The sequence below is a fragment of the Ochotona princeps genome, chromosome 13, assembly GCF_030435755.1.
Source record: "Ochotona princeps isolate mOchPri1 chromosome 13, mOchPri1.hap1, whole genome shotgun sequence".
Lineage (NCBI taxonomy): Eukaryota > Metazoa > Chordata > Mammalia > Lagomorpha > Ochotonidae > Ochotona > Ochotona princeps.
In genome coordinates, this window is record NC_080844.1 from 67,994,454 (window position 1) to 68,134,333 (window position 139,880).

General features: G+C 56.7%; 2 protein-coding genes across 3 annotated transcripts; one reads left to right on the plus strand and one right to left on the minus strand.

The window, feature by feature from the left end:
* Window positions 1-8,601: 8,601 nt before the first annotated feature.
* On the minus strand, window positions 8,602-45,341 carry C13H10orf143 (chromosome 13 C10orf143 homolog). Of its 2 annotated transcripts, none has more exons than XM_058671337.1 (4): window positions 45,222-45,341; window positions 22,398-22,511; window positions 22,241-22,303; window positions 8,602-8,751 (listed from the first exon to the last, which is right to left on the minus strand). In XM_058671337.1, the coding sequence occupies exons 2-4, from the start codon at window positions 22,501-22,503 to the stop codon at window positions 8,651-8,653; spliced, it is 270 nt and encodes an 89-aa protein (XP_058527320.1). In that variant the 5' UTR covers window positions 22,504-22,511; window positions 45,222-45,341; the 3' UTR covers window positions 8,602-8,650. The 2 variants fall into 2 exon arrangements, with proteins under 2 accessions (XP_058527320.1, XP_058527319.1); XM_058671336.1 differs by lacking the exon at window positions 45,222-45,341 and adding an exon at window positions 38,488-38,599 and having other exon boundaries at window positions 8,612-8,751.
* A 3,519-nt stretch (window positions 45,342-48,860) lies between these two features.
* On the plus strand, window positions 48,861-82,116 carry GLRX3 (glutaredoxin 3). Its single transcript, XM_058671670.1, has 11 exons — window positions 48,861-49,004; window positions 53,901-54,009; window positions 66,220-66,294; window positions 67,133-67,331; window positions 73,523-73,695; window positions 73,911-73,972; window positions 75,957-76,014; window positions 77,597-77,649; window positions 79,508-79,547; window positions 79,639-79,731; window positions 81,981-82,116. Exons 1-11 carry the CDS (start codon window positions 48,916-48,918, stop codon window positions 82,029-82,031), a joined length of 1,002 nt encoding a protein of 333 aa, XP_058527653.1. The 5' UTR covers window positions 48,861-48,915; the 3' UTR covers window positions 82,032-82,116.
* The last annotated feature ends 57,764 nt before the right edge of the window (window positions 82,117-139,880 follow it).

The following is a 139,880-nucleotide window of genomic DNA, read 5'->3' on the forward strand; positions in this document are numbered from 1 at the left end:
GTGCCCACTGCCCACTCGGCACTTGGTCAAGCTGGCCCCTGGTCTGTGCCCACTGCCCACTCGGCACTTGGCCAAGCTGGCCCCTGGTCTGTGCCCACTGTCCACGCGGCACTTGGCCAAGCTGGCCCCAAGTCTGTGCCCACCACCCACCCTGCGCTCCGCCAAGCTAGCTCCAGGACTGTGCCCACTGCCTGCCCTGTGTTCCATCACCAAGCTGGCCCCAGGACTGTGCCCACTGCCTGCCCTGTGTTCCATCACCAAGCTGGCCCCAGGACTGTGCCCACTGCCTGCCCTGTGCTCCATCACCAAACTGGCCCCAGGACTGTGCCCACTGCCTGCTCTGTGCTCCACCAAGCTGGCCCCAGGACTGTGCCCACTGCCTGCCCTGTGCTCCATCACCAAGCTGGCCCCAGGACTGTGCCCACTGCCCGCTCTGTGCTCCACCAAGCTGGCCCCAGGACTGTGCCCACTGCCTGCCCTGTGCTCCATCACCAAGCTGGCCCCAGGACTGTGCCCACTGCCTGCCCTGTGCTCCATCACCAAGCTGGCCCCAGGACTGTGCCCACTGCCTGCCCTGTGCTCCATCACCAAGCTGGCCCCAGGACTGTGCCCACTGCCTGCCCTGTGCTCCATCACCAAGCTGGCCCCAGGACTGTGCCCACTGCCTGCCCTGTGCTCCATCACCAAGCTGGCCCCAGGACTGTGCCCACTGCCCGCTCTGTGCTCCACCAAGCTGGCCCCAGGACTGTGCCCACTGCCTGCCCTGTGCTCCACCAAGCTGGCCCCAGGACTGTGCCCACTGCCTGCCCTGTGCTCCACCAAGCTGGCCCCAGGACTGTGCCCACTGCCTGTCCTGTGCTCCATCACCAAGCTGGCTCCAGGACTATGCCCACTGCCTGCCCTGTGCTCCATCACCAAGCTGGCCCCAGGACTGTGCCCACTGCCCGCTCTGTGCTCCACCAAGCTGGCCCCAGGACTGTGCCCACTGCCTGCCCTGTGCTCCATCACCAAGCTGGCCCCAGGACTGTGCCCACTGCCTGCTCTGTGCTCCACCAAGCTGGCCCCAGGACTGTGCCCACTGCCCGCTCTGTGCTCCACCAAGCTGGCCCCAGGACTGTGCCCACTGCCTGCCCTGTGCTCCACCAAGCTGGCCCCAGGACTGTGCCCACTGCCCGCTCTGTGCTCCACCAAGCTGGCCCCAGGACTGTGCCCACTGCCTGCCCTGTGCTCCACCAAGCTGGCCCCAGGACTGTGCCCACTGCCCGCTCTGTGCTCCACCAAGCTGGCCCCAGGACTGTGCCCACTGCCCGCTCTGTGCTCCACCAAGCTGGCCCCAGGACTGTGCCCACTGCCTGCCCTGTGCTCCATCACCAAGCTGGCCCCAGGACTGTGCCCACTGCCCGCTCTGTGCTCCACCAAGCTGGCCCCAGGACTGTGCCCACTGCCCGCTCTGTGCTCCGCCAAGCTGGCCCCAGGACTGTGCCCACTGCCCGCTCTGTGCTCCACCAAGCTGGCCCCAGGACTGTGCCCACTGCCTGCCCTGTGCTCCATCACCAAGCTGGCCCCAGGACTGTGTCCACTGCCTGCCCTGCGCTCCGCCAAGCTGGCCCCAGGACTGTGCCCACTGCCCGCCCTGTGCTCCACCAAGCTGGCCCCAGGACTGTGCCCACTGCCCGCTCTGTGCTCCACCAAGCTGGCCCCAGGACTGTGCCCACTGCATGCCCTGTGCTCCACCAAGCTGGCCCCAGGACAGGCCAGTCATCCTTCCGAGCTGCGGAGGACACAACGCCAAGCCCCTGACACCAGCCAAGAAATCTGCAGTAAGGAAGCAGGGAGGGCACCTGGCCACTTTAAGAGTTCTCCGAGGTCCAAGTAAGAGTCAAGACCCTCAGCGGTGAGCTGGAGGCAGTGGGTGTAGAAGTGGAGGGGGTCGCAAGGCTCCTCTGCTGGGGACAGCAAGGCCTGGCTCCCGTCTGGCTGCTGCGCCAGCTGGGTTCTGCAGCCCTGAGCATGTGCAGGACTCGCCACCACTGACTCCTCACAGTGAGCCGTGACACGGACACCATGGTTCCGAGTTTACAGTCACAGAGCTAACAGAGCTGTTAGCAAGCCCAGGCCCACCAGCCTCCAGCCGCCTGGCTTCAGGAGGTGGGGGCCTTCCTGGGGTGGCACGAAGAGCTGCTTTTGTTCCGGGGATTGCCTGCACCCTCACAAAGCACCCCTTTCTCCTGACTTGGACAGGCAGTGCTGGGCACCGGCTGCTGCGGGATGTCCTGAGACAGACTGGGAACGCAGAGCCCTACGTCTGCCCCAGACCCAAGGGGTCTGCACCTTGACCAACGCCTGCCTTCACCCCATTCCAGGGACCCACTCAGGGGTTCCCAGCTCACGGGTCTAAGGGGAGAGGCCGCAGTCTTAGGCCAGGGGCCTGACGGGTTCAGCCTCCCGGGGTGCAGTGCGGCTAATTCTGTCCTCTGGGTGCCGCAGCACGGTGCGAGCCACATCACTAAGCCCCTGCACCGGGCAGGATGAAACAGCACCTTCGCATGAAGAGGTCTGGCGTGATGGTGATAAGTAGAAAGGTGTTGGAGAATGATGGCAGGGCTTCAAGTGCAGACCTAGGCTGGCAAGGGCAATGCCCTCCCAGCCGGGGGGGGTCACCCTGAGTGCTCAGCCTCAGCATTGCAAAGCCACCGCTGCCTTGTCCCACAGCAGCCGATAAACGCAGCACAAAGCCGTCAACATCTCGGGCGTTTTTACTTTGGAACCTGACAGAATGTCTGGAAGAACACACCGAGAGCCAGGAGGGGCTGAGCTGGGGCACAGCAAGAAGTCCTGGCTGTCCACTTCTGATGCAGCCGCTGCTAACGGTCTGGGAAAGCAGCAGAGACGGCCCTGAGGCTTGGGCCCCGCTCCCACTGGGGGCCCGCAATGAGGCTCCTCACTCCCCCGCCGCTCCGTGGCTGCTGGGGACATGAACCGTGCGCGAAAGACTTCTTCTCTCTTCCTCTTCTCTCTTCCTCTCCCTGTAATTCTGTCCTCAAATAATCAAAATAAAAGAATAGCCAGGAACATTTTGCCAACGAAATAACAGGGGAGATTGGCTTGGTCACTGTCCATGCAGGTGCACGAAGAATTCACCTGTTCACCATTCTGCCCCAGCCTGGCAATAGGTCCACACTGTGTGCACTCCACACCTGTGTGCAGTCCCACACCTGTGTGCATCCCACGCCTGTGTACAGTCCCACGCCTGTGTACAGTCCCACACCTGTGTACAGTCCCACACCTGTGTGCATCCCACACCTGTGTGCATCCCACACCTGTGTACAGTCCCACACCTGTGTACAGTCCCACACCTGTGTGCATCCCACACCTTGTGCAGTCCCACGCCTGTGTACAGTCCCACACCTGTGTACAGTCCCACACCTGTGTGCATCCCACACCTGTGTACAGTCCCACACCTGTGTACAGTCCCACACCTGTGTGCATCCCACACCTGTGTACAGTCCCACGCCTGTGTACAGTCCCACACCTGTGTGCATCCCACACCTGTGTACAGTCCCACACCTGTGTGCAGTCCCACACCTGTGTGCAGTCCCACACCTGTGTGCATCCCACACCTGTGTGCAGTTCCATGCCTGTGTACAGTCCCATGCCTGTGTGCATCCCACACCTGTGTACAGTCCCACACCTGTGTGCATCCCACACCTGTGTACAGTCCCACACCTGTGTGCATCCCACACCTGTGTACAGTCCCACACCTGTGTGCATCCCACACCTGTGTGCAGTTCCATGCCTGTGTACAGTCCCATGCCTGTGTGCATCCCACACCTGTGTACAGTCCCACACCTGTGTGCATCCCACACCTGTGTACAGTCCCACACCTGTGTGCATCCCACACCTGTGTACAGTCCCACACCTGTGTGCATCCCACACCTGTGTACAGTCCCACACCTGTGTGCATCCCACACCTGTGTACAGTCCCACACCTGTGTACAGTCCCACACCTGTGTGCATCCCACACCTTGTGCAGTCCCACGCCTGTGTACAGTCCCACACCTGTGTGCAGTCCCACACCTGTGTGCATCCCACACCTGTGTACAGTCCCACACCTGTGTACATTCCCACGCCTGTGTACAGTCCCACACCTGTGTGCATCCCACACCTGTGTACAGTCCCACACCTGTGTACATTCCCACGCCTGTGTACAGTCCCACGGACGTGTACAGTCCCACAGATGTGTACAGTCCCACGACTGTGTACAGTCCCACGCCTGTGTACAGTCCCACAGATGTGTACAGTCCTACGTTGAGTGCTACAGCTTCAGTGAGAAAGATTAGAGAAACTACCCCATAAATGACAAAGCTTAACTTACATCAGTGGAAAAAGATACGGTCAGAATGCCTAGCTAACGTTTGGAGAAAAAAATACAGCAAATTATACCCCCCAGATACTATTCAAAATGTAGCCAAAGTTGCGTTGTTTCACTTCAATTTTTATTTGAGAAACAGAGATGGAAAAGAAACAGAATGAGTGCCTATACACTGGTTCACTCCGTAAATGTCCATTAATGCCAGGCAGGGCTGGGCAGGCTGGGCATGATCAGGCAGGGCTCGGCAGGCTGGGTAGGATTGGGCAGGTTGGGCAGGGCCAGGCAGGGCTGGGCAGGCTGAGCAGGACTGGGCAGGGCTGGGCAGGGCTGGGCAGGTTGGGCAGGTTGGGCAAGGCTGGGCAGGCTGGGCAGGTTGGGCAAGGCTGGGCAGGCTGGGCAGGTTGGGCAGGGCTAGGCAGGCTGGGCAGGGTTTGGCAGACTGAGCAGGACTGGGCAGGGCTGGGCAGGGCTGGGCATGATCAGGCAGGGCTCGGCAGGCTGGGTAGGATTGGGCAGGTTGGGCAGGGCCAGGCAGGGCTGGCAGAGTTGTGTAGGCTGGGCAGGGCCGGGCAGGCTGGGCAGGCTGAAGCACAGATCTAGAGAGCAGTTGAGGGCTCTTCTCTCTCCGTCCATCCCTGCCAGGACCCCCACATTCAACTGTCTTGGCTGCCTCGGGAAGCTGCCATTTGAGTTCAGAGCTGGGAACCAACGAGTGACCCAAGCATCTTCAGAGCACACTGTTTTTCAAAGTTAATCAGAATCATGTGGAAGTGTGGCTGTGTAATTTACAATTCATATAGGGCACATAAGTGTGGGGAAGGAAGGTCCCTTGGAATGACTGTAAGGCTAGACTCCATGGCCATCACAGTGGCATTGAGGGTGAAACGGACAAGGTACAGAGGCACCATTCTTGTACCCAGAACGCAAGCCACACTGTGGGAAACAGATGGACAGGAAACCTTTGACCAAGAGACTTGGGGCCTCATCAGAACCACAATTCAAAAAAGTGGCATCGAGCAAGACAGCAACAATCACTTGCGGGGCTGGTGAAACACGTGGGTGTTGGATCAAAGACAGTGAGATGGCCTAGTGGCTGAATCCTCAGCGCACACACTGAGGAGCCCAGGTGGGGCTGGATTGTGTCCTGGCTGCTCCACTTCCCATCCAGCTCCCTGCTTGTGACCTGGGAAGGCAGTCAAGGATGACCCAAAACCTTGTGACCCTGTACCCACTTGGGAGACCCAGAGGAAGCTCATGGCTCCTGGCCAATTCAGCTCCTCCCACTGAAGCCACTTGGGGACTGAATCAATGGCTGGAAGGTCTTTCTCTCCATCTTTCCTTCTCTCTGTAACTCTGACTTTCCAATAGGAATAAAATAAATCTGAAAAAAACAAAAACAAAAAAAGAATCCTTGTAGTGTTATACCAAGAGTGACAACCAAACCATGGTGCAGTTATGCTTCCTAAATGCCTCTTGGAGAGACACTCTAAAACAACTGCAGGGCTGCCGGATGCCCACCTCGAGTACAGGATGGGCAGCAGGTGGGGACTGGGGCAGAGTAAAGCCTAGTGCTGCTGAAGGAAAGAAACTGACCCGCGAAAACACCTTTCTGGGCATTCGATAAACTCCAACACCACTTCATGCTGAAAACCCTAAGCAAGACAGGCACAGAAGGAACACTCTACAACACAATCAAAGCAATTTATGAAAAACCCAATGCCAGCATCACACCAATTAGACAAAGACTGGAAGCCTTCCGAATAAAATCTGGAACTAAACAGGGATGTCCACTGTCACCACTACTCTTCAATATAGTATTGGAAGTACTCGCCAGAGCTATTAGGCAAGAAAAAGGAATTAAAGGAATACAAATTGGAAATGAGGAACTGAAATTATCTCTATTTGCGGACAACATGATTCTCTACATAGGAGAACCAAAAATCTCAGTCAAGAGGCTACGTGACTCATAAAAGACTTTAGTAGGGTAGCAGAATACAAAATTAATGACCACAAGTCGATGGCGCTACTGTACACAAATAATTCCATGGCTGAGAAAGAAATGGTAAGTACAGTCCTCTTGAAAATAGCAGAGAAGAATCTTAAATACCTAGGAATTAAACTAAATATGTAAAAGACCTCTATGAGGAAAACTGTAAAACATTTTAAAAGGAAATAGAAGAAGATAATGAAAAATGGAGACCATTACCATGTTCCTGGATTGGCAGGATCAACATGACCAAAATGTCCATGTTACCAAAAGTAATACACAGATTCAACGCAATTCCAATCAAAATCCCAACATTCTTCTCGGTAATAGAAAAGAAGATACTGAAGTTCATCTGGAATCACTAAAGACCACGAATAGCCAAAGCTACCCTGAAGAATGAAAATCAAGCTGGAGGAATCACAATTTCAGACCTCAAGACATACTACAGAGCAGTGGTCATCAAAAGTTTAGTACTGGTATAGACACAGAGAAGATTAATGGAACAGCTCAGTCCTGGCCACCCACATGCCCACACAGCCAGGCCTAGACCAGGCCAGGGCCAGCAGCTCAGTCCTGGCCACCCACATGCCCACACAGCCAGGCCTAGACCAGGCCAGGGCCAGCAGCTCAGTCCTGGCCACCCACATGCCCACACAGCCAGGCCTAGACCAGGCCAGGGCCAGCAGCTCAGTCCTGGCCACCCATGAGGGCTGCAGGCATCTGGCACTTGTGCCATCACCACTGCCTCCCTGGGTGATCAGCAGGAAGGTAACCCTGGAAGTGATGCCCGGATGTCTGCCCAGGCCCTACAGCATGAGACCTAAGCGTCTCACAACCACGTGCCCATTCCCCAACACTGTGTTTGTAAAGGCGAACCCTTCCCATGACATCACCCTATCTGCAGTAACTATTCACAACACGCTGGAACTGTCCGAGCGTTTTACCACTGGGGGTTTAAAAAGTCACCAGGAGCTTACACTGCAAAATTATCCAAATTTGTTTTGACAGTTTTAGCCCTGAATAATAATGACAAAAAAAATAGAGCTTAAAATTTAAGAACAAATTGAAAATGTTTCTAGCAGAAACAACACATGCTCGATACCTCATCTTTCTCCTCGGGGTGTAAGAAAATGCCTTTCTCCTCCACTTGCGACAAGAACACGAAGACCAGACTCTCTAAGGGTTACAACGTCATCCCCTGGTGGGCTGCACCCAATCCCAGCCCGTGACATCATCCCCTGGTGGGCTGCACCCAATCCCAGCCCGTGACGTCATCCCCTGGTGGGCTGCACCCAATCCCAGCCCGTGACGTCATCCCCTGGTGGGCTGCACCCATGCCCAGCCCGTGGTGTCATCCCCTGGTGGGCTGCACCCAATCCCAGTCTGTGACGTCATCCCCTGGTGGGCTGCACCACGTTCAGCCTGTGACGTCTTGACAGGCATGGTCTGCTTCCCAGGCTGTTCTAGAACATTCATCTGGCAGAGATGAGGTTGTGTGGGAGGAGAGTCCCTGGCACAGTGGTGACCCCAAGGGACACAAAGCCTCCGTACATGGCCTACACGCCTCCCGGGCGGCCTGGGCAGTGAGGGCCTCGCTCAGACTGTTCTTGGATAGACAGTCCTAGGACAGCCATCGGGGAGGTGCGAGACCAGCATGGCCACAGAGGGACCCTGGCTGGGGCAGGAGGTGGGCTGGGCCGGGCTGGGCTCTGAGATGTCTGCAGTGTGGGGAAGACGCCCCAGCCTAGGATTTCCAAGTGTTGTGATTGATGGCCTCTGCTCCCCTGGTAAAGAACACGACACACCCCATGGTGACCAGGGGGCGCAGGCCCTTGGCTGGCTCTGGCAGGTGGAGCTCGTACCCCAGGGGTTCCCTCGGACCTCGCCACGCATCAGGAAGCCGTTCCAGTCCCCAAGGCCAGGGAACAACACAACTGCCTTCTCCATATGACAAGGGGCCCTGACTCCGGTACCTTGGGCTGGAGAATCCCATGGAGCAGATCGGGTCCTAGCAGTTGTTAAGATTCATTTCAAAATGACAGAGCATTTAAAATAGAAAAATAAGTCCTTTAATTAAAAAGAGGACGCCAGCAGTCCTGGACACATCCAGCAATCGAAAGCATCCGAGTGCCTGTGGGCGCGTTCGGGAGCCACTGGGTCCAGCCTCACAGGGTTTTTGTAACTTGTAACGAAAGCACTTGGTCTCCCTCCCAGGGAGGACAGCTGCAGGCGGCTTCCAGAAGCACAGCCACCCAGAGGCTCCGGGGTGAGGCAGGGTCAGAGGGCAGGGGTCAGAGGGCAGCCCTCGCCGTCGCCAAGCGCTCTAAGCACAGGAAGTACCCTTTCCCAGCGGGCAGTGTCTTCAAGGCTTCTGGGTGTGTGTCAGATGGCCCTGTGAGGAGGAAACAGCATAAGTGTACCCACTGTTTTGCTCTGGCCATCACACTCACCCCCCAAAGCACTGCGACACTGAGTGTGCCCACTGGTTTGCTCTGGCCATCACACTCACCCCCCAAAGCACTGCGACACTGAGTGTGCCCACTGGTTTGCTCTGGCCATCACACTCACCCCCCAAAGCACTGCGACACTGAGTGTGCCCACTGGTTTGCTCTGGCCATCACACTCACCCCCCAAAGCACTGCGACACTGAGTGCTATAAGACCTGCAAGCTCTGTCTGAACATCTGAGAGGAATGCATACTATAAATATGCTAATATTCAGAGTATCTGAAGATAACTTCCAAGAGTGCATGGAAAATGTGAATTTAAAGAGAACTGAGGTGCGAGGAATTCTGAGCTCCTGTGGATTTTCATCCTCTGCAGTCCCACACACTTGATAATGGCCTCCCTACCATGACTGGGCTCTCTGAGCATGTGTGACGGTCTCCCCATGACTGGGCTCTCTGAGCATGTGTGACGGTCTCCCCATGACTGGGCTGTTGGAGCTTGTGTGATGGCACCTGATACAGTCACAGTTCTTAGTGCTAGCTTTCTCTCCTGCAGTGTGAGCAGGGTAAAGAGAATGGAAATATCATTGATGCAGCTTTCTGATAATGCTTCTCTGAGAGAACTGGTTTGCTTCCCCGATGCTCCCAACAGCCAAGGCTGAGACAAGGCCAAAGCCAGGGCCTGGACACAGTCCAGGTGCCTCATGGAAGGGACTTCTTTGCTGAGCCGTCAGCACGGCCTTCCAGCTCTGCCTTTGCTGGAACCAAGATCGGAGTCCAGAGACTGACCCGTCATGGGCATCCTCACCACCAGGCTGAAGATCTCTCCGCTATTTGAAAAAAAAATTCTTATAACATTAATTAATTAATTAATTCTTGGAAAGGCAGATTTACAGAGAGGAGAGACAGAAAGAAAGATCTTCCATCTGCTGGTTCACTCCCCAACTGGCTGTGACAGCCGGAGCTGAGCCTATCTGAAGCCATGAACCAGGAGCTTCCTCTGGGTCTCTCATGTGGGTGCAGGGTCTCAAGGCTTTGGGTCGTCCTCCTCTACTTTCCCAGGCCACAAGGTGGGAGCTGGATGGGAAGTGGAGCAGCTGGGACATGAACTGGCGCCTACATGAGCTCCCACCACATGCGAGATGAGGATTTAGCCATGCAGGGCCATCATGCTGGGCCCAAAAACAATTTCTTAAATGAGGTCTAAATACCAAACCATGATTCTACATAATACCAAACGCCTGGCTAGCTCCTCCCTGGAGCCACAGGGATGATTAGGATCCTAACAACTGTAGGAAGCTCTGCTCTGCTCTCCTGGGACAATCTCTCACCTCTCTTCCCCCATAGAAGCGCCTGGGAGAACAACATGTTGGGGATGACTGACAGGTGGCCAGATGCCATGACTAGTCACATCTGCAGTGTAAATGGCACAGCGAGTGCGGCTGCCTGGCCGGTGGACAGACAGGCTCGGTCTCCGGGGAGCACGGGTGACGGGGGAGCGCAGAGTGGGAGGCCTGGGAAGCGGGGAGCACGGGTGACGGGGGAGCGCAGAGTGGGAGGCCTGGGAAGCGGGGAGCACGGGTGATGGGAGAGCGCAGAGTGGGCCTGCCTGCAGGAGGGTGGCGCGGACCTGAGCCCTGGAGCTTCGTGCCCAGGACTCCCTCCGTTGCTGAGAACAAGGTGCTGTGGGAGCCTGGGGAAAGGCATGCAAACCCACGCGCCGAGTGGCCCAGAGGCGTGCAAGTCATCAGAGAAGCCAGAGGATCCTGTCAGGTGGGAGGGGCACGAGGCCAGAATGTCCCAGAGGAGGCGGTATGCTGAGATGCCCCCCCAGGCGTGGCTCTAGAAGGTGGCATGCCTCAGAGCTATACTGGAGGCAGAATGGGGTAAGGTTTGGGGCACGACAGTGAATAGCAGGTTAAGTTATTACCTGCGAGGCTGGCATCTCACATCAATGCATGGGTTCGCGTCCATCCAGCTCCCTGCCTGTGGCCTGGGAACACAGTGAAGAATGGCCCAAAGCCTTGGGACCCTGCACCCACATGGGAACCCAGAAGAGGCTCCTGGATTCAGACTGACTCAGCTCTGGCTGCTGCAGGCACTGGGGAGTGAGCCAGTGGATGGAAGATCTTTCTGTCTCTCCTCTCTGTAAATTTGCCTTTCCGAGAAAAGGAAATAAATCTTTTTTTTTTTTTTTTTTTTTTTTTGGAAAGCCGGATATACAGAGAGGAGGAGAAACAGAGAGGAAGATCCTCCATCCGATGCTTCACTCCCCAAGTGAGCCGCAACGGGCCGGTGCGCGCAGATCCGATGCCGGGAACCAGGAACCTCTTCCGGGTCTCCCAAGTGGGTGCAGGGTCCCAAGGCTTTGGGCCGTCCTCAACTGCTTTCCCAGGCCACAAGCAGGGAGCTGGATGGGAAGTGGAGCTGCCGGGATTAGAACCGGCGCCCATATGGGATCCCGGGGCTTTCAAGGAGAGGACCTTAGCCGCTAGGCCACGCCGCCGGGCCCCAGGAAATAAATCTTTAAAAAATAAAAGACATTGGGACAAGACAGTGGAGCTCGTTAATACTGCAATCAGGACCAGGACCCTCACACCTGGTAGCTTGTGGTGCTGTTCATTTCCACCCGTTCCCCAACGCTCCTGCTACCTGAATCCCTTTTCTGGAACGTTCCAGCCTGTCATTGCCTCTCAGAGCAGAAAGTCCATCCCAGTCGTGCAAGAAGAGCCTGCTGCTGGCCCTGAGCTGTACCGGTGCGGCGTCCTGCAGCCCAGGGCTCCGCGGTGACACGGACCAGCCACAGTGCATCTGCCGAGCACAGCCAGGTGCCACTGACTGACCGGAGACCAGGCGGGAGCTCACACTTTGCCTTCCTGTCTGCCTAGGCTTCAAGCCTGACCCCAAAAAGCAACAGTGCTAGGTTGACCATTTTTAGTAAAACGTGATTCCAATATTGTTTTGCTAAACAAGAGAAGCAAACGGAACTTCACATTATCAGCTGATTTTTCATCAGAAATCATGGAAATCTAAATATAATGAGATGACATAATCAAAGTACTGGGGGAAAAAGAGATTCCAACAAAAGGCCAATATTCAACAAAACCACCCTTCAAAAACTGATAGAGAAATTAAACCAGCCTCAGGGAAGAACACAGAAACAGCAGTAGCAGGCCAGTTCCCCGCCCCCACACTTAGGAAGACACAGGGGCTCAGCATGAACCCAAAGGCAGCCGGTACGTCTCAGTGGGCACAGACAGCGGTGACCGGCGCTTCCTGTTCCTGGTGTGGACAGCCCACCTGCTTCTGCAGGCTCACCCTGCACTCGGCGGCCCTACAAACATCAGTGTGCCAGCTTACACACAGGGGTCTCGGGCACGCTTTGGAGAGAATTCTGTTATCTAAAAATAACGCGGGCCCAAGCTCATTTTCTGCCCATGCTAGCCTGAGCAGCCCGAGTGGTCACAGAACACATCCGGGCATTTTCTCTCCAACTCTGGCCAGTGCTCCCATTTAGTTCTCCACGTGAATGACGCCTCTGTCCGCCCACGCCATCTCCACCGACGTGACCACTGCGCTCTGCTGCTTCGATCGGCTTTCTGATGTCACATGACCCACACGCTCTTTCCCGTGCGGTGGTCATTCTGGAACCCGTAAGACACCCGAGATGGTTAAGTGTCCCACTTCTCTTACGGCTACCGGTTTGCTCACGCTCTGTCTTCTGGAATCATCAGGGGTGGGCTTGGGTGTGGGGTTCCCTGAAGGGGCCAGCTCAGCCTCTTCCGAAGGTTCACTCCACGGCCTCGGGGCTGTCCTGCTACAGATGAGCAGTCCACTGTGTGCTGACCACTGCTCCTTTGCGGATACCCATTGCTTCTCTCTGGCAGCTCCCTGGAATTTTGTCTCTGACGCCCTTCAGTCATATAGGATACGCCGCGGTTCTTTAGGTGCATAAAGTCGAAATACAAACACCAGGACAACACGGCTTGCAAACCTTCCACAGCCACAGGTTGCTCTTCCTCATGCATTGACAGCCACCATTCTCTCACAAGCACCTCATCCTTTTACAGACATGTGTCCGTAAGGCGCCATCCCCAGGGCCAGCACTGTGCTGGGCGGCCCGCCACCTGCAGTGCTGGCCATTCCAGATGGGCCCCAGCTGAAACCTCGGCTGCTCTACTTCCTGCTAATGACCTGGGGAAGCAGAGAGGACGGCCCGGTGCTCGGGGGCCCTGCGTCCGTGCGGGAGACCCCAAGAAGCTCCTGGCTTCAGCCCAGCTCAGCCCTGGTCACTGTGGCTTCAGCCCGGCTCCGCCCTGGTCACTGTGGCTTCAGCCCAGCTCAGCCCTGGTCACTGTGGCTTCAGCCCGGCTCAGCCCTGGTCACTGTGGCTTCAGCCCGGCTCAGCCCTGGTCACTGTGGCTTCAGCCCAGCTCAGCCCTGGTCACTGTGGCTTCAGCCCGGCTCATCCTGGTCACTGTGGCTTCAGCCCGGCTCAGCCCTGGTCACTGTGGCCATTTAGGGGGTGAACCAGTGGATAGAAAATCTCTAACTCTACCTTTCAAACAAAATCTTTCTCAAAAAAATCTGCATTTAAACGGCATCACTGTATGATATCCCTTTGCAGCGTTTTATTTACTTCACCCGTTCCCCATCACCAAGCACAGTCTCACCGAACGAGCAGACTGCGTGCCCTCCCTCCACTGAGGAATATTCAGAACGCTCCTGGCTTTCCCAGTGCAAACAGTGTCGCCGCAGCTAGTCTGCCCACACTTCCTGGACGCCCTGCGCAGCGGCACGTGGGGCCACAGCTTGCCTCCAGGTCACCTTACCGGGTACCTGCTCTCTGCGCTCCACACACGGGGACCCATGCTGCAGCCTCACGCCCCGCTGGCTAGTTCGCCGTGACATTCTTGGTTTTGCTGATGGGGCTCAGGCTCTGTGAGGCGAGCATCTAGTCACCCCCGCTGGCTACCTGGATTTGTTCTCTGAACCACCAGGTCCTGCACTTTGTCCATTCACTTACCAGCTCAAGGGACGCCTCTTCTGTCCACTGCAAACAAATACACCCCGTCCTGCAGCCTCTTCTCTTCTTTTCTATTTTTTTTATTTAACTGGCTCATAAAAGTCACACATATTTATGGGGTACCATGTGATGTTTCTATGCACGGATACACTCCAAGCAGGGCTATATATTTTCTCCTCAAACATTTAACATTTCTTCATGGTGAGAATGTCATTTCTTTCATTAGAAAGAGAGAAATGCATTGTACTTTGCTATTATCTGCAGTCGCCACAACGCACAGTAAAATCCCGGAGCTCCTCACTCGGCTCCATGTGACTCGGTCAGCCTTTCCTGCCCTCCCCGGCTCGGTCACCATCGGACACCAGCGTCTATGAGCTCAGCCCTGGCCGGCGCAGGGCAGCTGTCCTCACTGGTCCTCCAATCACTCCCACATTGCCGCAAATGACAAGATTTCCTCCTTTGATGGCGGGAGAGTAATCCTCTGTGGACAGGTGTCCCTTTTCCTGAGCCACGTGTCAGCTGGCGGGCAGCCAGGGCACGCCCACTCCACGGGCGTGCAGGATGCGCTCTGTCCCGCGGCAGCTCCATTTCCAACTCCCTCCTGCCTTCCACCACGGCTGCCCTGATGCGCCCAGTGGCCCGGACCCCTTTCCTTACGTCCTCGTCAGTACTGCCATCTTCCAGCCTTGCCTTTGCTTCAGAGCCCCGCTGCTGTGAGGCACCGACTCACCGCGGCCTCGGTGGGCGTTCTCTGGGACACGAGGGCCTGCCGACCTTGGTGGCATGGCCCAGCTGCAGGCCTCCTCGCACACGGGGACGCGAGGATTTTCATATGCAGCGCATCTTAAAACATGTTTCCTACTGAAGATTTCGAGGTTTTCATTTGGGGACAGTTGGACTCTTGCCCCCGCCCCACCTCTTGGTGTCGTTTCTTAGGAAGCGGGGAGCCTCGCTTGCTCTTCCCCGCATGTGGCTAGCAACTGTCCAGCACAGGCTAGAAGAACTGCTCTCAAGCAGGCTACCCCAGCCTCAAGCAGCCACGCGTCCATGGTCGAAGACTGTGCCGTATCTCATCGGTCTGTCTGATCATCATGGTCCGAATGACCGCGGCCTCCTACCACGACCCGGCTGCTGACAGGTGACCTCGGCCTGGTCGTTCGCCAACGCTGGCCTCTTTCACTCCCAGTCTAGTTCTTCCATTTGCTCCTCTCCAGCACCCCAAACACCTCCCCTCCATCCTCCGGCAGTGTCTCCGAGGCTCCCCGCCTTCTATTCCCTCCTGGGAGCCGGCTCCCTAATTCCATCTCTGTCTAATCTGATGGCTGCTTTTTAACATTTCAATGAGCAAGTCTTCCCCTCCAGGCTCTTTCTCTGCCTTGGTTCACTTTGCCTTCATTATTATTATTGCTCCATTTCTTCTTTATCCTTTTAAAAAATATTTTCAGTTCTTCAGGGTACACATCAGGTTCTTTTGTGTCCTGGCTCTTGTGTTTTCTGACTGTCCCTGAGTGGTGGGCTTCTTGAGACCCCATCTCGTGGCAGGGGGTGGGCAGCACTCCTGCAGGGTCACCCGGCTTGCCTCCATCCGGGACCTGAGACACCCTAATGTCTGGGCTGTCTTCCTTCACCACGGGGATAGGGTAAATTTGGAGCCCATTTTCAATCCCCTCTTAAGATTCATCAGACCGGGCCCGGCGGCGTGGCCTAGCGGCTAAAGTCCTCGCCTTGAACGCCCCGGGAGCCCATATGGGCGCCGGTTCTAATCCCGGCAGCTCCACTTCCCATCCAGCTCCCTGCTTGTGGCCTGGGAAAGCAGTCGAGGACGGCCCAAAGCATTGGGACACTGCACCCGCGTGGGGGACCCGGAAGAGGTTCCAGGTTCCTGGCTTCGGATCGGCTCAGCAGTAGCCGTTGCAGCTCACTTGGGGAGTGAATCATCAGATGGAAGATCTTCCTCTCTGTCTCTCCTCCTCTGTGTATATCTGGCTGTAAGAAAATAAATAAATCTTCAAAAAAAAAAAAAAGATTCATCAGACCTCCAGGACTTTAATCTTTATTTGAGGGTTCGAATTCTGCCAGGCTGAAGTCACATCTAGCTTAGCACATTTTAACTTGGGTCTCCTGCAAAGCCTTAGGAAAGCCAGGGTCCAGTGCCGGCCCCTGAGGCAGGTACCTGGCACCTTCCCTGGACAAGCCCGGCCTCCGACCCCGACCCTCCCCTGGACACAGCAGGAACAGCGTCTCTGAGGAGCCTGGCCTATCTCAAGACTGATGCTGGGTTTCCTCTTCTCTCATGACTTGATGGAGACCCTCAGCTCCCTCGGAACTGGAGAGGACCTCATCAACACACCGAGTTCTTTGAAAAGGAGCCCCCAGCCTGTGCCCTTCCAGTCAGACCTTCAGAGCGCAGGCAGGTGTGCTGGGGGGGCTGGGTGTGGCCCGTGCCCCTGCCGGGCGCTCCGAGGACCTGTGGTTCACACACTTTGACCAGCCTCTGTCTTTGGGAACAAAGTCTAGACAGACCCACGCTGTTACTGACACTTTTCTCGGAGAGGGCGGCAGAAAAGCGTGGCTGCACCACCAGGTGGAGTCAGGCTGGCCTGACAAGGTGAGGAGCTGCCCACCGACCATGGCACCCAGCACCCAGCAACTCATCTCTAAGAACCTCATTTTGCTCACATGTGAAATGAGGGGCCAGGTCGGGTAACCCCAGGAGCCCCAAGGAGCCTGAGGAACAAGTGTAGAGCCCAGCTGGTCCTTGTGGAAGTACTGCGGAGTTCCCACGGGGCCCTCCAGGACTTGGGTCTCCACTCTGCGCTGACGGGCACCTGCTATTGCTGAAACGGCGCAAACAGCAAGCCCTCCAGCTCCCATGCGGCCCTTCCTAGCCATGCGGGAACGCTCCTTCCTCTTGCAGGCCTCTGCCCTGGCTGGGACCCTCGTACTTGCACCAAGCACCAGCATGGGCACATTTCCCTGCAAGCTTCAAACGGAGCTTATTAAGTCATTGCCGATAACTTAGAGCACGCCACAGAGCACCCAGATGTAGCAGCCGCCCACCTGGAGGTCAAAGGGACACAAGGAAGACGCCTCAGCCACTCAGAGCCAGAGCCCTGGCTCGGCCTCAGCCTGCCCTCCAGGAGAGACAGAGCACAGCAGGTCTGGGACACACCGCCTTCCTGTGCTCTCCATTCCAAGCCCACGCTGCACATACAACACTAACATGCCACACGTGTGTACGCAACATACACAGCACACATACAACATATACACACCACACGTAACACATATACATCACACATGTGCACACAATACATACACAGCACACATGCATATAGTGCATACAACATATGCACACCACGCCTAACACATACACACATCACACATGTGCACACAACACATACACACCACACATGGACACACGGCACACACATACTACGTGCAACACATGCATGTCACGCATGGTCGTGCAGTACGTGCACACTACACACAACACATGTGTCACACATGCATGACATACAGAACACACAGAACACACACCACACATGTGCAAAGACCACACATACAACACATGCAACACATGCATATCACACATGGACACATGGCACAATACTACGTGCAACACACGCAAGCCACACATGGTCATACAGTACATACATACTACATACAACACACGTGTCACACATGCATGGCACATACATACCACACAGAATACACACATCACACATGTGCGTGCAGCACGCACATCTGCACATAGCGCAGACCACATGTGCACAGCACATACAGACCACACATAACACATGCACGCCACACACCACACACACATGCACACAACATACACACCACAACGATATGCAGAATATGCAAGACACACCTGTGCATGCATTCACACCACAGATCCACGTAGGTACAAACCACACATGTGTGCACATACGACACATATGCACACAATTATGTACTGTGTCCACACATGCCTGCATGTGCATAAACACACACATGGCCACATACACGTTAGTAAGAACGCACAGGCTTATTAAAATTGCGCCCTGTGGCCAGTTCAGTGACGCTAGCGTCCCATACGGGTGCCAATTTGTGTCCCGGTTGCTCTCTTTCCAAGCCACTCCCTGGTAACGTCCCTGGAAAAGCCCTGGAGGCTAGTCCAAGTGCTTGGCCCCTCCTTCCCCTGTGGGAGACCTGGACGAAGCTCCTGACTCCTGTCCTGACCTGCCCAGTCCTGGTTGCTGTGGCCACATGAGGAATGAACCAGCAGGGGGAAGCTTGATCTCTCCTCCCTCTCGCTGCAACTCTGCCTTTCAGTAACTGCATCTTGATGAGACAGACTGTCCCCGATGGCTGTCAGCAAATGAGGCGGCCAAGCTCAACATTCTGGTGCGCAAGCTGGCACACGACCAACGCGGGGCAGGACTAAGTGGAGGACTTCAAGTTGCACTGCACAGCCCGTCGGAGGGGTGAGGCCCGAGCAGCCCCCAGCCAGCCCAGGGAACAGGAGGCCGAGCAGCACCAGGAACGGCAGCTTCACAGGCCCATCGCAGCACTGCCTGAGGGGCACACAGCTGGGACTGGCTGTTGGCACCTGCACATCAAGCTCCCTGGCCTGAAGCCCCGAGCCCTGAGGGTGGGTGGCAAGGTCCCCGGGCCTAGTTTGACAGACAGCTGTTTCTATCCCAGGGGACTTGTCCATTTGCAAGAGGAGTCACCCAAAGCCTTCCCACCCAGCCCAGGTGTTCCAGAAAGAGGAATTTGCCCAGCATTTCCCTACACCTGTGGTGAAACAGACTCAAGGCCACGGGGGCCAGTGTGCGGCCGGGAGCTGGTGCCATCCTGTGAGGGCTGAGACGCCCATGGCCTGCTCTGGGGGAGCCCTAGCAGGGAAAGACGGAGGGAGGCCCTGGCTTCTCCTCAGGCCCAGCCCAGCTGTTCCCCCAGTCCCGGAGTCCTGCCAGCACTTCCTCACGGCAAGGCACAACCCGGCAGCCCAAGAGAAATGCTGACCCGGAGACGTCCCCTGCACAGCTCAGGGCATGACATGGCAGGGGCCGAGCAGCTGGGGTCGGTCCTTTGCTGAGACATCCCTTGCCCACCCCGGGACCCTCCTATGCCCGCTCTCCTATTGCTTCTGTGTTCCAAGGCCCCTCCCCTCTGTGTGCCTCTTCTTTGAAGGCTGCGTAAACCCTGGGCAGCCTCATCAGATTCCTCTAAATTAGCCGGAATTCCAAAGCTCAGCCTGAGCCCCATGTTGCCCTTGGCTGCCCCGTGGCCCCCCGTGCCAAGCAAGCAAGTCCAGCTGACCTGGGCAAGAAGTGGTGCTGGGGAGTGCTCCTGGACGCACAGCACCGACAGACACGCGGCCAGGCTCCAGGCACCTGGCCCTGGCTAGGCAGACACACAACGCCCCCTGCCAGGTCCCACCCAGCACTTCCGTTATCACTGGCCATCTGGGCAACTTGGCATACCTTGGTGTAATGTGCGCCATGGCCCGAGCGCGGACAGTGGTCTTCAGTGGATGAAATGTACCAGTGAGTGCCCAGGAGCCCTAGGCCTGAATGGCAGCTGGGGACACGAGCCTGAGGAGGCCTGACGAGGCGGCCTGTGGCACAAGTTTGGCAAAGCACAGGTTTCGAAGGAGAGCAGCAGCCTTCTGCTGGGCAGCGCCGGCAGCACCAAGGCAGCAGAGCCAACGGAGGGAGGAGCGGGGTAGGGCGCCTCTCCAGGCCGCAGACACGCTGGAGTGCAGGGTGCAAGGGTGCCTGTCAGGGAGAGCACCAAGCGAGCACAGAGCCAAACGCGAGTTTCTTGTAGGAAATCCACACAAACTATTAGGGCAACAGCCTGTGCCCCTCCCTGGTCCCGGGAAGCCCCCGTGTCACCTGCGGGTACCACGGGCGTGGCTTGTGCCTCTCCCTGGTCCTGGGAAACCCCATCACCTGCGGGCACCACAGGCATGGCCTGTGCCTCTCCCTGGTACTGGGAAACCCCCACGTCACCTGCGGGCACTACAGGCATGGCCTGTGCCTCTCCCTGGTCCCAGGAAGTCCTCGCCTCACCTGCGGGCACCACGGGCATGGCCTGTGCCTCTCCCTGGTCCCAGGAAGTCCTCACCTCACCTGCGGGCACCACGGGCATGGCCTGTGCCTCTCCCTGGTCCCAGGAAGTCCTTGCCTCACCTGCGGGCACCACGGGCATGGCCTGTGCCTCTCCCTGGTCCCGGGAAGCCCCTGTGTCACCTGCGGGCACCACGGGTGTGTAAACAGGTCAGCCTCATGAACGGGGCCCCGGCTGTAATAAAGTCTTCTGGAGTTTAGAATTGCTGCCCAGTGGTGTTTCCCGCCAAACACTACGCCCTGGGATCTCACGTCTCTAAAAGGACTATTTGCTCTTTATTTAACATGGAACCTTTTCATGTTTTAGAATACAAAAACAGCGTCGTATTATTTTAAAGCTTAGGAGAGAAACCAGCCATATTCTTAGAAGAAGATATACGCAGCTAGAGTCTGTTCAAATATCAAGAGGTGTGACTCTTCAAATTCACATTTCAATCTGTATTTACATAAGACTTTCAGAAACAGTGGGTGTAAATATTAAAACACCCAAGCCTGGGTGAAACTTTATTGAGAATAACTACAAATAAAAGGAAACTGATTTTTTAAAGTCAGTTTCTAAAATTTAGATGAAAAGAAATATTGAGCATTAGCCAAAAAAAATGATGTTTACATATCAATGTAGGTTTTCTGTTCATAGATTCATTTCCTACGAAACCTAACAGCGGCAAGCTTGGGGAATTAGGAAGGAGGGAAGCCCTAATCCAGCAGGTACTGTTGTTCAAACAGACTATTAGCCAAGGCGGCCCGTTCAGAGCCAGCAGCTCCAGGAGTCCTCGCTGCCTTCCCGCCTGTGCGAGCAGGTGGGGACCTGGCAAAACCATGGACACGGGTTGCCACAGGACACAGGCCCGCCACGGGACATGGGCCCGCCACAGGACACGGGCCCGCCACAGGACACGGGCCCGCCACGGGACATGGGCCCGCCACAGGACACGGACCCACCACAGGGCACGGGCCTGCCACGAGCCACCACGGGAATTAAACTGTCTGTATAGCTATGTAGCTATCTGGAAGGCAGAGTTACAAAGATCTTCCACTGCTGCTTCATGTGTAAGTGGCTGCAACAGGCCCAAGCCAGGAGCCTGGAACTCCAGGCTGGTCTCCCATGTGGCTGTGGGCACCCAAGCACTTGGGCCATTTTCCAGGCCGTCCCAGGGGCATTTAATTGAGTCAGAAATGAAACATGTGAGAATCAAATCGGTGCCCATTTGGAATGCTGGCATCACAGGCAGTGTCTCAATCCACTATGCTACACTGTCAGCAGGGGCCACTTTGCTCAAAGCATTGCTCATTTGCATTCTAAAGAAACATTTGGCAACTATATGAGTCAACCAAAAGATACTAAGAGTGAATTCAGGATAACTGAATTTTATCATTACTAGGAATTATACTACTGAATACAAACATAACTTGTAGAAATTTCTCTGAAGGCAGAATATCAAAAGCAGCAAAGTATAAATTCATGGAGCCAGCCTGACACAAACTTTGTTCCTAATTTGTTTAGCACAGCCGGCTCCTCGGGGCTCCTGCACACTGCCGTTGGGGTCTGGCTTCCGAGCCGCAGTGTGTCAAGCCAGGCTCTGTGGTTTATTGACTCAATCTTGTGCTTATCAAACACAGGAATATGTTTCCCTGAAGATCTTCAGGGGGCAATCCGAGGAACACAGGCAGGTGCGCACACACGCACACACACTCCTGGTTTCTATGTGGAATTTAAATATAATTCTGTTTTATTGCAATATTAAGATTCCAAACTTAAAAAAATACCCAAGAATTATGGAGGTTATCAAAAACATATTAACTTGTTCTTACAGAAAGTTCGACATTAATAACAAAGGTATTATTATGCTAATGTGTGCCGTGTGATTTCTGCCCAACAGAGGAGCCCCTCCCCTTGAATTCTGGCCTTGAACCCCGGGCTTCCGCCTCAAAGACCGGATTGACACAGTTTACGGAGTCATGCAAAGAAGCTTAAACAGAGAAGGAAAAAGCCACCAGGTCCCCGCTTGGCTGAGCGGGCAGGCGAGCGCTTCCTCCAAGATGCCTGCCCACGGCACCACTGCCAAACCAGGCGCCCTAGCTTAGCGCACAACAGAACGCTGGGAAAACGAGTCAGTCTACGCCGCAACAGAACGCTGGGAAAAGCTGAAATCAATCCTCACCCTCTTATTTACGTTCTTCTTGCCGCAGAAATGTAATTGCGGTTTTTATTAACTTTGTTTTATGGATCTAATATTTACAAAGAAGTCCATCTTTCAGGCCTCAGCAAGAGGGCCAGCGCACTTACCGACTCCCCAGCGATACATCTCCGGCAAAGCTGGGCGCAGCTCCTGCCGCCGCTCGGGGGGCCCTGGCCAACAGAGCACAGATGCAGACCGGTCAGGGAGCCAGCTTAGGAACGCGCTGACCGGCCCCCAGCTGATGCGGGGGTGGCGGGCACTTACCACTGCGGGGGCGGGCGCGGGAGCGTCCACGGGGTCCGGAGGGCTGCGCAATGCGCCCACTTGGAGGTAGCCACGCTCGGGCACACCGGCTTCCAGTCGTCTGCATGTCCGTTTCTGAAACAGACAACATGTCACTTAGATGGCCCCTAAGACAATGAGTTTGCCTTTCGGGCATCTGAGCTGAGGGCGAGGACCCCTCCAACTCCATCCCTCGCCAGGCAGCCAGCAGCCACACCTCGCCTCCTTGTGTCGGGCCCTGGCTGATCCATGCTTAGGTTCGCACATCGAACACAGTCCTTTAGAACAGTGTTGGCTGAAATTCTCATGGCCAGTCACTGACTGAAAGCACAAAGTCCAGGCGGAGCTGGGCGGGCGCCCCCCGCACACGGCGCCCCGCACACGGCAGTCATCTGGGTGGGCGCCCCGCACATGGCAGTCATCTGGGCGTCCCCACACACGGCAGTCATCTGAGTGGGCGCCCCGCACACGGCAGTCATCTGGGCGTCCCCGCACATGGCAGTCATCTGGGCACCCCCGCACACGGCGTCCTGCACACGGCGTCCTGCACACGGCGGTCACACAGCCTAAGGCAACACGAATGCTTCACATACAAAGAATTCGTACTGGCCCCAAAGAGTAAATTCATTGTATTTCTTTCAAGTTACACACAGCTCATACCTACAACCTTTGCGAAAATCAACATCGGTACTTGCTTCCACATGAACAGAAAAAGACAATTATGGGTTCCTCAAAACCCTCAGAGGAACAAAGGATTCCGTTCCAGAGTCTCAAAGCCGTGTGTCCAGGCGGGCTCTGCAGCACAGTGAGTCAGTCACCACCTGCATCCCACATGGCACTTGCTCAAGTCCCGGCTGCTCCACTTGGGACCCAGCTCCCTGCCAACGTGCCTGGGAAGGCAGTGGAAGCTGGCCCACGTCCTGGCACTCCTGCACCCACACAGGAGACCCACATGAAGCTCCTGGCTCTCATGGAAAAACTAGTGTGCAAGAATTACCCAGAAAACCCTGGAACACCGCACCTCCCTGACACTGAGACACAGTCCTGCACAGGACAGCACTCCCGCCTAACCAGCAAGCCAGGAGCACGGAATTCCGAGGGCAGACACAAACCCGAGCGTTACGGAAATGTGGCGGCCCACGTTACTAAACTGTGCAAGGGCAACTGGCAGGCCATTTGGGGGCAGATGAATACTGGGACCCTACCCCACACCACACAAGAATAAACCAAGTAGGTTAGGAAGCTAACCACAAGAAGACCTAGTTACAAAGACCTGCCTCACTTCCTGCAGCGGACACGAGCGCCTTCCTGTAACCTCTGAGTGAGCCACGCCAGCAGCCTGCGCTGCAGCGGACACGAGCGCCTTCCTGTAACCTCTGAGTGAGCCACGCCAGCAGCCTGCGCTGCAGCGGACACGAGCGCCTTCCTGTAACCTCTGAGTGAGCCACACCAGCAGCCTGCGCTCCAGGCCTAACGTGCCCAGCCCCCGTGGGCCACGTGCCACTCAGCTGGAGCTCCGGGCTCTGGCTTCGGCCTGGCTCCTACCGTGGGACCATGTCTTTCTCTCTTTCCCCCTCCTCCTTTGTAATTCTGCCTTTCAGATAAATAAAGCACATTTCTAAAAATGTGCATTAATTATAAAGAATCGTGACTTTAAAGTTCATGAAGGCGCCTCAGGTGACAAGGCCAAGGCCGTCGGCTCTGAGGCAGGACACCAGGCGCGCTTAGTGAGCGAACGCTGCGCTACGCCACCTGTCTGTACATCTAAGACTACTTCAGAATGGAGAGACATTTAAACAAACACAAGAGAGGCAGGCAGGCACGGGCACAGCAACCACCATGCTGCTTAGGGCACTGCCACTCCATGGCAGAGTCCGTGGCTCCAGGGCTGGCTCTGCTGCTCTCTGCAGCTTCCTGCTCACACACACCCCGGGAGGCAGCCAGTGCTGGCCCCAGGGCTGTAGCCCTGGGCTCACGTGTGAGCTCTGGGTGTTGGCCTGGCACAGTCCTAGACTCACATGCGAGCTCCGGGTGTTGGCCTGGCATGGTCCTGGCTCCATGTCAGCTCTGGGTGTTGGCCTGGCAGGGTCCTGGGCTCCATGCAAGCTCTGGGCGTTGGCCTGGCATGGTCCTGGGCTCCATGCGAGCTCTGGGCGTTGGCCTGGCATGGTCCTGATTGTTGCAGGCATCTGGGAAGCAAACCAGTGGATTTCTCTCTTTTAAATTTAAAGCAGAAAAGAAAGAAAAAGATCACCTCTGGGACTCTAGCCATGTACACCCCAGGCTTTTACAAGTGCTGATTAAACCACACTGGCTTCTGACGCCTGTTGACTGCCTGCTCCCTCCCCAGCTCCTCTCAGGTACCTCAGGCCTTCTCTCCAAACATCTCTAGTCCCATAATGCCATTTGGGAGGTGCTATTCACGTTTTTTCTCCCCTGGACATACTTCTCCAGAGTCCAGCTGTTTGCACTGCACATTACTGGCACAGAGCGTGACTGGCTCACCGTGTCCACAGCAGCCAGTCCTCTGCCCAGGCTCCACGGCAGCTCCCCTCCCCCACAGCTTGTGCAGATGAACTGAGGTGCCCACTCTGGGCCCTGGGTAAGCTGCTGCGAGGCGCCCACTCCGGGGGCTGGGTAAGCTGCTGCGAGGAGCCCACTACGGGGGCTGGGTAAGCCGTCGTGAGACGCCCACTACAGGGGCTGGGTAAGCTGCTGCGAGGTGCCCACTCCGGGGACTGGGTAAGCCGTCGCGAGGCACCCACTCCGGGGGCTGGGTAAGCCGTCGCGAGGCGCCCACTCCGGGGGCTGGGTAAGCTGCTGCGAGGCGCCCACTCCGGGGGCTGGGTAAGCCGTCGTGAGACGCCCACTACAGGGGCTGGGTAAGCTGCTGCGAGGTGCCCACTCCAGGCCCTGGGTAAGCCATCACTGTCCCCCTCCCTGTCTCTGCTTGCTTTAACTGCCAGCTTTCTGTGACACGGTTCTACCTGCCTCACCATGCACTCAGTCTTCCTTGTGCCCACCCCAGGGCTTCTGCAACAGTACTGTCCTCTCTGACCTCAGAGGGAAGTCTGGACTCAGTGAGACCAAGGCCCTGGACTTGTGGCTATTCAGGACTTGCTCAATTTCTATCCTGCAAAAGAGTTGATGTGTTGAAACTAGTTTGCTTTCAATAATCCGGGACAAAGGGCAAGCCAGGAGATACGAAACACTCCCCATGTCATGTCCCCCGTGCTGCAGTGCCCAGGGACATCCTAGCCGGCCAGTGACGTCACTCTCCTGCTCTTGCACAGGGAGGCAGAGACATGGAGGACAAGGGACTGGAACCTACATTTTCCAGATGAAAAGTAGAAACCCTTCCAGTCCTACATGCTCAGCACTTACCTGTTGCCTGACAGCTGGCGACAGGGTCAGCGGACTCGTGGAGTGCTGAGCCCGTCTGCTCGAAGCGATTCAGGCAGGACAGGGGCGCTGCGCCCTCAGACCAGAGTGTGCAGGGCTGGCTCCCCTGGGGAACGCAGGCTTGTGCACCTAGTGGATTCTATTATTCACGATTTCTGTTCTTTGCCGTGGACAGTGCGAGCTGACCACAGGTGGTACTGACGTCCTGGGACAGTCGGTGACCCTGGGCTGGCCTGGGCCCAGGTCCTTCACTCTGGCCAGCTCCTCCTCTGCTCTCTCGCAGCCTTCCTAAGAGGCAAAAGACTTACCACCATGCTAACAGGACAGCTGCCCCAAACAAGCAAAACTAAAATCCTGAGTGCGCATTATGAGCTGCTACTGGACCATGACTGCAGACTGGGCCAGCACTTCACTGCTCCAACCTGAGAAGCACTGAGGACAGTGTGGGCTGCAGGCGCTGTGGCCTCAGAGAAAGAAGGCCACAGCCGGTATAGACAGGGGCTCGGTCGCCGGTGCCAGGAGGTGAGGGCCCCACGTGGGCTTACAAGCCAGGCGTCTGGGGTACATCAAGGCTGGCTTCCAAGCAAGGAAGAGTCCACGCACACCACACGGAGGGTGCTCGCAGAGGCTCCTGGGATACAGCCGGGCCAGCTCCATGGCTGCCAGGGCTGAGTGGGAGCACCACCGCCAGCAGCCCGGCCGCCTACTGTCCCGGCAGAGCGGGAAGAACTCTGCACTCCTGGCCAGCACAGCCAAGCACGGGCTCGGTCTGAACACCGGCCTCTTTCATGGGACACCCACGCCAGCCAAGCACCAGGAGTCCCCAAAAAGCTCAAAGGAAAATGTGTGCAGACTCCAAAATCCCACTGAAATGCTTATCTTTTAATTCCATTTTCCACAATTTGTGATATATATATATATATATGCACACATATATTCATATATGCTAGAAACTGCAATGCCAGTATAAATCATTAGAACTCGGCAATGTAACCCAAGGTAAATCCACAGACAGATTTCATACAGAAACCAGAGAACGTGCAGTCAGCTGACCAGGGGCGCGAGGTCGGCTCCCTTCCACCGAGAGCCACGAGCGGCACACAAGTTCTCCTCGACTTCCGGCTTTCAGCAAGTAGGACACGCACACGGCTGACTTGAGAGCGCTAGCTTCAGGCTTGCTAGGTTGGCACACTGTCAGCTAACTCATCTCCTAAGGAAAGCAGTTACAGACACATCACATCGAAAATCAACTTAGCATGGATTACAGACCCAACTGTGAGGTCACAGGGAGGAAGTTCAGGAGAGTAAGGATTTCTCCGACAGGATTCCAGTGTGACCATGAAAGAAACTGGAATAGGGTTTCATGAATCGTCACATCCTTTAGGCTTCAAATAACATGAAGAAAATGAACAAGACCCATTCTTTAAGAAAACATTTACATTAGCACAACTTTGATGAAGGACTTGAATCAACAATATACTATGGATCGGCGTAGTGGCCTAGCGGCTAAAGTCCTCATCCTGCACGCCCCAGGATCCCATATGGGCACCAGTTCTAATCCCGGCAGCCCCGCTTCCCATCTAGCTCCCTGCTTGTGGCCTGGGAAAGCAGTTGAGGACGGCCCAAAGCTTTGGGACCCTGCACCCGCGTGGGAGACCCAGAAGAGGCTCTGGGTTCCTGACTTCAGATCAGCTCAGCTCTGACCATTGTGGCCTACTTGGGAAGTGGATCAATGGACGGAAGATATTCCTCTCTGTCTCTCCTCTCTGTGTATCTGACTTCCCAATAAAAACATTATTAATCTTTTTTACAAAAAGAATATATTAAAAGTTCTCAACTGACCAAGAAGACAGCATAATCTTGACATGGGCAGAGGGTTGGAGTGGTGATGAGCCAGCAGAGGCCCAGCAGAGGCCCAGCACCCTGAGGAGCTGCAGCACTGGCAGGCCTGGAAGGGGAGGCTTCCTCCTTCCCACTCCAGGGCCCACAGCGAGCAGACGGACACGAGCGAGTGCTGGTGAGGTGTGAGGCATGGGGAAGCTGGGAAGGCCAAATGGTGCAGCTGCTTTGGGGGGGCTTGGGTGGACCCCTGGACACAGCACAGCCGCCAAGTGCACTTTCGGATACAACCTCACTGGAAATGAAAACACGTACACACGCCTGTTTACCAAGGATTCGTGACGGCTGACCAACAGCCCTCACTCGCAGAGCGGATGAACGCACGTGACAGACCTAAAGCCCACCTGTTACTGGCTCCACACCTGGAGGGGTCCAGAATGGGCAAATCCACACAGCAGGTAGATGCTGGCCGCTCAGGGCTGTGAGCCATGGCAGAGTAACTGTTAACCATACTAGCTTTGGGTTGGTGAATATTCTAAACCTAGAGAACGCTGATGGTACAATTCTGCAAATGTAGTGAAACCACTGGACCATGCACAACACAGGCGTGTTAATTAGGCTGTACGCAGGTGGATCAGGTGGGGCGGCCGAGGCCAGCCCCCTATAGCACGGCATGCTCTAACCCTGGGGCCTGAGGGCTGCACAGCTAAAGGCCCTTTGGTTGCTTGATAGTTTCGTTTTAATTGCATGAATTTAATTTTTGCTAACTTTTACATATTTGTTAGGGTGTGAAGGGTCAAGGGCTAGAGGAAAGTGGGCGAGACCACCGTTGTGACTTTCTCTTTGTTTCTTCCTGTGGCTGGGGGGAGGAGAGAGATCAGGGGAGAAGCCACACCCAGCTCCACCCACCCCAGGGTCCCGATGTGGGGCGTACTCTGAGGGTCCTGCTCACATGGATTAGACAGTTCAACAGTTCTGTATTGCTGCTGACTTGTCACTCCAGTTGCGACAAAATCGCTCCAGACTCCAGTGGCTGACCTAGCACACCTTAGAGTCTCTGCCCAGGTATTCCCTGCCAACTCTTGGCTGGGGTAGTTGATCAGTGTGTTCTGTCCTCCGTCCTCTGCAGGCTCCCGTGTACCGCCATCTCCTCCATGTGCACCTGGATATGCTGTCCACTGTTCTGTCTGAGCTTCTGAGGAGGCTCAGCTCTGACACATGCATTCCATGGTCAGACCATGGAGCCTGCAATTTCCTCCACGGTCAGGGTTCTGAGCCCAATGGTTCAGTTGGCGGGATTCCCAAACAAACTTCATCTGAGGCGATCCCAGACCTGATTCTTGTGTGTGCATGCCAATACGGGGTCTGGCACAGTCCGTCCAAATCGGCCTATGCACACTGTTCGTTGCAATTGCTGGGTCAGTTGTTTCCAGCCCTGTCTTCTATGCAAACTAATGGGTGTTGAAGTCCAGCCCGATCCTACCCACTGCGCACTCAGCCCCCACGCAAACCGGTGGGAGCCGCAGCCTAGTTGGAGCAAGCCGCAATAACCCCACCAGGCCTACCTCCTGCCCTGGTTCCCATGCTTGCCAGTATGTACAGCAGACTGGTCCAGTCTGTCCCACAGCCTATTCAGTACTCATATGTGTCACTGGTTTAACCCAACCAGCCCCACTATCCAGTACATGTGCTGGTGGGTACCACCTCTATCTAGCCATGCCTGTCCCAGTCCTGGTTCTCATTCTCACCAGTTGGAGTGGCAACCCAAGAGGAAGGTTCCCGCTGTTTCCTTACTGGGCCCACTCCCACTCCCAGATCTTGCATTCTCCAGGTGGTACTGCAGTTTAGCTCGACAGTTTCCCCCCGTACCAGCATCTGCTAGCTGATGCTGCAGCAAAGCCCAACCAACCCTCCCCCCCTCTGGCTTATGCAAGTATCAGTAGGTACAGTCCGCCCAGCCTTACACCCGATCCAGCTTACATGGGGCCAACAGGTGTGGTAGCCCTGTCTGACCAGGTCCGCCCTCAATCCCAGGTCTCACACTCCCCAGTGGGAACAGCTCCCTGTAGCCCCCTACTGGATTCCTGGATTCGCCCACTCTCCACGGGGTCTCACGTGTGCTGGTTGGGCACTACAGCCCAGTCTGGCATGGCCTATCTCTGACATTTGCCAGCGGGTACTGTAGCCTGGCCCAGCCCGCCCCCAGTGCCAGCTCACACTGGTGAAGACTACAGCCTAGCCAGCCCAGCCAGCCACCCGTGCCAGCCCTAATGTGGACTGGCTGGTACTATAGCCCAACCCAAAATGACCCACACACCATTCTGGCTCTGGGATTTGCCAGCGGGTGATGTGAACTGGCCCAGCCTGGCTTGCCCCAGACCTGAGCCAAAGGTAAGCCTGTGGGTACTGTAACCTGGCCTGGTCTGAGCTGTTCCCTTTCTTACTGTTGGGTGCTACGGCCCAGCCAAGCCTGGTCCATACCCAGATTTAGCTCAAGCATGGCTTAGCAGGGACAAAGACCTAACCCAGCCCATCCTACACACATCCTAGTTCTCAGGAACTCCAATGGGTGCTGGAGTCTAGCCATATCTTGCACACCCCAGACCTAGTCCATACCCACGCCGAGGGAGACTGCATCCATGTCCAGACCAGACTGCAGCCCCTGCTCTGGATCCCACACTCATCAGTGGGACCCACAACCCAGCCAGGGTGTCCCCCAACCAGGCCTGATCCCAGCCCCAGATCTCATGCGTCCCAGTGGTTACTCTGACCCAGCTTGGCCTAGCCCCTCCCGTCTTGGCCTTTGCCTTCAGATGCTGCAGCCTGGCCTGGCCCAGCTGGCCCCTAGTCCCAACTCTCGCTGGTGGGTGCTGCAATCTGGCCCTGTTCAGTCTGCTCTCATGCCTGGCTTATGCAAACCAGTAGGTGTGGCAGCCTAGCCCGGCATGACCATCTTGGTTTCTGCACTTGCCAGTGGGCTAATGGTTTGCTTGGCCCCGCCCAGTCTGCCCCCTTTCAAAATCAACTCACATACTTGCCAACAGATGGAGCTACCTTGCCCAGCCTGCCCAACACCCAGGCCTGGACCATATGTTCATCAGCAGGAGCTATGACCCACTAGGGGAGTTTCCCACATTCTCCTGCTTGGGCCACTGCCAGACCCAGATCTCACACATGCCAGCAGGTGCTTGGCCCTTACCCAACATGGCCTGTCCCATCCGTCCCGGCCTTTGTATGACCTGGTACGGCCTGGCCCACCCCACACTCTGTTTTAGGGTATGCTTGTGGGTGCTGCAGCCTGGACTTGCCTGGCCTGTTTCCAGCCCCGTACCTGTGAGTGTTGGCAGGTTCCATGGTCATGCCTAGCTCAGCCCATCACCAACCCAACTCTTGAGCTAACCAGCAGGACTTGTAATTCCACAGGGTTAGGCCCACATATGCCCCACAGAATCCACCCCTGGACCTGAGTCTCTTACATGTTGGTTTGTGTCACGGCCCAGCCTAATGTGACCCATCCTCTGTTTCAACACTCACTGTCAGGCGCTAGGATCTAGCCCTGCCAGACAGGCCCCCAGCCCTAGCTTGCATGTGCACTGCCATGTGGTGGTCTGCCATGTGGTGGTCAGCCATGTTCCATGCTAACAAGCCCAACCCAGGACCCCCATGTAGGCTGGTGCATCAGTCTGACCCATAAAGATCTTTAAGTCTCCCTGCTCTAAACCACCAGGCCTCAGTCCTCTGGCTTAACTGCAAGTACAGTGGCCCTCCTGTTGGGTGTCCCTCGGTATTCCTGTCTCACCTATATGTACAGTGGCCTTATGCACGGATGTCCCTAGGTAGTAATTCCCATACCCGCAAAACCCCAGAGCTCGCCGCTTGGACCACAAGCCCAGGCCTCTCCCCGCACCTAGCAGCATGAACAGGGCACTAGATCCCCGGCAGGCAGCCTGGGCTGGCATGGGTGCCCCCAGTCACAGTCACGCGGCTGGTGGATCCAGTCCCCCATGCCACGTCCAGACTTACCTGGACTCCGTCCACCAACTGCAGCAGTGGGCAGCAGCCTAAAGGCCTTTCCATCGCACACTTGGAAACCCTCTAAACCTCAACAGCAGGTCTTTTACTTTTGCTTTTCAGATTTATTTATTTATGGGGAAGGCAGTTACAGCAAGAGAGTGAGTGAGCAAGCGAGAGATCTTCCCTCTGCTAGTTCAGTCCCCATACGGCTGTAACACCCAAAGTCAGGAACACCATTTGGGTTTCCCAGGGGGGGCGGCAGGACCCCACTGCCTACCAGGCACGTTGGCAGGGAGCTGGCACTGGAAGTGGGGCATCTGGGAAAGCCAACGGTGTTCATATGGGATGCCGCCACTACAGGTGGTGGATTAGCACACTGCACCGTAACACTGACCCCAACTCATGGTCTCAATGATGACTGAGAAATCCTAAAAGGACGTGAACCAGCCTTGGTAACAAAGGGCAACCACATGGCATGCTGCTGGGAGCTCCCAATTGCTCTGTAATTTTCCCCAAAAAAAGGATGCTCTGATAATGTCAACAACTTTACGTGTTTGTGTAAGTCTCCCTTCATTTCTTTTCAGTTAAACATGTGTGTTCTCACAAGTCACCAGGAAGCACGTGTCGATGTCTGCCAGCGACCACATGGTCCTGAACAGCAGAGGCCAGGCCTTCCCCCGGCCTGTGGGTCAAGCCTTGGCTGCCTCGAGGGAGAGCCCTGGCAGCAGCACGTTAGGAAGCATGGGGACTCACGGCAGCCTGCTGGCCAGAGGCTCACGGACCAAGGCGGGGGGCACTGGGGTCCCGGGAGAGGCTGCAGGGCAGTGGACGGGCACTCACATGGCCGGTGGGCTCAGCTTAAAGTGACCACCCCTCCAGAGCAAGCCACCAACGACCCCAGGACGGCCCGTGGGCCCACCTCCCACGTGCCCTTACCGGGTCCAGCCTTCACCTCAATTAGTTAATCCACCGCTAACGTAAGACTTGGATGGAGTTTATGGAGCCAAACCCTCTTCAGGCCTTCACAGACAGCTGAGGAAAGCAGTGCGGAAGCGCCGACTCCGACCCTATCCTCATGTGGCCTTTCCATGGCACCTGCCAATACCAGAAAACAAGTCCAACTTGGCGCACCTGCCGGAGTGAAAGTGCACTGCGTGACTGTAGCCACAGATGAACTTTAACCTACATGGGAGGATGGCTGGGGGTAATGAACCTGAGCTGAACTAACTGTACGAAGCAGTGTTCTTCCAAAACAAGAAAGTGAGAACTTAGTAGCCCGCCTCTTGAAGCGTAAGTCACCATAGGCAGAGTCGAGTGGCCATACAATAAGGTGCTTGTGGGCACGTGTGCCAAAAGCTGGGTCATGCAGAGGGCATCTCCCTCAGCAGGTGAGCTAGGAAATCAGCATCAATGGGGCAAAACAGGCAAATGGCCCCTCAGCCTTCCTCCTCGGCCAGGCAGAGCCCACAGGCTCACTCAGCATCACCCCTGGCCCTCCTTGTGCGGCACCCGCGAGCCCAGAGGGCACCCAGACTGCAGGGCACACTACGAAGGCACCGCCCCACGTTGTGGGAGGAGCTATCCCGCACACGGAGACCCCGTGAAAAGGCCAGGTTGGAAGAGCCCGAGCTTTCAGTTTCCTAGACTGCACTAACAGGCACTAACGGGCTCGGCCTCTCCTGCCTTCTTCGAGGGGCGCATGCCCACACATCTCTGGACAGAAGGCCTGGCCATGTGTGCCAGTCGGGAAAGGACAGTCACCCAGGCGGGCAGCAAACCACAGCCTGCCCTGCAGAAGGATCCAGAGAGGACGCGACAGCATAGCATGCCAACCTGCACAGAAACGTGTCAGCAAGAGCTGCTGCTAGAGCACGCTGCCTACATGAGCCTCCTCAGACTGAGTGCAGAGCAGCCAGGGCACAGAGGCACGCGGCCGGCCTCTCTGACTCCCCAGGACTGTTGCGCATGCACAGGCCCCTTTGCGCCGCTTCCTTGCGGGCATCCCTAGGTTTCTAACCTCCAACTTCCTCTTTGGGTCAAACTGGAACAACAGAACTTGCCCTACTACACAGTCAACCAAAACAACCATACAAAATATGTGAAAGCATGAATCAGAAAGAGCCAGCCCATAGGAGGGGAAGAGCAGGGACCTGGGCCACAAAGAACCCGGCCGCCTCACCGGGGCTGCAGGGCCGTGTGCACACAGAACAGCTCCAGGGCCGTGTGCACACAGAACAGGAGCAGAGAGGGGAATACGAAGATCTGTGTACATTCAGCTGAGGACTGAGCAACTTACACAGCTGAGGAAATTCCCCAAGGACAGAGAGAGCCATCTGCAAGGATTACGAACAGTGGCACTTGGTGCCCATGGACAGCTAGGAGATGCCGCTGCGTTCTCCAGCGGCATGAGCACCGAGTATGGAAGGAGCCTGGCCTTGGCATGGCACTAAGTATGTAGAGCCTGACTCCAGGCCCACCTAACACAGCCTGAAAGGCACCCCACGGGCACCCCAGAACCAGAAGACCAATAAGCAGGCAGAACAACGCCCGGGCCGTGGTGGAGCAGGTTAGCTGGCTGCCCGGGACACTCACAGCCCACGATGGAGCCCCTCTGCTGACGCCTCCCAGCAGGCAGGACGGTCTGGGGGCCCTGACCGAGTGCCAGCCTCGTTTGTCATTCTTCAAGCACACAAGCAGTCAGGAACCGGCAGGGGCATGAGCGCGTGCAAGCCGCAGTGGACGCCAAGTGAAGGGGAGTGGGGGGTCTGTATGGAGCAGGTGAGAAGACCCAGGCTCGGTGGCAGCAGCACCATTGTCTGGCAGAACTGCACCCAGAGGAGACGCGGCCTCTCGCCGGGAGCTGGGGCCGACTCCCCCAGCTGGCCCCTTTGCTCCCCTTTGCTGGCCCTCACGTGGGCTCTCTGCCTGCCCTTCCTGGGCCCAGCCCCTTGGCATCGCCAGTAGCACACAGCCCATCAAGGGACACTGGGTTGCTGTCCGGGCATAAGTCACTTCTGCCAACACAGGGATGCTGAGCTGCATGCCAGGCTTTGCCTGGTGCCCTTGGCTGGGCTCTCTGGGGAGGAGCCTTGGCACTGATGGAAGGCTGAGTGGACAAGCACCTACAGGGACTCTGGGCAGACACGGGTCTGGGCAGTGCGTGGCAGGCAGGGGAGGCAGCCACTGGCTTCACACACAAGGTCCAGTCAGGAGCCATCGGGTAAACTCGAGCGAGACCTTCACGCCCCTTGTCATGCTCCACACGTCTCGAAGCCTGGAACAGAGTTCAGGACACACAAGGTGCTCAGAAGACACACGCCACACTGCACGCTGGCTGCACCAGTCCTGCACGAGCTGACACTCTGAGAAAAGTCACAGTGCCCAGGCCACTCGGCATCCCAGGAAGTGCCCGTCGCTGCCTCTGCCCAAGGGCCACCTGCTAAGCCATGGGGGAGGCGGGTCCAGGCTGCTGCGGCATCCCACACCTGCTAGCCACAGGCACTGAGCAGAGCAGGGCAGGACCAAGGGCAGGAGCAGGAGAGTAGCTAGACTAAGTAACTCTGCGGTGCACCTGTGTGCAGCCGTGGAGCTGGGAGAGGGAGACAGGAGGACGGAGAAAGGCAGAAACAGAAAACTTGGGACAAGAACTCGGATTCTTTATTGAGCACAATCTGCACTATTAGATCAAGGACACACACCATATCAACAAGGACTTTATCAGATTAACAGAGAATACACACCCTGACATCCAACTCACGGCTCTGTGACAAGAGTCGGGGAGTGCTGCAACCTCAAGCTGGCACTTAATTTCAGCAATGCCCATCAGCCAGATTTCCTCCATCAAGCCTTCCCCATTCTCACTGATCAATAACGGGGCGCTCCCTGTCTCTGGCTGCCCCCAGCACCACGCCTGGCCACGGAGGACTCACTCAGGCTCCCTGTCCCTGGCTGCCCCCAGCACCACGCCTGGCCACGGAGGACTCACTCAGGCTCCCTGTCCCTGGCTGCCCCCAGCACCACACCTGGCCCAAGAGGACTCACTCAGGCTCCCTGTCCCAGGCAGCCCCCAGCACCACACCTGGCCCGGGAGGACTCACTCAGGCTCCCTGTCCCTGGCTGCCCCCAGCACCACGCCTGGCCACGGAGGACTCACTCAGGCTCCCTGTCCCTGGCTGCCCCCAGCACCACACCTGGCCCAAGAGGACTCACTCAGGCTCCCTGTCCCTGGCTGCCCCCAGCACCACACCTGGCCCGGGAGGACTCACTCAGGCTCCCTGTCCCTGGCTGCCCCCAGCACCACACCTGGCCCAAGAGGACTCACTCAGGCTCCCTGTCCCTGGCTGCCCCCAGCACCACACCTGGCCCAAGAGGACTCACTCAGGCTCCCTGTCCCTGGCTGCCCCCAGCACCACGCCTGGCCACGGAGGACTCACTCAGGCTCCCTGTCCCTGGCTGCCCCCAGCACCACACCTGGCCACGGAGGACTCACTCAGGCTCCCTGTCCCTGGCTGCCCCCAGCACCACACCTGGCCACGGAGGACTCAACTCAGGCTCCCTGTCCCTGGCTGCCCCCAGCACCACACCTGGCCCGGGAGGACTCACTCAGGCTCCCTGTCCCTGGCTGCCCCCAGCACCACGCCTGGCCACGGAGGACTCACTCAGGCTCCCTGTCCCAGGCAGCCCCCAGCACCACACCTGGCCCAAGAGGACTCACTCAGGCTCCCTGTCCCTGGCTGCCCCCAGCACCACACCTGGCCCGGGAGGACTCACTCAGGCTCCCTGTCCCTGGCTGCCCCCAGCACCACACCTGGCCCAAGAGGACTCACTCAGGCTCCCTGTCCCTGGCTGCCCCCAGCACCACACCTGGCCCAAGAGGACTCACTCAGGCTCCCTGTCCCTGGCTGCCCCCAGCACCACGCCTGGCCACGGAGGACTCACTCAGGCTCCCTGTCCCTGGCTGCCCCCAGCACCACACCTGGCCCGGGAGGACTCACTCAGGCTCCCTGTCCCTGGCTGCCCCCAGCACCACACCTGGCCACGGAGGACTCAACTCAGGCTCCCTGTCCCTGGCTGCCCCCAGCACCACGCCTGGCCCAAGAGGACTCACTCAGGCTCCCTGTCCCTGGCTGCCCCCAGCACCACACCTGGCCCGGGAGGACTCACTCAGGCTCCCTGTCCCTGGCTGCCCCCAGCACCACACCTGGCCACGGAGGACTCACTCAGGCTCCCTGTCCCTGGCTGCCCCCAGCACCACGCCTGACCCAAGAGGACTCACTCAGGTTCCCTGTCCCTGGCTGCCCCCAGCACCACGCCTGGCCCAAGAGGACTCACTCAGGCTCCCTGTCCCTGGCTGCCCCCAGCACCACGCCTGGCCCAAGAGGACTCACTCAGGCTCCCTGTCCCTGGCTGCCCCCAGCACCACACCTGGCCCAAGAGGACTCACTCAGGCTCCCTGTCCCTGGCTGCCCCCAGCACCACACCTGGCCCAAGAGGACTCACTCAGGCTCCCTGTCCCTGGCTGCCCCCAGCACCACACCTGGCCCAAGAAGACTCACTCAGGCTCCCTGTCCCTGGCTGCCCCCAGCACCACACCTGGCCCAAGAGGACTCACTCAGGCTCCCTGTCCCTGGCTGCCCCCAGCACCACACCTGGCCCTGGACGACTCCCTCAGGGCTCCCTGTCCCTGGCTGCCCCCAGCACCACACCTGGCCACGGAGGACTCACTCAGGCTCCCTGTCCCTGGCTGCCCCCAGCACCATACCTGGCCCTGGACGACTCCCTCAGGGCTCCCTGTCCCTGGCTGCCCCCAGCACCACACCTGGCCACGGTGTGAATCCAGTGTTGTCACTCCAAACGCCCACGCAGGGAGCTGGGTGGCCCAGTGGTTCACACGCCCGCTCGGGAGGGCTAAGACCTCACTCAGCCACTGGCTAGCTGTGCATAAGGCCAGCGCAGCAACGTCTCTGGGCACCCGTGACTTCGTCGGTGGGGTCACTGTGAAACCCACATCCTATGAACTGCCAATGCTCAGTGCCCAGCTCTATCTGTTACATCCCCACAAGATGTGTCCCAGAGCACCCAGGCCTGGCCAGCAGGAGCCCCTCCCCCAGCCCTGGGAATGGGCAGCAGGAGGAGCCCCAGGGGCGCAGGTCAGGGCCCTGGCATCCCGGGAGCACTCAGGTCCCAACACCCCTAAACCACTTCTGCCCGCTCCTCTCTGTCCTCGGCAGATACGCCCACCTCCTCACACTCCACCGCAGCCTGGGGCCGGCGCCCATTCCCGCGATGGTCACCGCTGGAGGAAGTGAGCTGGAACCCGGGCAGGAGCAAGACGACGCCCAGGGAAGGAGCGAGGGAAGCAACCCGGGGCCCCAGGACCCCAGAGCCCTACCTCCATGCCCCGCCTGCAGGCTGACAGGGACCTGCGGGAGGAGAGCTGGAGACAGCCCTGCGCAGAGAGAGGTCACTCTGCCAGCTGGGAGGCAGGTCCTGGGCCAGTCAAGCTGAGGACAGAGCCCCGCCCCGCAGGCTCGAGCTCCGCCCACCGAGGACAGAGCCCCGCCCTCCACAGGGTGTAAGCCCCGCCCCGCAGGCTCGAGCTCCGCCCACAGAGGACAGAGCCCCGCCCTCCACGGGGTGTAAGCCCCGCCCTGCAGGCTCGAGCTCCGCCCACCACACGGCGTAACCCCGCCCCGCAGGCTCCAGGCCTCCTCACGGGAAGCGCCGCCGGCGAGGGGCCCGCCATCGGCCGCCATCGGCCGCCATCGCCTGCCATCGCCTGCCATCGCCTTCCTCACGCCGCGACCCCGGGGCTCACCGCCGACCCCGGAGCCGGGGGCTCCTCCTGCCTCCGCCGTCGCCAGCAGCCCGGCACCAGGACGTCCATGCGACACCGGCGCGAGTCGACGCGGGTTCCCGGGCAGCCTCCGCACGTGACCCACGAGGGCCAATGAGGAGGGCGGGGCGGGGCGCCGCAGGCAGGAGCAGTGGCGAGCGGAGCCTCCGGGGACCGGGACCCACTGGGGCGCAGCTGGCCGCCTAGTCCGTCCTCCGCTCACGGACCCCGGCGCAGCCGCAACCCTCGGCAGGGTTCCGCAGGCAGCCGGGGAAGGCCCGCCTCCTCCCTCTCCGGATTGGTCCCTGCTCCCCTACAGCACTGACGGAGCAGCGGGCCAATCACGGCGGGCGAGGCTGTCCCGTGGTGGTCGCTGGGAGTTGTAGTCCTCAGTGGCGGCCCTCCGTCCGGCGGGTGTCCGGCATGTGCGCTGTTCCCTCGGCCGGCCTGGGCTGGGCTGCCGCAAGCGGACTGCAAGGTGGACCTCTGCTGCTGCCCCGGGCAGCCCGTATGCGGGCAGGTGGACTCTGTTGGGGTGTCCGTGCGTGTGATGCGGAGGTCTACTGGAATGCTCCTGGAAAATGCGTGTGACAAAAACAAAAAAAAAGCCACATGCATTTTAAATGCTTTGCACCAAAATCACCGTCTTCTGAGTCCGTGTTCCCACAGACTTTGGCACGCGCCCTCTGCAGAATACCCACACCGAGGACCAAGTTTACTCCGTAGATGGGCTCCTTTGCAGGCGGACTCCAAAACCCGGGGGTGGGGGGGGAGTGAGTCAGATCTTCAGCTGGTGGCACCCGCCGATCCTGAAGGTCTCGCTTCATGCTAACATTTTTTAAACAGTCATTCCTTCCACCGATTCAGGTCCTCAATTGGCCACAGCAGCCAAGCCTGGGTCAGACTGAAACCACGAAACCACGGGCGGGAGCTCCGTCTGGCCTGGCCTTTTCCGGCATCTTAGCAGGAGCTGCACCTGCGGCGGAGCAGCCAGGACTCAGGCCCCCGAAGGCCTTGGGGACACGTTCCCAACAGCCAGTCCTACAACCTGGTGGTCTTGGAACTACCCAGACCACTCAAGTGACACCCTTGCAATGTGCTTCCCCACGTGAGGTCGCCGAGGCAGCACCAAAGCATGAACCCCACCCCTGGGGCTGATGTAGTTGGACGGAGATGAGCGGCCGTCTTCTTTTTTACTCCAGAGGGAGAAGAAAAAGGAGAAGGAGAAAAAGAAAAAGAAAAAGAACTGGGTCCAGCATGGCAGCCTAGTGGCTGAAGCTCTTGTCTTACTCGTGCCAGGATCCCATATGGACGCTGGCTTGTGTCCTGGTGGCCCCACTTCCCACTTCCTGCTTGTGGCCAGGGAAAGCAGCTAAGGATAACCCAAGCCTTGGGACCCTGCACCTGTGTGGGAGACCTGGAGGAAGCTCCTGGCTCCCAGCTTCGGATCAGCTCAGCACCGGCCGATGTGGCCGCTTGGGGAGTGAATCAATGGATGGAAGATCTTTCAGTCTCTCCTCCTCTGTATATACAACTTTCCAGTGAAAATAAATAAGTTTTAAAAGAAAAAAGAACTTACACAAAAAGAATAAAATTACCATTGGACAGCAGAAACTTAAAAAAGAAGGAAAAACAGGATCTGGCGTGATGGCTCAGTACTGGGATCCCTGTGGGTGCTGGTTCATGTCCTGGCTGCTCCACTTCCCATCCAGCTCCCTGCTCGTGGCCTGGGAAAGCAGTCACGGACGGCCCAAAGCCTTGGGACCCTGCGCCTGCGTGGGAGACCCAGAAGAACCTTCTGGCTTCGGATCAGCTCAGCTCCGGCCTTTGTGGCCATTTGGGGTGTGAACAAGTCAATGGAAGATCTTCTGTCTCCTCCTCTCTGTAAATCTGCCTTTCCTTCCTCCTACCTTGCTCCTCCCCACACTAAACAGAGGCCAACGTGGGTGAGCATCTATTTCAACTATGTAAACAACAGTAAAAATAAAAGAAAAAATTTTAAAAAGCACACTGAGCCCTCCCCCTCACTCGTTATGTGTTTAAGAAGCAAGGCAGGCAATGTGGCACAGCGGTTAGGCCTCTTGCTGCTGGATGTCACCCCCACGACATGAGCACCGGTTCAGGTCCCAGCTGTGGCACTCCTGATCCGACTCTGCACTTAGGCACCTTGGGGAGCAGGGAAGGTGGCTTGAGTCCTTGGGCCCCTGTCCCCAACGTGCAAGACCCAGGTAAAGTCCCTGGCCATTGTGGCATTTGGGAATTGAAGCAGTGAGTGGGAGACTTCTCCAAGTCCATCTTTCAAGTCAATGAATGAAACTTCTACGAAGAAGGGCAGAACTGGCGAGGACTTGGAAAAACTGGCCCCAGCAGCAAATGTCCATGATCCGAAGGAACACTGAAAATCAAGTGCCTATGTCATCCAGAGTTCAACCTGGGGGCGCCCCATCACTAACCGAATGGCACAGGTGCACCCACACTCTAGGAGAGTTACCCTTAGCAGGAGGGAGCACCCAGCATCTGTTACACCCACACTCTAGCAGAGTTACCTTGAGCAGGTGGGAGCACCCCAGTGTCTGTTACACCCACACTCTAGGAGAGTTACCCTGAGAGGTGGGAGCACCCCAGTGTCTATCACACCCATGCTTGTAGCAGAGCTACCCTGAGCAGGCGGGAGCACCCAGCGTCTACTGACAGGCGTGAATGAACTCAGGGCATCTCTGCTGGTATGTGGGACTTTACTCTTCAGCCTGTGAAAGACACAGTCCAACAGGTGGCTGGACCTCAATGGCGTCCTACGACGTAATCCGTAAAATATTCATAGAGAACAGATGTGCTGTGATCTCACTTTGCTGAGGTCCCTGGAGAAATGCGTAAACCCTGGCCTGGAACGTGGGTGCCAGTGCTGGAAGGAGGGGAGTGGAGTGTTAGTGTTTTCCAGGAATCGAGTTTGAGAGAAGGAGGTTCTGGGGGCAGGCGGGGGATCCCATCTTTTTTTTTTTTTAAGATTTATTTATTTTTATTGGAAAGGCAGATATACAGAGAGGAGAAACAGAGAGGAAGATCTTATATCCGATGATTCACTCCCCAAGTGAGCGCACCGGCTGGAGCTGAGCCGATCTGAAGCTAGGAGCCAGGACCTTCTTCCAGGTCTCCCACATGGGTGCAGGATCCCAAGGGCTTGGGCCGTCCTCCACTGCTTTCCCAGGCCACAAGCAGGGAGCTGGATGGGAAGCGGGGCTGCCAGAACACAAACTGGCGCCCATATGGGATCCCGGTGTGTTCAAGACAAGGACACGAGCTGCTAGGCCACCGTGCCGGGCCCGGACCCCTTCTTGTGACTGTGTAAGCACTGAATGTTCAGGAAATGTACATGCATCCTGGGGTACCCATGGTTTACCCACCCAAAACAAACTGAAACCATGCCCTTGGGGGCCCCTGCAGGTGCTCTGCCTGAAGGCCCCCCCGCCCCCAGTGCCAATCTCAGGGCCTCTAGCTCAGAGAGCTCCTGCTGTGGTGAGGTGGCCAATGGCCGCGTGCTGACAGCAGCCTCTTGCTCCCTCACGTGCCGCGGAAGGCACAGGAAGATGGCCGGAGTGCTTGGGACCCTGTCCCCCACATGGGAAACGCAGAAGGTCCTGACTCCCGGCTTCAGGCTGGCCCAGCGAGCCAGCAGATGGCAGATCTGTATCTCTTTCTCCACATTTGTAACTCTTGACTTCCAAATACATAAATGCTTGCTTGCTCTCTCTCTCTCTCTCTCTCTCTCTCTTTCTGTCTGTCTTGTGGCTTTGTCCCAATGTCGTTCTACTCTGGGCTGATTTTTCCCGTATGGCAAACTCCAGTACCCGATTTCTCTGGATGTGATCCGTGTAATACTGCACGAGTACTTGACTGAGGCGAAGCGTGACCCACTGCCTGAGCGCTCATGACGACACACCGAGCTTTGTGAGCTCAGAGCGTTCCCAGGATGGTATCAAACAGATAGTCAGAGACGGGTACGTAATGGCCAGCTGCTCTGAGCGCTCCGACGACTACCGGCCAAGGCTGTGACGTAGGTGCTCAACTCCACCCGGCAACGTCACCGGGAGAACGTAGCTAGTGTGCAAGGCAGGAACTGCAGACCGTCCAGTTGGCGCCTTCACAGCTGCGGTGAGTGAAATATGGCTATAAAGTCAAATAGTTATAAAATGAACACGTTAATAATCCCCCAAATGCACCTTGCAAAGGCGCGCTTCGTCTTGGAACAGGAAGCACTGATTGGCCTCACACCGTCTCTTCCTGCTTCTAATCGCTCAGGAGTGCGTTGAACACACAGCCGTGCGCATCCTGCGCCGCACGCTGTCCAACAGGAGATTGAAATTGGAGCACGGTGCTTTGTATTTCATCCTGATTCTCTTTTGAGTGTATGAAATCACATTGGGTATGTTTGATAATCCATTTTTGACATGTACTTTCATATAAATTATAAGGTGTTTTTTTTTTTTGCTTCTCCTCCTTCCTACATAGTGTGGAGGAAGCCCCCGACGTGTGGAAACATGACAGATGCCATGCTCGTGCATGGGCTAGAAATAATAAGGATTATAAATGACTTGCTGGGTGCAGGAAACACGGGGCGAAGACTTATTGGGGAGACGTATAAAAGCTCGCTCTCCGTATGCACGGCTGAAGGAAGGTACCAGCAGAGACACATCACAGTCACCTTTTTTATTTCTGAGGCAGTTTTTATTAACCCCTTTTATCAATCAAAATGAATTGCTTGCTTGTGGATGCAATATTTTCCGACTATTTGAAATCACGAAACAAAAGCAAAGACGTGAGACTCCCCTGCTGTGTTCTCTGACAAATAAGAGACAGAGGCCCTGCAAAGGGCTTGCTAAATACTGCCAGCACTTTGCATAGCTACCATTGAAGCGCAGCGTTTCATGGAAGGCTGGGATCTGGCTTGGGGATCCATTTGGAATGTGCTGGTGACTAGGTGTTCCAGACACTGCTCTTTAATATTTTCATCCCATCACAAAGGTCAGCTTTCTGGAAGGCAAGCATGGTTATGGTCAATAATAGCGGGGGCTTGCATAGGGAATGATGTAACAGCATGGTTCGAGGGGAGAGGGAAGCAAGCGGACAGCACTGCAGCTGTGAGGCACTGCTGGCCAGGGGCTGTGATGTGGGGCAGCGTGCCGGAGCCGGGAGCCTGGCACAGTGGGCTGTGGGGGGATGGGGTGAGGTGTTCCAGGATCTCTTAAGAAACAACTTCTGATTTGATGAGAGGTTTGTGTGTCACACCAAGGGAAGCTCATCTGTGCCCTCTGTTCCATAAATATGGAACAAGAATGCTGAACAAGAGCAGTACACCAGCCCCCGGAGGACTTAAGGGAGAGCCATCACACACACACACACAGAGGCAGCATCGTGTGTCCAAAAGGAGGGACTCGGACAGGGCCTGTGGAAGCGCTCAGGACCCAGGTGTCAGGAGCTGGGCCTGCAGGTAACCAGGCTGTGGGAAGGGGTGCCCCACGAGGGAGCAGCCGTCCTGCTCAGCCTCTGCTCTGCACCGGGTGCACGCACAGCCGGCGGGAAGCAGGGCAGGGGTGCCTGGGCACGGCCGCTCCACTGTGGTCCCTCTGGGCTGACCCCTCCACAAAGAGATGGAGGTTGCCCCCTACAGTCCGCTAGCATGCGCTGCGCCCAGGAGCTGCTCCCGGCCCCAGGGGTGGTTGGTTTTACTGTTTTTTTTTCCTGTGGTAAGTTTTAAACAATTAAAAACATTTAAAAAATATTTGAACGAAAGGCGGCTTGCAGAGCGCAGATGTTGTGGTGCAGACCCTGGCTTTTACGAGGACTCTGCTTTCTTTGCTCAGCAGGCACGGCATGGCCAGCGCCAGGCAGATCCGGCCGGCGGGCACCTGCTCATCCCGGCAGCCTTCTCGTCTTCGGGGAAACCGGATTGCCAAGCAGCCACCAGGTAACACACACTTTGGAGAAGAAATGGAATGCATTTTTATTGGCAGAGCCAAGATGAAGTATGTGTTGAAATCTGTTTTACAAATAAACTTGCACATAAATTGTCCATTCGCTGCTTGGAATTTGTTTCCCCCGTGTTTGAGGAGCTGTCAGGGTTCTCTAATAAACAGTGAGTCTTATTTTGTTTACGGGATATGTAATTCTTCTTTTCTTTGAAAATAATTATTTTTCAAGCAACTGCAGCAAAAATACAACCAATAAAAATCTAGCTATGACAGCATAAACAACCTTTATAGCAAGCATATACACCGAGTTCTTCCAATAAAAACAGCTCAAGAAGGGAACACAGCAAATTGGTGCCTGGTTCCAGACAGCGCCGTGCCGCCACAGGCTGAGGCCTGCAGGCCCTGGGGCCGCTGGCTCGTTGGGTCCAGTGCTGGTTGTCCCCGCTTTAGCAAGCACCCTGGGACCTGGAAAGCTATTGAAGACAGGGGGCAACTCCCTACAGGCCCCGGGCAGGCAGGTGGCTCCCTCCTGCTGGGGCCGGGCTGGCTGTGCCTTGACCACAGCAGTGCCCAGGCAGGTGCTGGGGCTGTAGGGAGGCAGGCGGGATGGGCAGGGCTCCTGTGGGAAGCCGCGTGTTCACAGGGCCCGTACTCATCTATGCTTTTTGTAGTAGCTCCAGAAGATGTCCTCACAGCTTGAGAACAGAAATTAAAATGCGTACCCTTCAGGTACAAATCCACTGTACTTACACTTGCACTGTTTCCTGGCAGGGGGCCTCCATCAATCTTGCGGCAGTGGGCTTCCACAAATTAATTCCCTCCAGTTGGAGTTCTTCCCAACTGGTCTTTGGGGGCGGAGCCACTGGGCTGAGAGTTCCTCCTGTAGGAACATTGGCATCGCTGGGAAAGTGAACCTGTGAACTGGCAGCCCGTCTACCCAGACTTGGGCCTCCTCACCCTGCTGCGCCACCAGGGGTCAGGTGGGAGGACACTGGGCTCCCCACCCAGGCAGCCCTCCCCACTGGAGACTGGCTGTGCCCACCCCACTCCCCCGCCCCTGCTGACGGATGGCTTGTACTTCTGCAAGAGGTCAGGGCTCAAAGATGGCTTGTTAAACAGCAAAGAGCGGTGCTTGTCCCTCAACAGGATAACCACGCCCCAAGCAAAGGCCACCTGCGCCCCTCTCCATCCGTGTCAGTCACGGGCGGGGGTGGGTGTTCCTCCAGCTAGAGAAGTTCAGGAGCCTCTTCCCTCTCCCGCTGGCTTTTCCCAGAGCAGGGCTGCAGTCCTGGTCCCTGTGCCCCTGGGCCCTGAAGATCCCGGCAGCTCAGGCTGCACTGCAGGCAGCGGAGGACCGCGAGAGGACCGCGTCCAGTCTCTCCCAGGGCAAGGTCCCAGAGGGGAGGCAGGCAGTAAAGGTGGGTCTGGGTGGGTCCCTTAGCTGTACAGCTGGGGTGGCTGTGAAGGTTTTCACTGCATCAGCTGGAGCGGCACGAGGACTGCTTGGCTGTTGACAGACAAGCATCCTTCGTCCAGCTGAAACACGTCCCAGCAGGGCCAGCCCAGCACTGCCAGCCGCGGGGCCTGGGGAAGCTAAGAGGTCATCTGGTGCATCTGTGTGCATCTGTGGCGTCAGGAGCTGCCTGGGCAAGTAAGCCAGGTACTGCCCTGGCGCTTCCTCCAGTGGGCGCTGGCTGTGCCCCTGCCCCCTGCTTCCTAGCAGACGGACAGCACATGCCTGCCTCTTGCTTTGCTCACCAAGGTCTCAGTTTCAGGTGGACAGGAAGGAGGTCACCTCCTTTTCTGCCTCCACAAGCTTTGTCTAGGCGACATCCACTTATCTGTATTTTATTTATAAGAACTTCCATGTTTAAAATGAAGTAGGCAAAGGATGCTTTCCCTCTCCTACTATTTTTTTCATAGAAGGACCAAGATTTTTTGCCTGCAATTTTTAAAGATTTATCTTTATTTGAATGAGCTACAGAGAGAACAGAAGAGGGAGAAAGGGGGAGAGAGAGAGAGAGAGAGAGAGAGAGAGAGAGAGAGAGAGAATCATATCTTCCATTCGTTGGTTCACTCCCCAAATGGCTACAACAGCTAGAGCTTGGCTGGTCTGCAGCCAGGAGCCAGGAGCTGCTCCCAGGTCTCCCACGTGGGTGCACAGTCCCAAGGCCCTGGTCTATTCTCTGTTACTTTTTCAAGCTCTAAGTACAGAGCGAGATGGGAAGTGGAGCAGCCAGGGCATGAACCAGTACCCATATGGGATCATGGCACTTGCAGGTGGATTAGCCAGTGAGCTATCACACTGGGCCATGATCCTATTTTTTGCTAAAGGAGTGGATGATGGCTCAAGTACTTGGGTCCCTGTCACCTTTACAGACCCCCCTGGATTCTGGGCTCCTGGTTCTGGCCTCAAACAGCCGTGGCTTTGAGCCATTTGGGGAGTAAACCAGTGGAGGGAAGACTTTCTTTTTCTCTCTCTACCACTTTGACTTTCAAGTAAAATAATTCTTAAAAAATTGCAACAAACCCAATGCCAGTGCCATGGCACACTAAGCTAAGTTTCCGCCCATGGTACCAGAAACCATGGGTTTGTGTCTGTTGCTCCACTTTTTCTTTTTTTAAGATTCACTTATTTTTATTAGAAAGTCAGATATACAAACAGGAGATACAGCAAGAAAGATCTCCCTTCCACAACGGCCAGAGCTGAGCTGATCTGAAGCCAGGAACTAAGAGCCAGGAACCTCTTCAGGGTCTCCCACGTGGGTGCAGGGTTCCAAGGCTTTGGACCGTCCTCCCACACACTGCCCTGGGTACCTACCACCTCCTGGGCTAACCCTCTGCTGCCCAGTGACACCAGGCCTGTGTCCAGTTCCCCCCAGCCCCCAGAAATCCCCAGGTCACAGGGCCTTCAGGGTGAGGTCTCTGCTCTCCTGTCGGCTCCGCCCCAGGAAGCCCGCCCTGCTTTCCCAGGCCACAAGCAGGGAGCTGGATGGGAAGTGGAGCAGCCAGGACATGAACTGGCGCCAATATGGGATCCTGGCAATGTGCAAGGAAGGACTTTAGCCACTAGGCTGCCCTGCAGCTTCCTTCTAAGGCATCTGGGAAAATAGTGAAGAACTCAAGCCTTGGGACCCTGCACCTGCTGGGAGACCCGGAAGAGGCTCCGGGCTCTGGATGGCTCAACTCCAGCAGCTTTGGTCATTTGGGGAGTGACTCAGCAGATGGAAGATTTCTCTTTGTAACTCTTTCAAATGAAAATGAAATCAAGCTCTGAAAAAAAACCCAATGTGCCTAAACTATAACTTCAACATGTAATCAACATCTAAATTATTAATCCTTTTTGGGGGTGTGGAGGATAAGAGTTTTTGAAGTCCAGTTCCTAGCCAGCTGCTGGCCACTGAGTGAGTGGGGCCCAGGAAGCCCCCTGCTTCCCCCAGAGGAGACCCTACAGGTGGAAGCCCTAGCGCACAGGGCGCCCTGAGAACACCAGGCAAGCAGGGCGGGCTTCCTGGGGGGAGCCGACAGGAGAGCAGAGACCTCACCCTGAAGGCCCTGTGACCTGGGGATTTCCGGGGGCTGGGGGCAACTGGACACAGGCCTGGTGTCACTGGGCAGCAGAGGGTTAGCCCAGGAGGTGGAAGGTACCCAGGGCAGTGTGTGGGTGATAAGAGCCCACTATGGGGACTGGTGGTCAGCGTCAGGGGGTGTAGGGGTACAGAGGTCAGGGATCAGGACTCCTGCTGGGGGTGGTGCTGAGAAGGCCAGGACCCCCACAGGTAGGAGCCTCCAGGGACAGGAGACCCAGGGCAGGAACCCCACAGTGACTGGCAGCGTTACAAACCAGGGGGACACCGCAGTCCTGAGCTCCAGGGACCAGGAGTCCCACAACTAGGGAGTCTTGTTGGACAGGAGCTCCGGCGACCAGGAACCCAGGACGGAGCCACAGGGATCCCATAGGCCTGAGCTCCAGGGCCCAGGAACCGCACAGTCTGGCGCTCTGCAGGTGGCCCTAGCACCCACAGGGGCAGACCCCGACAGGTGGCCCTAGCACCCACAGGGGCAGACCCCGACAGGTGGCCCTAGCACCCACAGTCGGCACTAGCCCCCACAGGAACCCCGACAGCCGGCACTAGCCCCCACAGGGACTAACCCTCAGGCCACACTTACACCCTCAGGCGCCTGACAGGCCCTAGCACCCTCAGGGACCCTAGCACCCTCAGGTGCCCTGACAGGCGGCTCCAGCACCCTCAGTCAGGCCCAGCACCCTCAGGCGCCCCAGCACCCTCAGCCCGGCCGCGGCGCCGCCCCGCCTTCCCAGGCTCCTCAGCCGCGCGGGCCAGCCGGGGGCGGGGCCTCCCTGCGCAGCCGCCCTGCGCGCCCCGCCCCGCCCCGCCCCGATCGAGCGGCCGGCGGTCGGCCGGTCCTGTCTGGCGGCGGCAGTATGGCGGCGGGGGCGGCCGAGGCGGCGGCGGCCGTGGTGGAGGTCGGCTCTGCCCAGCAGCTGGAGGAGCTGCTGCGCCTCCGAGCCAAGTACGCGGGCGGGCCGGAGGGAGCGGGCCGGGCGGCGGCTCGGGAGCGGCGGGGCCCGGGTCCCCGGCTGTGCGGCGGGCGGGGGATCCGGCCCGAGCCTGCCGAGGCCGGCGGCGGTTGGGGAGGACCCTCCTCGCTGGCTTGGGGCACGTGCTTCTCGTCCCGGAGGAGACCGCGAGGGCCGGGGGTGCGTGGGCGCCGAGGCCTGCGGGCGGACGCATCTGGGCCGCGGCGCCTGCAGTGAGCTGAGCGGTCCGAGTGGACTGGCCCTGTCCTTCCCGTAAGCGCCGGGGCGTCAGTGTTCCCGCGGTGGAGTGGGTGAGCGCGCACTGCGGCGTGGCTGTGCGAGATGCTGCGCTGTGCCGGGCCCCGGTGTGGAGCCCAGCGCCATGGGTGCGCACCGACCCTCCCGAAGGAGAGGCTGGGAGGGTCCTCTCCCGGTGTGGTTCCTGCGCCATGGGTGCGCACTGACCCTCCCGAAGGAGAGGCTGGGAGGGTCCTCTCCCGGTGTGGAGCCCAGCGCCATGGGTGCGCACCGACCCTCCCGAAGGAGAGGCTGGGAGGGTCCTCTCCCGGTGTGGTTCCTGCGCCATGGGTGCGCACTGACCCTCCCGAAGGAGAGGCTGGGAGGGTCCGCTCCCGATGTGGAGCCCAGCGCCATGGGTGCGCACTGACCCTCCTGAAGGAGAGGCTGGGAGGGTCCTCTCCCGGTGTGGAGCCCAGCGCCATGGGTGCGCACCGACCCTCCCGAAGGAGAGGCTGGGAGGGTCCTCTCCCGGTGTGGAGCCCAGCGCCATGGGTGCGCACCGACCCTCCTGAAGGAGAGGCTGGGAGGGTCCTCTCCCGGTGTGGTTCCTGCGCCATGGGTGCGCACTGACCCTCCCGAAGGAGAGGCTGGGAGGGTCCTCTCCCGGTGTGGAGCCCAGCGCCATGGGTGCGCATGGGTGCCGGTGGGGATCCTCCCGCTGGAGGGGAATCCTGTGGAGCAGCCAGGCGGGGAAGGGGCTATTGTGTGCTCCCTGGGGGGCTGGAGCAGGCTCCAGTGCGGTGGCGGGAGCGCATCCCCGAGGCGGAGCGGTCCAGGACTTCCTGAACTCCGGAGCTCAGCTGAGGGACCTGTGTTTCATGCTTGTGTTTGTGCTTCCTGTTCTCTAGCCATCCTAGCAGGTGCAAGTTTGGCACCATTTGGATTTTTTCCCACTGATCTGTGCCCCTTCCGTGTGACTGGGAGGGCACCCAGGCCCTGGTGTGGGCGGCCAAGGGAGGAGCAGGTGTCTGAGGCGGCCTCTAGGAAGGCCACACACTGCTAGTTCTGATGTCTGCTTGCCACGGCACTGCTCTCTGCTCAGCGGTGGATGGGAGGGGATCTGTCTTTAGCCCTCCTGGCAGATGGTCGAGTCACCCGCAGTGCCCGCTTGGAAAGCAGTGGGACATCGGTGTGCTGGTGGGGTGTCCGCATAGAGGGAGAGCTGGGGCTGTGCCCGTGTGGGGCTGGCTGCAGGTGGGGCTGTGCCCGTGTGGGCCGGCTGCGGGTAGAGAACTGCAGTAGGGTGCTGTGCCAGGAGAGGGCATCTCTTTTTGCTTTAAGATTTAAACAAGCCTTGGTGAGTTTGATGGAAACATTTACTAAAGGATCAGGGGATTGAGTGCCTGCATTAATACAGTGTGGAAGTCTGGATGGGCTGATAGATGAGGCCGTGAAGGTTTATTTATTTAGGAGGGAGAAGGTGGGAGAGAGAGGGCCTCCGTCCGCTGGTCATGCCTGTAGCTCCAGGGCTGCTGGGCTGGTACGCGGGCCGCCACCTGCTGACTCCCAGGTCCCAATGGCAGCTTAACGTGACATGCTACAGTGCCCTCCCCCCTTCCACTTTAAAATGTACTGTTTGAAAGGTGGAGTTAGAGAACTCGTCCATCCGTTGGTTCACTCTCCGAGGGGCTGGAGTCCGGACCCCAGAACTCCGGGCAGATGTTCCACGTGGTGTCCGGGCCCGGGTGTTTGGGCCGCGTCCACTGCTTTTCCTGACACTTGAGCAGGGAGCTGGATCAAAAGTGGATAGCCAGTTTCTGAACTAGCGTGCTCTGGGGTTGTGTCCTTGTAGGTGGTGAGTTAACCCTTGGTAGGGGTTGTCACAGCTGTGTCCACACACTGGTGTACCATTCAGGACCGGCCCCGGGGTGACTGCCGCGGGTGATGCTTGCTGTTCCGTGACCAGGCAGACACCCCCAGCTCTGCTGCTGTGCCTGGCGGCTGCTCTCAATCTTCAAGTTTGCCCATGTTGGGTGTGTCCGTAGTGCTGAGTTACCTACCCTGTTTGTGGGGGTTGCAGGCTGGGTTATTAGGTGGGAGAGCCCTGGGGGCCACCCAGAGGTGAGGCTTGAGCAGGCAGAGGCTCCTGAGCACAGCACTGCAGGCCACCACCTGCTGCCCTCCGCTTCCTCCCTGGCCTTCCCTGCAGGCTGGGCCCTGGACTCAGGCGTGCCCTGCTGTGCAGGCTCCGACTCCCCACTGCCTTGTGGGTCTTCTATTTCTGCCTCTGCTTTGCATGGTTCTCTTCTCATAAGAAAGAGCCCATCTCTTGATCTGGTCTTTTTCCGCCCACCACAGATCTCTGAAGGACCAGGTTTCTGGCGGCCCCTGCGGTGCGGCCCACTGCTCCCGCTGCCCGGGCTGCCCCAGGCCTCCCCGACGCCTGTCTGTCTGTGCCGCACTGTCCACCTGCCTTGCCCTCTGTCTGGGACGTTGAGCCCTTCGAACGCCGGCTCACAGTCTCGTCTTGCTACCCAGCGTGCTGTGTTGCCATCGTGGACTCAGGAGCTGGAGAGGCAACAGTCGCAGGGCGGCGGGGAGTGTTGCAGCCGCAGGTGGCCTCTGAGTTGAACCTCATCTGTGCCCTGCTTCTCTCTTGACCCTCATGACCCCAGCCCTTCCTCCATTTCCACATTCCTGGTGCTTTGCTGGGCGCCCCACTGCCCTCACCTGATGTGTTATGCTCTGCCATCTGCCCCTCCCCTCAAGGCCTCCTTGCCCTTAAATTTTCCTGGAGCGTTCTTAGACAGGGGAGTAGTGAATAAACTTAGAAACCTGCCAAACCAAACAGGACCACAGACCTTTAAGTTACCTAGCCAGGGTAGTTATCTGTGGAAATAAGACAGATAAGCTCTGAGATCCTTAAGAATTTAACCAAAAATTTAGTAAGACTCTTATTTTAACAATGGTCTTGTTTGAAAGGCAGGGAGACAGGTCTTCCACCTGCCTTCTCAGTTAGAGAATGGTTGCATAGTCAGGCTGAGGCTGTGGGCTCAGCAGGAAGTGGGGTGTCCCGTGTGCAGAGAGCAGAGAGCCAGGGTCCTCAGCAGCAGGAAGTGGGGTGTCCCGTGTGCAGAGAGCAGAGAGCAGGGTCCTCAGCAGCAGGAAGTGGGGTGTCCCGTGTGCAGAGAGCAGGGACCTCAGCAGCAGGAAGTGGGGTGTCCTGTGTGCAGAGAGCAGGGACCTAGGGTCCTCAGCAGCAGGAAGTGGGGTGTCCCGTGTGCAGAGAGCAGAGAGCCAGGGTCCTCAGCAGCAGGAAGTGGGGTGTCCCATGTGCAGAGAGCAGAGAGCCAGGGTCCTCAGCAGCAGGAAGTGGGGTGTCCTGTGTGCAGAGAGCAGGGACCTCAGCAGCAGGAAGTGGGGTGTCCTGTGTGCAGAGAGCAGGGACCTCAGCAGCAGGAAGTGGGGTGTCCCGTGTGCAGAGAGCAGAGAGCCAGGGTCCTCAGCAGCAGGAAGTGGGGTGTCCCGTGTGCAGAGAGCAGAGAGCCAGGGTCCTCAGCAGCAGGAAGTGGGATGTCCTGTGTGCAGAGAGCAGGGACCTCAGCAGCAGGAAGTGGGATGTCCCGTGTGCAGAGAGCAGAGAGCCAGGGTCCTCAGCAGCAGGAAGTGGGGTGTCCCGTGTGCAGAGAGCAGGGACCCAGGGTCCTCAGCAGCAGGAAGTGGGGTGTCCCGTGTGCAGAGAGCCAGGGTCCTCAGCAGCAGGAAGTGGGGTGTCCCGTGTGCAGAGAGCAGAGAGCCAGGGTCCTCAGCAGCAGGAAGTGGGGTGTCCTGTGTGCAGAGAGCAGAGAGCCAGGGTCCTCAGCAGCAGGAAGTGGGGTGTCCTGTGTGCAGAGAGCAGAGAGCCAGGGTCCTCAGCAGCAGGAAGTGGGGTGTCCTCTGTGCAGAGACCCAGGGTCCTCAGCAGCAGGAAGTGGGGTGTCCTGTGTGCAGTGAGGGACCCAGGGTCCTCAGCAGCAGGAAGTGGGGTGTCCCGTGTGCAGAGCAGGCTCCCAGGGCCTGAGCCTGGACACTGGTTAGCAGGAAGCTGTGGTGGTGAGCGTGGTCTGGACGGACCTGCTTGTATGTGGTGTGGTGGGCAGCCAAAGGCCCCCTGCAGTGTCTTCTAAACCCCTTTTGGATACACTTTCTGGAATCTCAGAGCTGGAAAGCTCGCAGCAGGACAGCGGGAAGAAGTGCCTTCGTGAGAAGCATGGCCGTGTTCCCTTTGTGCTGATCTATCTCACTGTGAGCCCTTCATCACAGCACCGTGTTTAAAAAAGCAAATTCTGACTTTAGTGTAAGAATGCATCTGCCACTTTTTTTAAAAACCCGTGCCTCTGGCACAGAAATTCAGTCTCCTTCCCTCCAGGGTCTGAAAATACAGTGGATTTGCCCAGCCCTAAGGAGATGGATGCGTTTGCAGAACCACCTCGTGTGGACTAAATATTGACTCCAGAAATACTGTGAAGTGGAAATGCATCCATGAGGGTCTCAAGCCCTCGTGTTGAATACAGCAGAGTCTAGCAAAACATTATTCACACAGCTTGTGGAAGGTTTGCTTGCAGTGGAGTTCATATTGTGTTTAAAGGACGTGCTTTCTTGGTGGACAGGTCCCTTCTCGTGGTCCACTTCTGGGCACCGTGGGCCCCTCAGTGTGCACAAATGAATGAGGTCATGGCGGAGCTGGCCAAGGAACACCGGCACGTTTCATTTGTGAAGGTAATACATTTTGTTGTCATTTCTTAAAAATTTAATTCTGATGTCTGATGAGCCAGTACACGAGAGGAATGGTGTGAGAGTTCAAATATTTATAGTGGTCACGATTTTATTTTCACAATCGATTTTCCTTAGGTGGTTTTTAAGGTAGTTTTGTATTTTTCCTTAGCATCATCGGGTGGGAGGATGTAGCTGTGAACGTGTGGACAGGCAGAGAACAGAAGCGTTAAGAGTAAAGTGAACTAGACCCTGGCTGTGGGTAGCTGATGGCAGACCTGTGTGGGGCTCCCAGACAGGGTCCACAGGCTGTGGGGACCAGGGCTCAGGCAGAAGTGGCTGCTTGGAAGTCAGTAAACAGAAAGCCTGTGAGGTTTTTGGGGTGCCGAGAAGGCTGCCGCTGTGCCCGCCCCCCGTTCTGCAGGTCCTGCAGCCCCCGTTCTCCGGGGGCGTAAGTGGCCCTGAGTGCACAGTTCTCGGAATCGGGCAGGGCTTCATTTTGAGAGTTAGAAGTTATTGGAAAGGGAGGCTTACCTGTACTCAGAAAACTTGGCAGCAAAACTCAAAGCCTTTTTCTCTGTTTATTTTTAAAGGCTTATTTATTTGAAAGGCAGAGTTGTAGAGAGAGAGAAGAGAGATGGCGAGAGCGAGAGCTTCCGTCCACTGATTCTGATGGCCACAACGGCCCGAGCTGTACTGATCGGGAGCTGGGAGCTTCTTTGGGTCTTCCACATACAGGGGCCCAAGGACCTGGAGCTGCCGGGATTCGAACTAGGGCCCGTATGTGATCCTGGTGCTGCTGGGTGGAGGATCAGCCTGTTGAACCACTGTGCTAGCCCCCAAAGCCTTAATTGGGGTGCGTTCAGTCCGTGAGGGGGGTTAAGCAGATCAGCTGTTTGTGATCTCCGTGGAAACTGAAAGCAGAATTCTGACAGGCTGTTGGTTTGTGTTGTGATAGAAGCTTCTGTACAGGGAAGTGTGCTCTGGGTAGACACTGTACTGGGCTGTGTGCTCTGGGCCCTCCTCCCTTCAGCCCCGGGGTCCCACGCCCTGAGGAGTTGCATGCGAATCCTGCTAGTGGTTCTTTATGCAGATAAAGCAAAATGTAAGTCTAAAAGTTAGATTTTTGGGCGCAGTGTTGTGACCTAGTGGTTAAAGTCCTCCACCTTGCACACCCCGGGATCCCATATGGGCGTTGGTTCGTGTCCAGGCTGCTCCAATTCCCATCCAGCTCCCTGCTTGTGTCCTGGGAAAGCAGTCGAAGATGGCCCAAAGCCTTAGGACCCTGCACCCACATGGGGGACCTGGAAAAGGCTCCTGGCTCCTGGCTTCAGATCGGCTCAGCACCGGCTGTTGCAGCCGCTTGGGGAGTGAATCAGTGGACAGAAGATCTTCCTCTCTGTCTCTTCTCCTCTCTGTATCTCTCACTTTCCAATAAAAATAAATATTTTTCATAAAGTTAGATTTTTAAAATTTAAGAGCTTTTTGGAAATTACAGTGAAAGTGTCATGTGGCTTTAGCCCTAAAATGTCCTATATAAACAATAGATGGGGGCATTAAATCTTCATGCGTGGTCAGCGATAAGAGATAATGATTACAAGTGAACCGACTGGTTAAACGAGTCAGTTATAAGATCAACCAAGTTGATGGTAATTGTTCTAAGTCTGCTTTTTGTGTATAGTGTTACTGGTTTAGGTAACACACTGTTCTCAGCTACTGTTGGAATCATTTATTTAAAGTAACTAGAGTTACTTCTCACTTTGGGACCAGCAGTGGTAGTGAGATTTCAGTCTCCATGGCCAAGGGCGGCAGCCCTGCGTGGCCTGGTGCCAGGGGCCGAGGGCGGCAGCCCTGCGTGGGCTCGTGCGGGGGGTGCAGAGGGCGGCAGCCCTGTGTGGGCTCGTGCGGGGGGTGCAGAGGGCGGCAGCCCTGTGTGGGCTCGTGCGGGGGGTGCAGAGGGCGGCAGCCCTGTGTGGGCTCGTGCGGGGGGTACAGAGGGCGGCAGCCCTGTGTGGGCTCGTGCAGGGGGTGCAGAGGGCGGCAGCCCTGTGTGGGCTCGTGCGGGGGATACAGAGGGCGGCAGCCCTGTGTGGGCTCGTGCCGGTCACATCTGAGCCTTGGTTGGATACAACCACAGCTTCAGCTTGGCTGGTCCTCTGTCATCATGTCCAGAAATTGACTCTGTATGGTCTCATTGGTTAGCTGCCATCCAGGGCAGGGCCATGTGGACGTTGGTAAGGTGGATCGCCTCAAGGCACCTGCTGAACAGTAGTGAGCAGACGACAGGTGCACAATTACAGAGGTTGTTGGCCTTGGCCAGTAAGCTGTGCGCAGTTCACTTCAAACAGCATTTTTTAAAAGATTCTGTTATTTAGGGCCCGGCGGCGTGGCCTGGTGGCTAGAGTCCTCGCCTTGAACTCCCCGGATCCCATATGGGCGTCGGTTCTGGTCCCGGCGGCTCCACTTCCCATCCAGCTCCCTGCTTGTGGCCTGGGGGAGCAGTCGAGGACGGCCCAATGCTTTGGGACCCTGCGCCCGCGTGGGAGACCCGGAGGAGGTTCCTGGTTCCCGGCTTCGGATTGGCGCGTGCTGGCCCGTTGCGGCTCACTTGGGGAGTGAGGCATGGGATGGAGGGTCTTCCTCTCTGTCTCTCCTTCTCTCTGTATGTCCGGCTTTCCAATAACGGTAGAGTCTTAAAAAAAAAAAAAAAGAAAGATTCTGTTATTTAGAAGGCAGCGTTACAGAGAGAGGGGAGCAAGAAGTCTCCTGTCCACTGGTTCATTCTCCAAATAACCACACTGGCCGCTCCGCGCCAGGCTGAAGCCAGGAGCCAGAAACTCCATCTGGGTCCTGTGCGATTGACCCGTCTTCCGCTCCTTTCCCAGGCACATCCTGAGGGAGCAGCTGGGACTCAAGTCTGCACCCAGGCGGACCAGCCCTAAAAACACTTGTGTTAATGAAGGCTTTTGGAAATGTCTAGAATATACAACTAATGTTTTATTACCCCATCCATGTTTTTAAATTTTATTTCTTAAATGTGCTTTTTTTTGGATGCAGTTGTTGGAGTTTCTCCTTTGTGGAGTGGAGGGATTAGTCCAGTTTCATGCCGGAGCCTTGCAGCATCATTTAAGTAAGAGTTCTTAACTAGCAGGAGATGATGAAATGCCGTCTTAGGAAAGTTAGTAATAGAGAGGTTGTTGGTCGGAGTATTGGAGCTCCCTGGGGTTGAATGCGGCAAGGCCGGTCCTGTGTGCGTGGCGCTGGCGACGCACTGGCATATGTCCATGCTTCTCCATGTGCCACATGGCAGGTGGCATCCCCTGCCTCGGTCATCACAGCTCTGGCGCATTCTGAGATATGCCACACGGCAGGTGGCATCCCCTGCCTCGGTCACCACAGCTCTGGCACCTCGTGAGGCCCTCACACCTGCAGGGGCCTATAGGAGCTACAAACCTTACTTCTGTTGGCTGAAAACTTATTCACAAGAGAGCACAGAGTTACAGTGTCTGGTGCCATGGTTTGTTAGGGCTTTATTTCGTGCTGGGCCTGTCACTGTGTCTTCCTGTAAATGGCAGTACACGGTGTCACTGAGTCGCCTGGCGGAGGGAGTGAGGATGGGAGGAGGAAGGAGGGCGTGCTGCTGCTGGTGAGGAAGTTGGGCCCAGGTGCTGTCTGGGCTGCTGTCTGTGCAGGGATGGGTTCTGTTACACTGCGTTCTTGCTGTCCTGGCTCAGGGGTGCCTGCGGGCAACCGCTCGGCAGTGTGCACCTGCTGGGCTCCGGGGGCCTCAGGCCGCTCGGCAGTGTGCACCTGCTGGGCTCCTGGGGCCTCAGGCCACTCGGCAGTGTGCACCTGCTGGGCTCCAGGGGCCTCAGGCCGCTCAGGCTCAGCAGTGTGTACCTGCTGGGCTCCGGGGGCCTCAGGCCGCTCGGCAGTGTGCACCTGCTGGGCTCCAGGGGCCTCAGCGCTGTTCTGCAGTGTGCACCTGCTAGGCTCCAGGGGCCTCAGCGCCGTTCTGCAGCTGCTCTGCATTTTATTGTCTTTGATACAAGGCTGGGGACGTGAAATCGTTACTCACTGAAATGTGTGTCCTTTGATTTTTTAAGTTCAGCTGTGTAATGGTAATTTTATTTTGTAGAGTTCTTTTAAAAAAAGACACATTTGTTTTTATTGGAAAGACAGATTTCTAGAGAGGAGGAGTGACAGAGATCACGCGTCTGCTGACTCACTTCCCGAGTGGCAGCAACAGCCACAGCTGAGCTGATCCAAAGCCAGGAGCTTCTTCCGGGTCTTCCAAGCGGATAAGGGGTCCCACGGCATTGGCCCATCCTCCGCTGCCTTTGTGGGTGGGGAGTGGAGCAGCTGGATGTAAGTTGGCACCCAGAGGGGATTCTGTGTGTGTTTGGAGGTGCAGAATAAGCCAGATGAGCTGGTGTGCTGGCTCCAGAGGGCTTTGCTATGCTTTTATTTGAGAACAAATATTTTATTCTTATTTGAAAGACAGATTTATAGACAGAAAAGGAAAGACAGAGAGAGAGATGGCTCTTGCCTCTGCTGGTTCACTGCCCAGATGGCCCAGATGGCTGGAGCTGGGCTGATTTGAAGCTAGGAGGCCCCTCTGGGTCTTTCATGTTGGTGCAGGGTCTCAAGGACTTGGGCCATCCTTCCGCTGCTTTCTCAGACCGCAATCAGGGAGCGGGATGGGAAGTAGAGCAGCCGGGACCCGAACTGGTGGCCATAGGGGATGTTAGTGCTCCAGGTGGAGGCTTAGCCTACCATGCAACGGTGCTGGCCCCTTGTACATTTTTTTTTAAGATTGATTTGTTTTTATTGGAAAGGCAAATGTACAGAGAAGAGAGAGAGAGAGAGAGGAAGATCTTCCGTCTGATGATTCACTCCCCAAGTGGCCGAAACTGCTGGAGCTGAGCCAATCCGAAGCCAGGAGCCAGGAACCAGGAGCCAGGAGCTCTTCCGGATCTCCCAAGCAGGTGCAGGGTCCTAAGGCTTTGGGCCATCCTCGACTGCTTTCCCAGGCCTCAGGCAGGGAGCTGGTTGGAAAGCGGGACTGCTGGGATTAAAATTGGTGCCTATATGGGATCCTAGCGCATGCGAGGCGAGGACTTTAACCACTATGCTATCGTGCCAGGCTCCCCTTTTACATTTCTGACAAAAATAAAAATATTTGCAGTTTGATTAATTCTGAAGTATGCAGCCATCTGAAAGGTACAGTTCACACAGATAGATTCCTAAAATTCTTCGTACTCAGGGAAGGATTGTGAGACAGAAAAGCTCCCCGCTGATGGACTGCCCAGACACTGCACCTGACCAGGCTGGGGCCAGGCCTGGGGCGGGGAGGAGCCCGGCGGTAGGGCCTGTGCTCCTGGCTGCTCACAGCTGCCCTAGCAGGAAGCTGGAGTTTGAAAATCTCAAACCTGGGCGCGCTGATGTGCCCCACCAGGTGGCCTACCACCAGGCAAGTGCTCTGCATCTTAGCCGATGTACGAGTCTGTGTTACAGGTGCTGTGATGTAAAACCCCTCTGAGAATTTTGTAGAATGTTGAATAATTTAAATAACCTAGATTGGACCTATTCCATGAGTAATGTGGTTTGTTAGCTATTTGGGGGCTGACTTTGCAAAATGGTTTTTAAAAGTTATGAAAAATGTCACTTTCAGTATCTTCGTGCTGATGACAGTGAAGAAGGGGTTCAGGTCTCCCTCAGGTGCGCGGGGGTGCGAGCCACTTCCCTCTGACTCGGGTCGGCCGACTTTGGGGGCTGTTGGCTTCCCGAGGCCAGGGGGAGATGTTGGGCTCCGGGGGAGCGGTGAGAAGGCTTCCAGTGACGTCATGGCATACATTCTGAAGTTAGACCAATCAGCTCTCCTCTAGAGTGGAACACCAGCACAGGTCCAGCGAGCTCCAGAGCCTGAGAGGAGGGCCAGTGGAGGGATGCTTAGCCAGGCATGGGCTGGAGGTGCTGAGTGTGAGTCTGGAGCAGGGCGAGAGTCCTGGGCCTGGAAGAGCTGGCAGCGTTAGTAGACAAACGCTGGTACACAAAGCTGGCCTGCCCTGGGTGTGCTCACTCTGCGTCCCGATGGCCTGTGAAGTGGAAGGAAACACCCACTCAGGGCTGTGCCTTGGCACCCCCTGCCTCCGTCCCTCTGGGCACAGACAGCCTGCTTAGGGCCACCCTGCCTGCATCCCTCTGGGCACAGTGGCAGCCTGCATGGGACCCCCTGCCTTGGTCCCTCTGGGCACGGACAGCCTGCATGGGACCCCCTGCCTTGGTCCCTCTGGGCAGAGACATCCTGCATGGGACCCCTTGCCTTGGTCCCAAGGGGCACGGACAGCCTGCATGGGACCCCCTGCCTTGGTCCCTCTGGGCACAGTGACAGCCTGCCATGTGGGCAGAGTACAATTCTGCAACTTTTTTTTTTTTAAGATTTTGTTAATTTGAAAGGCAGAAATAGAGACAGAGGTCTTGTCCTGCCGTCCCACTCCTCAGATGGTCACAGCAGTGGTGGCTGAGCCAGGCTGAAGCTGGGTGCCTGTGCATCTCACCTGGGTGCCAGGGACCCACTGCTTGAGCTGTTACGTGCTGCTGCCTAGGTGTGCATGGACCAGAAGGTAGAACTGGAAGCAGGGTTGGTTCTGAGCCGAGGCCTCCTGCGAGGGCATGAGGCACCCTAGGCATGGTGCTAGCCCCGCACCGAGTGTCCACCCCTACTGAGATCGTAGGAAGTAACTGCTTTTCAGTACAGGCGTCCTACTGGGGTTCTGTTGTGGTTAGGGTCAGGTTTTGTTGGTCCAGAAATTGTGTGTAAATCCTGCCTTTGACAGATGAATGCGGGCCCGGCGCCATGGCCTAGCATCTAAAGTCCTTGCCTTGAAAGCGCCAGGATCCCGTATGGGTGCCAGTTCTAATCCTGGCAGCTCCACTTCCCATCCAGCTCCCTGCTTGTGACTTGGGAAAGCAGTTGAGGATGGCCCAAAGCCTTGGGACCCTGCACCCGTGGGGGACCCGGAAGAGGTTCCTGGTTCCCGGCTTCGGATTGGCGCAGCACCGGCCGTTGCGCTCACTTGGGGAGTGAATCATCAGACGGAAGATCTTTCTCTCTGTCTCTCCTCTCTGTATATCGGACTTTGTAATAAAAATAAATAAATCTTTAAAAAAAAAAAGAAAGATGACTGCAATAGTGCAGAAGACGCCGGTTCTGTGGTTGGTCTCCTTCCTGCTGCTTTCTGTGTCCTTGGGTGAGTCCCTAGTGCCCTGTCTTGCTGGGGGTTCTTCCAGGACAGCCCCCCGGCAGCTGAGATGGCGCGTCCTGGGAGAGGAGCATCACTTCTCACTTCTCATCCTCTTGGGCTGCCGTCTGTGTGTGGAGGGCCAGCGGCTGCTGGTTCAGATGGTCCAGAGCCCGAAGCCTAGGCCTGGAGTTGGGATGCAGTGTGGAGTGCTCACCTGTCTTCCCTTGCGAGCTGCACAGCCCTTTCTGTGTGTGGGGGACACTGTGTCTCCCTTAGTCAGTGTGCTGGTTGGGAACACCGCTGTCTCACCACCCTCCACGTCACGTGTCCTCTTTACTGCTGGGGGTCCAGTCCCTCCCCCCATGTCACACGTGCCCTGAGGCTGAGACGTGTCATGCAACATGCTTTCCTGGTTGTGATTAGATGGGTCCACTTTATAGAAACACCGTGGAGGTTTGTGGCACGGAATAGGGTTCCTGTGAGGAGGCTGTTTTACTTACTTTTAATAGGAATGTCTTAATATGGAGTTTATGTGTATGTGTGAGAGAAGGAGAGAGAAGTCTTTGAAATGGCAGCAGCAGCAGCTAGGACTAGGCCGGGCAGAAGTCAGTGATTCCGTCTGGGCTACTCATGTCAAAGGGACTCAGCTGTTTGAGCTGTCCTCTGCTGCTTCCCAGGCACACTAACAGGGAGCTGGAGTAGAAGCACACAGCCAGCACACAGCCAGCACACAGCCAGACACAGGACACAGCCAGGACACAGCCAAGACACAGCCAGCACACAGCCAGGACACAGCCAGGACACAGCCAGGACACAGCCAGGACACAGCCAGCACACAGGACACAGCCAGGACACAGCCAGCACACAGCCAGGACACAGCCAGCACACAGCCAGCACACAGCCAGCACACAGCCAGGACACAGCCAGCACACAGCCAGGACACAGCCAGGACACAGCCAGCACACAGCCAGCACACAGCCAGCACACAGCCAGGACACAGCCAGCACACAGCCAGGACACAGCCAGGACACAGCCAGCACACAGCCAGCACACAGCCAGGACACAGCCAGGACACAGCCAGGACACAGCCAGCACACAGCCAGGACACAGCCAGCACACAGCCAGCACACAGAACACAGCCAGGACACAGCCAGCACACAGCCAGCACACAGCCAGCACACAGCCAGGACACAGCCAGCACACAGCCAGGACACAGCCAGCACACAGCCAGCACACAGCCAGCACACAGCCAGGACACAGCCAGGACACAGCCAGCACACAGCCAGACACAGGACACAGCCAGCACACAGCCAGCACACAGCCAGCACACAGCCAGCACACAGCCAGGACACAGCCAGGACACAGCCAGCACACAGCCAGCACACAGCCAGCACACAGCCAGGACACAGCCAGCACACAGCCAGCACACAGCCAGCACACAGCCAGGACACAGCCAGCACACAGCCAGCACACAGCCAGCACACAGCCAGCACACAGCCAGGACACAGCCAGGACACAGCCAGGACACAGCCAGCACACAGGACACAGCCAGGACACAGCCAGCACACAGCCAGGACACAGCCAGGACACAGCCAGGACACAGCCAGCACACAGGACACAGCCAGGACACAGCCAGGACACAGCCAGCACACAGGACACAGCCAGCACACAGCCAGCACACAGCCAGGACACAGCCAGGACACCAACTGGCCTTTGGAACAGAAAATGGGCGTCCCAACTGTGGTTTGTTCCTCTGTGCCACAGTTCCTCCTTGTTTCAATTGAAAAATCAGAGCAAAACACCAAAACCCAGATATCTGTTTATTTCACTTGAGAGGCAGATCGAGACGGAGAGAGATGGCCCGCCTGCTGGTGAGCTCCTGAGTGTTTGCAGGACCTGCGCCTCAGGACACCGGCCAGCTCTCCTGCATGGGTGACTGGGACCCGAGTACTCGGACAGTCACCTGCTGGGTGCTCGTTAGCCGGAAGCTGGGATTTAGAGCGAGGTACTTCTGTGTGGGTTGTGGGCATCCCAAGTGGCATGTGGACCAGTGTGCCAGTTCCCATCTAGATACCCATTGTTTGGTCATCCCTGCGTTCCCCTGAATGCAGACTGGTTAGAGATCTGCTGGGCCCAGTGTTTGGTCATCCCTGCGTTTCTCTGAATGCAGACTGGTTGGAGATCTGCTGGGCCCAGTGTTTGGTCATCCCTGCGTTCCCCTGAATGCAGACTGGTTAGAGATCTGCTGGGCCCAGTGTTTGGTCATCCCTGCGTTCCCCTGAATGCAGACTGGTTGGAGATCTGCTGGGCCCAGTGTTTGGTCATCCCTGCGTTCCCCTGAATGCAGACTGGTTGGAGATCTGCTGGGCCCAGTGTTTGGTCATCCCTGCGTTCCCCTGAATGCAGACTGGTTGGAGATCTGCTGGGCCCAGTGTTTGGTCATCCCTGCGTTCCTCTGAATGCAGACTGGTTGGAGATCTGCTGGGCCCAGTGTTTGGTCATCCCTGCGTTCCCCTGAATGCAGACTGGTTGGAGATCTGCTGGGCCCAGTGTTTGGTCATCCCTGCGTTCCCCTGAATGCAGACTGGTTGGAGATCTGCTGGGCCCAGTGTTTGGTCATCCCTGCGTTCCCCTGAATGCAGACTGGTTGGAGATCTGCTGGGCCCAGTGTTTGGTCATCCCTGCGTTCCCCTGAATGCAGACTGGTTGGAGATCTGCTGGGCCCAGTGTTTGGTCATCCCTGCGTTCCTCTGAATGCAGACTGGTTAGAGATCTGCTGGGCCCAGTGCTGTGGTGCAGTGAGCACACTGGGGCCGCTGCCTGTGGCACTGGCATCCCATATGAGCAGCATCCTGGCTGCTGCCCCTGCCAGCCAGCTCCCTGTTCGTGTGCCTGGGAAGGCAGAGGGGATGCCCCGCGTCCTTGGACCCCTGCACCCAGGTGGGAGATCTTCTAGGCTCCTGGCCCAGCCCTGGCTGTTGGTGACCATCTGGGGAGTGGGCCAGCACGTCTGTCTCCCTCTCTGTAATTTCTGACTTTCAGATAAAGAAATCTTTTATATGTACATAAATGTTTTTATTGTGGTTCCTGTATTCGGTTTTAGGGTGTAGGGGTCCCCAAGTTCCTCTGAGGATTTGGGACTGCTTGCCAGCGTCTCCCAGAAAGAGCCCTGTGGAGCAGGGGAGACCAGACACAGAGCAACTTGTCCCTGAGTCACGATGCTCTCGTCTGGCCCTGTGTTTAATATAACCTGCCTTTTGGACTTGCAGCCCTCGTCTGTTGGACTCTGAAGGTACTAAAGGCAGGTAGGGGTCTTTGCTGATAGTTTAGCCCAGGGTGAGGTGCAGCGGTGGGAGGAGAGCTGGAGGGGTGGGAATGCCGCAGCTGGGAGCTGTTTACGGCTGTCTCTGGATTCCTCCGACTTGAGCAGCAGTCTGTGCCAGAGCTGCCTCTGGAGAGTTCAGCCTCTGCCCTCCCCCAGGGGGATGTTGAATTAAAATGTATACAGTTTTCACATAAATGATTTTTAACAATTGAAATAATTAAAAATAGTGTTGCAAGAAGGTATTCTTTTTTTCATTTTTTATTTTTTATATTAAAAAATCTCTCTTTGTTTCTTTGTCTCTCCCTCTCTATATGTAATTCCATCTTTCAAATAAGAAGGTATTCTATAAAGGAAAAACTCAGGTGGTAACAGTGTTGAGAGTCCAGTCCAGGAGGTACGGCTGCCCCCTGTTGGTGGCCGGCTGGGCACAGTGTTGAGAGTCCAGTCCAGGAGGTACGGCTGCCCCCCGTTGGCGGCCGGCTGGGCACAGTGTTGAGAGTCCAGTCCAGGGGGTACAGCTGCCCCCCGTTGGCGGCTGGCTGGGCTGGGCACAGTGTTGAGAGTCCAGTCCAGGGGGTACGGCTGCCCCCTGTTGGTGGCCGGCTGGGCACAGTGTTGAGAGTCCAGTCCAGGGGGTACGGCTGCCCCCCCGTTGGCAGCCGGCTGGGCACAGTGTTGAGAGTCCAGTCCAGGGGGTACGGCTGCCCCCGTTGGCGGCCGGTTGGGCAGAGCTCTAGGTAGAAATGGGATTTCAAGCCCAGTGGGAATGTTTCCCTCCTGGAAAGATACAGTGCATGTGTTTTAACAACTTTTACCAATATAAGTTATCAATAAACTGTTTCCTGCAGGTATAATGTGAATATGGATTTTCGTCTTAAAAGTTTACATTAAATTGACAGTCCTTTGTGGAAAAAAATGCTTTAGCTTTTTTCAAAGTATATTGCTTATGAAGACCCACATAAATTGCTTACAATGATTGTATTTTAACTGCCTGGAAGTTATGTCAGTAAGTGTATTTTCAACCCTAGCATCAGCTGTCCCACCGTGGAGGGACTTTAAGAAAAGGGTCGCGTAGTGTGGTCACCTGGTTGTCAGTGATTACATTCTGAGTAAACTCTTCACCTGCTCATTGGCCGGTGGCCTTGCAGGAGTTAAAAGAAAAAATTATCAGCCATCGATAGTTTATTGAAGAAATGCTGCTTTTTGTTTCATAATTTGCAGAAGGCTGCGGCTGTCACTCATGATGTACTGCCTCCTGAAATTAGTCAATAGAGCGAGTGGCCAGGAGCGCTGGGGCGATGACATGACCGGGGTCAGTGATTGATGGACTTCAATATAGTCGTCGCTGAATAGGACTGAAAATTTACTAGGTCACTAGTGCACCAAAAATTTTATTCACAGCCTCGAGGCGTCTTTTGAAGTGTGCAGCCAAATAAAAACCTCTGAGTCTGTCTGTGCGCTGCGGACTCGTGGGTGACATGCCAGCCCAGTGAGCCGCATTTAAATGTAAACACGTCCCAGGCTTTGGTGCTGCAGTGTTCAAAAATGCCAGCACTTGAAGGGATAATGCATGTGACACTGATTTCCATATTGCAGTAGTGAAAATAATCTTAATAATCAAGCTTGAATTCTTTTGTCTTAAAGTTGGAAGCTGAAGCTGTTCCTGAAGTATCTGAGAAATACGAGATCACTTCTGTCCCCACCTTCCTGTTCTTCAAGGTAAGGACAGAGGGTGCCGGGGTCCCCAGCCGCGTGGCCCAGGCGGGGTGGCCTCAGGCAGAGAGGCAACAGGAGGGTCCCTGAGCCCAGTTCCGTGGGGGCTGTCGGGTGGCTGTGGAGGGCGTAGAGAGACACGTGGTCAGTGTGGCCTGACGGATGACTTCATTGCACTGGGGGGCTACCATAACCCCCCAAAACTCATGTCTACGTCATAATAGATTCTTCCCACGGAGGGTGAGAGTCGCTTCTGTTTGTATCTGGTTTCACAGTGAGATGTTGCAGTGTTTGCCCAGAATGCTTCCAAGGAAAAACAAGGGAAAATTTTGTATTTCTTGAAGTTGGTGTGCGAGGCTGGCAGATGTAATTGGGTGTTTTCATTTTTTTCATAAATGATTTTCTTTTTTTTAAACAGTTATTTAATTTTGTTGGCAAGACAGATTTACAGAGAGAGATACAGAGAGAAAGATCCACTGGTTCCACTCCCCAGTTGGCCGCAAGGGCTGGAGCCAGGCTGATCTGAGGCCAGAAGGCAGGAGCTTCTTTTGGGGTCTCCCACGCAGATGCAGGGTCCCAAGGCTTTGGGCCATCCTCGACTGCTTTCCCAGGCCACAGGCAGGGAGCTGGCTGGGAAGCAGAGCTGCCGGGATTAGAACTGGCGCCCATAGGGGACCCTGGCATGCTCAAGACCAGACTTTAGCCGCTAGATATCGCCCTGGGCCATGTATGTTAATTCTTTAAAAAAACAAATCAGCTATACTCACATACCAGCTCGTCCTGGAGATTTTTTGTAGAGATAATGAAGGAATCCTGTGTGTATTCTAATGTTTTGTTACTTTAGAATTCTCAGAAAATCGACCGATTAGATGGTGCCCATGCCCCCGAGTTGACCAAGAAAGTCCAGCGACATGCAGCGAGTGGCTCCTTCCCTCCCACCGCCAGTGAGCACCCCAAAGACCTCAGTGTTCGCCTCAAGAAGTTAACCCATGCCGCCCCCTGCATGCTGTTTATGAAGGGGACCCCTCAAGAGCCCCGCTGCGGTAAGAGGCTGTGGTTGACATCACCTAAGCCCTGAATTTGCTCTGCGTGTGTACCTTGCAGCTAGGTGCAGTGCCCGCAGGGAGGCAGGGCTGCTGGCGGGCACTGCAGACACAGTGCCAGTCAGGACAGTCAGTACACAGGACCTCGCTGAGGATCTTGGTTTTGTGCCCGAGTCCTCCGGTGTGTCCAGGGGCTCTTGAGGTGCGCGAGCCCTCCGGTGTGCCCAGCTACCAGGGGCTGCAGGGGTGTGCGAGCCCTCCGGTGTGCTCAGGTACCAGGGGCTGCAGGGGTGTGCGAGCCCTCCGGTGTGCCCAGGTACCAGGGGCTCCTGGGGTGTGCGAGCCCTCTGGTGTGTCCAGGGTCCCAGGGGCTGCTGGGGTGCGCGAGCCCTCTGGTGTGTCCAGGTCCCAGGGGCTGCTGGGGTGTGCGAGCCCTCCGGTGTGTCCAGGTCCCAGAGGGGCTCCTGGGGTGTGCGAGCCCTCTGGTGTGTCCAGGGGCTCCTGGGGTGCGCGAGCCCTCCAGTGTGTCCAGGTCCCAGAGGGGCTGCTGGGGTGTGCGAGCCCTCTGGTGTGTCCAGGTTGCAGGGACTCCTGGGGTGCATGAGCCCTCCGGTGTGTCCAGGTCCCAGGGGCTCCTGGGGTGCGCGAGCCCTCCAGTGTGTCCAGGTCCCAGAGGGGCTCCTGGGGTGTGCGAGCCCTCTGGTGTGTCCAGGGGCTCCTGGGGTGCGTGAGCCCTCCGGTGTGTCCAGGTCCCAGGGGCTGCTGAGGTGTGCGAGCCCTCCGGTGTGTCCAGGTCCCAGGGGCTGCTGGGGTGTGCGAGCCCTCTGGTGTGTCCAGGTCCCAGAGGGGAGCCTGGGCTCGTGTGTTGTCTGTGTCAGTGACCTGGGCCCGCTGAGCTTCAGTGGGACAGTGCTCTCAGGACTGCCTGCTTGCCCATTGGTGTCTAATGGTGGCAGTGTTACCCGCTGCTGTCATGCCCAGGTTACAGCTGCTGGTAGTTCAAAGGATTCTAAATTGGTGGCTTGGATTTGCTTATTTTTTGCACACATGGATGCGGGGAGTTTTGCCCTTAAGTGAGTTTTGGGGTTATTTGGCCCCTCTGGTACTGTATGTGTGTGGCTTTCTTCCTCACTGATCTTGCTATTACGTTATTAAGCTGTGTAATCGAGCGCTTGGTTCCTTTGGGTGATGCTGTTGAGATGCGGAAAGCGAGTGTTTCAGGCACACGGGAGGGAATTGATGAAGATAGGTGGCCGTAAAATCAAGTGAGCTGTTATTATTCCTGCATGTCCAGTGTGACTTTAAAAATACCAAAGCCTTTAAATTAAATTCAACTCTAAATTATTCACCATATGGTTATTACATACCAAGTTATTAACAAGTGGTTTTAAAAATAATTTCCTGATGATTTCTATGTTCAAAGAGAAAAAAAAATCCTTTCTCACAGTTCTGCACGAAGAATCTCCCAGCCCAGGCAGCAGGAGGAGCTGCTCTTGACAGAGTTGGAGACCATGGTTCTGTGTGGAAGGGTGGGCGCTGCGGCTGCTGTCCAGGGACATCACTTCTGGCCTTGCCCTGTGGTGGTGGCTTTGCCAGGAGTGCAGACAAGCGTGCTGAGCCTGGAGTTCCAGGAAAGCCAGCATGGAACATGTCACTGTCCTATTCATCTTTCTGTTCATCTTTTCGAGTGATAGCCTGGTGGAAGTGGCAGGTGGCAAAGAGGTGTGGAAGGAATGTTGAGGCCCAGATAGGGTGTCTTTGGAGGTGGCAGAAAGGCTGGTGTACCAGTGAGCCCGGCCTGGCCGTGCCCAGGCCCTGCCCGGTGGCCCTGCCGCAGTGACTCTGCAGGTGGGGCAGGTGCCCTCTGAGTGCCCGGGCCCTGCCTTATGAGGTACTACCTGCCGCACATAACTTAGCAGTGAACTTAGAGAAATAATTGTTCTCCTGCTTTTATTTTGTTAACTGAAATGGTGATTCCCACTATTTTAATATTAGTTACAAGAGTGTATTGCACACAAAAAGTTAGAAATGAGAAGACTTTGTAAGATCTAAATTTTTTTTTTTAATTTTTATTGGAAGAGAATTTTAGGAAATAATAGTTATAGTTTCTTCTGTTCAAGATTTTATTCTAATTTCTATAGCTATATTTTAATAGGCTTTTTGTTTCTTGGTATTTTGGGTAGCACGCTTGTTGCTTTTTTTTTTTAAAGATTTATTTATTTCGATGTAGTCCGTTTGTTTATTTTGGCTTTGACTGCCTGTGCTTTTGGTGTCTTTTCTAAGAAGTCTTTCCCCATTCCTATTTCTTGGAGAGTGCTTCCTATGTTTTCCTTTAATAGTTTTATGATTTCTGGATGTAGATTTAGGTCCTTGATCCATTTAGAGCTGATTTTTTTACACTGTGACAGGTGCCAGCCTTGCTTAATTCTGCAAGCTGCTGTCCAGTTGTCCCAACAGCATTGTTGAAGAGACCAGGCTTTTTCCCTGAATTGTTTTCAATTTTCTTGTCAAAGATTAGTTGGCTATACATGTGTGGGCTGTACAGTAAAGGAAACAGTTGACAAAGTGAAGAAGCAACCAACAGAATGGGAGAAAATCTTTGCACACTACACAAGTGATAGGGGACTAATATCCAGGATTTACAGAGAGCTACCAAAACCCAGGGAGAGTAAAAAAAAAAAAACAAAAAACAAAAACCCTGTGAAAAAATCAGTGAAGGAAATGAACAGACATTTTTCAGAAGAACAAAGTCAAATCACTAACAGACGTATGAAAAGATGCTCAGGCTCCCTAGCCATCAGAGAGATACAAATGACAACCACATTGAGGTACCACCTAACTCCAGTGAGACTGGCCTACATTCAGAACTCAACTAACAACACCTTCTGGCGTGGCTGTGGGGAGAAAGGCACCCTCCTTCACTGCTGGCGGAAGTGTGGGCTATTACAACCACTGTGGAAATCAGTATGGAGAGTGCTTGGAGAACTGCAGATAAACCTGCCATATGACCCAGCTATCCCACTCCTAGGAATATACCCAAAAGAAATTTAAACTATATATGGGAAGGGGATCTGTAATTCTACATTTACAGCAGCACAATCTACAATAGCAAAAACATGGAAACAACCGAGATGCCCGTCCAAAGAGGAGTGGTTAAGGAGACTGTGGTACATCTACTCAGTGGAATGTTACTCAGCCATTAAAAAGAATGAAATTATACCATTTGTAACTAGATGGTCCCAAGTAGAGACCATTATGCTCCGTGAAATAAGTCAATCCCAAAAGGACAAATACCATATGTTTTCTCTAATATAAGGAATCCATCATGCAAATTGGAATGTATAGTGGTGGAGTGATAGAGACGACCATATCCAGATGTGAAGATACAATGCAACATGCAAAAGGACTCCCAGTGGAAGTGCTGGACATAGCTAGACAACGGGATGACGGCCTGTCAGACGTTGTCTGTGCCAGCAGTGTCGGGCACACTTAAACAGTGGACTGATGGAATTGTAACTCCTTATGAAGGACTATGCTATTACAACCATATGGGGCCAACCAATCAGGAGGTGGAAATTGGGAGGGGAATCCCAGATACTACAGAATTATAGCATAAAATTCAAAATTTAAAATAAAAATTATTTAAAAAGATTTATTTATTTTTATTGCAAAGTCAGATATACAGGGAGGAGGAGAGACAGAGAGGAAGCTCTGTGGGCCGTACCCCCAAAGGAACATCCGCACCAAGAAAGTTGCTCCTCTGAGGGCTGCGCCCTGATGAAGTAAGTGGCAGCCTCATTGATTTTTGTTTTTTGTTTTTAAATATTTATTAATTTTTATTGGAAAGTCAGATATATAGCTCTTCGTCCACTGATTCACTCCCCAAGTTGCCACAACAGCTGGAGCTGAGGCGATCCCTAGCCAGGAGCCAGGAGCCTCTTCTGGCCCCCATGTGGGTGCAGGGTCCCAAGGCTTTGGGCTGTCCTCTGCTGCTTTCCCAGGCCACAGGCAGGGAGCTGGAAGGGATGTGGAGCTGCCGGGATTAGAACTGGCACCCACATGGGATCCCAGTGCGTCCAGGCGAGGACTTTAGCCATTAGGCTTCCGTGCTGAACCCTCTCTGCCCCGCCCTGCTTTTAGAAAAGATTCACCTGTGTGTTTTGTTGTTGTTGTTGATGGGGGGAAGGTAGGTTTACAGAGAGAAATATCTCTGTCCACCAGTTGAATCCTCAATTGGCCACAACAACTGGAGCTGAGCTGATCAGGAGCCAGGAGCCTCCTCCTGGTTTCCCACATGGGTACAGGATCCCAAGGCAGTAGGCTGTTCTCTACTTCTTTCCCAGGTCGCAAACAGGGAGCTAGAAGGCAAGTGGAGCAGCCTGGACATGGACCGCGCCCATGTGGGATCCCAGGCTTGTAAGGCGAGGACTTTAGCCCCTAGTCTACTGTGCTGGACCCTCCGTCATTGCTTTAAAGCATGCACAAGTAACATCTTGCCTGCATGGCTGTGGTCTGCCTTGGAGCCTGCGTGCGGCTGCTTCTCCAGGTCATCCGTTCTAGGCTCGTCCTGCAGGATCCCGGGGTGGATTGGACTGTCCGGGCTGTGTGTGCCTCTGGAGGTGGGAAGAGTGTGCGAGGCCGTGGGATGCACCTGTTGTCAAGCTGAATGCTAGATGCTGGATTAAGTTATTTGTGGCTTGTTGGAGTTCTTTTAGCTAATAAAGCTTTTAGCAAAGCAAATGCTATTGGAACCCCCAAAATTTCGCCTTCAGTAGGAGTCACCCTAACTTTTTTATTTTTCAAGTCAAGACACAAAATCATATCTAGGTCCGAAGTATTCTTTAGGATTTTTTGTTAGATCGTGATGAAATATGGCCTGTTGATATTCTGAGCAGAAATGACTCCGGATAGGAACAGGGACCCTGTGGCTGTTGGAAATGGTTTTACTCCCTTTGCGTGTTTTTGTTGTCTGCATTAAAGAGAAAAGGTGTGTAAATGTTTTGTTTTCAGAATAAAGCCTGCTTACTGTTTTATCCTTAAGCATAACGTTCCCAGCCACTTTAACTCTTAAAAATGAAACTACCAATTCATCTTTCTTGTCTGCATGTAATTGCCTAAAGCTAAACTAAAGCTTTTTTCCAGCCGGTTCCAGTAGAAGTGAGTTGATATATTGGTAACAGAATAACCACCAGCTATCAGCCCTTAGCTGTTTACTAATGAATTCCCAGATGAATGCAAAAATTTCAGAATCAGTGTTTTACTTGAGGCTGTACATGAACTTAACACTTGAGCTGTGGCAAAGGCAACTTATTATAGGCTACACAAATACACAGAGTTCGTCTGCGTGGACCGCAGCTCTCAGGGATGCTCGGAGCCTGTGGCTCTGTGCTTTAATGGTGATGTCAGGAAAGCCAGTTGTAATTCATCTTCTACTGAATTTTAGGATTTGATTTTGTTTCAAAATAAAACAAAAATAAGTCTGACTGTGATTTTTGAACCTGAAGACGGGGCCTTTCTCAAATGACTCATGGCAGTTTCTGGCAAGAATGATGACGTGTGCAGTGGGAGGGTAGTTCCAAATATTGGGAAAAGATTGGGAAGAATTAGCTTATGGGGAGAAAAATACCCTTTTTCCAGATTAGACTTGTGAGATTATCAAAGACTGATCTCCCACTCTGTCTTTTTAATACTGATGTCATAAATGTATAATAAAATCATGGAACAGAAAATTGTCTCTGCAGTGTAGTTAAAAAAAAAAATCACGTCCCATACGTTGGGTGCGTTGGGGAATGTAAACGGTCAGGGCATGCGCCGTGCGCTGAGAAGCAGGTCAGTCGTTACTGTTGATGCGCATCCGCAGAGAGGATGCGCCTGGCACCTGCCCCGGAGACGCAGAGTGTGAGGGCTGCTGAGCGGGCAGGATCGGGGCCTTGTGCTGTAGAGCTGCTTCCCCCAGAGCTGACCCAAGAAGGCTGGGGGGCCTGCAGAGGTGGTCCTGGGAGCCTCAGCCCGGTCTGTAGGAGGGGCGGCTGGAGCAGCTCCCACCCCCGCTTCGTCATCTCCCTCGTGGTTGTGTTAGTAGATTTTCTCCGGGCTGGAATGTTTGGTCCCGAGTCCCGCACTGGGTCTCGGCGAGGGCTCTGCCGCCAGAGCGGGAGCCTCACTTCCCTGCACCTCTCTCCCGCCTGCAGGGTTCAGCAAGCAGATGGTGGAGATCCTGCAGAGACACAACATTCATTTCAGCAGCTTCGACATCTTGTCGGACGAGGAAGTGCGGCAGGGCCTCAAGACCTTCTCCAACTGGCCCACGTATCCCCAGCTCTACGTGTCCGGAGAACTCATAGGTGGACTTGACATAGTTAAGGTCAGCGTGGAGAAGTGTGGCAGGGCCTTGGTGGTGTTCTTGCTGGGTCTCTGTAGTGCCAAGTACAGATGCCTTTTGAGTCTGTTTAATTAACGTGAACCTGAAATAGATACACAGTATTTCAGTTTGTTTCAGTTTAGATCAGTAGTTCGTTGTGACTGTGGAGATTTGTGTTAGAGTGACATTTCTTAGATGGACATTCGTGCTTATTTCAGGAGCTGGAAGCTTCAAACGAGTTGGATACAATTTGCCCGAAAGCTCCCAAGTTAGAGGAAAGGTAAGTGTTAAAAGTCTCAAGTAGTGTATTGTTTGTTGTCTGTTATTGTCTTTTTAAAAAAGGTGTATTTCTTTATTTGAAAGGCAGAGTTGTAGAGGGAGAGCTGGGGACGTCTTCCACCCCGGCTGTGCTGCCAGGAGCCAGGAGCTCCCTGTGGGTGGCTGCGGGGCCCGAGCACTTGTGCGTGCAGCGCTGCCTTTCCGGGTGTGTTAGCAGGGAGCAGCTGAGACCTGACGTCGCGCCAGGATCGGTTTAACCCTCTGCCCCACAATGCTGGCCAGCTGTCACTTACCTTCAGAATCTCACGTATCACTTTGGCGTTGCTTTTTCCTTGTGGAAATCGAGAAGTTGATGTTTGTTTGCCGGGGGTCACCGTCTGGCTTACAGTCAGCGTGTCGTGCAGCCTCGGGAGGGCTGGCTCACACTGGCTCTGTGGGCGGCCGGCCTGTCGTGGTTGCACTGCCGTCTGCGCTCTGCTCTGGGTGCTGGCCGTGCTGGGGCAGGGAACGGCACCTCTCAGCATCACCCTTGTTGCCAGGGCAGCTTGTAGAGTTGTACAGTCTGGTTTGATTTAGGGGGATTCCAGCTTCTAGGGACATTATCTTTTTATCTGTCTGTCTAGGAAGTCAGAGAGAGAGAGGAATGGGAGAATGGCTGGCATGCCGGAGCTGGGTTGACGTGAAGCCAGGAGCCAGGAGCTTCCGCGGTCTCCCATGGGAGCGGGGACTCAAGGCTTTGGACCATTCTCTTCTGCTTTCCCCAGGGCACAAGCAGGAAGCTGGATTGGAGATGGAGCGGCCGGGACATGAACCGGTGCCCGTATGGGGTGTGGTGCCGCCCGTGGAGGATTAGTTTGGTCCGGGAAGTTATGTTAGACATTTTGAACTTCAGGGAGACCTAAAGGGATTTTAGTGACATGGATGTGATGTGGGCTTCCACAGGACTCTTACTTTGAAATACGTTGGCCTACAGCCCTTGGTGTAGGTTAAGCCCTCCCATTGTCATGGTCCTGCCACTGAATGTGTTGGGGTTAACAGTAAGTTCTCGGGCACCTGGGACTCCTGCGTGGCTTGTGCCCACAGCCCCTGGAGCTGGCCTGCACCTCCTTGGTGCTTGTGATTTGCACCTTCCTGCCTCTTAAGTGAGGGTGCCATGCCCGGGCTTGGGGTGCCCGGTGTCCCAGGGCAGCAGTGCCTGTGTAGCTGTGTTTGTAGCTCAGTTGGGTTCTGTTCCTTATGCTGTCCTTGCCATCCTTGCTGTCTTAGTGTGTCACTTGTGGTGTCCTTGTGTCACTTGTGCTTTGGGCACCTGCAGCTGGCCAGGACTGTGACGCATGTAACGCTGCTTTGTTTGAGGCCCGTGAATGCTTGCAGGGGGCACAGGGCGGGGGCTGTTGGAGGGTCGTGACTCACGGAGCTGGCCGTGGAGGTGAAGCTTTGGGAGAGCTTCCTTTAGAATGGGTTTGAACCACCCCGATCATCCATAGCAGTGGGAGGTGGTGTGGTCCTTGTCCCACTTCATGGGATGGCAAGTGAAGTCCCTGACGGCCAGCTGTGCTGTGTGGAAGCTTGTGTGATGTCCTGAGCATCCACGCCTTGGTCCTCCAGCCAGACCTGGGCTGCCTAGGGACGGCCTCAGCATGGAGCGTGGGATATGTGGGGTGAAGATGAGGGTGGTGCGCACCTTGGTTCTGCTGTCTGGTTCTGAAGTGCCAGGTGGACTGCAAACAACACCCTCATGGAGCAGTTCCTTGCTTAGTTGGTTATTATTATTACTGTCTTTCCTTTAAGTGCTCTGAGTTGATGGGCTTCAATTGCAACTTGAGGAACATGTGTGGCCTTAAAAGCCCTGTTGTGTTTTGCAGTGGCTCAGGGAGGGAATGAGACGAGGGGGATTGTCACTGTGCTTGTTTAACGGCTGCTCAAGGCTGTGGCTGTCAGGCTGCCGGCCCTCTGCGATGCTTACACCGACTTTGTCTCTTTAGGCTCAAAGTGCTGACAAATAAAGCTACTGTGATGCTCTTTATGAAAGGAAACAAACAGGTAAACAACTCAAAAATGGTTTCGTTTGTAATTTGTTTTGATGTTCGTATCTGCAGCAAGGGGACAGTTGCATCTTGTTCCTGGCTCTAGCTAACGAAGCGGCAGTGGCTTCAGGACGTCGCCCAGCCTTGGTTGGTGCCAGCGGCAACAAATCTGCGTTGCTGCTTCTGTGGCATCAGTGCCTTGGGGGCGGGGCTTTTGTCTCTGCCAGGCTTGGTCAGCTGCCCTTGTTTCCCTGGCTCTGCTGCGTGGCGGCGCGCTGCTGCCGGAGTGCCCAGTGTGCCCCGCGTGCCCCGCCTCAGCCCGCACAGGGCTCCACATGGGCAAGGGCCCGGCGACCGTGCCTTGGTGTGTCCGAGGGATGGGGGAGAGAATGGTGGCTCTCATTTGCAATGATGAGGTTCTTGTAACTTTCTTGATGAAAGGAGATTGATTTTTCTGTCAAGTTTGATGTGTTACTGTTAGTTTGAGCAAAACAGATTATCTTTTACATTGGAATTACAACAGTCATTTCCAAACCTGGCCATATGCATGTTTGCATATGGGTTTATACATACATGTATTTTACGTTTTCTTAGGAATTGAACCTTTGCCATTGCTTCTCACCAGTGTGGAAGCAGGAAAGATGGGCGGTGTGTCTGCCCCGCTCATGAGGCAGAGGGAGTCAGGCAGGTGCCCCGAGGGTCACAGGGAAAAATTGGAAAGTGTTTAGAAGTATTTGAAAGACAGATCAAATTGAAATCTTCCTTCTGCTGGTTCCCTGACTAAATGCTGCAGCAGCCAGATCTGGGCCAAAACCAGAGGTTGGGGACTTGTTCTGGGGGTGCGTGTGGGTGACGGGAATCCCTGCACTTGCGTCCTATTGCCCGCTAGGGTGTGTGTGAGCAGGAGCAGGGCCAAGAAGAGAGCCAGCCAGAGCCCTGGGTAAGGAGTGTGGCCTCCGTGGGTGGCATGTTAACACTGTACTGAGCCCTGGCCGCACAGGGCGTTCATACAAGTCCCAGGTTGCTGGAAACCCTAGGGATGGCTTGGCTCCTTCTGGTCTCTGTGTTCGTTAACACAAAATGCAGAAAGTTGACGATTTCCTAAGACAATGGTTTAAAGTAGTTTTATTCTTGATGACTTTTAACAAGTGTACTAGAAGAGTATTGTCACAACTATTAAAAATGTTACGTGGTTGCAGATCCTTTTACAAGACCCTGAGAGTGCAAGAAAACACAGTTGCTGTAACCTGAAAAATAGTTGTACCTTGCCACGTAAAGATTTAAAAAAACAAACAGAAACACCAACAGTGGGGATTAAAGCCCAGCTAGGACTAGGAGGACGATTATTGCGGTTGGGGAAAGGGTTGAGATCATTTTGTGTGAATGACGTAAGAACTGAACTCTCTGTAGGAAATGGAGGTTTGGTGGCGCGGAGGCTGCTGGCGAGCGGGGAGGGTGATGTCCACGGGGTCACTGGGGCTGCTGACCATGTACTGGGTGACATGCCCGCTGTAGGTCACACTGGGCAGCATAGATAAGGCCATGCCAAATGGATTCTGTAAAAATATGTCATCTGTAATTTTTGCTTTTGAATCTAGGAAGCAAAGTGTGGATTCAGCAAACAGATTGTGGAAATCCTGAATACCACTGGGTACGTCCTCCTGGTCCCCATGTCCGCCGGGGCGTGTGCTTCGAGTGTCGGTGGCTGTGTCTGTTCTCCCGCCCTCCCGAGTCTGTTCCCACAGAGAGGAGCTCCTGGGGGGCTGGCCGCCCTGGGCCCTCCTGCGTATTCACGTGCTACCGGGAGAGAATGTTACCAGCGGCTTAGAATTTTCTTTGGAAATAAATAAAACGTCCAGCTTTAATAAGCGGTGCCTGCAGTGGGTGGGCTTGGGGTCAGCCCTGTCTTCTGGTTTGAGGTGGGATCGGGCACCGGGCTGCTGTTCCCTGGTGTCCGTCTGCTTGGCGATGAAGCCCTTGGGACTTCTGTAGCACATGTTCTGTGGCTTATCACCTGTTTTTACCTAATTTTTCTTATTTTACAGTTGCTTTTTTTTTTAAGAAACCAAATTGCTTCTCGGCCTTTTGGCTGAGATCAAGTGTAAAAGGAAGTCAGGCTAACGTCTAATGCCTGTGCTGACTGCACGTGTGGTGGCTTGGCCAGCTCTTGCTGTTGGGGCAGGTGACCCTGGGAACAGCGCGCAGCTGGGCAGGTGGAGGGCAGCTGGAGGACCGGCCTGGGCCGGGGCGGGCCTGGTGGGAGGGGCGGAGCAAGCACCCTGCAGTTCATGTCTGCCTGTTTCCTTCCTTGCTGTCCACTCTGCTGCGGCCAGTCAGCAGGGCATGGCCCTGGTTCCCGGAGGCAGACCTCCTGGGCCGGCGCTGCTGTGTGCGCGGCGGAAGGCCGTAGGCCCCGGGCCTCCAGTGGGGATGTGTCTGCAGAGCTGCCTGCTGCGGGTGCACAGTGCTGCTTCATGAACAGGCCGTGGCTGTGGGGGCTTGCCTGGAGAGAAGGCGTGCTTCCTCGTCCCCTCTTGTCCTCCGCCCAGCAGCAGGAGTGTGTGCGTGTGGGTGTGTTGGAGCGTGAGAGAGCCCTTGGCACAGTGCAGTGTGGCTGGGTCCGTCCTGGCTGCGCAGCGAGGCCTGTGCTGCGGGTTCACCTTGGGGGAAGCTCTGTGGCTTTTTGTTTGATTGTTTGTTTTGCTCTTTGCCAGTAGCTTCTTTAGTTTCCCTGCTCTGAGTGAGCGGGGCAGACACGTGGCCTGCAGAGGCCTGTAGGGTCACCGCCTTGGCTGTGAGAATGGTTGCTAGCTTAACCCATGGCCTAGAACCAGCAGGCTTCAGACAGGTCATGGAAAACCTGTGAAATCATCCGTTTTCAGGAACCTCTTATATGCACAGATTTCAGGATTTTGTCCGTAACAACAAACGTTGCTTTTTGATTCGTTTGCCGAGCTTGTTTGCTGAGCCTCTCCTTGTTCTGGAGAAGAATACATTGAGTTTGAATCTTTTTTTTTATTTTATTTTATTACAAAGTCAGATATACAGAGAGGAGGAGAGACAGAGAGGAAGATCTTCCGTCTGATGATTCACTCCCCAAGTGAGCGCAACAGCTGGTGCTGTGCCAATCCAAAGCCGGGAACCAGGAACCTCTTCTGGGTCTCCCATGTGGGTGCAGGGTCCCAAAGCATTGGGCCGTCCTCGACTGCTTTCCCAGGCCACAAGCAGGGAGCTGGATGGGAAGTGGGGCCGCTGGGATTAGAACCGGCGCCCATATGGGATCCCGGAGTTCAAGGCGAGGACTTTGGCTGCTAGGCCACGCCGCCGGGCCCAAGTTTGAATCTTGATGACTCGCCGAGAGCAGCTGGGTTAGAAGTCAAGTCAGTGTTGGGCCGCAGCGAATGTTGTGCGCATGCTGTTAACGCCACCTGGCTTCACTGGGGTTTTTGGCTTTTTGTTTCGTTTTTGCAAGACTGTGCTTTCCAGTAAAATGTCTTTCCTTTTTGTAGTATTGACTATGAAACCTTCGACATCCTGGAGGACGAAGAGGTCAGTTGGGTGTTCCGGGCTTGCTTTCTCGTCCTGCTTTGGCCGTAGCACCGTGTGGGGGGTGGTCTCAGCCTCCTTCTTGTCTGTCCAGGTGCGGCAAGGGTTGAAAGCCTACTCCAACTGGCCGACGTACCCGCAGCTCTACGTGAAGGGGGAGCTGGTGGGGGGCCTGGACATCGTTAAGGTAAGTGCCCGGGCTGTCCAGGAGGGCTGCGGACCCGGGCCCCCTTGCGGTGTGCGTGCTGTCCTTGTCTCGGCACCTCCTCCTGTGCCTGTAGCTCGTCTTCCCTGTTCCTCTGGCTCCACTCGCTCCACTGGTGCCCACCCTGCCACCTGCTGCCCAGGGGTGCGCTCCGTGTGGCACGCACGGTACTCAGGCGTTGTGTGTTCCCACCTTTTGGCATTTCCTCGCTCTCCCCTGCGCGTTTACTCTTCTTAGAAAATCTGTAGTAAAATACAAGGTCCACCTGTCTGTGGTTCTCGGCTTCTTGCTTCTGCTCTAAGTTTGCTTGGCACTCTGCTCCAGTTAGAGTGGTGGTGATGACGGATCCATTGGTCATTTTCTCTCTCCTGGCTCCCCTGTGCTCGAGTGCCGGGAGCCAGAAGAGCTTAGGAGGAACGGGAGGTCCAGGGCTGGAGCCCCTGCCGGCCACTCTGCCGTGGCCCCCGAGACTGGCTCAGGAGACGCAGTAGGCCCTTCTCGTGCTCAGAGTCACTGGGCGTAGGGTGGTGTGCACTCCGGGTCCTCCCCGTCACCCTGCTTTTTGTGAGTGGTTGTGAGGTTGTTGGAAGGCGTTGGTTGACTTTGGTTTGCTCTGGGTAAACGCAGGGATCTGCAACGTGCCTGGCTGCCCTTGTATCTCATGGCCGGAGTGTAGGGCCGCCTGCCCTGGCACTGTATGTCATCGCTGGGCTGGTTTGTGCCAACCAAACAGAAGCTGCTGCAGCCCCTGGCCCTGGGCCGAGGCCCACCCTGGGTGGAAGGCTGGGCTCTGCTCTCCCAGCAGGTGGCTTGCCCACTGCCCAGGGCCTGGGGGGAGCCTGCTTGGCCGGCAGCTGTCTGTCCAGGCAGTGGGCAGAGGAGCATCCCTCCTGTTGGGCTGTGAAGGTTGTCAGGTGGCTCCACGTCTTTGCACAGCTGTTGGTATCCTGCAGCCGCTCCTGTGCAGCGCTGTCGCGTGCGCTCTCAGAGTTTCAACGGGATGTGACGCTGTTGGAAAAGCCAGTGAGGCATTTTTCTCCCAAGGAACTGTCTTATTCCCGCAGGAAGAGCTGGAGCTTTTCCATAGCTTCAAAGCACTGGAAACCGATGTGCACCGGGTACCTGGTGGGTGTGCTATGAAAGCCTGCGTGCCCTGGGACACGGCCTTTGCTCTCCTTTCTGGCCTGGACCCCGGCCGCTGGCAGCTCTGGGGAAGGTCTGATTGGTGAATCTCATTTTACTCTGGGGCAGAGCTGCCTGGGTCGCTTATTTTTGGGTGTGTAGTGAGGTGCTTTGGTAGGTCTTTTGTGACTTGCTGGAACATGGATGCTTGGAAATCTGTGATAATGTTACTGTGTTTCCTCGAGTGGGTGTGGGGGTGACTCAGCCTGCCTTTTGGGGTGTTCTTACAATGAGGCCATCTGTGGCTCTCTGGGCGGGCTGAAGCCACCTGGCCCTTTCCGGGCCCAGGAGTCAGCAGGTTAAACGTGGAACCTCCCCCAGGACCTGAGTGACCCAGTGCTCTGAGAAACAGCTGCTAACAAATGCCACTTCCTGGGAGGGAGCGCTCCCGGTGCTCCTGGTGTGGAGAGCGAGCGAGCCTGCGCATGCAGGCTCTGGGTGCGGGCCTGGCCCCCTGATCCCCACCCCGTGATCCCCGTGGAGGCCACGAGCCTCCTGTGCTGGAACCCGGTGCTGCAGGGCCTGCTGGTCAGCTGAGTGGGGGCACAGGTGCCCCAGCCGTTTCCCAAAGGTGCCTAAATCTGCACGCGGCTGAGGCACCTGTGTGGGTCACGTGGCCCTCTGGTTTCCTTGTTGATGCTGATGCTGTGTAGAGGGAACCTGAACTGGCAGAGAGATTAACTGTGAACATTAAACTAGCAAATCTTACTTGTCCTTTGCCTGGGAGTGGGCAGCAGGAGGGGCGTGCGCCATGTGGGTGGACGTCACGTCACGTCACCCCTCGCTCCGACCTCGCATTTTCCCCCCCTCTCGTGGCCGTCAGCTTCTCTCGTGCTCCTTCTGCTTGATGTTCTGTAGTGTAAACACGTCTCTAACTTTGCCATCTAACTGCGTTCAGTTTTTGTGGCACAATACTGAGAGTTTGGGGAGACACGGGTTTTAATTCTTCAGGTGTTTCTTTGGTTCCCAGAACAGGTGCAAGCTGTAATGGGCCTTTCATTGTTGACATATGCGTGTATATTTTATTGTGTTTTTTTTCTTCTTTTTAGGAACTGAAAGAAAATGGTGAATTACTGCCAATACTGAGAGGAGAAAATTGATAAATGGAGTTGGTGCCCACTAGTGCCAGGAGTAGTGTATTCCATGGGAGCAGTTCACGATAGTCCTCAGAGATGGACTAGGAGGGATGTACATCTTTGCCAGCTACGCTTTGTGTAGTTCACAGGGCCCTGCTAAAAAAAATGTATGTTTAGAATGCAATAAACATGTTTCAGTTCACTTACCCGTGATCGTGTGGTTGTGTGTGTCTGCGTTGGTGACACAGGGCGTGGCCATAGGTCACTCACTTTACAACTCCCGTCCTAATACGTGGGCCTCTTGTTGTGTGGCAAGCCATCACAGTGTTCGGGAATGAAGAGCTGAACTGCAGTGCAGCCGCAGCAGGGCCTGCACAGGTGCAGCCAGCCCGATGGCCCCCCTCGCGGCCGCAGCAGGGCCTGCACGGGCGCAGCCAGCCCGATGGCCCCCCTCGCGGCCGCAGCAGGGCCTGCACGGGCGCAGCCAGCCCGATGGCCCCCCTCGCGGCCGCAGCAGGGCCTGCACGGGCGCAGCCAGCCCGATGGCTCCCTTTGCGGCCGCAGCAGGGCCTGGACAGGCGCAGCCAGCCCGATGGCTCCCCTTGCGGCCGCAGCTCTCTTTACACCTTTAGAAGAACCCAGCTGGAAATCTCTGGTTGGAGTTCCCGGCTTGGGGCAGAGCAGGGCACACAGGTGTGGGTACCCAGGATCCGAGCTTGGGGTAGGGCAGAGCAGGGCACACAGACATGGGCACCCAGGATCAGTTCTGCCCCCAGCCGAATCTGACACGAGCCAACAGGTGCCGCAGCCCAGCCCCAGTTCTCACACAGCGCCAGGTGCCCCAGCCTGGTTTGGGTAACTCAATAACCCCTATCAGGCCTGCGCCTAGCCCTAGTTTCTGCACCTGCCAGCCTTGGCTGCAACCTACCCCAGCCCTGCCCACGTCCCATCCAGCTCTTGCGCACACTGTGGGTGCTGCGTCTTTGCTCAGCCTGACCAACCCCCAGACCTGGTCCTCATGGTTGACAGCAGGTGGCCTTGCCTTGTCTTCCTCGATTGCCCCAGTTCTGGGTCTTGCGCTCCCCAGTGACAGGTGCAGCAGGGCAGTGCCCACAGCCCTGCCAGGCAGGTTCCCACCCTGGAGCTGGTGCCTGCTGGGGGAACTGCCGTCCAGTCTGACATGGCGCATACCCAGCCCTGGCACTTGCCAGCTGGTGCTGCAGCCAAGCCCAGCTTGCCCACACCTAGACCAGCTTATCCCTGGCCCCAGCTCTCACCCTCACCAGTGGAGGCAGCACCCACGGGGGTCCCTGAATTCCTTAACCAGGCCTACTCCCAGCCCCAGGTCTTGTGCTGTGGCCCAGTCTGAGATGGCCCACCCCCAGTCTCAGCAGTCACCAGCAGGTGCTAGAGCCTGGCTCAACCTGGTCTGCCCTCATCACAGCTCCTGCTGCAAGAGCAGCAGCCGAGCCCAGCCTGGCCCAGCTCCAGCCCTCATGTGCACTGGAAGGTGTATGGTCCAGCCCAGCCTGGCCCAGCTCCAGCCCTCATGTGAACTGGCAGTGTATGGTCCAGCCCAGCCTGGCCCAGCTCCAGCTCTCATGTGAACTGGAAGGTGTATGGTCCAGCCCAGCCTGGCCCAGCTCCAGCTCTCATGTGAACTGGAAGGTGTATGGTCCAGCCCAGCCTGGCCCAGCTCCAGCCCTCATGTGAACTGGAAGGTGTATGGTCCAGCCCAGCCTGGCCCAGCTCCAGCTCTCATGTGAACTGGAAGGTGTATGGTCCAGCCCAGCCTGGCCCAGCTCCAGCTCTCATGTGCACTGGAAGGTGTATGGTCCAGCCCAGCCTGGCCCAGCTCCAGCTCTCATGTGCACTGGAAGGTGTATGGTCCAGCCCAGCCTGGCCCAGCTCCAGCTCTCATGTGAACTGGCAGTGTATGGTCCAGCCCAGCCCAGCCCAGCTCCAGCCCTCATGTGAACTGGCAGTGTATGGTCCAGCCCAGCCTGGCCCAGCTCCAGCTCTCATGTGCACTGGAAGGTGTATGGTCCAGCCCAGCCTGGCCCAGCTCCAGCTCTCATGTGAACTGGAAGGTGTATGGTCCAGCCCAGCCTGGCCCAGCTCCAGCTCTCATGTGAACTGGAAGGTGTATGGTCCAGCCCAGCCTGGCCCAGCTCCAGCCCTCATGTGAACTGGAAGGTGTATGGTCCAGCCCAGCCTGGCCCAGCTCCAGCCCTCATGTGAACTGGAAGGTGTATGGTCCAGCCCAGCCTGGCCCAGCTCCAGCTCTCATGTGAACTGGAAGGTGTATGGTCCAGCCCAGCCTGGCCCAGCTCCAGCTCTCATGTGAACTGGAAGGTGTATGGTCCAGCCCAGCCTGGCCCAGCTCCAGCCCTCATGTGAACTGGAAGGTGTATGGTCCAGCCCAGCCTGGCCCAGCTCCAGCCCTCATGTGCACTGGCAGTGTATGGTCCAGCCCAGCCTGGCCCAGCTCCAGCCCTCATGTGCACTGGCAGTGTATGGTCCAGCCCAGCCTGGCCCAGCTCCAGCCCTCATGTGAACTGGAAGGTGTATGGTCCAGCCCAGCCTGGCCCAGCTCCAGCCCTCATGTGCACTGGCAGTGTATGGTCCAGCCCAGCCTGGCCCAGCTCCAGCCCTCATGTGAACTGGAAGGTGTATGGTCCAGCCCAGCCTGGCCCAGCTCCAGCTCTCATGTGCACTGGAAGGTGTATGGTCCAGCCCAGCCTGGCCCAGCTCCAGCTCTCATGTGAACTGGAAGGTGTATGGTCCAGCCCAGCCTGGCCCAGCTCCAGCCCTCATGTGAACTGGAAGGTGTATGGTCCAGCCCAGCCTGGCCCAGCTCCAGCCCTCATGTGCACTGGCAGTGTATGGTCCAGCCCAGCCTGGCCCAGCTCCAGCCCTCATGTGCACTGGCAGTGTATGGTCCAGCCCAGCCTGGCCCAGCTCCAGCCCTCATGTGAACTGGAAGGTGTATGGTCCAGCCCAGCCTGGCCCAGCTCCAGCCCTCATGTGCACTGGCAGTGTATGGTCCAGCCCAGCCTGGCCCAGCTCCAGCCCTCATGTGAACTGGAAGGTGTATGGTCCAGCCCAGCCTGGCCCAGCTCCAGCTCTCATGTGAACTGGAAGGTGTATGGTCCAGCCCAGCCTGGCCCAGCTCCAGCCCTCATGTGAACTGGAAGGTGTATGGTCCAGCCCAGCCTGGCCCAGCTCCAGCCCTCATGTGAACTGGAAGGTGTATGGTCCAGCCCAGCCTGGCCCAGCTCCAGCTCTCATGTGAACTGGAAGGTGTATGGTCCAGCCCAGCCTGGCCCAGCTCCAGCCCTCATGTGAACTGGAAGGTGTATGGTCCAGCCCAGCCTGGCCCAGCTCCAGCCCTCATGTGAACTGGAAGGTGTATGGTCCAGCCCAGCCTGGCCCAGCTCCAGCCCTCATGTGCACTGGAAGGTGTATGGTCCAGCCCAGCCTGGCCCAGCTCCAGCTCTCATGTGCACTGGAAGGTGTATGGTCCAGCCCAGCCTGGCCCAGCTCCAGCTCTCATGTGCACTGGAAGGTGTATGGTCCAGCCCAGCCTGGCCCAGCTCCAGCTCTCATGTGAACTGGCAGTGTATGGTCCAGCCCAGCCTGGCCCAGCTCCAGCCCTCATGTGAACTGGCAGTGTATGGTCCAGCCCAGCCTGGCCCAGCTCCAGCTCTCATGTGCACTGGAAGGTGTATGGTCCAGCCCAGCCTGGCCCAGCTCCAGCTCTCATGTGAACTGGAAGGTGTATGGTCCAGCCCAGCCTGGCCCAGCTCCAGCTCTCATGTGAACTGGAAGGTGTATGGTCCAGCCCAGCCTGGCCCAGCTCCAGCCCTCATGTGAACTGGAAGGTGTATGGTCCAGCCCAGCCTGGCCCAGCTCCAGCCCTCATGTGAACTGGAAGGTGTATGGTCCAGCCCAGCCTGGCCCAGCTCCAGCTCTCATGTGAACTGGAAGGTGTATGGTCCAGCCCAGCCTGGCCCAGCTCCAGCTCTCATGTGAACTGGAAGGTGTATGGTCCAGCCCAGCCTGGCCCAGCTCCAGCCCTCATGTGCACTGGCAGTGTATGGTCCAGCCCAGCCTGGCCCAGCTCCAGCCCTCATGTGCACTGGCAGTGTATGGTCCAGCCCAGCCTGGCCCAGCTCCAGCTCTCATGTGCACTGGAAGGTGTATGGTCCAGCCCAGCCTGGCCCAGCTCCAGCTCTCATGTGCACTGGAAGGTGTATGGTCCAGCCCAGCCTGGCCCAGCTCCAGCTCTCATGTGCACTGGAAGGTGTATGGTCCAGCCCAGCCTGGCCCAGCTCCAGCTCTCATGTGAACTGGCAGTGTATGGTCCAGCCCAGCCTGGCCCAGCTCCAGCCCTCATGTGAACTGGCAGTGTATGGTCCAGCCCAGCCTGGCCCAGCTCCAGCTCTCATGTGCACTGGAAGGTGTATGGTCCAGCCCAGCCTGGCCCAGCTCCAGCTCTCATGTGAACTGGAAGGTGTATGGTCCAGCCCAGCCTGGCCCAGCTCCAGCTCTCATGTGAACTGGAAGGTGTATGGTCCAGCCCAGCCTGGCCCAGCTCCAGCCCTCATGTGAACTGGAAGGTATATGGTCCAGCCCAGCCTGGCCCAGCTCCAGCCCTCATGTGAACTGGAAGGTGTATGGTCCAGCCCAGCCTGGCCCAGCTCCAGCTCTCATGTGAACTGGAAGGTGTATGGTCCAGCCCAGCCTGGCCCAGCTCCAGCTCTCATGTGAACTGGAAGGTGTATGGTCCAGCCCAGCCTGGCCCAGCTCCAGCCCTCATGTGAACTGGAAGGTGTATGGTCCAGCCCAGCCTGGCCCAGCTCCAGCCCTCATGTGCACTGGCAGTGTATGGTCCAGCCCAGCCTGGCCCAGCTCCAGCCCTCATGTGCACTGGCAGTGTATGGTCCAGCCCAGCCTGGCCCAGCTCCAGCCCTCATGTGAACTGGAAGGTGTATGGTCCAGCCCAGCCTGGCCCAGCTCCAGCCCTCATGTGCACTGGCAGTGTATGGTCCAGCCCAGCCTGGCCCAGCTCCAGCCCTCATGTGAACTGGAAGGTGTATGGTCCAGCCCAGCCTGGCCCAGCTCCAGCTCTCATGTGCACTGGAAGGTGTATGGTCCAGCCCAGCCTGGCCCAGCTCCAGCTCTCATGTGAACTGGAAGGTGTATGGTCCAGCCCAGCCTGGCCCAGCTCCAGCCCTCATGTGAACTGGAAGGTGTATGGTCCAGCCCAGCCTGGCCCAGCTCCAGCCCTCATGTGCACTGGCAGTGTATGGTCCAGCCCAGCCTGGCCCAGCTCCAGCCCTCATGTGCACTGGCAGTGTATGGTCCAGCCCAGCCTGGCCCAGCTCCAGCCCTCATGTGAACTGGAAGGTGTATGGTCCAGCCCAGCCTGGCCCAGCTCCAGCCCTCATGTGCACTGGCAGTGTATGGTCCAGCCCAGCCTGGCCCAGCTCCAGCCCTCATGTGAACTGGAAGGTGTATGGTCCAGCCCAGCCTGGCCCAGCTCCAGCTCTCATGTGAACTGGAAGGTGTATGGTCCAGCCCAGCCTGGCCCAGCTCCAGCCCTCATGTGAACTGGAAGGTGTATGGTCCAGCCCAGCCTGGCCCAGCTCCAGCCCTCATGTGAACTGGAAGGTGTATGGTCCAGCCCAGCCTGGCCCAGCTCCAGCTCTCATGTGAACTGGAAGGTGTATGGTCCAGCCCAGCCTGGCCCAGCTCCAGCCCTCATGTGAACTGGAAGGTGTATGGTCCAGCCCAGCCTGGCCCAGCTCCAGCCCTCATGTGAACTGGAAGGTGTATGGTCCAGCCCAGCCTGGCCCAGCTCCAGCCCTCATGTGCACTGGAAGGTGTATGGTCCAGCCCAGCCTGGCCCAGCTCCAGCTCTCATGTGCACTGGAAGGTGTATGGTCCAGCCCAGCCTGGCCCAGCTCCAGCTCTCATGTGAACTGGAAGGTGTATGGTCCAGCCCAGCCTGGCCCAGCTCCAGCTCTCATGTGCACTGGAAGGTGTATGGTCCAGCCCAGCCTGGCCCAGCTCCAGCCCTCATGTGAACTGGAAGGTGTATGGTCCAGCCCAGCCTGGCCCAGCTCCAGCCCTCATGTGCACTGGCAGTGTATGGTCCAGCCCAGCCTGGCCCAGCTCCAGCCCTCATGTGCACTGGCAGTGTATGGTCCAGCCCAGCCTGGCCCAGCTCCAGCCCTCATGTGAACTGGAAGGTGTATGGTCCAGCCCAGCCTGGCCCAGCTCCAGCCCTCATGTGCACTGGCAGTGTATGGTCCAGCCCAGCCTGGCCCAGCTCCAGCCCTCATGTGAACTGGAAGGTGTATGGTCCAGCCCAGCCTGGCCCAGCTCCAGCTCTCATGTGAACTGGAAGGTGTATGGTCCAGCCCAGCCTGGCCCAGCTCCAGCCCTCATGTGAACTGGAAGGTGTATGGTCCAGCCCAGCCTGGCCCAGCTCCAGCCCTCATGTGAACTGGAAGGTGTATGGTCCAGCCCAGCCTGGCCCAGCTCCAGCTCTCATGTGAACTGGAAGGTGTATGGTCCAGCCCAGCCTGGCCCAGCTCCAGCCCTCATGTGAACTGGAAGGTGTATGGTCCAGCCCAGCCTGGCCCAGCTCCAGCCCTCATGTGAACTGGAAGGTGTATGGTCCAGCCCAGCCTGGCCCAGCTCCAGCCCTCATGTGCACTGGAAGGTGTATGGTCCAGCCCAGCCTGGCCCAGCTCCAGCTCTCATGTGCACTGGAAGGTGTATGGTCCAGCCCAGCCTGGCCCAGCTCCAGCTCTCATGTGAACTGGAAGGTGTATGGTCCAGCCCAGCCTGGCCCAGCTCCAGCTCTCATGTGCACTGGAAGGTGTATGGTCCAGCCCAGCCTGGCCCAGCTCCAGCTCTCATGTGAACTGGAAGGTGTATGGTCCAGCCCAGCCTGGCCCAGCTCCAGCTCTCATGTGAACTGGAAGGTGTATGGTCCAGCCCAGCCTGGCCCAGCTCCAGCCCTCATGTGAACTGGAAGGTGTATGGTCCAGCCCAGCCTGGCCCAGCTCCAGCTCTCATGTGAACTGGAAGGTGTATGGTCCAGCCCAGCCTGGCCCAGCTCCAGCCCTCATGTGAACTGGAAGGTGTATGGTCCAGCCCAGCCTGGCCCAGCTCCAGCCCTCATGTGAACTGGAAGGTGTATGGTCCAGCCCAGCCTGGCCCAGCTCCAGCTCTCATGTGAACTGGAAGGTGTATGGTCCAGCCCAGCCTGGCCCAGCTCCAGCTCTCATGTGCACTGGAAGGTGTATGGTCCAGTGTTGGGAGCACTGCACGAGTGCCCTGCTCTAAAATAATGACTGGTTCAAGGCAAGGAGGCAGCAGGAAGACAGGAGGTCACAGGTGAGGCGGATCTGCCTCCTTTCCAGGGCCTGGCCAGTCAGGTAGCACCCAGTGGACCCACGGGAATGCAAGTGATGGGAGTGAGAGCTGAAATTGCTATGGCAATAAGTATAGTTATTGTTATTTTATAGGCTAGCCTGTTTTTGCAATTTTTTGGAGCATAGAAAATGTAGCTGTTTTAGCTGCTTCTATAATTTTTAGCTAGAGGAATTAAGGATGCTTCTATTAAAGAAAAGTGCTTTTGATTATTGTTTAATTGTTTATGGGGTTGTAGGGTTTGCAGTTGAAGGGGGATTTAATGTTTGAAACTTTTTGCCTTAGATCCTTATGTTCTTTTCTTTTGATGTACTTTCCCATTATGTGATAGATAAGTTGTGAAAATAAAATGTAGTAGGTAGGAATGTTTTACTGATTAGTAGGTAACCATCTGTGCCTCGGCCTTGGAGTTCTGGCTGTCACCTAATGGCTACTTCTGAAGAATGAATAATGGTTTACTTTAAAAAAACTGATTATAGTAACTTACAGAATTATCTTTAAGAGCACCTGGTTGACCATGAAGTAAAAATTAATTGAACATCTGTGTATGCTGTCTTAGTTCTAAAGTTAAAGATAAAAAAATCAAACGTTTGTGCAGAGGCTAGTGATGTGTCTAAGTAAATAAAAAGGACAGCTTTTTTTGGAGAAAAAAGGCATATAGCAAGAACACACCAAGTGTCAGTGTCTGTGTCTTTCTTTATCGCCGACGCCACGCACCCTTCCCGAGCTCCGAACTCTCGGCTGGAGCTGGACTCCGGCAGTCCAGCCCAGCCTGGCCCAGCTCCAGCCCTCATGTGCACTGGCAGTGTATGGTCCAGCCCAGCCTGGCCCAGCTCCAGCCCTCATGTGAACTGGAAGGTGTATGGTCCAGCCCAGCCTGGCCCAGCTCCAGCCCTCATGTGCACTGGCAGTGTATGGTCCAGCCCAGCCTGGCCTGCACTCTGTTCTGGCTCTCACTTGTGCCCATCCTTCCCCCAGTCACGGCTCACGCAAATGCCAACAGGTGCTGCAGCCCAGCCTGGTCTAGCCTGCTCCTAGCCCCGGCTTTGTGTCCATCTGCAGAACCTGCGACCTGGAAGGGGCGTTTCCCCCCAGCAGCTCATGATACGGCTGGCTCTCAGTGGATGCTACATCCTAGTGTGGCCTGGCCTACCCCCAGACCCAGATGGGTGCTGTGGCTTTGCCCAGCCTGGTCTGCCCTCGCATTCACCAGTGGGAGCTTGGCAGGGAGCCTCAGAGTTCTACCAGGCCCATTCTTAGCTCCAGGTGTTGGTAGGTGCTCTGGCCCAGCTTGGCGTGACTCACCCAACAGTGTGAGCTTTCAGTGGTGGGTGTTGCAGCCTGGCCCAGCTGCGCATGGCCCATACCCTGTCCTGGCCTTTTCATGAGCCGGTGGGTTGCAGCCTAGCCCTGGCCAGCCTCTTCCCAGCTCTGGGTCTTGCAGAGTGTCAGGTCGGCTCCTGTCAGTGAGTTCTGTGGTCCAGCCTGGCTTAGGCTGCCACTGCCCCCAGTTCTGCACATGAACTGACGGGTGGCAGCCCTACAGAGGCGAGCCCAAAAGTCCCCCATGGAAGCTGCCCCCAGATCTTGTTCTCTCAGGTTCTTGTGGGTGCTATGGCCCAGCCTCATGTGGCCCACCCATGCTCTGACACTGCAGGCAGTAGGTAGGCATGTCTCCGACCCCACGCACCAGCAGGGGTGGATGATGCCATTTGGCCCGGCCCAGATCCCCCACATGGGAGGGTGCCCTGGCCTCCGCCAGACATGCCCCTCTGAATCACTCCGTCTTAGCTCCCTCAGCTGTGTGCGAGTGCGTGGTCTGGTCCATGGAAGTCCCCAAGAAGTTGTTCCTGCTGTCAAACATGCCCTCAGCTGCTCACAGTCCAACGTGTCGCTGTACGCCCTTCCCCAGGCAGTCTGCAGCCCCTTGCCTGGGGGCCAGGGGGTCTCTAAGCCCGGACTCCCCCACCTTCCCTACCTACCTTGAGAGACGAAGAGGAAAAAATAGAAGAATAATCAACCAGCTGGCATGCTGGTATAGTTAACACTGATTGGCATGCCTGGCAGTGCCCGGCTGCTGTTCTCGCAGCAGTGTGACTCCTGCCTGGGTACAAGGCCGCTGGGCAGGTGCCGAGAGCGGGAGTGTGTAGTGCTTCCCCCCAAGATTGATTGGTTTATTTATTTTTATTGGAAAGGCAGAGTTAGAAGGAGAGACAGAGAGAGCTTTCACCCACTGGTTCACTCCCCAAAAGGCCCTAACAGCCGCAGCTGAGCGGATCTGAAGGTAGGAGCCGGGAGCCAGGAGCCGGGGGCCGGGAGCCAGGAGCCAGGAGCCGGGAGCCGGGGGCCGGGAGCTGGGAGCCAGGAGCCGGGAGCCGGGGGCCGGGAGCTGGGGGCCGGGGACTAGGCAGAGGCAGAAGTCAGGACCCAGAGGCCAGGGACCAGGGGCTGGCCAGGAGCCTCAAGCCTCTTCTGGGTCTTCCATTTGGGAGCTGGGGCCCAAGGACTTGAGCCATCCTCTGTTGCTTGCCCTGGCCATGAGCAGGGAGCCCCTGTGGGGATCCAGTGCCACAGACAGAGGCCTAGCCCGCCATGCCACAGTGGCGGCCCCTCGCATCGTGTCTGCTGGGACCTCTGAGCCCTTGAACCTGTTCAGTTTCCCTTGGGGATCCGGGCTCTCTTGGGTCATTTGGACGGCCACTGACTTGGGAAGAAGAGCCATTGGCTGTTTTCATAGGGTTGAGGGGAGGTGGTGTGACCACTGGGGCCCCTCCCAGCAGACTTGGGGTTCGGTTGGCGCTCAGATCTGACCGCAGCCCTGAGAGCTTGGCTCTGAGGGTTAGGCAGGCTGCCTTGGGCCACCTCGTGAGGCCGGAGGGATGTTGGGGGGATCCCCAGAGTGTCAGGGACGTGCCGGGTGTTGAGGAGCTGGAGTCCAGTCGGTAGACTGCCATGGTCACTCGTGGTGCCGCTAACGTGGGTAGCTTGCCGAAGCGAGGGGCCCGCACCCCTGCCCTCGTGGGTCCCGGACGGGCGCTGTGCGTGGGCGCAAGGCGTGTCCCCCTGTGACCCGGCAGACGCCACGTGGGTGAATCCTGGCTGCTCCGACGGGCGTTTCCGCAGGGACCGGGCCTGGGGAATCCGCGCTGTCCCGTCGCGAGGGGCCAGGCCGGCATGCGCCCGCACACCCCTCGGCCCCCACGCGGAGCTGCAGCGCAGCCCCAGAGCGCCAGGGTCCACGCACGCACCGATCTGCCCAGCGGCTGCACCCGGAGGTCAGCTCGCCGGCAGGTGCAGGAGGCCGCGGCGGCCGTGGCGGCGCGTGTCCACGCGAGGGCGCTGCGTACCGCCGTCCTGCCCGGCGCGCCCGCGGAGGCGACCTCCGGGCGCGAGAGGGCGCGCGAGGACCGGGTCCAGGCCCGCCAGCCTCCGGTTTTCCTGCTGGATCCCGGGCCAGGGCGTCTCCTGCACACCTGTCACTCAGCCGGAGCATAACCCGTTAGAACGTGCGTGCGTGCGTGCGTGCGTGCGTGCGTGTGTGTGTGTGGGCAGGCGGTGGGCAGTGCGGCAGCCCTGATCTCCAACAGAGAGGGGGTCAGCTCTGCTCCCCATCACAGTTTGACGGGGCCATGCCGCTCACTGCCCAGTGTTGCTGGGAGTGTGTGCGTGCGTGTGTGTGTGTGTGTGCTCTGGACTGGCCATCACCCTCCATGGGACCACATGGGGACAGGGGACAAGGCCAGAGAGTGACCCCCACCCTCTGCAGGACTGTGTGTGGCCCCGAGGCGGACTCACCTGGCTCGATGTGGGGTGTACAGCCTCTCTGCCCCACAGCTGGCCTCCTGACGCAGTGGCTGGTGTGGGCAGGGCACCAGCTGGCCTGTGGAGGTCCCAGGGGCCTGGAGGCGGAGGGACGTGCTCTGTGCCCCGAATTCCCTGCCTGCCCCCAGGCCTGGCTGTGGAAGCCGGCCTACAGGGGGGTCTCCGAGCTCCCCCGAGCTCCCCCAGGGGTTGGGCTGGGAGCAGAAGTGAGAGGAGGGGCAGGACCTCACCTGCCACGTCTCCTTTCTGATTGGGGTGTCAGCTGGCAGGTGCAGGTGCTCCCATGGTGCTTTGCAGCCGAGCAGGATCGGCGAGCCCTCCTAAGCACCCAGGTGAATGTGTGGCTGACCAAGGTCTCATTGTTTTGCTGGGAAGCGATTTTGCCAGCTGAGTAAAACTGTGAGTAATTGATTTCTAATAAAGCTGCAAATCGTAGAGGCGTGTGTTCTCCACGGCCGCAAGACTCTCTGACATGCTCTGTCTCTTCTCTCCCCGGAAGATGGCAAGGCGGAGTTCGCCCACGGCTTGCTGTGTCGCCCGGCCTGCCTGCAGCCCCAGGGGATGGCAGGTTGCTGGAGCCAGGTAATTTGGCTTCATTACCTCTGAGTGCTGGCGCGTTACCCACGCAGGCCTTTTACTCTGGAGACGCGTTCCATGATGGTGTTGCACGAACACAAATGCAGTTACTACTTCTAAACATCCCCTTCACGTGGGTCACGAGTGCCGGAGGCCCCGGTCACCGAGGAGGGTTGTTACCCAGGACCGGGCCAGGGCTCTGCCTGCGCTGTCCGACCGCCCTTGCCCGTGGCCTGTGCCAGCGCCCCAGCCCCTTCTGTGGAAGCGTCGTGTCTGAGAGGTTGTGGCTTCCCACATGGACCTCCTCGCTGAGAAGGGAGACACGGGGCTCAGCGGGGCTCAGCGGGGCTCTCTGGGGTGCAGGTGTGCCTGTGTGGCCTGCTCATTGCCAGGGCTGCTCGTCTGCCCCAGGCCTTCCACTCAGGGGAGGTCGGCCTCTGGTTTCCGGGGAAGCCTTGCTGCTGGGGGGCTTCTGCAGAGGGCACGCTTGTGCAGCCCTGAGGGAGGCCCCGTGACGCTGCTATGCCACCCACGATGCACCGGAGCAGGGGGCGGGCTGGGCCCAGGCACATATACGGGGACCCCAGTGCTGGGGCGCTCTGGGCTGTCGGGCCCTGCAGGTCTGCCTGTGCCGGCTGAGGACACCTGCCCTACGGGTCCTGTGAGGGTCTCAGAGCCTGGCTTGTTGACCCCGTGTGCAGGGTGGCACTGGGAGGCCTCCGTGACCCTTGGGCCACTTTGTCTCTTGGCTTGATCATTTCCAAGCCTGATGGAGGCCACTGTCTCTTCCCCCTTCCTGCCGTCGCCCCGCCTAGCTCTGCCTCCCTCCCTGGGGACTTGGGGGTCAGCAATGCGGTGGCTGCTATGCGTGAGGCTCGGCCTCACAACCAGGGCATAGCACGGCAGAGGGTCCGCTGGGGCCCAGGCCTCCCCCCACCCCTCAGTGGACAGGTGCTCTTAATGGCTGGGCTGTCGGTGGCCATGCTTGGTTGGTGTGCCAGCCTGCCAGGCGGTCCTGGTCCAGCAGCTCTGGTCGGGCCTGGACCCTTACCTCATCTGTGCCCTGCACGGCGGGCAGTGGGCAGCGGGCAGAGCACAAGCTGCCCTTTCCTTTCTTTGGAGTTTAGCAGCTCCTGGCTCGTCCTGGGCTTGTGGCCGGGCGGGCACAGCAGCCGCTCCAGGGGGCTGGCGCTCGGGCCGAGTGCTCAGGGGCGGGCTTGGTGGTCCTGTCCCACCTGGCCCCGTGCTAGGGCAGCCTGTAGCTCTGCTAGCCAACCTTTGTACCGCGGCAGTCCCTGCTGTGACAACACGCTGAGAGCCTGACGGGGACCGTTGTTACTTCATGTCAAAGAGGCTGGTGGAGGGTCAGCAGGTGTGTAGGGTGCCAGCTTGGAGGGAAGCTTGCTGGGTGCACACACCTGGGGAACTGCTCCTGTGCGCTGTAGGGCTTTACTGAGGCCGTCCCCCATGTGGGTCTTCATTGCTGCCCCAGGGGAGCACCTGCTGTGTGTGCCAGCAGGCTGTACTCTCTGTCTACACTCCTTGACCTTGGCAAGGCACAGCTCTTACACATGGGAGCCGCACAGGGCAGGTTCTGTCAAACAGGCCCGGCTCTCCCTCCCTGATTGCGTCTGTCTGTCCTACGTGTATCTTCGGCAGGGCCTAGGATTGGGGGAACGCTCTCAGCGGGCGATGGCATGCCTGGGCTCATGTGGTGGCCATGGGGGAGCCGCGCTGGGCAGATGGTCCCCCTCCAACCCCACCGCCTCCATGCGTGCAGACATGGAGGTGTCAGTGAAGCGATGGGTTGCCCCTCACAGCCAGCACTGAGGTGAGCGGAGGGCACTGAGCTGGCAGGATCTCAGGCCACAGACCCCAGGGCTCCTCCAGAGCCCCGGCCTGGCGGGACCCCAGGGAGGCTGTGTCTGAGCCAGTCCCGAGGAAAGCTTGGTTTAGGAGCACGCACACCCTTCCCCTCCAGTGCCAGCCTCGGTGCCATGGCTCACGGCCCAGGGTGCCCCGGCTGCACCTGCCATCGGAGCGCCCCAACCTTCCTGCACGGTGGGGCCGACAGCCCCCACGGGGAGGGGCTGGAGGCAGGGAGGGCCTGGCCGGCCAGCAGGGCCAGCTTCTCCTGCCTGGCCCAGCTTCTCTTGCCTGGCCCAGCAAGCACCCAGATCAGGTATTTGGCTTTTAGTGTTGAGATGAGGCATTAGGAAACCTTTTAAGGTAAAAGCTCTTAAGTTTATCACCGTAATTGAGGAAATTTATTTTCCGAAGGAAGGAGGGGGTGTTCAGACACTGACAAACAGCTCCGCGCCCAGAACCCCGCTTAGAGCTTCACTTTCTGTTGTCAGTGGCGTGGGCCGTGGTCTGTGCTGGCATTCTCGCATCAGCTGACAGGTGCAGGCGTGGGGAGGTTCTGGGCCAGCGAGACGGCTGCACCAGCAAAGGGGCCCTGTGTCTGCTGTGAGAGGGGCAGGTTGGGGAACCCCAGCAGGGTTGCCACGGGGCTGGCAGGTGAAGGCTAAGGCCAGGAGCCTCTGCCTCTGTCCCCCACCCCTCCCAACTGGCAGGGCAGATGAGATCACCATGTTTGGTGACCTGAGGAAACTTCTAGAAGGAACCTGTCACCAAGGCGGGGTCTGCGAGTGCCCTGCTCCCTGGGTGGCAGTGGTACTTTCAGTTCTTGCCTGTTACCAGGCAGCAGTGCCACTTCACGGGGTCCCGACCCCAAGGGTGTCCTCGCAGCCGAGCTCGGCCCCCCACCCCTGGTCCTACACCCACCTAATCCTCCCAGCAACCCAGTCAGAGGTCCTGGGTGTTTGAGACAAAACAGATGCAGGCGTTTAAGCCTCTTGATCACAGCTGCTGATCTGAGCGTAGCAGGGACTGCAAACACTGGGCTCAATGCCTGACGCCTGTGTGGTGCTGTAGAACATTCCAGAATGGGCTTCACTGAGTGGACATGTGGACGAGCTGTCCTCCAGGGCCTTGGGAGCCAAGGCAGCAGCTGGCTCTCCCTGTGCCGTTGGCAGGACGTGCCCACGTGGGGCTTCCCGGGCACACATGGCGGGGGCTGACTCCAGGGCCAGCACTGCCCTGAGCTTTCCCTGCTGTGCACCCCAGGTAAACCACCTGGCCTCTCTGAGCAGACTCAGATTGGCTCACATCCTGAGCCTGGTGTCTGGCAGGCCAGTGCAGGGCATCCTGCCGGGCACGGCTCCTTGCACACAGAAGCATTCCAAGCATGAAGTTAGGAGGCTGGCCCATGGCAAAGAGACTTTAATATTGATTGACAAATGAGGGTGTGTGCAGGATCTCTCAGGGCGCTCAGAGTCGTCAGAGCTCTGCCATGGACAGAGCCGGGCTGTGCAGCTGGGAAAGCGGCGGTGTGCCCTGGGACCCAGGCCAGGGGCCCGCCCCCCGAGCAACAGCACTACAGGGGAGTGACAATGCAGCGGAAGGAGCTCACTCCCGCAAAGAGCAGGTGCACCGCCAATGTGCGGAGTTGTCCACTGAAGATGGGCTGGACTTGTGGCCTAGGAGGGCTGTGGCTATGAAAGAGACCACCCCCCTGGAAAATACTGCGGACAGGGGTGGCCACAGCAGCTGGGGGTTGAAGGCAATGCAGTGAGGGCGGTGGGAGCCTGACAGGCAGATGTGGGGGTGGGGCCCGGCAGAGCCGAGGAGGACAGTTCAACACCCATTCTACAGGGCCAGGCAAGGACCATGGCCACGCACAAAGCTGTGCCTGGAAACAGGGGACCGCAGGAAGAAGATGACAGCCCCAGGATGCTAGCAGGACCCTCCCCTATGGCCACACACACCTGAGGGCAGGACCCCCCATCCCTGAGGTAACAGGACCCTCCCTCATGGCCACACACACCTGAGGGCAGGACCCCCCATCCCTGAGGTAACAGGACCCTCCCCTATGGCCACACACACTTGAGGACAGGACCCCTCATCCCTGAGGGCACAGGACCCTCCCCCATGGCCACACACACCTGAGGGCAGGACCCTCCCCCATGGCCACACACACCTGAGGGCAGGACCCTCCCCCATGGCCACACACACCTGAGGGCAGGACCCCCCATCCCTGAGGGCAGGACCCTCCCCCATGGCCACACACCTGAGGGCAGGACCCTCCCCCATGGCCACACACCTGAGGGCAGGACCCCCCATCCCTGAGGGCACAGGACCCTCCCTCATGGCCACACACACCTGAGGGCAGGACCCTCCCATCCCTGAGGCCACACACACCTGAGGGCAGGACCCTCCCCCATGGCCACACACACCTGAGGGCAGGACCCCCCATCCCTGAGGGCAGGACCCTCCCCCATGGCCACACACACCTGAGGGCAGGACCCTCCCCCATGGCCACACACAGGAAGCCTGGGCTATTGGAGGATGCGCCTGAGGACAGGTGTGGCACAGGGAAGTGCCGGGCAGTGTCGCAGTTGTCACATAGCCAGTAGGTGAGCCCACCAGGCGCTGAGAGCTGTGCCCCGTGAGGCAGGGCGCATCTGTGGCCTGGACTGCTCTGTGTTCAGCTGGTCTGGGTGGTAGTTTCTGTAGCTCGCCCATCCTCTGTTGGTGCCCGAGGCCTGGCCCCCTAGTCCCTGGTGACGGCCACAGTGGTGTTTCCTGGCCCACGGGTGCTTACTGGATATGTGTTTTCTGTAATGTTGTTGCTCTTATAAATGACTCCTAGCAACACAAGCCTTTGAAACGTTGTGGTAACAAGCAGGACATTTTTCCCAGCTAAAAAGCCATGCACAGTAATGTTCATGTATATTTCATTGCTGCTTTTGTTTGGAATTATTCACGTTTTTAAAAGAATATAGATATTTGCTGCTGTGGAGAGATCCCCCAAAGCGACACAGCTTGAAACCTTTGGTAACCTCAGAGAGGGACTTGTGTGCACTGTGCAGGAGGTGGCGGAGCTGGGCCACGGGTCGTGTCCCCTGCTGGGGCAGCACCAGCCACTGCCAGGGCCCAAGCCCCCTTCACCCCGCAGCTCTGGGAGGCCCCAGTCCCAGCCCCCGTCACCCCGCAGCTCTGGAAGGCCCCAGGCCCAGTGTACACGGCCATCGTCCCACAGTGCCCCGTGTGTGTGCGTGCAGAGCTGCGCTGGATGCAGCGCTGCATCCTAGCGCACCTGCAGCCAGTGGCTCATGCGTGGGCCTGCGAGACAGCCTGTGCAGCTCACCTGTCCTTGAAGCCCCTCGCCTTCTCTGAAAGTCCCACGTTCCTCTCCTGTGCTTGGCAAGGCAGGGGGATGCCCCCTGCTCTGGTGATGCCCCCTGCCCTGGCGTTGCCCCCTTCCCTGGCGTTGGCCCCTGCCCTGGTGTTGGCCCCTGCCCTGGCCGCACGGCTCTCATGTCATCTCCGTGAGTGTCCTGGGGGCTGCCATTAATGGTTGTGTTGTCCCGAAAAGCTCACTGTTCTGTAGGCCCAGGCGGGGGCGGGGGCAGAGCCGGATGCCTGCTCCTTCCTGCCCCACCAGGCCCCACGCCCCTGCCTCCCTGACCCCTGTGTCTGCCCGCCCTCCCGGCCCTTCTCCTGCACCTGCTCTGCCTGCCCACCCTCCCGGCCCTTCTCCTGCAGTTGCTCTTCTCAGCACAGATGCCTGTCCTTGGGTTCAGGGCCCGACAGCAAGAGGGCTTCATGGGCACGGCCAACGCGGGGGCAGCGGAGTGGGGGTCTGCTTGTGGACAGAGCATCTGGGGGCCACCAGTCAGCCCGCCGCATCAGCCTAGGTGGACTCCGAGTGGACACCCAGAGTCCATGGTTGGAGGAGGAGGGTGAAGCAGCGGCTGCTATGAGGGCCGAGCTGCCGCACCACTATAGAACCACAGGACTATTACTAGTGTGGGAGGATGCCGGGTGGGGGGCGGGGGCCTACCAGGGGCGTTCCTTTGGTCAGACATGATTGCTTCAACCTTGGTGAGCTCCTAGAGGGAAGGTCCTTGGGGGCTCCCGGCCCAAACGCTGCTGTAGTGTGAGGGAGGATGAGCAGTTGTCCCTGGGGGCTTGGTCCTGGGGGGGATCGGCATGACTGTGGGTGTGACGGGATGGTCCTGGGGGATCGGCATGACTGTGGGTGTGACGGGATGGTCCTGGGGGATCGGCATGACTGCGGGTGTGACGGGATGGTCCTAGGGGATCGGCATGACTGTGGGTGTGACGGGATGGCCTGTGGATGGTGCCCTCACCTGCCCTCAGCCCCCTGTCCTGACCACTCCCTTCGGAGCCGGGACAGCAGGGTCTGGAAGGCCGGGGGCAGGGAGGCTGCCTGCCGAGCCTCTCCCTAGGGTGCTGACAGAAGGTGTCTGGCTGCAGCCCCCATGGCCAGGCCATCATGTCCAGCCACACCGCAGGGGCTGTGGCTTGTGACACCAGATGGGGGTATTTTGACACAGTTCAAGTCTGTGCCCAAGTTGTCATGTCATCTATCCCCAAGCTGGCCGGGCACTGGTGTCCCCTGTCACTGCCAGTCCCTCCGTACGGGGCCCCTCTCTTCACGGAGCTCATGGGAACAGAAGGAGGTGAGTTTGTTCTGGTGGGAAAATCCGTGTCATTGAGGGATTGTGACGAAGGAGCAGGAACCGCATCAGGAAGAGCTGGGCATGGGCGCCACCAGCCATTTGCACCAGAAGCTTCTGTCTGCATATTGGCTCCGTCCTTGGGCCTGCAGGAGATGCTGCTGCCCAGTGGGCAGCTCCCTCCTTCAACTTGAAAATAGACTGGTGTGTGTTCCAACTCGGGGTCGCTTGGCCCACCGTGGGGCTGCTGGAAAAGGTGGGTTCCTGGGCCCTGTCCGGAGCTGTGGGTTGTTATCTAAGATGCAGCCTGTGGTTGTCTGCCAGTGGCCTGAAGGTGGTGCCCATGCCCACTGCTGCAGATGCTGAAAAAGCCGGACCTTTCCCAGCTTGTGTGAACTTGGGAGAGTTAAGGCACAGGAGAGTAGCTGCCGGGACTTCCCAAACACTGTGACACAGGCTCAGCCCACGCAGTGTGGCACCAGGGGCTTCTTTCTGGCTCTCAGGCACCCCAGGACACTGGGAGTGGCCAGGATGTCCACCTCCCATGTCCTCCTGGGCTTCTAGTCCTGTGCCTTCCTGCCTGGGAGATGCTCCTGGTCCTGTAACCCTGTCTGGATGGAGAGACCTGGGCCCACTTCTTAGTAATGCATCCCAGTGCTCTGATGGGGATGGATGCCAGCAGTACCAGTGGACAGAAGGTTGGCAGTCCCGTGTGAGCCCCGACGGCACAGAGGTGCTGGCCTGGTCCCCTGGGTGTCGTGGCCTGGCCTTGGCAGCATGTTGGGGCTGGAGCTGGGTTGCATATTTACAGTGGCTGCCAAGGAGCCTTTGGACAGATGGCTGCAGGAGTCCCCGGAAGCCGCAGGAGTCCCGGAAGCCGCATCCTCTCTGTGTTGTATTTGCTCAGTGCCCTTGCTACAGAGGTGTTTGTTTAGCAAATTTATCTGAGTCAAAGTTGATTTCCTCCCGGGCACTGTCACGCACCGCTGGTGAAGCACGAGGCGGGTAGCTTTCTGAGATCTGTTCCAGCGACGCATGTCACGTACCTGCGGGTCTGGGGACACTCAGTGTTTGCAATACCAGGAACGTGTGTGAGTGTGCACCTGTCACACACCAACATGGCAGAAGTGTCATTTCCAGCTGGTATGGTAACTACTCACTTCCGTTTTCCTGTGTGTCTTGAAAATTTCTAGAATAAAAACATCAGTTCTGACAGTACAGCCACAGTTCAGGACCCGTTTTATTGAAGGGTTGCAGTGCTCAGGGCCGCTGGAGACTTGCGGAGTTCTTTTCCAGGTTTTTCCTACAGTGTTTGTCCTCTTGTGGCTGGCTGGTCTCACGGGGCACCACACCCTCAAGGCTCACCATGGGGTGGCAGGTGCCAGACCTTTGGCAGGCTGATATGTTGTGGCATGTCAGAAGCCTCTTCTGTCTGTGGGCTTGGTGAGGGATGAGCCATGCATGTGTCTGTGCTACCCTCCCTCCACCCGTTACGGGTGCACACTGGCGTGGCATGGCTGGTTCTGTAGAGGTCCCAGCTGCTGTGCCGTTCAGCATAAAGCTGGTGGCAGGGTGTGAGGGTTTAGGGGGAGGGAGCATTTTCACCCTCCTGCCCCGCTGGGCTGGGCTAGGTTTCCTCACCATGTCCTGGGAGCCTGGCCTTGTTCACCTGCGCTGGGTGTGGTGGGTGGCACTGAGCTGGGTTTTCTGGATCAGCAGGGACTCTGTGGCCTCGAGGACTAGAAACCAATAATGCAGCACCCTGCCTTGAACTGTGCCTGCGGCCGTGTCCTCTGGACACCACGCCCAGAGCAGAGCCGGCCCCTTTGTGTGGGAGCCCAGTGTGAAAGCAAAGTGTGGCCCCTGTCTTCAGACTAGGGAAGGTTTGCAAGGTGGGGTGGGCAGCCGGTAGGGGCCCTGTGGAGATGGGCCCAGGTCACGGCCCAGGTCAGATGCATGTCCCAGGGCTAGGGTAGAGGGTCCGTGTTCCGGTGACTGCCGGCTTCTGTGAGGGGCGCCCCGGGGCCCCTTGGTCAGTGTGTCTGTGTTCTCAGCCTGTCGATGGTCAGGAGTGGGGCCTGCCACCACGAGGGCAGTGTGAGAAGGAGCCGCCTGTGTTCCCAAGTCCCATGCAGTGCCCACAGCAACGGTCGCACACAGGGCTGGACAGGCAGACGGATAGTGGTCTGCGGGGGGCCCGACTCAGTGAGGGGAGCCTGCTGGGGACCGGGCAGCCATGGCCTCGGCTTAGGAGCTCGTGGAGAGTGGCTGGGGCACACCTGTGCAGGTTCATGCTGTGGGGGCCTTTACCTGCGGGGCGGTGAGTCGGCCCAAGGACCAGGGAGTTCCTCGAAACTCCCCTTTCCTCTGGAGGCTCTTGGCAACTTGAGACAAAATTGCCACAACAGTTCGTGGCTCCCTGCAGACTTCCTCTGAACCTTCCGGTGGGGGGAGGGAGAGTAGAGCCTCCTTGCGAGGGCCCCATCTATCCTGGACGCCAGCTCCCCTCCCTGCCGGCTCCCCTCCCTGCCGGCTCCCCCCCCTGCCGGCTCCCTTCCCTGCCGGCTCCTCTCCCTGCCGCAGGTTCAGGGGGCTTCCCTGCCATTTGCGCTATGTTCCTGTGTTGCTAACGCCCACACAGCCAGGTGCCAGAGCAGGCTGTGCTGTGTGACCTGCTGAAGTTCATTGCCATGGAGTCAGGGGCTCCCGCAGGTGCCCCGTGATCTGAGTCACATGTTTCCACAGAGGGTGATTTGCAGCCAGGTAATTTACATTTTATGTCTTTAAAACAACCCTTTTGGGTGCCTCCCCTGACTTGTGCCTGCACCCTGGGCCTGTGTCATCTGTGACTGCAGCCACCACCCTCTCCTTGCCCTGGGCCGTCTGCTCACAGGGTTCCTGAAGCTGGGGCCGACAAATGTGCTGTGAGACACAACTGTTTGACTCAGAGCCGCAGTCAGCGGACTTGGTGGCTTCCCTGAGTGACCCCCCACCTGCAGGAGGAGGCAACAGGGCTGTGGAGGGGCGGGGCACCTGCTTGCTCCCCTTGGAGTGTTGTGGGAGAAGTGGGGGTTGTCAGCCCACCAGCCTGGGGAGCCAAGCCTGCCAAGGTGTTTGCTTTGAATTCATGAACAGGCGGGGCTGGTGTGGGAAAGATCCGCCCAGTGGCCGAAGACACACCTCCCCTTCCGCTCGCTTACTTATTCATGCATTTATGTATCTCACTGGAGGCCCACGCGCATTTATTCCATGGCCCAGGCTCTAGTCCATCCTTTCCTGATCATGTTGGCATCCGATGGTCCTGGCATTGGCTGGTGGCAGCGGTTCCCTGTTCGGCTGGCCCTACATCCTTTTCATTGGTGTGATCTGAGTTCCTTGCTCTTCCACACTGAAGGTTGTTTCCTCGTGTTTTTTGTTTGTTTGTTTGTTTGATTTTTAGTTTTCACAGGGAGTCCCAGGTGGGGGATGGCGTTGGAAACCAAGCTATTGCCCAAGTCTGCATGGTGTCACCGCTGACCCTGCTCTGGCACACGTGTGGTGTGTGCTGCCCACTCTGTCCCTGGGGGCTGCCTGCCCCCCGGCATGTCCGCCCCAGCTCAGCGGGGCAGCTGTGCCGGGCACACGCCCTGACTGGGGGCCTCCCTCCTCGCCAGCCTGCCGTCTCCCTTTGGCAAAGCTTCCGCCTCAGCCTCTCTGCCCGTGGCCGGTGTCTGACAGCTTGTCCCATAGCCTGCCTTCTCTTGGCTGGTTTTTCTCACGGTTGCTGGACCGTGGCACATGCTCTGACAGCTTGCAGGCGTGGAGCCCACCCTCCCACCACTGAGCCAGGACCCTTCCCGTCTCACCAAGTGCTTGTTGCACAGTGACGGGCCTCCTCGCCCTTCCCCTGTCCAGGTGCCACAGCGTGGCCTCCGTGGGCTGTCCACTTCAGTGGTTCCTCCATGAGCCTGCAGCTTGTCCCAGCCTGGGGTACTTTCGCAGCATCCTGCTGCAGGATGGCTGTCTCGCTGGTGACCGAGAGTGGTCCTGCCACCCCACCCTCACTCTCACCCCAAAGAGTTCTAGTTGCTTCCAGAAGGTGGTTTGGGGCTAGGACTTGAACCAAATACCCTGGTATCTGCACACTTGCTTTCTGTGTCACATTGCACTATGTCTCATGGCTGGGTGCTGGGTTGGGGGTTGGACAGGTCCCGGGGGGCAGGGAACCAAGCAGACACACGCATGGCGCAGTGCTGTGGTCATTGTTGTCCTTCAGTGGAGCTTGCCAGCCAGCCGTGTTGGCGCTGCCTGGTTGGCAGGAGGCCTCAGGCTGAAGGGCCTGGACTGCTGCTGTGGCCCTGTCTGCCCTGGAGCCATGGAGCAACAGCATCGGGGAAGGAGCGGCCAGTGTGCTGTGGGCAGCAGGTGCAGGGTTGGGCGGCCAGTGTGCTGTGGGCAGCAGGTGCAGGGTTGGGGCGGCGGTGGACGCACAGGGGTCATGCGGAGTGACTGGCAGGCTCTGGCTGGGAGACGCTGGCTTTGTGGAGCAGGCTGGGCCAGGTCAGCAGCAAGCTGACCCCTTGGGTCAGGTGTAGGCAGGCTCTGTCCCTCGCTGTGGCCTCACAGGGCTCCCTGTGTCCAGGCTTCCTGTGGAATGTGGGAATCCCTCCCCTCATGGTAGTTTGCTCTTCTCGTCCACCTGTAAAGGGACTGTCTCCAGACGCGTGGCAAGCCACACCTGGGGCTCAGCTCACAGATGTGTTAGAGTGTGCACTCCCAGGGTAGACCCCGGAGAAGTGCCACCTCAGCTGTCCTACGGAGCACGAGAGGGAACAAGTCCGTGTCGTCCTGCCCTGTGTTTTGGGGTGCCCTTGGCCATACCCACAGTGTCAGCGTCAGGAGAACCAGCAGAGACGCTCAGCTGGCAGGACTGTGTGCAGCCACATCCGGCCTGTGCGGGGACACGGCAGCTCTGGGAAGAGGGCGCTCCGTGGCTGCTGCTTCGGGGTGAATTTCCAAGTTTAGTTTTGCTGTGTCCAGTCTGTGATTCAGTGGACAACAGTTGCCCAGTCCCTTGCATGGTCGGAATGAGACTCGCAGTGTGCAGGCTGTATGACGTCCGGAGAGGGATGCTTGATTAAATAGACTTTCATAGCTTTGGCTGTCATACACAGCACGAGTTAATTACGGGGCGTGTGGCCTGGGCCGGAGCAGCATCCCTCGTGTCAGAGTTCCAGGGGGCTTGGGGAAACTCGAAATGTTGGGCTGTGTTTATCCATCATGCAAACTGAGCACAGAATGTGTCCATCAGGTGCTCTTAAACACCCCATCCAACATGACTTCTCTATTATTCGGCAGGGAAACCCAAATATACTTGCTCTTCACTGGCTTAATTAACACGTCAAAAAAACCCCCGATTTCCCATCAACTCTGTTCTCATGAAAGCGGCAGACGCCAGCAGCTCTTGGGTGGGATTTGGGACTCTGCTTTAAGGTGGAAAACTGGATACAGCCGATTTAGGTGCCTGGGAGGAAGAGGGGTGAGACCCACTGCTCTCCGTTAGCTCAGTCAAGGGCAGGCAGAGTGGGGCCAGCCTCCGGGGAGGGGCTAATCCAGGGTGGACACATCATCTGGCCTTCCCTGGATGCTGCGTGTGGGCTCAGCCATGGCCTTTCCCAGGGAGATCCCATGCTGGGGTCACGAACTTGCCCTCTGCCTGGCATGCCAGGCCTGGGCAGTCTCAGGGGAGAGGGGCGGGCTGTGTGGACATGCAGGGCTCAGGTTGGGGCAGCTTAGCAAGGCCCGGTTTGTAAGAGGGCCCTGCCTAGAGCTCCCAGGAACAGGAGGGCCTGGAGTCAGATGTCTGAGGGAGGCCGAGCGTGCAGGGTGGGGCCGGAACCCCAGACGGGGCAGAAGCACACACAGCAGGGTGGGTCAGGGAGTGCAAAGGGCCATGTTTGAGTCCCTGGGTGGCAAGGGGAGAGCTGGCCGGGTCGTCCGGGCGTCCAGGGGAAATCACAGGGACCTTGCAAGGGGGCAGCAGTTGGGTCGGAGTCAGGGATGTGACAAGCTTAGGAGCAGGTGCCAGCTCTCCGCCCTCCCTGGCCTTGGGTTCTGTCCACGTGGCTCGCTCTTTGTGGATTGGCGCATGCCATTTCTAATCACTGAAATACGAAGGGGTGTGGGTGGCACTCCCTCCGCTGACTCACTCCCTAAATGGTGCAATGGCTGAGGCTGGGCCAGGCCCAAACCAGGACTTGCTTTTGAGTCTTCCTTGTGGGTGCAGGGGCCCAGGCACGTGGCCCTCCTCCGTGCTCTCCCAGGGGGCGTTAGCACGGAGCTGGACAGGAAGTGGCGCAGCTGGGAATCAAACTGGTGCCCATAAGGGATGCTAGCATTGCAAGTGCTTTACTCACTGTGCCACAATGCCAGCCCCAAAGTTTGGCAATTTCTAATTACCAAAGAATGGATAGTGTGGAATGAAAAAATAATCCTAAATTTGAGAGGCAGGGTGTGGGGACAGCTTTCCCACCTGCTGGCTCACCCCCAGATGGCCGCAGTGGCTGAGGCTGGGTGGGGCTGGGGTTGGAGCCAGGACTCGATCTGGGTCTCACATGGATGTACTGGAGCTGTCCCTGCTGCCTGGCAGGAGGCGGTGCCAGGAGGCAGTGCCCATGTCTGACTCAGGCCCTGCAATGTGGGAGACAGGGGGAGTCTTCGTGGCTGGGCCTCACGCCCACCCCAGGATTTTTCCCAGGGTTTTCACGTCAGATCACACTTCAGCTTGTCCCCACACAGCGTGCTTCTGGATGCCAGCGTGGCATGTCTGTCCCCAAGCTGGTCGGGCACTGGTGTCCCCTGTCACTTCCAGCCCCCTCCACACGGGGGTCCCCTTGTTTCATGGCGTTGGGGTTATCTTAGGGTGAGGGTCAGGGAGGTGGGTGTGTCCCCGCTCTGTGGCCCTGGATGCTGGGCAGCTGGCTGGCTCCTGAGGCTCCTGTGCCAGAGCCTTGCTCAGGGCGTGCTGCTGTGGTTCTTCACTGCCTCCTGCCAAGGGCGAGTCCACGCAGGAGCCTCCACACTGTCAGGCCTGATTGGTGAGTGCAAGAAGCACTCCTTCACTAAGCTCTTCTTTGCAATTAATCTGACATGGATTCCTGTCCGCGGCCGAGGGTTGTTAGCGCCCACAGCTCTTGTCTCAGACGTGGAACCCTTTGGGGCAAGAGGGAGGTGGCCTGAGACGCCTTTCTCCTGCAGGAGGAGAACAACCCCTCGGGTGTGGTGGACGGGGGAGCCCGAGGCTGTGCAAAGCAGCCCTGTCCTGTGCCCTTCCCTGTCACCTTCTGCTGACTGCGGTGCCTGCCGACATCCTGCAGCTGGGACTCCTGGCAAGGCCCCAGTTTCCTAGAGCAGGGCGCTGGGGCTCTGTCTTCTGGCATCTTCTCCCTCTGCATGTGGGGCTGGTGCCCAGAGCCATGCCAGCTGGGCCAGCTCATGGGGATGCCATTCCTGGCCACATGGAGCCATGGAACGTGGAAGTGCCAGGCGCTCCAGGGAAGTCTAGTGGGTATGACCAGTGGGGAAAGCAGGTGTCACAGCCTTGACGTCTGTATGGCCCTGTATGTCTGAGCCCTCCGGGATGGGATGGGGTGCTGGGGCCTCCGGGAGTGGGGCTCGTAATTGGCTGGGTGCCTCCCTAACAGGAACTCCAGCAGCCAAGATGGAGAGCGCCTTACAGACACTCCCCTGTACACAGCTGTGCACACACCAGGCCGCCTCCCGAGAGCAACAGCCCTGTGAGAGAGCCTGGGGCCTCGTCTTGTGACCTTGAAAAAAGTCCCTTGAGGAAAAGAAGAAGCCAAGAGCTGTCTGCGTCACTCCTCTCCCGGCTCCAGGGGTGCAGCGTGGGGACACCGGTGACCCCCACGGCCACAGGCAGCACGTGGAGCAGGGAGGCCAGGAGCGATGCCTAGGGCCTGGCTTTGGAGCCCAGAGCCCATGGCCACTGCTTGCTCCTGGTGTGGCCCGCAGATTCCCCTGGGTAAGGCTGACCTGTGCTACAGGGGCTTGGAGCATTTGACATGTGTCATTGCTGGCTCCAGGTGCCCTTGACGAGCATCCAGTGACCATGGGATCCAAGAGTGGCCAGCCTGGGGCTTGTGTAGTCAGCCAGAGGACTGTCCCTACAGCAAGTGGCCCTAGGGCTGTGTCAGAACTCCATGTTGATCTTGTGAGGTCTGGGCTGGGCAGATCCCGACAGCTGCCACCCTGAGGTGTATGCGCATGCGTGGCACCACTGGATTTGCCCCGAATCAGACAGACAGGCTTGCGTCGGCTTGCTTGACCACCAGCCTCGCTTGGGCCTGGTGCCTGTGAGGGCCGACCTTGGAAGGATGGTGAGATCACAGGGCTGTCTGGGGGCTGAATGCCAGGCTGACAGGACCCAGCCCTGAGCAGGCCCAGTCCTCTGCCGTGGGCCTGCTTTGGTGCCTGGTGGAGTGCAGGGGCCCTGGCTGAGCTGTCTTCTACCCCAGCAGGCATCACAGTGGCTGCTGCGGTCAGCATGGGCAGTGAGCAGTGCCAGCAGCAGGCATGCCGTGTGGGGTCGGGCTGCACTGCTTGGTGGGCTGTGGTGTTTGATGTGAGCCAGTGCTGTGGCATGGGTGGGCACAGGGTGAAAGTCTGAGCATTCTGCAGGTCCAGAAAGGGATGAGAAGGGCAGACTGCCCCTGCTTGGGCACTTCCGAATTGCACGCCAGCTTGAGTCTGAACTTTCCAGAGTAGGATAGCTCAGTGAGAAGGGCGTCAGCATTAGACCTGGGGGCTCTCGGCTTCGGATGCTCCGTGGGGCTCACGCAGAGGTCTGCCCTGGCTCAGACTGCTCAGGGCTTCTGGAAGGACAGCACCAGGCGGCGCTGGGTTCCTGTAACCGAGCCTTCAGTGCACGGGCGATGTTGGACCCCAACATGTGTCAGAAACTTCTCGAAAGGCAAGATGAGGTGGCAGAAACTGGCCACTCAGAACTGACATTTCTAACTACTGGGATGAAGTTTTCAAAATAACTGTTTTAAGGAAACAAAGCAATTCAGAACACAGAGGAACGTTCAGTATTGTAACAGAAAGATTTGTTAGAGAGATGGAAATAATTAAGCAAAACCAAGTGGAAATCATTCACCTGAGAAGTACGTTGAAAGTGAAATTGAAATTGTGATAGAAACACTAAGAACAAGGCAGATTAAAAAGCAGAATCCTTGAACTTGAAGCAGGCTGTTTGAAAACGCACGGTTGGAAGAGAAAACAGGAGTGAATGCACTTGCTGAGAACGTGGGGTAGCAGGAAAGGGCAGAGGTCAAGTTACGGGGACTCAAGGAGGGCCTGAGACACCAAAGGGCAGAGGTCAAAGAAATCCCGACACGATCGCCCCGAGCTAAGAAGCACCACCTGCTCTGCACCCGGGATTCCAAATCCTCCTAACTGCCCACGTGGTGTGGGAGCCATCGATGGGCGAGAGACGGCCACGGTGGGCGCTTGGGAACACAAGAGTCAGGCCGGGTAGACGATGTCAAACACAGCATCAAACCTTCCAACGGTGAGGTGGACGGAGCGCAGGCGCAGTTACTAGGGCTTCTCACGTCTTTTCTGTCTCGCATCTGGATGATCAAGTCAGATTGTCATCATTTCAAGATTGCTGTGACAGCCAGAACACTTTTCCCTGAATCTTGTGATAATCACAATTGAAAGCCTGTAACATAATTATCAAAAATAATAAGCAGGGCATAAGGCACACAGTTAGAGAAAACCACTTAGCCACAGATGAAGATTGTGAGGGGCGGGACTAACAGTACAGACAGCAGCCAGACCCTTTCCTGTGGGTGCACGAGGCGGGAGTGACACGCACATGGAACTGAGCCACTTAACTCCTGAACAGCCGGGGATCAAGGAGGAAATTACGGAGTGTTCTGGAAATGAATCACAACTGGAAGCTTAGCCTTCCCGAACCTGTGGGAGACAGCAATCAGCGCCACAGTAAAAGCCCGGAAAATTTTCAAATAGTCAACTTACCACTGTGTCCCTGGGGCCAGAAACAGAACAAGCAAAACCCGAGACTGGTAGAAGAAAAGAAATAGCAAAACCCAGAGCACAAATAAATGTCGTGGAGACTATAAAATAATATGAAGTATCAATGAGATGAAGTGCTGGTTCTTGGAAAAGAAAAACAGATAAACAGACGCAAAAAATGAGGCTTCTCTGCCTTGACTCGGAAATGGAACTGGAGCTGTCCCAGCCGACAGCACCGGGACAGAGAGGGCACACGGACCTAGCCGAGGTCCAGTCGCGGGGCAACAGGGCATCCCAACGGACCAGGAACAAGCAGCGAGGACGAACCAGCAATGACAAAATCTCCTGCTACAGGAGAGCACGGGGCCAGATGCTTCAGTCCTCAATTCTACAAAATGTTTGAAGAATTAACAGCAATCCCGAAGTTATCTCAGAGAACAGGAGAGGAGTCCTCACATACATCCTATGAGGCCGTGGTGATCCAAGACAGAGTTCTAGCAAGTCGAGTCCGACAGCGTGTTCCTCAGACTTGCTCACGCTCAGGAGGGTCCACCCTGGGCACAAGGCTGGTTCCGCACATGAAGTCCACAGGGGCACTCGTCAAGCCATGCCATGCAGGATGGCAGTGGGGCACTCATCACAGCAGATACAGAAAGGCACTTGATGAAATTCAACACTCATGAATAAAATTAGGGGCAAATTAGGAGCCAACTTCGGCACAGTGAAGACCGCGTGTAAGCTGGCGTACAGCATTGGAGAGGGGAGAAGCGCAAAGGCCAGGGACGAGCCGAGCATGCCGCCTCCTGCCGCAGGGGTTCCGCTCAGTGCCGGGGTCCAGGGGAGTGCAACTAAGCAAGCTCTAGAAATAGCGGATGGGTCCAGCACTGTGGTGTAGCAGGCTGAGCTTCGAACTTTGGCACTGGCATCCTGTATGGGAGCTGGTTCGTGTCCCGGCTGCTCCACTTCCCATCCAGCTTCCTGCTTATGGCCTGGGAAAGCAGTGGAGGATGGCTCAAAGCCTTGCGACTCCTGGCTTAGGAAGATCTTTCTGTCTCTCATTCTCTGTAAATCTGCCTTTCCAATATTTTTTTTTATTATTTCTAGAGAGGAGGAGAGACAGAAAAATCTTTCATCTGCTGGTTCACTCCTCAAGTGGCTGAAATGCCAGAGCTGAGCCGATCTGAAGCCAGGAGCTTCTTCTGGGTCTCCCACATGTGGGGTGCAGGATCCCAAGGCTTTGGGCTGTCCTCTACTGCTTTCCCAGGCCGTAAGCAAGGAGCTGTATGATACGTGGAGCAGCTGGGACACAAACCAGCACCCATATGGGATCCCAGTACATTCAAGGCGGAGGATTTAGCCGCTGAGCTATCATATTAGGCCCTCAAATATCCTTGATAAACCAAGAACTAGCAGACACCCAAGCTGGAAGGAGGAAGTTAAGTTGTCATTGTTCTGACACAATCTTGCATAAAGAAAACTCCTGAAGACTGCCAAAAAGCTATCAGCATACCTCCAGGTGTTCAGAATAAATAAATTCAACACAGTCACAGAATGCCAAGTTAATGTAGAAGACTCGGTAACATTGTTACACGCTAATCGTGAATCATCTGAAAAAGGAATCAGGAAGCAATCCCATTTCCAACAGCTACACAAGAAATACCTGGGAATAAATTTAACCAAAGAGGTGCAAGATCTCTAAAATGAAAACGATAAATCACGAATGAAAGAAATTGAAGAGGATGCAAACAAATGGAAAAACATCGCTATGTTCATGGCTTGGAAGAATCAATATTGTTAAAAATGTGCATAGCACCCAAAGCAATTTACAGATTCAGTGCCATTCCCATCAAAGTCTCAACGACAGTTTTCACAGAACTAAAGCAAGCACTGTTGAAATTAGATGGAACCGTGGGGTTGCATGTCGGGTCTTTTTTGAGCACTGAGTGTTTCGTGCCGGCTTTGGGCGACACAGAGTGAGCAGATAATGGGTGGGGAGAAACAAGCGCCCGAGGCTGCCCTGGACCCGCAGCTACAGGAGCCAAGTGCCTCTGTTGCAGCCAGAGGCTGAGCCAACTGTCAGAGGCGACAGGCCGTCTGGGAAGACCGGTGTGTGTGTGTGTGTCTGTGTAGGGAGGGTGCAGGTGGGCCTTCCCCAGTCCCCGTGCAGAGGTGCATGGATACAGGGAGCAAAGGACGCCCCAAACAGTCCAGCAGGGCTCCTGGGCTGTGCCTCCCTCCAGGTCCTCCCAACTCCCACCTGGCCAGTGGGTGCTGCTGCCCCCTGCTTTCGCTCTGCATTGTGTTACCCGTGTGGCTGTGTCTCCGCTTCCTGATCTGCACTCAGGAGACAGCCATCCTTCCTCAAGCTGTTGGGGCTCTGTGCTGATCCAAGGACCAACACGGTGCCTCTGTACAGCTGTCGAGCTGCTGAGCAAAGAGGGAAACGCAGCTGCCCTAGCACAGGCGGGAACAGGGCACCTGCTTCTGCAGCATGAGCAGGTGAAATCACTGAGGCGCGAAGCTGGTGCCCGCCTGCACCTGTCGCCTCAGCACGGACAGAATCCACCTGCTACCCCCACATCTGCGTCACTTTGGTCCTTGCTCTGTCCTGCAGTTTGAAAAATAAATGTTTATTTATTTTATTTGAAAGAGTTATGGAGAGAGGAGGAGGAGAAGGAGGAGGAGGAGGAGGAGGAGGAGGAGAGAGAAATCTTCCACCTGCTGATTTACTTCCCAAATGACTTCAGTGACCAGAGCTGAGCCTGGCTGAAGCCAGGAGCCAGGAGCTTCACCCAGGTCTCCCACATGGGTGCAGTGGCTCAATCTCTTGGGCCATCCTTATTGCTTTCTCAGGCATAGCAGCAGGGCGCTGGGTCAGAGGGGGAGCAGCTGGGACTCCAGTGAGGGCCCATATGGGATGCTAGCATTACAGGAGGTGGTTCACCCTGTGGCACCACAGCACCAGCTGCGGTCCTGCATTTACGACACCGGCAGATCTTGGGCCATCAGGCGTGAGGGCCAGCACTCAACAGCACACTTCTCCCGCAGACTGTGGCTCATGAAGCTTTTCTCAGATGGAGCGCTTTCCGAGAGGAGCTGCTGGCGTTGGCAGGACCCCAGGGTCTGGGCGTGAAGCCAGCCTGTGCATGGCGAAGCCGCGACTGCACTGGGCTCTGCTGGTGCAGTCGCAGGCCCCTGGTCCCGTGGCGCTTTCCTGCCCGGAGCACAGGTCTCCCATCCCCAGGGAGCAGCCGACCAGGCGCGGGTCCAGCCTGAGGGCCAGCCTGGCCAAGCGCCATGGGTTTGAGAGGAGGGCGGATGTTGCCAAAGGCAGTGGGGCTGCCAGGATGGAGGGGCGGCAGTGCGGGGAGGGCAGCTGAGGAGTACTCAGCCCTGCACACCTCGTGCCTTTGCAGCCCTACTCCATCATTTGGTGCTAACGGTGAGCCTGTAGGGGCAGCTCCCGTGCCCATGATGCCCGAGTGCAGCTGGTTTGGGAAGGTGGACAGTGGGTCCAGCAGGAAGGCCAGCATGGCCTTGCTAAGGGCAGCAGCACAGAGGTGGGCCTTGGTTTGTGGAGGGTCATGGCCAGCCACAGAGGCATGGCCACCGGGCTGAGATGCTCCCTGCCATGGTGGGCATGGCCATGACGGGAACTCAGAGTCAGGGCACCTCAGAGCCCCCTCCCAGATGCCCAGCCGTGGACATCAGCCAGGGCAGTGCCCACACCTCGTTCCCTACGGGTGTTGTGATTAGACCCACGTTCTTAGCAAAGGGCCCCTTGGTGCTGTCCGGGCCTCCCCACTCAGCTGTACTTCCCCTTGCCTGCCCGCTGACCGGCCGTGGCCAGAGTGGAAGCTGATGGGCCCGGAAGGTGATTTCCTCTGGCAGCGGGGCGCTTTCCCACGGACTGGGCGTGAACCCCAGTACGGACGGAGGGCGGCACTGCTGTCTGTGCCCAGATGTTTCCTCCCGGTGTGGGCAGGGCACTTGGTCAGGCTGATTTCTAAAGTCTTCCTCTGGTGGCGGGTGGGAGGTGTCTGGCATGGTCAGGCCTTGAAGGCTTCTCAACCTTGAGCCTCGGTTTGTGGTGGCACCCACAGAGTTGTCCTGGCTGTAGTGGTCCTGCACCCACCAGCGCTGGGCCCCAGGCAGTTGGTCCTGACCCCGCAGCAGAGTCATCCGAGCATGGAGAGGAATTGTGAAGAGCTCAGGTCTGCATGAGTTTTATTATTGTTTTCCCACAGACATGAATGGTTGAATGAGTGCCCTCAACTGAGGCCACCGCCAAGGCCCTGCAGGCCGCTTACGGCCCGTAACTCCTTAATTTCGTTTTCTTTTGCATGATACAGTTTCAAAGGCTCAGGGATTTCCCTTCTACTACCCCACTCCCTGCCCCACACACTGACTGCCCTCTGTGATAGTAGTGTAGTCCTTCAGCACCTAGTCCATCACTCCTGCATGGGTTTTGAAAAAGTCTCTGTGTAACGGAGGCTAAGAAGCAGCCAGGCCCAGAGGAGGACGTGCTGCTGGAATCTGGGGAGGGAGAAGAATGAGAGTGAGCTGTGTCCCGCTTCACGCCCCAGATGCCCTGCACGACTGGGGCAACGGCCGCTGCGTGGGGCGATGCCAGGATTCCTCCCCACGGCTCAGCGTCCTTGGCCCCCACACCCTAGGAGCCCCCGCCACCTGCAGATTTTGCCTTACAATGTGTGGTGAACGGGCGTGTGTCGGTATCAGTTTTGCCAGTTCCTTGGAAGGACTACCTCTGGTCTCCGGCCCTCACACCTTTGTTGAACCACAGCAGTCTTCTTACTCGTCAGCTGTTTCTACATTCTCTATTTCTCCCTATATCTTTTACGTCTTCCCTTTGGCCACACTTTCTTGATCCTGGAAGCTTCATAGTAACTCTTAGAAGGAAGAAATCTGAATTCCTGTTTCATATTTCAGAAACATCCTTGTGGAATGTCTTGGCTGTGCTTAGTTCCACCAGACCACTTCCACCAGGGCAGACGCTGGAGTTTCGGTTCCTGTGGGTCAAGCGTGTGTGTTCTTCTGGGGAGACCGGCCTGCTAGCCATGCTGACATCCATGAGCATGGGCCGCCGTCCCATGGAAGGTTTTTTTTTTCTTTCTGATTCTCTCAGCAATGTTTCATAGTTTTCAGTACACGAGTTGTGAACACATTTTGTTCCCTGAATATTTCATGATTTTATTGTTTGGCTGCTACTGCAAGTTTTCTTCTTCCGAGATTTATTTATTTGAAAGGCAGCATTTTATACATAGAGAGGAGGAGAAGAAAGAGATTTTTTCATCTGTTGACTCACTCCCCGAACGGCTGCAATGGTAAGCAGTGGGCCAGGCTGCAGCCAGGAGCCTGGAGTTCCATCTCTGCCTCCCTCACGGACGGCTGGGACCCCAGCACTCAGGTTATCTTGCACAGCCTTTTCAGGAGCGTTATCAGGGAGCCACACTGGACCTGAAACAGTCAGGAATCAGACTGGTTCCCATGTGGGATGCTAGCATTACAGGTGGTGGCTTTTAGCTGCTACACTCAGTGCTGGCCCCCGCAGGTGGCAGCTTAACTCACTGTGCCATGATGCCGACCCTAAGCTTTCAGTTACAAATTAGTCACTGAAAGTTGCTGGTAGAAATACATTTATTTACTGATTTTGTATTGCAAAGCGTTTATGCAGTCACTACTCCCTCCAGCAGTTTCCTGCAGTTTCTTTAGAATTTTCCATGAAGACGACCATCTCACTAGTGACCGGTGGCAGTTCTGTTTCCTCCTGTCATCTGTATGTTGTTGATGGGTTTTCTTGCTCTTTCACTGGCTGGAATGTCCATTATAATGCTGAATAGGATTGGCAAGGAGAAATAGTCTAAGCATGTTCAGACTGTGTTTGGCATTGGTGTTTCTGGGCCGGCGTTGTGGTGTAAGGGATAAGCCTGCTGCCTGCCATGCAGTGTCCTATCTGGGAGCCTGTTCGAGCCCTGGCTGCTCCACTTCCAGTCCAGCTCCCTGCCAGTGCGCCTGGGAGAGCAGTGGAGGACGGCCCAAGGTCTGGATTGCTGCAGCCACATGGGAGGCCCAGGGGAAGCCAGGCCGTTACAGCCACTTGGGGAATGAACCCAGCGGCTCGATTTCTCTCTCCCTGCCTCCGTATGTCAGTGTGCCTTTCAAACAAATTAAACTAAACCTTAGAAAGGTGTGGGTCTTTTGTAGTCACGATGTTGGTTGTGGTTTCTCTCAATGTCTTCTATCAGGTGTGAGGAAATTTCTTTCCATTTTGAATTTGCTGAGAGTTTATTTATAATGCATGGATGCCATTTTTTGTCAACATTTTTTGACCTTCACTGAGGTTCTCTCTTTCTCTCTCTCTCTTTGTGGATTTTTAAAGAAGATTTATTTATGTTTATTGCAAAGTCAGATATACAGAGAGGAAGAGAGACAGAGAGGAAGATCTTCCACCCGATGATTCACTCCCCAAGTGACTGCAATGGCTTGTGCTGTGCTGATCCGAAGCCAGGAGCCAAGAGCTCTTCTGGGTCTCCCACGCAGGTGTGGGGTACCAAGGCTTTGGGCCGTCCTCGACTGCTGTCCCAGGCCACAGGCAGGGAGCTGGATGGGAAGTGGAGTTGCTGGGATTGGAACTGCTGACCATATGGGATCCCGGGGCGTTCAAGGTGAGGACTTTAGCCACTAGGCCATGACGCCAGGCCCTTTTGTGGATTATTATGTTGTTTGGTTTTTCCTTACATTGTGTTAAAATTATTTTAAAAACCTTTTTGATGAGCATGTAATACTTGTCTATTTTTTGTGGGGTGCAGGGCAGTAGTTTAGCATGTGCACATACATAACTAAACCCAGACAGCACTTCCATCCTAACATCTTTTTCTCTGTATTTGAAGCCTACCAACTCCTTCCAAGCCCAGTCCTTGCTGCAGTGCACAGCACATTGTGAGCTCAGCACACCGTGAGCTCAGCACACCGTGGGCTCAGCACACCGTGAGCTCAGCACATTGTGAGCTCAGCACACCGTGAGCTCAGCACACCGTGGGCTCAGCACACCGTGAGCTCAGCACATTGTGAGCTCAGCACACCGTGAGCTCAGCACACCGTGAGCTCAGCACACCATGAGCTCAGCACACCGTGAGCTCAGCACACCATGAGCTCAGCACACCGTGAGCTCAGCACACCATGAGCTCAGCACACCGTGAGCTCAGCACACCGTAGCTCAGCACACCATGAGCTCAGCACACCATGAGCTCAGCACACCGTGGGCTCAGCACATCGTGGGCTCAGCACACTGTGAACTCAGCACACTGTGAGCTGGGCTCACCTGCTGTGCTGTGGAGGCCTGGAGGGAGCACATCACTGGCTCCTGAATACTAACCACGCTTCTTCTGGCTGGTATCCTGCTTGGTCAGGATTTATCAGCCTTTTTTACATGATGTTGTGTTTCATTGTTAGTACTTGGGCCAGGATGTTAAAGTTATCTGTAAACACACTGAGTTGTCTTTGAACGTCTTGAGGGCACAGGTCTGCAGCTTTTGTAACACCGGCAGTGGCCAGTGGAGTGCTTCACTCCCCAGGGCTTCCCGAAGGCGTCGGCGTCGGTCTGCCCTGGCATCTGTCTGCCCCTAAGTGTTCTGGAGCACTCGCAGGTGGAGCCACTGAACCGGGAGCTTCCTCCTCGGAACACGGGGTACCACCCCAGCTCGGGAAATACAGGCTTGGAAAGTGGGTTTGTACCAGCACAGTCTGCTCCTAGCACATTTCCCTGTAAACTTATCGAAGACCCTTTGTTTGGATAAATTTGGAAAAATCTTCTTATACAAGACATAAATTCATCTTTGATACATTTTTATGGACTTTTTGATGTGCCCTCAGAGCTGCAAATGCAATTTTGATTTCGGATTACACAGATGGCCCTTCTCTGCGTGAGCACGCTGGGCTGGCCTGTGTCTTTTAAGTAATTGTTTCATTTCACCCAACTATCTGAATACACAGAAGGGGTCGTAATGTGCTCCTGCTGTCCCTCGCGTGTCTACGGAGCCTTCGTGGCACCATCTTCTCCCGCCCTGAGAGCCAGCCGTGAGCCGTGGCTCTGATTCGCCCGTCGGCCTGGTGCTGATTTCCTGCAGTGAACAGACTTTTGGTGTCACTGCAGACTTGCTATTGTCCCATTCATTTTCTGCATCGATTGTCTATTTTCCGTTTCACTGCTTTCTGCCCGTGTTTATTATTTCTGTTCTCCTGCTTACTTTGAGTGAATTTGTTTTTAAGTCAAAAGCTTAGTTCACTAATCTTAAGCTTTCTTTTCTGACTTAAGAACTTATAACAAATGACTCTGTATTCTTTTTTAAAAAACATTTATCTTACTTATATAAAAGGCAGAGCCAGAAAGAGGCAGACATGCAGACAGGCTGGGAGAGCTCTTCCATCCATTGGTTCCTTCTGCAAACGACCACAGAGGTGGAGGCTGGGCAAGACCAGAGCCAGGAGCCAGCAGCTTCCTCCAGGCCTTCCCCACGGGGGACGGGCCCAGCACTTGGGCCATCCTCTGCTGCTTTCCCAGGCACATTAGCAGGAAACTGGGATGGAATTGGAATAGCTGGGATTCCACCTGGCACACACATGGGATGATGGTGTCCCAGGTGGGGGCTTAGCCCACTACACACAATGCCAGTTCCGGGAGATGCTTTCCTATGCTTTCCTGTGGTTTGGTTTGGAGCTACTCCATGGCAGTTCTGTCATTGGATACAGGTGCAGTGGGTGTGGAGGCCTGGTCAATGGATACATGTACATGCAGTGGGTGTGGAGTTTGGGTGTGGAGGTCTGATCTCGGACACACATGCTGTGGGTTTGGAGTTTGGGTGTGGAGGTCTGATCTCGGACACACGTGCAGTGGGTGTGGTGGGTGTGGAGGTCTGATCTCGGACACACATGCTGTGGGTGTGGAGTTTGGGTGTGGAGGTCTGATCTCGGACACACATGCTGTGGGTGTGGAGTTTGGGTGTGGAGGTCTGATCTTGGATACACATGCTGTGGGTGTGGTAGGTGTGGAGGTCTGATCTTGGACACACGTGCAGTGGGTGTGGAGGTCTGCTACTGTAACCAGTTGAAGGCTTTGCTGTTCCCCAATATCCTACATGCTTTCTGAGTCTTGGTCTTGTTGTATCAGTCATCAGTGAGGTGTATGTGTGTTTGTTTATTTCTCTTTTCTCTATTTATCTTGTGATCGTCCATCTTAGGAGCTTAGGTATCTGTGATTGCTTTGTTTTCTCAATGAGTTGCCCTGTTTTCATTTTTCAATGTCTGTATTCTCAGCAGCATTTCTGTTCTGATGCCTACTTTGTTATAAATATGGATATAAAGGATCTTTTTATTATAGTTTGAAGGATTCTTTTATCTTTAACCTAGTAGTGATTTTGTACTTCATGTGATTTATGGTGGAAAAGGCGTTTTTGTCTTCTCCCGGAGTGTCTAAACAGCATTTGATGCAATCATCAATATGATTGTTATTTGTTTACAACTTCTCATTTAGTTGTTCCTTTTTGCTTCTTTTCCTGATTCCTTCCAGGTCAAATAGTTTAATAGTTACCTCCTAGTATCCGCAGACTGGCTTGCTTTGTTTTATTATTATTATTAATGTTAGTGGTGGTTCTAGAATTTGAGTGCAGTGTTAAGGAAATGTATTTTAGCAGGAAGAGCTTCTTCTACATTTTTGGTAGCATTGTTATGCTAATGATACAAGCTCCCAGTTTTTGTTTGTTGGAAAAGTTCTGATTTTCGCCTTCATTTTCCACGTGTGCTTCCTGAGTGTGGAATTTCAGGGTGGTGGTTCTTATTTTGTGCAGTTGGCAGTGCCATCCTGTCATCCTTGGGCCATATGGTGTCTGCTGCAGACTGCTCTCACACTGGGCTCCTCTGCATGTGTCCTGTTCATTCTTTGGCTGCTTCTAAGGTTTTCCCATGGAGGAAGCCCCTGTATTTAGCTATTTGATTTCGCCTGCACATTGTAATTGTTTATTTATTTTATTTGCATACGCTGTACAAAGTTTTGGGCCTGTGAGTTTGTTCTTTTCACCTCATTTGGAAATATTCCAGCTCTAATTTCTCTCTCGTTTCCTCCTGAGGATCCACTCACACACATTTCCAGCTGCTTTCTACTGTGCACAGGCCATTTGAGACAGCTCCATGTTTCATCTTGTGTCGCTGTAGAGCAACATCAACAAGCTCACTTATGTCTTCTCCAGTGTTTAATGTGCTATCACTCATACCCAGTGCATTAAAAAATTGCAGTGTTGCAAAGAAAGCATTCTTTGAGTCCAGATTCATGTCCTAGTGTTGAATACAATTTATGTACCCGGCACAGCAGTGAGGGTAGAATTGAAGTTTAAGTAAGAGAGAGGGAGAGAGATTCCAAATGGAAGAGCTGGTAAAGGAAGATTTTTAAAAGGTTTATTTAGTTATTTGAAGGGAAGAATTGTAAGGAGGGAAGAGAGTGGATGGGAGGAAGGGAGAGAGAGGGCGAGAGAGAGAGAGAGACAGAGAGAGAGACAGAGACAATGCTGTTTTTTTCTGCTAGTTCATGCCTCAGATGGTGTAGATGGGGCTGGGCCAATCCAAAGCCGGCAGCCAAGAGCTTTCCCTGGGTCACACCCATGGGTGGCAGACACCCAAACACTTGAGGCACCTTCACTGTTTCCCCCAGTGTGTTGGCAGTGAGCCAGATTGGAAGCGGAACAGCCAGGATGCGAACTAGTGTTCACAGGGGCTGCGGACATTACAGGTGGCGATGTAGCCTTCTGTGACACAATACTTGTCCCAATTCCCTGTCTGGGAGTTTTATTTGGATCTTTAAAGACAGTGTTTATTTCTCATTGTGTTCCTGTTTCCTTTGCCCACTGGAGCTCGTAGAGTGTATTTATGTAATAGTTGCTGGTTCTTGTCTGCTAGTCCCATCCCTCCTGTCTGTTTTTGGGTTTGTCTTATTGATAAATTCCTCTCACATATTGTCCTACCTTTCTCTATGTCTATTTATTTTTGTTTGAGTGTTGGGCATTTTCTATTGTGGAGTGTAGGATTTTGTCTCATTTCTTCACAGGTAGAAATTAAAATTACTTGCAAAGTGATGCTTTTGAGGTTTCCTTCTAAGTTGTTTTAGAGCAGGCTTAAGTATCCTTTACGTTAGAACTAGTCTAGTTTTGGTTTTAAATAACAAGCCTGTGAGAGTGCTGGTCTGTCTGCCTCGGCCCTACTGGTGTCTTCCCAGCTGGCCATGGCCTGGACGCAGTCTCCTGAGGATTTGCAGGGGCCACTGTGGCGTTCAATGTCTTTGTTTTACTCCATCAGGGGCTGGTCTGCTTTGCCTGGGACAATGGTTTTGTATGTTTTTCTGGGTTTTGAGTTGTCTCCAGTGGGAAGACAATTCTAACAGCTGAAGTCCACTGTGGCCAGCAGCAGGTAGCTGTGGAGAAATCCTCCGAGGCCAGCAGCAGGAACTGGTGGGCTTTGCAAGATTGTTCTGCACCCCTTGTCGCCAAATGACTCTCTTGTCGCATTGGGAGATAGTGGCTGCTGGAGTGGGAGTGCACCTGCAGGTGGGGGGGAACCTCAGGACAACCGAAGGGGAGGCCGCAGCGGCTTCTCCTGGGAACACGGGAAGACGTGGTGGTGTCTCCTTGGACGTATGGGCTGTCTCCTCCATGCTCAGCCAGGGCCTCAGCCATCTGCACCCAGGCTTATGAGGGAGAGACATGTGTTGAGCATAGCCATTCCCATTGCATGGCTTGCTCAAGCTTTCCCCTCTTCCTGCTCTCCACTGAAAAGGAAGGGAAAGTATGTTCTCTGAAAAGATGCTTGGCAGTCGAGCGTATTTTGAAGGTCTGCTAACTACAAAAAGGTGAGAATTAAAATTTGAAAACAAGCGATTCCTAAGTGAAACTGGCTGTTCTGTTATTGCTCTTACAAAACCCGCTGGTAAGCCCCTGAGCTCCGCATGCCCTGGGCTGTGTCTACAGCCTCCCGCCTTTGGTGGCTGCTTGTTCTTGGGCAAGCTGCCTTCCTCTTTGCTAACCTCGTCTGGCCCCGGGTAAGGGGGTAATTAGTACCAAGCACCTCACCGAGGTTGCTATGGAGATAAAACTGAGGTGGTGCTAGTGCCCAGTGTGCAGCTGGCACAGGCCGGTGTCACCGGGCCATTCCTGCTGGTAGCCGTGCAGCGCACTCCTGGCAGGGAGTCAAGATCTGGGGTTCTTGTCTTTGGCTGAGTTTGGAGCCAGCAATTTACACAGAGTGAGTCTTCTTATTTGGTCCCTGGCCTGGTTGTCCTCTGGCGTTCAGGTCCCTGCACATGCAGCCCTCCGGGAGCCCCAGGTCTGCACCGTGAAGAGGTGCGCATCTGCACAGAACTGTGTATGCTCCCGGAGACCCTCACAAATGGCATGGAATTCGTTGTCCTGCTGCATTCTCAGGACGCAATGGCAAGAGAGGGTTGTCTCCGCAGGCTCGGTGGCTCGGGGGGAGCTCTGCTTCTGACTGAGCTGCAGGTACAACACACAGGTTCCAGGGGCCAGCTGGGCTTAGCGTCAGCTGCGCTGTGGAAAAGGAAGGCGGGTTAATGCTGAAGGTGTGGCGCGGCTCAGAACCACGGGGCGAGCTGCGGCGTCTGGGGTACAAGTGCTGAGGTTAACCCTAACCCTAACCTCTGGCTGCTCGCCTTGCAGCCGAGCCGCGAGCAAATTCAGGCAAAGAAATTGCGAGTGGGTGTGTCTGTCGCTGAGACACGCGAGTGCCGGGCAACCCCTGCAAGTGTGGGCATCATGCGTGTGCTGGGTGTCCCAGGGGAACATGAATGGCACACATGTGCCAGGCCATCTGGGGAGGGTGTGGACAGCACACGTGTGCCGGGCCGGCACCCATGTGCTGGGCTGCCCGGATGAGCATGGATGTCATTCATGTTTTGGTCCTCTCAGGGCAGTGTGGGATCAGAGAGAAGCTGGGCCGCCCAGGAGCACATGGTATCCTACACAGCATTTATCAGGCTGTCTTGTGTGCCAGTTCCATGCTCGGTGTGGGGACATTGAGAGAGAAGTCACGATGTGGCCCCTGGAGGTTCCGGCTGCAGGTGCAGGGTCTGTGGGAGCTCCATGGCTCACACGCTGCAACAGGGAGAGGGGCGAGCTGGCTGGGTAGGGTGCCACCACCCTGGGTGGAGTGCCAGGGGATTTGTGACTGCCTTGATCCTGGCTTCCCACTCATGCTGACTCCTACAGGAACTGGGGGAGATGCAGGTTCCCTGGGTCCCTGTCACCCATGGGAGGCTGCACGGAGTGCGCGGCTCCTGGCTTCAATTCCATGGCCTCTGTGAGCATCTGCAGAATGGGCACATGTTTTCTGTCTCTGCTGTCTCTCAGGTAATAACAAATGAGAAGCATCTTCCTTGGACTGTGTGGGTTGCATGCCTGTGTGTGCCTGGGGGCCACTGGGTGTTCTCCCTCCTTCCCACTCAATTAGCTATGACTCGAGCCTGGTTACATTCAGTGCTGGGCTCGTGTGTGAGAACAAGGCGGTACCCTGGCTGTAGCAGCTGGCCGCCTGTGCTTTGTGCTGTTACAAGGCATGCCCACTGGGATCACATCCATTGATTAGCAATTGATGAGTGCTGACAGTGCATATTATCCCTGCCTCCTTTATGAGACAGAACACTGTTAGGGAAAAAACTTCTCGTTGAGGATTCAGTTATCATGAGGGAAGACCCATACAGGAAACCTGAGCACGCACCTGCCTTTGTTTGCTGTATTTAGCAGCTTTCAGAGCAATGGCACTGTGGCTTTTGAGCATCTCTGGAGGGTGACCGGCGAGTTTTAAAAAGTCGTCATCCTGAACCCGTGGATCCGAGCCGCTTCGTGTGCGCAAACGGCTGTGGTGGTTGTCTTTATTGATTCTGAAGTCGACCTGTCTCTGGCCTGTGGGGGGATCTCTGAGTTGGAGTCTGAGCACTCTGACGTGACCCCGATCTTTCAGATTCCTTGCTTTCTGCTAAGATAAAGCATTGCAGGTGCACAGCCGGCGTCACTTGTCTTGCCAGATCAGGTGTTTCCCCAAGAACTATCGCTGCGTCCTAGAGGGAGGCTGCCGTCAGGGCAGAGGTTGGGGCTGCGGACTGCACACGCTGGCCATCATGGTCACACTTCCCAGGGTCAGCCCGGACACCGTGGGACCTTTTCCGTTCATGATGCAGAAATAACAAATTCAGACTCGCAGGTACAATCAAAACTAAAGGTGGAAATTCTTGCATAATTTCAGCAGTGTCCTGTCTCCATCTCTCATCCTCTCCCATGAACGTTCAGCTTCCTGTAGGAGTGAGAGAATTGCTGACTTGTGCGTGTGACACACGTGGGGTTGCTACTGCTGGCAGTGCATGGCATGCTTCATCTTGGCCTTAGTGATGCCCCCGAGGGGGTGGTGTGCTCGAGTCAGTGTGTGCTGTGTCCCCATGGCTCACCCGAGGGGGTGGGTGCTCGAGTCAGTGTGTGCTGTGTCCCCATGGCTCAACGCACTTTGTGTTTGAGTTTGACTTGGTTGACTTTGTGCCCGTTGGATTGGAGGCTGGCGTCTGCTGGGGGCTCCTGTCCTGCTCTTCCCAGGGTGACGGGTCCACTCTGGCCGCACTCCCTTTCTGGAGTCAGGCTGGCATCTGCAGGCTTTCAGCATCATCTCTCCATTTGTTAAGAGGCCGTGCCCATCGTCGCCCATGCCGTCCGTGCGTTTCTCAGTATCCTGGGCTCGCTGCCCAGGAACCCATAGCGGGAGATACCGCTTTCTCTTTCACAGCCGCCAGGTCTCTGTCCTGGGCACCAATTGTGCTTTTCCCATATGTCCTCCGTTAAGGGGACACATGGGTCTTCTGTGGGTGACCTGGCGCGTGGCAGTCTAACACACACAGGACACGTTCCTGCAGCTGTGATGGTCGCTCTGAGAGATAACATTGCTTGATGTGGCCACGTTCCCCAGCCCTCTGTACGCTGTCAGCTCTGCCAGTCTTCAGCATTTGCCATGAGCTGTTGGTGAGGACCAGCTGGCTCTCATTAGCTCTCCGAGTCATCTGGAACACAACCCCACACAAAAGGAGGACAGATGCTCTATCTGCTGCCTGGGTTTGTCAACATCCACGCGGATGAGTTGGTGCCTCAGCCCTCTTCTGCGCCAGCCGATGAGGTTTCCAGGGTGCGCCCACACATGGCTGTGTGCTCCTTCAAATCACCTTCGGCTTCACTCACTGCGTTCAAAACCATGCTTGGGACTGGGGTCATTTGGGGCTCACAGAAAACGCCAAGGCCACGCACAGCTCTCGCCTCCACTGCCGCCTGCCTGAAGCTCACATCCGCCATCACTGGCGCAGGCTTCCCAAGTGGGAGGGCGCTGCCTGGTGGCCCTTGGCCAGGTGTGCAGAGGCCCAGCAGCGCCCTTTCCCTAGGGAGCCAGCCCCGAGACTGCGTGTGTATGCATGTACACATGTGCCATGTGCATGTTAACTGTGCACATGTGTGCTTTGTAGGTGTGTGCATGTTAATCCTGTGTGTCATGGTTTGTATGTGTACATGCACACATGTTGGTGGTATGTATCATGTGCATAGAGCAGCATGCATCATGAATAGTTTGGTTTGTAGTGATGTTGTGTTGGCACATGGTGTGTGTGTATTTGTGGGGTTGTGTACCTGTGTGAAATGTGTGTGAGTGCAAGTGTCCGTGGGTGCAGCCTGGTATCTCATGTCTACACTGGCTAGTTGTTGTGGAGTGCAAGTGTCCGTGGATGCAGCCTGGTATCTCATGTCTACACTGGCTAGTTGTTGTGGAGTGTGAGTGTCTGTGGATACAGCCTGGTGTTTCATGTCTACACTGGCTAGTTGTTATGGAGTGTGAGTGTCCGTGGGTGCAGCCTGGTATCTCATGTCTACACTGGCTAGTTGTTGTGGAGTGTGAGTGTCTGTGGATACAGCCTGGTGTTTCATGTCTACACTGGCTAGTTGTTGTGGAGTGTGAGTGTCTGTGGGTGCAGCCTGGAATCTCATGTCTACACTGGCTAGTTGTTGTGGAGTGCGAGTGTCCGTGGGTACAGCCTGGCGTTTCCTGTCCACACTGGCTGGTTGTCACCATTGCCATCTTACATTGCAGGACACTAGAAGCCCTCTTCCGGGGGTTCTGAACTTATCCACTGCCCCTTTCCCACAGCACCACAGACTTGTGCCCCGTGCCCACCCTCGCTGTGCCCTGCTGGTCCACTCAGCTGTCTTCCCTCACCGCTGGCCGACACCATCCTCTCAGCATCCAAGAGCACAGTTTTGGTTGCCAGTTCTGGTGTCAGCGAGGCCCTGCGGCCTCTGTGTCCAGCTGCTTTCACTGCAGCCCGTCCTCTTGGTTCCTGGTGCGCAAGCGCTGCCACTGGATCTTTTTCCAACTTCACGTACTCCGTGTCTCACCTCTGCCCCTCGCCCTCATCAGGACCTGACCCTCGGGTGGACCGCCTTGATAGGTCCAGTCCCAGTGGCGAATAACTTTGCCAACATTTTTGGTAGTGCATGTGCAATGCATCTATTTATTCCAAAAATGCAAATTTAGAAAAGAGAGAAAGAGAAAAGTTGAATAGTTACATATGTATTTATGAAAATAAATTCATTTCTACAATTCTCCCTAGAGAAAGCTGAAGGCCTCAGTAGTTTCACGAGTGAATCCTGCTGAACGACAGAGATCTAACAGCACAATAATGTGTTCTTTGAGCAGAGGGAGAGGCCGCCAAGCCTGCTGGCATCAAACCCCGCAGGCAGGAGTTAGAGTCACCGGCCCGCTGGCCAAGGGGGCTCAACATTCCTTCTATTATTTTTAAGGACTTATTTATTTATTTGAAATAATATAGGGAGAGTGGGAGAGATAGAGAGAGAGAGATCTTCTATCTGCAAGTTCACTCCCTGAAAGTCCTTCACAGCTGTGTCAGCTGCGTCTGCTCTCGGCACAGCAGCAGCGAGTTGGAATTGGAACTGGAGCCTGGCATCCAGTATGCGATGCTGGCATTGCAAGGGGCAGTTTACCCCGCTGTACCGCAATGCTGGCTTGCAGGGCAGGGAGGCGGTAGGGGTAGACCTGGCCTTTAGTCATGGCACCTGCCGAGCAAGTGGCCCTGGAGTCCCCTGGGTACCTGGAGAGGGTGCAGGCTGTGGCTCTTGCCACCCAGCCCCCAGCTCAGCACCCTGCGCTAGGATGTCATCCTTGTCCTGTAAGGGCAGCCAGCTGCAGCTGGGAAGGGGTGCTGCAGGGGCTGGGGGCTGGGCTCCCTGAGGCCAGGCCCAGCCCTCCCTAAGGCTCTGGGCTTGGGTTGGGAACTTGGTGCACACCCAGCCATGGCGTCAGTGTGACAGGGTTTATGGCAGTCCGTATCTCGGCCCGAGATGAAGGGCTGCTTCCTGGAGGGCCTTTCGAAGGCACACTTTGTGCCGTCGTTGCTGGTCACATGCAGTAGCTGCCCGGCTCACTGGACGGGAGGTCACCGGGCAGGTGCTGCTGGGCAGCTGTGTGCGTTGTCTTTGGCCCTGAGCCCTTCAAGCAGGCATCGCAGAGCAGGAGACCCTGGCTGCCCTCAAAGGAATCTTTTATCTCAACTTGCGGGAGGCAGCCGTGGCTTGCAGGCTAATGGGCCCTCCAAGATAAGGTTCTGCCAGGACTGACTGGTTTTTATCTCTTTCTGTGATGCTGTGGCTGCAGGCCTCCTCTCAGTGCCACTGTGTCCTGCGCCCTGAGGTGGCTGAAGGACGTCTTTGGACTGGGATGCTCCCGGCCCACCAGCAGCAAGTCTCGCTGATGGATGGGCTCTGGGAGCTTGGGGCCCCTGCACCTACCTCTGCGCTTGACCTGGGCCTGCAGCACCGGGCAGGGCTGGTCACACACTTCATCCTGTGGTGCCCAGCCATGGACGTGCGCAGGACTGCTGTGAATAAACGTGGAGCCTCCCCACCGGGCGGCCCTGACTCGGTCACAGGACTGCCCTGCCTGTCTGTTGGCTTCTCTAGCTCCAGCACGGAATGATGGACGCGTGGACAGAAGGATTTCCACCGGTGCCCGAGGCCCGTGGGGGCAGGTGGCCAGGCAGGCAGGCTGTGGGGGACAGGGAGTGCACGGACAACACCATGGCTCTTCCAGTTCTTTCAACGACTTCTTCCTTCTTAATGCAAGATCCCCACCTCCTTTTTTGGTTTATTTTTTTTTTTTTACAGTAGCCTACTAAATGTAGCAGTGTAAAAATTGCTTGTTTGGAACTTTACAAGCCACAGAATGTATTATTGCAATCTGTGGTTATATAATAAACAGGCGTGGAACTATGTAACAATTCCCAGTATGAAATAATCATAAAATCCAATATTACTTTTCCCCGGCACTGCCTATATTTTTTAATAAACTGTCACTTCCGTGGCACACTGCAAGCACCAAGCCCAAATCTCCTCCGAATCTGCCCCGTGCTTTGTCTGTCTTGGACAGACCAAGCCAGCGTCCCTGTGAATTGCTCAGGGATTTGCAAAGATAAACAAGTTTGCTTTGAAGTTGGCCCGACTTCTGAGAACTGCCCAAAGGCTGCCTGCTTCTGGCAAGGGCACTGGCCTGGCTCCCAGGCCCTGGCAGAGCTACTGGTCCCTGCTGGTCTTTGAATGTGGTGTGTGCTGCCTTTCAGAAGCAGCACATCAGCTGGTGGGTGCCTCCCTCGGCCGGGAGCTGCACCTGCTGACTGCTCAGCCAGCCTAGGGGTGGAAGGTGGTTTTCCTGGGATGCCCCAGGCAGGCAGCAGGGATGGGGCATGTCCCAGGCAGGCGGCAGGGATGGGGATGCCCCAGGCAGGCGGCAGGGATGGGGGATGCCCCAGGCAGGCGGCAGGGATGGGGGATGCCCCAGGCAGGCGGCAGGGATGGTCTTTAAGAAGGGGGGACTGGGGCCAGAGCCATGCTGCTGGCTTTCCCTGCCCCTGCACCAGCAGGAAGCCCCAGCAGGGGGCAGCATGCGTTCAGGCTGGAGGCCAGCTCCACTCAGTCTGAACAGGCTGTGTTGGCTTTGACAGTAGATCTACTGGCTAGGGGCTGGTGACTACCGGGGTGGGAGGGGGGGAGCAGTGATAATTAATCATCAATAGTCAACGATAGGGCCTGCCCTTGGGGGAGGCTGTGGTCCCCCAAGGTTTGGGGCTGCTTGCAGGAGGCGACTGCAGTCTCTGGAATGCCCGAGGACAACCTGCCTGACTCCTGTCTTGTCTTGCCGAGTCACAGAGAGGTCTTCCATCTGCTCCACTCCCCAGTTGACTGTGACAGCCAGGCTGAAGCCAGGAGCTTCCTCCAGGTCCAAGCTGAATCACAGGTGGAGAAGCTGGGACTTGAACTGGTGTCCCTGTGGATGCTGGCATCGGGACGGCCAAAGTACCGGACCCCTGTCTCAAGTTGGGAGTCAGAACACATGAGCACACGTCCACTAGCTGGGTCCTCCTCCTGTGCCCACAGTGGCCAGGGCTGGGCCAGGGCCAGCCGGACCTGGAGCCAGGATCTATCCAGGTCTTCCTTGTAGGTGGTGGGACCCCGATGACCTGAGCCGTCTACTTGGTCCCTGGGTTTGCATGAACAGGGGGCTGGGGTCAGGGGCCAGGCACTGGGACGCTCACCTGGTGTCTGAACTGCTGAGCTGTGCACCCACCCACCCCTCCTCCCTCAAGAGGCTTCCAGAACCCAGGCGGGGCCCACGAGGGGGCTCTGAGGTCTCTGCTGGGGAGCTAGGGGAAGACTCTGGGAGTGGTGGGTCAGAGGGCCAGGTCAGGTCCCAGTTCCTGTGAGGGATCGGGGTGGGGCTGGGGGTGGGGCTGGGGGAGGGGTGGAACCCCCACTGAAGAAGGCAGCAGAAGGAGCAGGTAGGAATGCTCCTGGGGTCCCACGGGAGGCGTGGTGGGTGCTCTGCCTTCATCAGGCGAGGAGACCTGGACTACCGGGATTTGATGTTCATTTGTTCTCTGACTAGAGCCTGAGCCCCACGACCAGCTGGCCTAGCTGTGCTGCGTGGGGCAGACAGGGCACAGGGCCTGTAGCAAGGAGAGCCCCGGAACCGGGGGGCTCAGAGCTGCGGCTGGAGTGTTGGCTTGGGGTTCTGAGGGGCTGGGGCCTCCCTGCCATTCCTTGGGCGGGGGCGCCTCAAGTCCTGCCCCTCCTGAGTAAGCGTGTGTGGGGTGGGGCCCTGCACTCATGTTTCCTGGGAAAGAAGTGGGTCTTCCTGGCCATTGCCTGTGTTCCGGCACAGAGTCCACACACACACACACACACACACACACACACAGAGTCACATGTGCACTCGCACACTCACGCGCACATATAGTCACACATTCTCACAGTCTTTCACACACACACCTGCGGCCAGCAGCGACCAGCTGCAAGTGTGAGGTCTCTTTCAGGCAGAGTGCCACAGTCCTGGCTCTGGCTTGTTTGACCGTGACTGCGCATGCTGAGGCCCTGGCCTGTTGTCCTCAGCGGACAGCTGAGGCTCCTGGTGGCACAGGAGGATGTCTTTGTCACTTGCTCCCACCAGTTCGGGGCACAGTCCACTCATTTCCCGGTCCCCCACAGCCACAGGTTCTGTCCCTGGCGTCACTCTGGGTAGAATCAAGTGTGAATTTAGCTTCCCTTCTTGCATGAAAACATGGGCATGGTCGTTGTCTGCCCCGAGCAGACACAGAGATGCCACCTGTCAGCTGTCCACTGTCCTCGCTGCATGTGCCCGGCAGGTGAGCCGTGGGCTGGTGCTCGCTTCTCTGCAGTTCCAGCGTGGACACTGCTGGGCAGGGGCCAGGGGTCAGGCTCCCCAGCGTCCTGGTGGCCGCAACAAGCAACGCGCCCTCTATGGACATGTTTCCTGGGGGTGGGTACTGGCTCCCGGTCCACCAGCTCTGTGGGGTCCAGCCCCTGCCCATGCGGACCTTCACAACAGGGTTTCCACACTGTTTGGTGGTTTGGGTGACCTTGTGAAAGATGAGTGGCAGTAACGGATTTTCCTTAGCAGAGTCCTTCGCTCTGCGCCTTTCCCGTGTAGTTCGTGACATTGAAAGCACATAGGCCGCTGGGCACTCCCGTGGCCCCCATGTGCACACAGCAGGTTCCTGGAGGGTCTCCCTGGCAGCAGGGTGGGGGTCTGCTGCTCCACGGAGAAGGGGAAGCTGGGTGGCGGTGAGCAGGGGATGCCCAGCCCTCCCTGGTTCCCCGTTTGCTGGGCGGGCTCTCCCTACTCCAGGCAGCTCTTGTGTGTTCCCTGGGAGGCTGGGTGCGTACACATGGTCATGGTGTGTGAGTTGCAGAGCTGGGAGAGCCGCAGTGATGGCCCACAGGCACTGAGAGCCACACACTTATGGTTGAAGCCAGGACTCAAAGGCAGAGTGTCCAACTGTTTGAAGTCATTTCCTACTCCAGGCACACACGTGTGCACCGTCTACACAGGCAGGTTCACAGATGTATGCATGTGAATTCAGCAAGTTCAGGATTTTGGTACAAAAAATTTAACTCCATGCATAGCTTTTCATAATACATATTTCAAAAGGATTTATTTAAAACTAAGATTTTATTTGAAAGTTACAGAGGCAGAGAGATCTGCTGGTTCACACCCCAAGTGGTCACAGTGGGTGAAGCTGGGCTGATCCCCAGCCAGGAGCCAGGAGCTTCGCCTGGGTCGCCCGCATGGACGCAGGGGCCCGAGCACTGGATCATCTTCCTTCTCAGCCGTTGGCAGGGAGCTGCATCAGAAGTGGACATGAACCTGTGCCCATGCTGGGTGCTGGCACCACGGGCGGTGGCTTTGCCTGCTCTGCCACACAGCGTCGCCCCAGATATTTCTTTGAGAGGCCGAGTGACAGAGAGCAGAAGCAGCAGGGAGATCTTCCACCAACCGAGTGAGTAACTGGGTCAGTCTGAGATGGCCTCAGTGGCCAGGCAGAAGCCAAGCCTGGAAGTCTAGCCAGGTCTGCCCTGTGGGCGCAGGAGCCCGAGCAGCTGGGCTTTGTGCTTCTGCGTGCCCAGATACATCAGTAGGAGCTGGTTGGGAAGTGGGGCAGCCGGGACTCGAACCAACACTTCAGTGTGGGACGCCTGCTGCATGGCAGTGCCTGCCCTGGGAATGCCACCGCGTTACGGGAACCCAGGACGCACGTGTGTGGGTTTCTTGGGAAGCGCTGCTTGAAGGGTGGCCCTCATGGATTCTGTTCCTGGTCTTCCTCTGTGGCATGGAGCCACCCTGCTGCCTCCCTCCTGGGGTGGGACGCGGTGAGGCCACAGCCCGTAGCCAGCCTGGCCGTGTGAGCGAGGCTCCCGGGGACAGTGAACCCAGAGAGTGCTTGCTCCCGGCCCGTGAGCCGGCTTGTGGCTCTTGAATCTGGAAGCTGCCCTGCAGTTTTAAAACGCTGTCAAATGCGTAGAAATCAGAACGACAACAAGTAGTTTCCGCAGATTCGTACACACCTGCACATAGCAGAGAGGATGTCGGGGAGGGCACGGGGTTCACGTTTAGGGCTGATGCTCTCAGTAATGCAGTGCTAAGTGGAAGCAGGGATGTCCACAGTGCAGAGGCAGATGGTACCTGAGCGTGGGTGTGTCTGAGGCGTGAAAGTACGTGACACATGTGTGTAGTCCTGGGCCCATGACCCATGGCTGTGGAATGCACAGTGTGTGCATGATTGTAGGCGGCGTTAGACACGGAGCACGTGAGCACCTGAATGCGTGTGGCATTAAACACGCCCAAGAGCCCAGGAATGCCTCTGGCATGCGGCATGTGGTGCGTGAGTACATGAATGTCGGTGGCGTGAAGCGTGCGGTGTGCTGCGTGGACATGGCGGAGCTGAGCTGGAGCTGTTTCTCTCTTGCTCGCTGCTTCTCAGGCCGAAGCCGCTGCAGTTTCCGCTCTCTGTGAAGTCTGTGTCTGCATGAGCAGCGCAGCACTGAGCACCCACAGCCACGTCTCTTTGTTCCTGATGTACCCTGCGAACTGGCGCCGTCTGAGAGTGACTCTTGCCTTTAGAAATGCCTTCCTAGCCACAGCTCCTGGTTTCTTATTTTTAGAAATTTCCCATCTGTGTTTTAGAATCTTGCAACTCTCTGGCTGTGATTTTGCAAGCACATGGTGAGGGTCTGAGCGCTCCTGTGCCGCGGCCCCCTCTCCCCGGGAGATGCAGCACCTCTCCGTCCCGCGGGCCCTCTCTGGGAAAGAGATGGCTCCTCGCTGACCCTCGGGCCCCTCCTCCCGAGGACACGGCCCCTCCCCTTGCTGCTGACCTCTGACCCCTGCCTGGTTCCTTCACCTTCCTCTTCAACCTTGGTTCTCTTACCAGAAGCTCTTTCTGCAGCCCAGTGGTCCCTGACTGAGGGAAGGTGTGTGCGGGGAGCCCAACAGGTGGGCTTTCTGGGCACGGCCATGGCACCTGATTGTTCTGTTGGGAAGCTCCAGGTGGGCAGAGGGAAGCCTCTCTGTCCAGTTCACACGAGGGCCGTTTGGCATGGGCAGCTGGCAACACCATGGGTGTGTCTTCCCGTAGTGCTGGGTGCTGAGTGGCCAAGACGAGCCTTGGTGTCCCCTGGCTGTCCTGGCTTGCACGGCTTTCCTTCTTGCAGTGTCCTCCTGTGGGGGTTTTCCTGATGCCATGCAGGTCCCCGAGGTTCTGTCCCCTCCTTGTGGGGACTCCAGCTCTGTTGGAGCTGAGCTCATGAATGTAGCTGCAACGAAGGGCAGCACCTTGTCCTGTAGCTCTGTGGATGAGTTCAGTCCATGACGTAGGTTGGCCAAGCTCCGTGGGCCCAGAGGGGTTGGTGGTCGGGACCTGGGACCCTCAGGTGGAACGTGGGTGTTGTCTTTATCCTCAGGTCCAGGTGCCTGACTGTGCACCACTCTGCACTGGGCCGCGTGTCCTTGCACCCGGGTCCTGCCTGGCTATCCCCGGCGTTAAGTGCAGTCATTTCTCTTTGAAGCCGGCAGGGGCAGTGCTTGAGCGTGAGGAGGTTCCTTCTGGCTCCTGGCTGCACGTGCACCCATGTCTGGCTCTGAGCAGCAGGTGCTTCAGCCCGGTCATGGACACACTTCCTTCTCCCTGCCCTGCACGTGCACCCATGTCTGGCTCTGAGCAGCAGGTACTTCAGCCCGGTCACGGACACACTTCCTTCTCCCCTGCCCTGTAAGACTCGACTCCCATCTTCTTCCTGGCTGTGCCCACGCCAGCTGGCTTTGGCCTGCCCTGTCTGCTGCCCTTCCTCTCCTGTCTCTTCTGCTCTGTCTCCAAGCATCTCTTTGGGACTCCTCTCCTGTCCTTTTCCCAGTTCGGGGCAGATGAGGAGGGAGTGTTGGGCGTTGGCATGAGTGTCTGCCTGGGAGCACTGCCTACCTCAGGTGGAAGACAGCTCCTCACAGTCAGGATGGCATGGCTGCCGGCACGTGAGGCCCCATTCTGGCAGCAAACCTTGCCTGGTTGGCCGCGGGCCAGTCAGAGGCTCGGCAGTGCCCATGGGTTTATTTCCTCTCATGCAAAAAAGTGCCACGAAGATGTAAGGCCACCCTGTAAGAAAACAGCAGCTTTTTGCTTTATTCCCGAGTGGCTGGAGTCCAGATGAGCAAACAGAGGGTGGCGGCATTCGGGGTAGAGCTATGGCAGCACCTGTGACAGAGCCGGTGACTCTGGCTGTCCTCCCGCTGAGCCTGGCTGTGTCCTCCCAGGAGCTCCTCTGTCCTGTGACGCTGAGCCAGTGACACTGGCTGTCCTCCCGCTGAGCCTGGCTGTGTCCTCCCAGGAGCTCCTCTGTCCTGTGGCCCCATGCTCCGTCCTGGCCAGAGCCCCAGCCGCTCCAGTCCCTGCTGCCACTCACGTTCCGACCTTAATGTCTCATCAGCCCGCCGTGGGGAGTTCTAATCGCTTCCATCCTGGTTTATGGAACTCTGTACAAAGCTCGTGGTGCCCCACCGGGGACGAGGCTGCACTGTTCCAGTGCTTTCCGTCGTGTAATGGGCTGAATCAATGCCAGAGTCCATGCAAGAGCAGCGGGGGGCACACTGCACTTGGAGGAGGCATCCCATCCCCCTCGTGGGGAGGTTGTCATGACGACTGCTTGGGACTGCTCTGCCATCAGCTCCTGCCCCTTCCCCTGCCCCCCAGGGCAGCAGCACATCCACTGGTGGTCTCTAAGTGCCTAGGATGTGTCTCCCTTCTTGGTCCTCACCCGTGCCCAGCGCATGGGTGCGGGGAGGCAGGGAGCCCACTGAACCAGGGTGGCATGGGGAGGGTCTGTAGATCCTGAGCACTTGCCCTCAGTGCAGTGGGGGCCTAGCAGACCCAGGGGAGAGGCACAGCTGGTTCTGATGGTCCTGGTTCTGCTTGGTGTACTTGGCCTCAGCAGGTGGATCCCAGGCAGTGGCAGCGCTGAGCCTCTGCTCAGCCGATGACAGAGGCAGTGGTGAAGCTACCCAGGTGGTTATGGGAACAATCCACAAGGTGACCGTGGCATGGGGTACTGGCCTGTGGCCAGCACTTAGTAAACAGTGACCATGCTATTTTGGAAGCTGGGTTTGTTTTCCAATGTTGATTTGGATTTACCCGGCAAGCCTGGTGACTTCAACAGGCCGGGAAGGGTTTCTAGCTCCCGGAACAGGAGCAGCCAGCAGGGCGTGCTCAACCCCTGACCTCAGGCCAGTGTCACAGAGGAGGGGCGGGGCTGGGGAATGGAGCCCAGCTCCCCCACCAGGCACCTGCCTGAAGGTCCTTGTTGATGGGCCCTGTGGCTCAGAGTTCTCCTGGTGGTGGCGTGCTAAAAGGCAGGTGCGCAGTCCCCGTGGCTGCCGTGGCTGTGAGGTGGCCAAGTTCTTGCATGTTGCGCCTGGGCTGATGTGCCAGCCTGCCAGGCAGGAGGCCACTGGTGCCACTCCTGGCGCAGAGCCACAGGGAGGTTGAGCGTGGCCGTGGGGTTGGGACGTCACTCGGTGGAGAGATTGAAGCTGCAGAGACAGGTGCAGGAGGAGGGGAGAGAGTGCCGTGTGCCAGGCACGGCTCCTGTGCCCAGCAGTGTGGCTACCGCACCCTGGCAGCATCTACGTACCTGGAACCTCCTCCAAGGTGGAGCCACAAAATAGGGCAAAGGTGGGTCCTGGATAGGGGGGCTGGCATGGCCTCTCAGGAGAGCGTTGCTGGGAAATGGCCGCAAAGTCAGCCTCAGCGACTCCCTGTGCCTCCGCAAGGCAGCGCTGTGCAGACCCGGCGCCCCGCAAGGCAGCGCTGTGCAGACCCGGCGCCCCGCAAGGCAGCGCTGTGCAGACCCCGGCGCCCCCGCAGCCTGGGGACCTGACCTGCCTGCGGCTGAGCCAGCCTGTGCTGCCTGTTGCAGCCTCCAGGAGCCGTGAGACGCTCACACGGGAGTCCAAGTGCGGGACATGGGCAAGCCAGTGCCACTTCGCTGCCTTCCACCTTGACCCGCGGCCGCTGTCGGACAGCACTGATGGGAAGCGTCCATGTCGGCATGGAGGCCTGACCTGCGCTGCTGAGCCAGGCCCACGCCGGGCTTCTGAGGCAAGGCAGGCGTTTGAGGATCATCCAGGTAAAATGCTTTAGCACGCTGGCTGTGCAGCCTGAACGTGCCCAACGTGCGGGGTTCAAGCCTCCCCTAAGGCCCCACCCCAGCTGTGCGCCCAGCCCCCACCGGGTCCTGGCTCTGGGGGCCTCGTCTCCCCTCCCTGCATCTCCTGGCCCAGCACACCCTCAGCAGCCCAGGACCCACTCCCCGGGGCTGATCACGGGGAAGACAGGAACAGGAGCTGCTGCTCCAGCCGTCTGCCCTCGTCCCAGCGGCCTGGAAGGGGAATCCGGGGTGGCCCTGGGGCAGTCCGTTCAAGCCAGGGCTGTTGGAGCGGGGTCTCGGCTGTGGGTTCTGCCTCGCGGCTTGGCGTGTGACCGTGGGCGAGCAGCCCCTCCTCAAGTCTGCTTCCTCTCGGTGCTGAAAACGTGTCTGTGGACGCAGTCAGAGCTGGCAGCTGTTGGCTCCTGGTCCCTCCCTGGCTCACTGGGGTGACGGCTGCAGCAGCGGTGCCTTCTGTCTGTGGTCCCCGGTGAAGCTGCATTCGAGGCCATGGTTTCTCTTCTGTCACCCCGTGATGGAAGAGAATGACACAGCAGTTTGAACTGGGAAGCCAGCACTGGGAAGCTTCATGCGGTCCCAACAACAGCAGAAGCGGAGGGAGCCAGGTGCCCAGAGCTGTTTAAATGTGTTGTAGGCCGTGTGGCTCGGGAAGGGAGGGAGGCTGCGTTGGCTGTACAATGACACCTAACCATTCTGCTTCAGAGTGACTTCTTAAGAGCAGACATGGAGTCGGCTCCCACTCCTCATTCCTGCAGGGGCTTACTGTTCACAGCAAAGCCCTGGCCAGGCCACCTTAAGTCCGCCTCGGCTCAGGGCACCCGCCTTGGCTCAGGGCGCCCGACTTGGCTCAGGGGCCCCACTTGGCCCAGTGCCTTAGGTCGGCCTGGGCTCAGGGCACCCGCCTCGGCTCAGGGCACCCGACTTGGCCCAGTGCCTTCTGCAGGTAGATTCCACCCTCCACCAGGGTGCTAGTGGGCTGCAAGCTGCCTGATGTTTACACGAATAGGGACAAAATCCTCCTGAATGGGGACGGTTTTTGAACTTTAATTTAGCATTAAATTGCTGAAATGAAATATCTCAAACAAAGAGGCTTTTGGGATTCCATTGTTCTAAATGCAGAGAGGAGTGGAATGAATATGCATGAGGCTGGGAGCCAGGGAGTTGGGGCAGGCTCTGCTGCTCAGAGCCCCATTCCGTGACTGTGTGGGCCCGGGGTGCTGTGCTGGGTCCGGCAAGTGCGTGGGAGCTTCTGCCTGCAGGTCCGCTCTGCCTGGGCCCAGGGGTGTGGCCGCGGCCGTGGCAACTGCCTGCTGTTCGTGGCCTTTCTTGCCTGCAGTTGCGGGATTTTGGTGTTTTACCTGGAGAAAGATTTGAAAATGGAAGAGCTTTCGGCACATCTCCCAAATCCATGGCTGTCAAACACCTTTCCCATGGAGTGACAGTCCAGGCTCAGGTGAGGCCCCCGGATGCCAGGGCACATGCCACGGTGGATGGCGCTGCAATGCAGCTGGTTCAGGCTTGGAAGTCACAGCTGTAGCTGTGTTCCCAGGGTGGCTTTGCTGAAACCTGCTGGGCAGGGTGGCTGCCGCGGGACACGGGGCATCGATCACATGGCGCACTGGTCCAGAGTAAGGAGGAGGTGCCAGGCCTGCTGGAGCCTGGGAGCTGGTGAGAACCCCAGGCTGGTGGGCAAGGCCGAGGGAGATGGCTGCCCGCTGCACTGTCTGGTCCGTCTCCCTCCAGGCCAGGCAGCAGGAAGACAGGAGCAGTGTGTCTCAGGCAGGGACCGCTCCCCTGATTTCGTAAATAAAGTCTGCAAAGCCTTGGAACCGTTCACGTCTCACTATGAGCTGAAATCCACTTTGAGTTAAAGCAAAATGCACCCCCACTGGATACATTAAACCTCCCTTCCTAATCGACTTAATAAAATGTTTCTGAGCCCATCTGATGCTGGTAGGTACGTTAGGCGAGTAGGTAGGTAATTGCTGTATTAATCTGGAGGGAGCAGGTCTGCCAGGGGCCAACTGCCCAGTGAGAGTCCTGTGGAGACACAGGGTTGCTCTCCACGTGCTGTTGGTGTGTCTGTGTGTCGCCTGGATCTGCAGCTCCCGTCTCGTGCATGTTGACGTGTGCTGTGTCTGGCATGGCGTTAGTCACACACACGTAGCTTGGTATGTGCTTCGTGATTGGCCGAAAAACCCTGAAACTTGAGTCCCTTAGAAAAGCTACTTATTCACTTGAGAGGCAGAGGGGGCAGCAGTCCAGCCCAGGGCTTGGCACCTGGGAGGGAGCCCAGATGGGGAGCCATCCCAACTGGAGAAGTGCCCAGGCCCTTGACGGAAGGAACAGGGCAAAGGCCGGGTTTTACCCCGGCTCCAAGCCATGCGTGCCTCACTCCTTACCTTCCTGATGGGGCTGCAAGGGGCTCCTGTTGGTTGGTTGGTGACAGATGTGCCGTCAGGGGCCCTTGAGCCTCTGAATGTGTGGATCTGACCCACTTGTCGAACCCTGGCCCTGTTGCTTTCTGGAACTGCATCTCACATGTGGCACGTGTCCCTTCAGCAGGCTTCCGGGTCCACGCTGATTTCTCTGCAGAAACATGGTGTTTTTTTTTTTTTTCTCTCCTCCAGGGCTTGTCCTCTGCATTAGGCAAAAGCCTTCTCCATCCTGTGGAGGAGAGAGGCCCCACCTGGGCACACAGCCCTGCGCCCGTGGAATCTCCATCCTTGGAGCATGGCTCTGCGCCCATGGGTGCTGGCAGGGGGAGC

Bases quoted from the DNA above. Each gene is read 5' to 3' on its own strand.
- C13H10orf143 (XM_058671336.1), bottom strand. From the start codon at position 38,556: ATGGACGTCCTGGTGCCGGGCTGCTGGCGACGGCGGAGGCAGGAGGAG. The intron at 22,304-22,397 runs GTAAGTGCCCGC...TCTGTTGGCCAG, and splicing joins CCGCGCCCGCCCCCGCAGTG to GGCCCCCCGAGCGGCGGCAG. The intron at 8,752-22,240 runs GTAAGTGCGCTG...TCCTCCTCACAG, and splicing joins GATGTATCGCTGGGGAGTCG to GGCCATCTGACACACACCCA.
- GLRX3 (XM_058671670.1), top strand. From the start codon at position 48,916: ATGGCGGCGGGGGCGGCCGAGGCGGCGGCGGCCGTGGTGGAGGTCGGC. The intron at 66,295-67,132 runs GTAAGGACAGAG...TTGTTACTTTAG, and splicing joins CCACCTTCCTGTTCTTCAAG to AATTCTCAGAAAATCGACCG. The intron at 67,332-73,522 runs GTAAGAGGCTGT...TCCCGCCTGCAG, and splicing joins CCCTCAAGAGCCCCGCTGCG to GGTTCAGCAAGCAGATGGTG.